This window comes from Notolepis coatsorum, assembly GCF_963971535.1.
Source record: "Notolepis coatsorum genome assembly, chromosome: 6".
Classification (NCBI taxonomy): Eukaryota; Metazoa; Chordata; class Actinopteri; order Aulopiformes; family Paralepididae; genus Notolepis; species Notolepis coatsorum.
The window spans coordinates 11,576,482-11,720,660 of record NC_140170.1 but is presented as its reverse complement, the minus strand read 5'-3'; the positions used below and the strand labels follow the sequence as shown (position 1 = coordinate 11,720,660).

At 44.5% G+C, this 144,179-nt stretch overlaps 1 protein-coding gene across 3 annotated transcripts; it reads left to right on the top strand.

Annotated features, from left to right (window-relative positions):
• The first annotated feature begins 30,594 nt into the window (after positions 1-30,594).
• LOC311230188 (uncharacterized protein) lies at positions 30,595-116,867 on the top strand. Of its 3 annotated transcripts, XM_084316391.1 has the most exons (6): positions 30,609-30,732; positions 54,305-54,420; positions 72,930-73,027; positions 95,782-95,944; positions 104,877-104,992; positions 115,307-116,867. In XM_084316391.1, the coding sequence occupies exons 3-6, from the start codon at positions 72,992-72,994 to the stop codon at positions 116,222-116,224; spliced, it is 1,233 nt and encodes a 410-aa protein (XP_084172517.1). In that variant the 5' UTR covers positions 30,609-30,732; positions 54,305-54,420; positions 72,930-72,991; the 3' UTR covers positions 116,225-116,867. The 3 variants fall into 3 exon arrangements, with proteins under 3 accessions (XP_084172519.1, XP_084172517.1, XP_084172518.1); XM_084316393.1 differs by lacking the exon at positions 72,930-73,027 and having other exon boundaries at positions 30,595-30,732; positions 54,311-54,420; XM_084316392.1 differs by lacking the exon at positions 72,930-73,027.
• Positions 116,868-144,179: the final 27,312 nt, after the last annotated feature.

Below are 144,179 nucleotides of genomic sequence, written 5' to 3'. Positions count from 1 at the left end.
TATGTTTGTGTTTAACATGCACAATAACGTGTAATATATACAATATAAATATTGTTTGTGCTTCCTGTTCATCCCCTCTCTTCTGGGACGTTAGAAACATCGTCCCAGTCAGTGCAGCGCAGCCAATTGAAAAATTACATAGCAAAATAAATGCACCTAGTAACGTAAATTTAGCCAATCAGCATCTTTAAATATGATGCCTAAAGGGCGATTAATTTAGCGCCCCAAGCAGAGTCAGTGTGTTAGGGAGCGGGGACTGACGTGATGACTACAATGATGAACACAATGAATGAAATGAGAATGAATGCAGCAATCAAATGTTGAAATGTATAAAGCTATATATATCCATGGGATATCACAATATTACAATACTATCCAAACTAAATGGATTTATGGAGATAAATTTTTGGAAAGTTCAAGTCCAAACCACAAAGCTTCTGGAAGGGTTAGTGCGACACGCGACGGCTCTTCCAATTCATACGGCGATGTTCTACCGGCAGCAAAAAGAGTGAGTCTCAGCCTCTGCGTTATGATATTATGATATGAAAATGTAATTGTAGTGCTGTCGGACCCGGATACAGGTTGTCTTTTCCCTTTATTTTCTACCGAGTGCTTCGTTTACATGTTAAAATCACAATGATTTTCTTCTGGGGGCCAATGCCCACAAACCCCTACAGGGGTTTGGTTTACAAACATGTCACCTTGTTCACCTCTTATCAGTTTGCAGGTCTGGTTATATACTGTAGTTACTGAAACTGAGTGAATATGGCACAGCTCCACCTAGAAAATGTTTCAAGCCGCCACTGATCTTGACTTAATATTTCAAAAATCTCCTGTTCCAAAGCTTTATTGAGCAAAAGCTTAACTATTTTCACAAATGATGACCACTCAATAATAGTTTCATACAGGCTAAAACACTGAAGCACACATTTAACAGGCCCGGACCACCTGCTATCAGAAGGCCTCGTTGAGTCATGGTGTCCTACTCAATCAAAAGACAAAGCGGGGCTCGCAACTCACTTGTAGTTCCAAGGTGTTTTAATAGACAAAAAAGGCAGTAGATGCGACGTTTCGACCTTTCCGGTCTTCCTCAAGCATGCATACAACACAAGAATGACATATTTTTATACAGGAAGTGAAATAGATTGAAATATCAGCCCCACCTGGTGATCAAGACTTGCATGATTGAAACATTTTATACATGATTAAGTATAATGATAATTTATTTCCTTGTTGAACCAGACCAGGCTTTAGCTCCACTATTTTCACCTTGGTTAACAACCAGGAAAGGCCCACGAGAACGTATTGTATTGTTGTTGTAATCTAGTAATCCATGCAAGAAATTCTTTTCAGAGAATGTCTTAGTTACATCAAGATTGTGCCATGAAGGCAGTGTTATGTTTATATGTGATGTATTTACAATGATGATATGTCTCTGCATAATGGATTAATAGTGCTGAGTGGAATATATTGGAGCACATAATCCTCTCAAAGTAACTCTGAAGTAACATGTTTATGCATTCAAGATATATCTCTTTTAATGGCTCTATCTTACCATACAGTAAATCTATTATATTGTTACAATATATTTCTGTTTATAGTTTATTGTGAGGTTCTCCTCTCCCTGGACCTTTAATTCCTGTTCCCTGTACTTTAATTCCCTGTCTCCTCACTTCACTAGCCCCCACCCTCGCGTTCGTTTTCTCTTCAGCAGCCACACCCTTGGACTACCTGTCATTATGTGTTTGATTGGTCTGGTGCCGAACACACACTTCTAGTTTCAAGTATCAATTACCTTCACGCACCTGACGTGTATTCTAATTAGTTCCCCTTTGGGCTTTAAGTACCTCGCTCTTCCCCTCTGGCCTTGTCGGGTCGTTCCGTATCATATCTCTATCACCTAACTCCTTCGGGAGGTTCTCTGTCTATAGGCTCCTACGGGAGTTTCTGTTACTGTCTGCATACTGTCTTATCTCCGGCGTGAGACGAGGTGCAGGCTTTGGCCACCTGTCGCCGTTGCCTGGAGAGAGACATTCTACTGCGCTCTCTAATTCTCTACGGGAGGTATTCCAGTGTTTCACCCCAGACCTCCGCGCCAGATGCGCTCAAGCCTTCGCCACCTGTTGCCGTTTGCCTGGAAGGAGACACCGTACTGCGCTCTCTAAACCTCTACGGGAGGTATTCCGGTGTTCCACTCCAGACCTCCGCGCAGCAGATGCGTTCTCCGTACCAGCGCGTACTCCAAGCAGACGCGCATCCAGACCTCCGCGCAGCAGATGCGTTCTCCGTACCGGCGTGTACTCCAAGCAGGCGCGCACCATCCAGACCTCCGAGCCTGACGCGCTCTTCACTCCAGACGCGCATCTAGACGCACTCCAGACGCTCATCCAGACCTCCGAGCCTGACGCGCTCTTCACTCCAGACGCGCATCCAGACGCTCATCCAGACCTCCGAGCCTGACGCGCTCTTCACTCCAGACGCGCATCCAGACGCGCATCCTGACGCACTCTAGACGCGCACCACTCAGACCTCCGCTTGGACAACCCGTTCCCCGTAGCGACGCGCTCGCCCTGTTTGTCAGACTGTCACTCACCCAGTGTCAGCTTTTTGGATTGTTAATTTGGGATAATATTTGCTTGAACATCGCTCACTGTGTGTTTTCACACCGAAGATATTATCACTAGGATTATTATTGGGACTTCGCTCACTGTGTGTGCTCACACCGAAGATACTGTCACTTGGATAATTATTGGGACTTCGCTCACAGTGTTTATTAGCACCGAAGATATTATCACGTGGATTTGTGTTGGGACATTACTCACAGTGTGTATTTACACCGAAGATTCAGTCACTTGGATTACTCTGTTTTGGGACAAGTCACTTCTCCTGTCCAGTCCTTCCAGTCCTCCTAGTCCTCCCTGTCTAGTCCTTCCAGTCCTCCCTCTCCCCAGCCCGCCTCCGCGAGCCTCTGTCCCTGTTTCCCCTCTCTAGTCCTCCTAGCCCTCCCTGTCCAGTCCTCCTAGTCCTCCTAGTCATCCCGTCCAGTCCTCCTAGTCCTCCCTGTTCCTGCCCTTTTCCCTGGCCCTGTCCTGTTCCCTTAGCCTTCCCCTTAGCCAGCTCGCCTCTTAAAGGCACTGTGCCTTTTTTCCCATTTCTTGTTTTCCTGTAATTTGTGTTCTCCCTTAAAGGGACAGTGCCGTTTTCTGTGTGTTTCAATAAATGCCCAGTTCTTGGCTTACTCTCATACCTGTCTTGTGTTGTGCGATTGGGGTCGGTTACAAACCATAACAGTTTATAGTGAATAGACATTAAACAATAAATATACATTTGTATTCTCGTCATTGAGCAGTCCTTGAATATATAGGTACTAATCGTGTAGTTCCAGTTAGATGGAAAGTGAAGAATTGTGTGGTTTTTCTCTGATTATAGCAGGATAGTCAGTTATGTCAGGACACCTTTAGATTGGTGTCTGTAGCAGATGTTTTGTGGTGTTTGAAGCTCTGATCTCTCTTCCTCCTACGCAAGGCTAGGGCCCGAGGTCAGGTTACCAAGGCAACCTGACCTGAGACGCCTGAAGAAGATGGAGTCTGGTAGAGAAAACAACATTGATAGATTTACAGGGAATGACTGGCACCTCCAAGGATGGCCTGTATTCCTTTCATCTGGGCCAGTTCTTTGTCTCAGCGGAGAGAGAACAGAGTGAGGAGTCATTATGATCAGAATCTCGAGCTTTGCTAATCTTTTGTTTCATTCTTGTTACTTTGAAGTGACTTTATTCAATTTCAGCATCAGGAGACTAAATGCACCCGTGGGGCCTGCAAGCCCAGTATATGTTTACATGTATTTAAACATTTTAGGGAGTGGTTAGGGATAGGGTTATGAGAGTGTTAGGGATAGGGTTATGGGAGTGGTTAAGGTTAGGATACACTGTGTACCGTTCCACAGACGACGCAATAAACACTGCCCTCCACCACACCCTCATGCACCTGGACAAACCCAACACCTATGTGAGAAAGCTGTTCATAGACTTCAGTTCAGCTTTCAACACCATAGTCCCCTCCATACTAGACACCAAGCTCAGAGACCTGGGCCTCAACCCCAACCTGTGCAGCTGGATCCTGGACTTCCTGTCGGATCGGCGCCAGGTGGTGAGGATGGGCTCCAACATCTCTGACCCCCTGACCCTCAACACAGGAGCCCCTCAGGGCTGCGTCCTGAGCCCCCTCCTCTACTCCCTGTACTCCCACGACTGTGTAGCCACACACAGCTCCAACCTGGTGATCAAGTTTGCAGATGATACGACGGTCGTTGGCTTGATCACCAACGGCGATGAGACAGCCTACAGGAGTGAGGTTGTAAATCTGGAAAAGTGGTGCCAGGAAAACAACCTCACTCTCAACATCGACAAGAGCAAGGAGCTGATCATCGACTACAGGTGGGGAGGAGAGGGACACGACCCCATCCACATCAACGGGGTTGCAGTGGAGAGGGTCGCCAGCTTCAAGTTCCTCGGGGTCCACATCACCGAGAAGCTGGACTGGGGAGTGCACACTGGCCACGTGGTGAAGAAGGCCCAACAACGCCTCTACCACCTCAGGCGACTTAAACAATTTGGCATGGGGCCACAGGTCCTCAGGGCCTTCTACAGAGGCACCACAGAGAGCGTACTGACAGGATGCACCACCGCATGGTTTGGAAATGCCAACCAAAGCGACCGCAGAGCACTGGAGAAAGTAGTGCGAACGGCCGAGAAGATCTGTGGAAGCAAAATATGTACCACTTCAGATACATCTAACATGTCGCCTACTAAACTAATATCCTCCTAATATCACATTATGATAATTTCTACTCAGCATTTTGGAGACAGGGTAAGGGAGAATTCTGCTGTAGGATCTGATTCCAGACCAGAAAGGGTATGTGGCTCCAGAGGGTGGGGACACCATCTCTGGGCATTTCACATCTAGACCATCTCTGAATCTACCACCAGTAATGTTACAACCCCAGTGAGTCAAGGGGAAGGGGCAAATAGCATAAAAGATTATTGTGTTGTAACCTGGGATAAATGAACGAAAGGAAAAATAAACCAAGGCCAACAACAAATGAGGTGAAATAAAGTGATATATTGTGCAATTGATATTTACAGTGTTTACCAAAGACACAGACTAAATACACAACAATGATATTTTCAGTGTGTACCATAAACCAAAGATGCACTGTAAATACACAATATTTACAGTGTTTACAATAAACCAAAGACTGACTAAATACACAACAATGATATTTACAGTGTTTACAATAAACCACAGACTGACTAAATACACAACAATGAAAAAAGTGTATTTTTGGAAACTAACTCAGTAGGGAATAGACTGAACTATACAATAACACCAAAGTCTAATAAAAACCTACTCCTGACTACCTACACTAACTACCAAAACATACACTCACATTCACTCCTGACCTAGTGTGTCTAGGACTTTTATTGCTAGCTTTTTCTTGTGCTGTTGTTTTTAATTTAGTTGTTCATACTATGTTTTTTATTAACTATGTTCTATTTTTATTTAATTTTTTATTAATAATACAAAACATTTTAACTGTTTTAACCCTGCATGATCCTAATGAACAAAAAGTGCACTACAAATACAAACTATTATTATTATTATTATTATTAGACAATATACTACCCTGTGTATCACAAAATGTACCTTACCTGCTCCAATTCCCAACACACACTAACACAATTACAGAGTTGGCTAACTGAGTTACACAAACCCATCAAACCAACAGCAACCCAGAGACAAAAGGAAGAAACAGGAAGTGCCACATGGTTTTAAACCACAGGAGGGCTTCTGATTGGCCAACTCCTTATACTGTATACTGGTGACTCAACAACACAGAGCTTTGACGAGGCCCCGTTTAGACGAGCGTTTTGTGAACAGAAACCGCAAAAGTCATCTTGCGGTTTCACTTTTAATTTTACGTTTAGACGAGCGTTTTGGGGTGGAATTCTCCGTGCAGACGACGCTGTAACGACGGAGTCCCGCTGTCACACGATTGGCGCATATGTCACATGACGTGCTGTGAAGACCCGCCCTACTCTGCCTCTGATTCGCAGACTGTGGATGGGGAATGTGATTGGACCAAAGCAGCGTCACTCACAGACAGTGGGTCCACTCACGCCGCGGGACAGATTCTTGTGTATTTAACCCTTTCACTGCCACACGACAGCCGGTTGTGTGATAGTAAAGGGTTAACCTTCTGTCGTGTGGCAGTGAAAGGGTTAAAAGTACTGCCAATGTAGCCTTCAGGTGATCTCCGTTCAGACATACTTGCTTTGTTTACGTCTCGGCTACTGGCGCATACCTGCTACCTGTGACGTAAGCAGTACGCGCGACCAGAGCCGTGACAACCATTTCGTCATCGTTTTATCAGATTTATACGTTTTAACAGTTTAGACGAGAGCGCAAAGCTTTTGCGTTTCTAGGAATTCCACCCTGGAAGGTAGTCTCACTTTTTTGCGGTTTCACCCCGTAAAAACGCCGTTTCCGTATAAACGAAAGGCACATCCGTAAAAATATTTTTGCGGATTCACCTGCTAGCGTTTCCGTCTAAACGGACTAAATACACAAACAATGAAAAACGTGTACTTTGTAAACTAACTCAGTAGGGAATAGACTTAACTATACAATAACACCAACGTCTAATAAAAACCTACTCCTGACTACCTACACTACACTAACTACCAAAACATACACTCACATTCACTCCTGACCTAGTGTGTCTAGGACTTTTATTGCTAACTTTTTCTTGTGCTGTTGTTTTTAATGATCTGTTTATACTATGTTTTTAATTAACTATGTTCTATTTTTATTAATAATAAAAACAAATTAACTGTTTTAACCCTGCATGATCCTAGTGAACAAAAAGTGCACTACAAATACAATCTATTATTATTATTATTATTATTATTATTATTATTATTATTATTATTATTATTATTATTATTATTATTATTATTATTATTATTAGACAATATACTACCCTGTGTATCACAAAATGTACCTTACCTGCTCCAATTCCCAACACACACTAACACAATTACAGAGTTGGCTAACTGAGTTACACAAACCCATCAGACCAACAGCAAACCAGAGACAAAAGGAAGAAACAGGAAGTGCCACATGGTTTTAAACCACAGGAGGGCTTCTGATTGGCCAACTCCTTATACTGTATACTGGTGACTCAACAACACAGAACTTTGACTCAGACAACCTTGTTCTGACAGAGGAGCTCCTTATACTGTATACTGTTGACTCCGCCCATCAGAATATACCATCAACTACTAGGTCAATCAATTAACCTGATTACCTATAATAATCTACAAACTAGTGATAGACCGTTTAACTATAGGTCAATCAATTAACCTGATTACCTATAATAATCTACAAACTAGTGACAGACCAAATCACCCACATCATTAGTTTTACCATTATAATGCAGAATAAATGTCGATGGTAATAGTTATTCTTGGTGGTGTGGTTCTACTCTTAGGGGTGCTCCCTGCTGCAAGAGAGATTAAAGCATAACGTTTAATGTTGCTCCATGTGAGTAGACCTTGGTGGGACATCTTAAATCCAAATGAAAACCTATAGCGAGCTGAAAGGTCCCACTCTCTATCCTTTCTCATCATAACTATATGGCTGAACACAGCTCTTCTATTCACTATGAATTGAAAATGGGGGACCCTGATGTAAACAAGACAAACATCTTTCTCTGTTTTGTATCCCCTTAACAATTGTGTGTATTGAGCCGTACTGTATTGTACCCATCTGCAATCTGTTAAATAAAGTTTGCATTCATTCAGCCATTAATTCATTCATTCATCATTCATCTGTGCAATGTTGACACCCTGACCCTCCAGATGTGTTCTGCACATTTACCACTAGAGGGCAGAATGTCACCATGTTATGTCACCAGTTACCATCTTCCTGGACTCTTACTTTTGAAACAGCACTGTGCAATATTACACCTACTGTAGACTTTATTACTGTATATCTTATTCCATTTTTATTCTATTTTATTCTATTCTTATCTTAGGCAATTTGATTTGTTTTGTTATTCTTATTTGTGACCTGTTCTGTCTAAATGTTTAATGCTGAGCGATTTGCAGTGTCAAATTTCCCTCTGGATAATAAAAGTATTTCTATTCTATTCTATTCTATTCTATTCTATTCTATTCTATTCTATTCTATTCTATTCTATGTATAACCTGAATGTCACTACTTAAATGATATACTTTTCTTATCCAGCAGAGGGCAGTACACTCACTCACCCACTCACAAACCTATGTGTCTGGTTGGAAAGGGAAAACAAACCAGGTAACAAACAGGCTGCTTTACTGTTTTAACTCATATTCACTGTTGGAGTATAATGTGAAAATAACATACATAGATGTGGAAGGGAAGGTAACGTGATGAAGGGTTTGTTGGTTGTTTAATGTCTGCTGTAAATGACGTTAGATAAACAGCAGACTAGAGAGTGTCCCGTTCAGCCGAACGCACAATTGGAGGTGGGCTTCCCACACTCCAGGACATTTATACCAAGCGTTGCAGGGCCAGGGCTAAGAGAATAACCAAAGACTCTAGTCACCCAAACAACTGCCTCTTTGAACTGCTGCGGTCAGGCAAGCGCTACCGGAGTCTCTATTTTTATCTAACACACTCCCAGGGGCTCATACAGAAAAAAGCATTTCATGATAAAGTATTCTGTATTTTACTATGACAATTAATGAACAAACTTGAACTCATGGCCAGTGCAGAGAGAGCTTCTATCCCCATGCCATCAGGATGCTCAATGACTATGTAACAACCCATCATCTACACTCATTGCACACACATCCACATGCACACACTCACTTTAAACAAACACTCACCTTGACACTCACTTTAGACACTTTAACACTACATTATATTTATCTATCTATTAAAGAGATTTGCACTACATTCATACCTCGTTTGCATTTGCACCTTACCTTAAGGTTTGTAACTCATTGTCCGCATTTGTACCTCATTGTACTTAGGTTGTACTTTAGATTGTATATTCCTCTTTTACTTACTGTTTTACTGTATGAAGCACACTCTCAGGGGCTCATACAGAACCAAGCATTTCACCATAAAATACATGTATTTTATATGTGACAAATAATAAACCAACTTGAACCTTGAAACTTCCTCCAGAGTTACCTGGAGGAAAAGGGAGCAGGAAGCTCTCTTCGACATTGGACTTGACGGTGATCAGTCGCAGTTACAGTGGGCGGGTGCTCAAACGAGCCCCGTTGTTGGGGAGCCCCGTCGGAACGAGCGGCGGGTGACAAGAAGAGTGCCCCGTTGGAACGAGCAGCGGGAGATGAGAAGTACTTGCTAGTGACGGGTTATCCTAGAAGTATCAGCGATAGTGTGTGAGTAAGAGAAACCGAACCGAGGGACTACCGTCTAGAGTTAAACGAGACTAACGTCTAACGTTATCGGGTTATAGTAGTTACTGTGTGCGGTATAGTAGTATGCTGCTAGCGGCTCCGTCTGACTTGAGTAGACTACCGGGCGCGCGGCGCTGAAGAGACCGGTGGTATAGCCAGCCACGTTGCGTTAGCAGTGTAACCGATATAGCAGGAGGGTGCGTCGAGACCCAAAGCTTAGCTGTGTTTAGGGTAGCCACAGTATTAGCTCGCGCGACAGAAGCAAGCCAGCAACAGCAGCGGTGGACGTTTCCCAGACGGTACAGAGGACGCCTCTTCCCACCAGCAGAGGACGCCATACAGCACGCTCCTCCAGCTAACCACTGCCTGCTGTCCGCCCAGCCTGCTGGCTGTGCTCGCAGGATCGCCGACGCCATCTTGTCACCCGGACGAGCGGTGACAAGAGTGGGTCCGCCATCTTGGCTAAGTACTAACAGTACCACGTGTATCAACAGCAACGTCCATTGAAGTGAACGCTAACAACCAGTGTCTAAGGGGTACCCCGAACGATTTAAGCCGGCTTAGGTTAGGTTTTCTTTTGGTAACGTGGGCCCACATTTACTTGGTTTTATTTTGTTATTTGTTTATTTGATTATTTGGTTCTGGAATTCCCAATGTGTCTCCATTTTATGCCTGGGTTCCCCTAGTACAAGCGGGGTGTTTTAATGTATTGAGCACTCGGTGCCTATGGTGGGAAGAGCTTCCCCTACATTATAATAACAAGAGCACCCGGTGCCATGTATTAATGAATAACAGTGTAATGGATAACATGCCCCGGCTTCTATATAAAGTAGACATAATCGGGATCATTGTGTGTGTCTGTTTCTTCAAGTTCCATTTGCTATTCTAACCCCTGGGTAAATATTGTGACTGCATAATTATTTAACCTGTAACTGAGGGGTACAATTCCCTGACTGTATTGATAAGTATGGTATCATTAAACCACTACTGAGTTATGTACTTTACTACTGGCCATACAGTACACATGTATATGTGATGAACACCCACACAATAACACGGCTTAACAAAGAAAGTCCTGTTTGGAATATTTATTAGAAGAGCAGCAATATTATATTACAGTATTGAGAATTAGAGTCGCGCTTGTAAGGCGAAGAATGTGCATGAATAGGTCAAGAGCGTAAGTCCATGAGCATATTACGATGGGGATAATTAATACCACCTGTAGCATAAGAATTATATAAGGTACACTCGTAGGTCAGCTGGAGATACTAAGGGGGGTTCCCTCCGGTTGTAAGCCAGCAGGGGAGAGGAATTGTCGGTAGCAAAAGTCTGGATCAACGAGGAATAAAGAGACTCCAGGTACAGGAGACGGTGCAATAATCCCTTGGTCCTTAGACAAAGCAACAGCTATACTCCGGTATGCACTGCAGCATGGATGAAAGCTAGCCAGCCTCTGAGTCCTAGAGGCGGGCTCGACGGGGGGCTCCTCACAGGGTAAATCCCACACGGTAGTGGGGGTAGACGGTTCTCTGCTCCAGCAGCCACAGGACCAAAGCAATATAATCCAGCCGAAAAGGGCTCTGCATTCGTCTGTGTAGGTTATCCAGTGTACATATCCACACGGTTCTCGTCTAGGGCTCCTCGGATGGCGGCACAAGGTTAGGCCGCCCAGCCTGGATAAGCACACTAGCTCGGTACGATGATGCTGGTCACTGTAGAACGGTAGCCGCACGATACACTATACATAATAGACTATTACTTAATAATAGAATAAGTCGAACTCGACGATACAGCGTTAAACTCTGACACTTTAGCTATCAATTCGCACGCGGTCTCAAGGCTCTATTTCGGGGCAAAACGGGCCCACTTCACAGCACGTTGTATCGTGGTGAAGGCTTCGGCTTTTAGTTACTAACTGCATCTGTATCCACCTGCGCCGTATTTATACTTAAGGTGAATAATCTAGTGCCAGCCTTATTTCTGTCTCGTATTACTGCGCAAACCTGGGCATGTTGAGACATGTCTTAGCGGTGACTTTGAACTAGACATTGGGGGTATGGCCGTGGCGCCTAGGGGGTCGCTGTCCAATAGGAGAACGAATATTATGGTCTGGCCTGTACTAGGTAAAGGGATATTCCGTGTATATGTACAAAGAATATACAAGGGATATCAGACGATATACAAATACCATACAATATATCTCAAGTAATAAATATATATATTCGGTTTAATCTGACCCTTTGTAACAGCCGCCTCCTAATTAGTCTGCACCTAATTAGATAAGCAGAGACAGATTAACTGCCTTGTCCACTACTCAATGTCCGTTGTGAGGAGTAAGGCAATTCACAAAGTCAGGGGGTCATGGTCGTCATTAAGAGAGTCGGGGAGCCTTGGCAACTCTATCAGCCTCGCCACGGGTCGGGTGTATGTCCGCCCCTGGACGAGTACTTCTGCCGCTCTGACCTTTCCGTCGGCACCAGTGATCACTTTGCTTACGCGGCCGGCCGGCCACATAGCTCGGGGTAGTGACTGGTCGATAATCATGACGACTGTGCCCTCCGTCAAATTGTCTCTTTCTTTTACCCATTTCTGGCGGGTCTGTAGAGACGGTAGATAGTGGAGGAGGAAACTGTTCCAAAACTTGTCAGCCAATACTTGACTGTACCTCCACATTCTTCGGCCGTTCGCTTCCTCAGGTCTGTACACTGTCTGTGGGAGTGCGGGGTCCAGCCGCTCCATCAAGAGAGTGTTGGGGGTGACTGGGTCGACATCTGCTACATCACTTGAGACGTAACCGAGGGGCTTTGAGTTCAATACTCCCTCGATCTCCGTGAGGACTGTCGTGAGGACTTCTTCCGCCACGGTCTGGGCCCCAAGCACGGCGTACAGGGCTGTCTTTATTGAACGTACTTCTCGTTCCCAAGTTCCCCCGAAGTGAGGGGCATTCGGGGGGTTAAACTGGAAATCAATCTGAGAGGGAGCGAGGTGGGTCTTAAGTTCTGGGCCCATAGCTTGAAAGCTCTCTCTCAGCTCTCTTTCTCCGCCTTTGAAGTTTGTCCCGTGATCAGACAATAATATAGACGGTTTTCCTTTCCGCGCTGTGAATCTCCGGAAGGCCATAAGGAATGAGTCCGTACTCATGGTTGGAAGGAGTTCTATGTGTATCGCTCGGGTGGTCATGCATTTGAATACAATACCCCACCGCTTCTCCGTCCCTCTTCCTTTCTTCACATACAGCGGGCCGAAACAGTCCATACCGGTGGAGTGAAAGGGCTTGTCGCCGAGTCGGAGGCGACAGGGGGGTAGGTCAGCCATCCGGGGTATACTGGGCTGTGCTCGCCACTTGCGACAGTCTAGACAGGTCCGCTGGAAGCGTCGTACTGCTTCTCTTCCTTGCAGTATCCAATAGCGACGTCTGATCTCAGCGAAGACTCTCTCTGCCCCGGCGTGATGCACGTCCTCGTCGTATTTCTTTATGATGAGCTCTGTGACCTTGTGTCGGCTGTTGAGGACTATCGGGAACTTGACGTCATCCGTTAAGTCTGGGGCCCTTCTCAGACGACCACCCACTCTGATGAGATTATGGGCGTCGCTCTCAGGGGCCAAGTGGAGCAGTCTGCTGTCTGACGGGACTGGCTTTGATCCCTGCAGACAGTCTAGCTCGTCGGGGAACGAGTCTCTTTGGGCTCGCTGTAGCAGAAGGAGTTCTGCTTCTTCGTAGTTAGCTGCATTAATGTCAGTAGTGGAGGGAACCTCAGGGTGGTGCCACAGGAATGTCTTTAACTGCGCACTCTCAAGGGTAGGGCAGTCGTCTATGTTGGGATCTGTGGGGACTGGTGTGTGCGTCAACCCACAGAACATAGATTTCTTCATCTCTGCCTCCTCTTGACTAGCCTCCCGTGGGGTGGGTGTAGGCCACTCTTCTTCCGGGAGCTTGAGGAACTCGGGACCGTCACTATAGAGATTGTGACGTGTGAGGTCATCCAGGGACATTCCCCGTGTGATGACGTCTGCTGGGTTCTGTTTTGTGTCCACGTACCTCCAGCATGCTGCTTCTGTTAAATCTTGGATCTCTGTGATTCTGACTCCCACGAAGACCTTGTATCTACACGAATCGGACTGGATCCATGTGAGTACGGTCATGGAGTCTGACCACAGGATTGTTCTTTGCACCGGGATGGTGAGTTCACGTTGGATTAACGTGGCGAGTTGCGCTCCTACTAGGGCTGCGCAGAGCTCTAGACGCGGGATCGATTGTTGCTTGCGGGGGGCTATTCTTGAGCGAGCCAGGATGAAGGCGGTATGTATTTCTCCTCCCTCCTCTCGGGCCCGCAAGTAGGCCACCGAACCGTAGGCTACTTCGGAGGCGTCGCTGAAGACGTGCAGGTCCATCTGACACGTCTCCAGCCGCACTGTGGGTGGGAAGTAGCTGCGGCGTATGTTGACACCTGGGAGCGAGCTGAGTTCTGTTTCCCACTCTCTCCATGTGGAAGCAAGGTGGTTGGGTATGGGGTCGTCCCAGCCCTGGTCCTTATCCCATAGCGCTCGTACAATCATCTTTGCCCTGGTGGTGTAAGGTAGAATACATCCCAACGGGTCATATTGTCTGGCGAGTGTTCTGTATACACTCCGTCTTGTGGTCGGTAGTGAAATCGACCTTCCCTGCTCCTTAATAATAATAATAATGCAGGACCTGTTGCAGAGGTCTTTATTCGGCATGCAACGACACTCAATGTTTTAGCGGTACACACAGCAGTTAGTTTTTTTAGCACACACACCGGAACACACACGCATGCATTGTCTCTTTTAGAATCGCCGATGCAATTCGTCTCTGCGATTAACCCATCCCGTCGTCCTTCCCCCCCAAGGGCAGCCGGGAGCAGACAGGCGTCAACGTGAGCTGCGCCAGGGGACCAATCCAAGTGCTCCTGTCCGTCTTCGTCAAGGACGCCACAGCGTTAGCGATCTGTTGTTGTGCATGTTTTTCCATTGGGTTTATCTTATCGGGGGGGAAACCCTTGCGAGCACGGGGAGAACATGCAAACTCCACACAGAAAGGCCTGGGAGATAGCCCACCTGGGTACCTGGCATCATGGAAACCTGGTCCCCAAGCGGGAATCGAACCCTGGACCTTCTTGCTGTGAGGCAACAGTGTTAACCACTACACCACCGTGCCGCCTTGGTCAGGGGTGTGTGTCTATAATGGAGCGAGTCTGTTTTGAAGCGCCAGACTAGTCCTAATGTCATTTCTTGGGCTTCACCTGGGATGGTCGCCATCCAGGTCTCGCTGCTTGCTGCCTTGTCCTCTGGGGAGAGGCTGCGCAGTACTTGAGGGTCGCTGCTGGCCCACTGCCGGAGATCAAATCCGCCTTTGATCAGGGAGGCGCGGAGCTTGAGTAGGAGGGCCTCGGCCTCTTCTGGCGTCGAGACGCTTTGCAGACAGTTGTCCACGTAGAAACTCTTTTCTACACTTTGTCGGACCTCCTCATCAGCTGCTGGGTCCTCTGCGACATGTTTTTGCAGTGCGAACGTAGCACAGCATGGGCTGCATGTGGTTCCGAAAGGGAGGACTTCCCATTGATAGATGGATGGTTGCTCATCCCCGATCCTCTCTCTCCATAAGAACCGCAGCAGGGGCTTGTCCTCTTCCACTAGTCGTGCATCGCATGTGTGCCGATTGATGACCTCTGAGCAGGTCCTAAATTATTATATATTATTATCCCTTTGATGTCGCCGCTGATGGCCACCTTGTTCTGGCGGAAACGTAGCAACACACCTAGTAGAGGGGGGCCGAGTGTTGGGCCGGGCAAGAGCTCTTTATTCAGATTTTGTGATCCGATCTGGTAGCTGCAGTTAAACACAATACGATCCTTGCCGTTGTGGTGGACCTTGTGGTGGGGCACGTACCATGATTCGGTCGTCTGATCGGCCTCTTGAATGTCAATTCTCTTTATGTGTCCCGCTGTGATTAGCTTGTCAATCTCAGCGCGGTACACAGTAGCTTGAGCGGGGTCTCTGGCTAGGCGCCGCTCTGTGTTCAGTAGATATCGCTCCGTCGCTTCTTTTGAGGCGTGGAAGGTAGGCATACCCTCTCGCCTCAGGAGTGGAGTTGCGTATCTCATCACTCCGTTGACTTTGACTCTCTTTGTCCCCTGCTCGAGGAGGGCTATGGCATAAATGTCTTCCTTGGAACGAATGTGTTTCTTTTCGTCCTTAAAGGGCATTGTCTCTAGTGTCCATAGCCTCTCGACGTGCTGTAAGAGGGTGGTGTCTTCTTCTGTCACTCTGGAGTGGAGGCAGCGAGTGGCTGCTGTTCGGTTGGGAGACCTGGAGAGGGGGCCTTGCAGTGTCCATCCTAGGCGGGTCTCGACTGCTGCTGGACAGCCTCTGGGCCCAATGTGGACCCGGTCCGTCGGGACGATGAGGTGTGCGTGGTCGGATCCTATGAGCAGGGTCGGGGTGGCGCCGTCTATGAGCGGTATAGGTAGTTGACGCAGGTGCACGTATTTGTCCATCAGCTTGGCGATGGGGTAGGTGTACCGCGACAGGCCTATGTCTTGGCTGGTGAAAGCGTTAGTGATCCTATACCGTCTCTCTGGCTGCCCGCTTGCTGCGATAGTGAAGGAGACGTTCTCACCCTTGATTGTCTTCAGGTCTCTTCTTATAGTCCGAATCGTCATCGTTTCTTCGCTCCCCCGCAGACCCAGCTGGGCCGCAGCGGATGCGAGGAGGAGAGTCTTTTCTGACCCGTCGTCAAGGACGGCGTAGGTGTCCATGACCTTGTCCTCGTAGCTTAATGTTACTCGGACCACCTTCAAGAGCACCCGGGCGCCCCCGCTGCTGGCGGGGTCAATGTACATGACGCTTGCTTTGGTGCTGCTTGAGGGTGCGGGTTTTCTTCTGTTACTGTCATGTAAGACGTCCAAGTGGGCTCCGTCACACCGACTGCACCTCTTCTTCAAGCGGCACTCGGCTGCCATGTGGCTGCGCGCACAGCGGTAACAGCGGCGGTTGGACTTTATCCATTGACTCACCTCGTCGGCGGTCATCTTCTTGAACGTGTCACAGTGTGACAGCCAGTGTTCTTTCTCGCAGTACTGGCATACAATCTTCCACTTCTCTTTCGTCGAGGGGGTGCTGTGGTTCTTGTTACGCGGTACTGATTCGGCTTGGTGCATGACGGTCACCAGCCTGCGGTTATCGTTTGATCTCCGAGGTCCCTCTCTGGGGCTTGGTCCACTCCGCACGAACGTATCCAGTCGTAGGCTGCTGACTTCTCTCGCGAGGAAGTCGGCCAGGTCTAGGAGGGATGGCTCGGGACCGTTGGGATCACGGTGGTCTCTTTGCCGCCTGAAGCGCTCTTGTCGGGCGGGAGGAAGCTTCTCTAATATCCTTTCAACATTAGAGTTTGCGTACAGTTCGTGCCTACCCTTTTCCTTTTGTGCCCCCAGCATCCCTACCAGGGATTGTACCTTAATAGAGAGGTCATCCAATGAGCGATTGTCTGTGGCTGGGGGTAGACGGTCAATATTCCTTATCTCTTGTATTACGTAGTCCCATATGCGTCCATAACGTTGGTCGAGGGCTACTAGAGCCGCGGTGTATGGGGTACTTGAGTTGGAATATGCCAGCGCTATATTATGCGCTCTGGGCACCTTCAGGTGCTTGAGGAGGATAGCATACTTGTACGTCTCATCGGGGACATCGGACATCATAGTCTCTAAGCACATTCGTAGTTCTGTGTACTGTGCTCTGTCCTCGTGTGTGAAATCCGGGAACGTCGGTGTGCCAAGGTACGATGCCATGGATGGCTGGCACATCGGTGAGCGTTGGGGGAGAGGCCTCCTGGGCGAGTCTCCCCTTACGTGTCGTTGTGGGCTGGTACCTGGTGGGTACCAAGGCCCGGGTACCCAGGTGCTGTTCCTCGGGGCTGGTCGTGCGTCAAACTCACCCTTGAGTTGAGTCGGGGGTCTGTAACGCAGGGCCTCGGGGGTAAAGTCTGGGCTGTACTGGACCTCCTGGTCCTGTGGAGTACGATGCTGCTGGTGGGCTTGACTTTCCTCCTCTTCCTCTTCTTCTTCCTCTGCTAGGTCTTCTAGATCTTGCAATCGTCTATTCAGTCTCTCGGCGGCGTAGGCCGGTTCTTCCCTGTTGCTGGATCTCGCATGGACCGGTCGGGGAGGGGGTTCGGAGACGTGTATAGGCTCTTTCTGTTGGCCGGGCTCCGGGTCGCTTGATCGGGTAGGGGAAGGTGCCCTAGACCCTTGTCTTGACGAGGCCCTGGAGCTCCGTGCGGAGGGAGGGGGGGTCGCCCTGGCAATCAGTTGCTCCATTATCTGCGCTTGTAATCGGTCGCGCTCGGCTTCGCGCTTGATGTGAGCGAGGTCGCGCTCTGCTTCGCGCTGGGCTTGGGCTGCGTTGCGCTGTGCATTGGCGGCTTCGCGCTGTGCATCGGCGGCGGCGCGCTGGGCATCGGCGCGTTCTCTTTCAATATTCTCTTCCGTCTGGAGGCGTCTGGTCTCCAGGCGTATGCGGTCGTCTTCACTCCTTTGCTGCGCCTGGAAGCGTTCTCGCTTGGTCGCAGAGTGTTCACGTTCACTAAGGGCTTGCGCTTGGAGTTGCGCGTGAAAGCGTTCTCTTTGGTCTGCAGATTGTTCGCGCTCACTCAGTTGTTGAGCCTGCAGGCGGTCTCTTGTTCCATGGAAGAATGTTCGCGCTCGCTAAGCGCCTGTGCTTGGAGTCGATCACGTTCAGTGGAGGCTGCCAGGGTGGCGATAAATGCCTGCGCCAGCATCTTGTCCGCCTCGCTGGGGGAAGACACTGATGGAGGTGATCGGCTTCTGACAGTGCTCGTTGGAAATCCGTTCTCCTGTCGCGCTCCGAGGAGGTCCATCTCCTGGGTGCGCGTCCCTTCTGGTAGTGGGTCGGGTTCCGTCCCTGGAGTGCTTTCTTTATCCTGGAGCTCTCCGGGGACTGTCCCGTTGACGTTGTCGGGGGGTAAAGTCATGTCATGTCCCTCCTGGTCCCCCCTGTGAGCTTGGTCAGTTACGTTAGAACCCACTAGGGTCTCTAGTGGCAGGGTCGCCTGGTCGGTAGGGTTTGACATACTTTTACTATCCGCTTTTTCCGCATTTAACGTCTATATAAAGCTAGGTAGTAGACTGGCAGCGTAGTCCTCTAGGTAAGGAGGTGGCTGCCGTCTGCGCTGCGGGCGTTCTAGCTTAGGAGAGCCGTTTGTGGAGTGTTCATCGCTGGCCATGTCAATATTAATATTATATTAATATTACACTAATTACCATCCGGCTCGAAGGACCAATTGTAACTGAGGGGTATGGTATCATTAAACCACTACTGAGTTATGTACTTTACTACTGGCCATACAGTACACATGTATATGTGATGAACACCCACACAATAACACGGCTTAACAAAGAAAGTCCTGTTTGGAATATTTATTAGAAGAGCAGCAATATTATATTACAGTATTGAGAATTAGAGTCACGCTTGTAAGGCGAAGAATGTGCATGAATAGGTCAAGAGCGTAAGTCCATGAGCATATTACGATGGGGATAATTAATACCACCTGTAGCATAAGAATTATATAAGGTACACTCGTAGGTCAGCTGGAGATACTAAGGGGGGTTCCCTCCGGTTGTAAGCCAGCAGGGGAGAGGAATTGTCGGTAGCAAAAGTCTGGATCAACGAGGAATAAAGAGACTCCAGGTACAGGAGACGGTGCAATAATCCCTTGGTCCTTAGACAAAGCAACAGCTATACTCCGGTATGCACTGCAGCATGGATGAAAGCTAGCCAGCCTCTGAGTCCTAGAGGCGGGCTCGACGGGGCTCCTCACAGGGTAAATCCCACACGGTAGTGGGGGTAGACGGTTCTCTGCTCCAGCAGCCACAGGACCAAAGCAATATAATCCAGCCGAAAAGGGCTCTGCATTCGTCGGTGTAGGTTATCCAGTGTACATATCCACACGGTTCTCGTCTAGGGCTCCTCGGATGGCGGCACAAGGTTAGGCCGCCCAGCCTGGATAAGCACACTAGCTCGGTACGATGAAGCGGTGGTAATGCTGGTCAATGTAGAACGGTAGCCGCACGATACACTATACATAATAGACTATTACTTAATAATAGAATAAGTCGAACTCGACGATACAGCGTTAAACTCTGACACTTTAGCTATCAATTCGCACGCGGTCTCAAGGCTCTATTTCGGGGCAAAACGGGCCCACTTCACAGCACGTTGTATCGTGGTGAAGGCTTCGGCTTTTAGTTACTAACTGCATCTGTATCCACCTGCGCCGTATTTATACGTAAGGTGAATAATCTAGTGCCAGCCTTATTTCTGTCTCGTATTACTGCGCAAACCTGGGCATGTTGAGACATGTCTTAGCGGTGACTTTGAACTAGACATTGGGGGTATGGCCGTGGCGCCTAGGGGGTCGCTGTCCAATAGGAGAACGAATATTATGGTCTGGCCTGTACTAGGTAAAGGGATATTCCGTGTATATGTACAAAGAATATACAAGGGATATCAGACGATATACAAATACTATACAATATATCTCAAGTAATAAATATATATATTCGGTTTAATCTGACCCTTTGTAACATAACCCTTACACCCCATTTACAGAATAGCATTTGAAGGGTCTATACAGGTGGTCAAGGAAGGGTACTGCTTAAAGGGAAGCCCAATAATACTATTGAACTGACAGTCACTGGGTGTGGGAGGGCTGTCAGAGGTACTGGGGAAAGTGAGGGTATGTGGGGAGCTACTGCTGACCGCCTTGGAAGGCGAGGGAGACCAGAGTACCAGTCCCCAGGTTAGTAAATCCTGGGCCCCATCCACTCCAGCTGCAAGCCCTCCAGAACGACGTTCCGGGCCAAAGACTGGGGTACTTATAGGTCCAATACTATAGTATCCTACTACCCAGTGTCTGTGTACTACTACTCCCACAAGCAGGGATAATCCACCCTTCTACATAGAGTAGAGAGGGGAGGAGAGATTTTGATTAAGGTGAGACAGTACCAAGGGCGTAATTTTGTTTTCAATGGTGGAGGGGACACATTTGGGGGCGTGGCAGTGGCGTCGTTTCAGTAAAAGCCAAGGCATTGCCGGGCGGGAGGGTGGCTGTTACGTCCGGTGCTACGTACAGTTGTACGGTCGCGGGGGATGGGGGTGAAGGGGGGGTTTCCCCCCCTTCATAGATAACGCTGCGCGAGTCTCGGAACGTGCTTACTGCTTTGAGAGAGAGAGAGAGAGAGAATCTACAATGTATAAAACAACAGCATAGAGGCTTTTAAATACAACAAGGTCATAGACAGAGATTCACAGACACCAAGCAATGCTGTTGCATTTCATGGCAATCACACAGACCATCGTTCACAGTTTCACACCAAACTTTGAGGGGAGGTGCTATGTATTTGAGCACACCTGACGACATGGCTGTTGTTATGCAAAGACAGCTGTGGTTGGTACTTAGCGCATGCACACAAAAATGCGACTCATCCCTCGCCGGGTGCTCACCTGGCTGCTTGTCTTTGCATGACAATGGCTCAGGTCGTCAGAGACCTGAGCTCAGCGATGGAACAAGCAGCCGTTTTCCGTGTGGTCCTATAGTGCCGCGTCGCGTCACCGTTTATTATCATGTAACATTGTTTTGGACGGTAAAAAAGTACAGGGGACAATAACTGCTTTCAGAAAACATGCAGGGGACATGTCCCCCGTGCCCCCCCCCCCCCCCCCCCCATAATTACGCCCCTGGACAGTACCCCCTAATAGGCAAACAAAATATTTGAATAGATATCACTATGAAACTTTCCCAGTTTGTTATGTACATATAAACTAAGAAAAAATATATTGCAAGTTTTATAACTGAATTTTATGTTTATATTTATGCAAATAAGGCACTTCCCCATTAATATGCTCACATTTGCATGTATCGCCAAGACTCGCATCACCAACATGGATAATGCCAGATTCAATAACCTGGTTTCATTTTGTTGATACATTCAAAACGAAACTTTCTTCAGAGGGGATTGTGGCTATGTCCTCTTATCAGCCCATACATCAGAAAATACTGTCTACTGTCATAACAAAAATCAATTTTCGCCTAGTTTTGGTATAAAATGTACTATAAACCCGGCTATGAATGATATATTTTGGAGAGATCAACAAACCCCTCTATCAACAAACCCCTCTGAAATAAGAAGCATAATATCGATGGGAAGAAATGTAGAAAGTTTGGTGTGTGTAGGTACTAGGGAAATGGAGTTCTGTGTCTTTGTGTGTAAGTAAAATGCATAAAAACTAGTTTTTCAGAAAACGACCTCAAAGTTCTGTATTGTAATTGTGATCTATGGACACAATGAGACAAAATGAAGTAAAATAAACAACTAATTGTCTGTTTTCGATATTTTATTGCCACTAGAAATAAGACATGTTATAGAAGCAAAATATAACAAAATCTCAATATCGTCGGAAAAAAAGCAAAAAGGCGATTTTGGGGGTACTGTCTCGCCTTCATTAAGAATTGTGTTAATTAATCACCAACTAACCATGTACCAACCAGTAGTAATCAACAAGTATCCCCTTAGCAACCACGAGTCATCACACAGGCTCTGCCACACCTAAATGTAATCTCACAAGTTGCAAAAACACTTTTATGAACAGATAATCATCCACAGACACAAAAACCGTGCTACATGCATTATTACTGACATAGAAAGTCTCAGTCAGAAACAGTCACTTTGCACAGGGTTACAATGTATTGTGCACAAATATAATCAAATACTTATTTTTTTTATAATAATAATACAAGGCAGAACAGTTGCTACCTAAAATGCATTACAACAGGGGCCCTTGGCCAGCCAGGGGCTTCTTCCCATAGATATATAAAGAATAGTCTTTATATATATCTATGCTTCCTCCGGCACGTTATAGGCTTGGCCCGTATAATGTATATATTCTCTTTTAGAAACTAAATATATCTTGTATGTCATAAATATGTCTGGATGTAACAGTACTGTATATCTGTATGTTGTGTATGTCATAAATGTTATGAATTGAAAATGGGGGACCCTGATGTAAACAAGGGACTAAACACGTTTCACAATTATGCAACAACAATGTGGAACACCCTACCCACAGCTGTAAAGGAATGTGAATCACTACCCACCTTCAAAACCTCTCTAAAAGAGCACCTACGGGAGAATGCAATCCGAAACTGGCCCCTGTAAATATCCAAAATCAACTCCCTCCAATGTACAGCCCCCCCCACCCGCCTACCCAACCCCGCCCGCCCGCCCCACCACCTCCAATGTACACTCCCCCCCCCCACCCCACCCCTATACCCAACCTCCTCCAATGTACAGTGTGTTGTATCACAAACAGTACTGTATTTGTAGATCTGGTATGTCATAAATGTCTAGATGTAGCAGTACCGTCTATCTGTATGTCATGTATGTCATGTTACGATGAATTGAAAATGGGGGACCCTGATGTAAACAAGACAAAAGTCTTTCTCTGGTCTGCATCCTCTTAACAATTGTGTGTATTCAGGGCCGCCTCAGGGGGTGTGCGAGCAGTGCGGTCGCACAGGGCCTCGCGGGAAGGGGGGCCTCGCAAAATAAAAAAATAAAAAAAAATAAAAAAAATATATTTTTTATTTATTATTTTTTTTATTTTTATTTTATTTTTATTATTTTTTTGCGGGGCCCCCCTTCCCGCGAGGCCCTTTTTCATCACAGACCTAAAATCTAGTTTTGCTTATATGCTTATATATTTCACATTAGACACGTTTGTAGAATGTGTCTGACTTGTTCCTGGGTCTGCAGTGACATACTCACTATTGGAGCTCAGCCTCTGGGGCTCTGCAGCAGACATACTATTGGTTTCAACGAAGGGAGTGGTTAAACTTACATCATGTGTAGTACGCCGGCGTGAGTCAGCTGCGTTTGACTATTTCGCGCGTGCAGCTTTTGACTATTATGCTTAGTTATGCCAGCCAAGACGAAGAAAGAGGTCGGTCATTATCAGTCGGTCGGTCACCAAGGAACGTTGACGAAAGGCCTCTCGCTGGCGGGACAAATGGCCGGAGCCTTGTCATGGTATAGCCATGATGATGTCGGCTAGTAGCTAGCTTAGCTAAAGGCTAACTAGCGTTAGCTAACCTAGAGACGGCGCATACAGCCAAGATGAAGAGGATGGTCGTTTGGCAGATGAACTTCGTCAACTCCACGCGGTTGTCTCCATCCTCTTGGACGTTTGGTGAGTTTTTAACCTATTCTATTAACTCTATTCTATTCCCGCCGTAGACATCACTCTCTCTCTCTCTCTCTCTCTCTCTGGAGCTAAACTGGCCGACTAGCTGTTGTAGTACTACTAGTAGCTAACGGTGTGTGGCATGGTGTCAGCACCTGTATGAATGTAGCCGCATAGCTTGCTTCTTCGTTAGCTAATGGTTAGCGATAGCCTGGTTGAGCTAACTGTTAGCCAGTTAGCTGTTTAGCTGCCGGCTGCGCTCGGCTGGGAACGTTCGTTTGATGCTATCAGTTAGCCTTGAGTTAGCTGTTAGCTTGTGCTACGACCATTGACATTAGCCGTGAGAATAGCAGGGGGTTATTTTTGTCCCGCCAGCGAGAGGCCTTTCGTCAACGTGGAGACCTGTGTTGCGGCCTTTCGCCCTGCGTTCCTTGGTGCAGGTAAGATTAATGAAAATCATGACATTACCCCACTCTTCCTTCCTTCCCCTCCCGAATGTTTTGTTAATAACGATGTTTTTTTCCAGGCAAAACATATGTTACTTCACAACATTTGGAGATACGACATGTGCTGTGTGTGAATTCATTGTCTTGGTCGTTTGTGTAGCTTGGGTAGCGTTGGGCCGTTGGCCAAAGCTGTGTGTGGCCTGGTGTCAGTAGCCTACCTGGCTAGCCTTTAGCTGTCGGCCATTGGCTCCTTGCTGCTTTGTTTTCTCTGGTATAGACCCTCTTCTCTTTGGATTTAAGTGTTGATCTTTGTCCTTTTGGATCTATGTATATTCATGTTGCCTTTGTGAAGTTATCTTTTCCTTCTGTTTTGTTCTTTCATTAAAAGTTGAATATCCTTTAGGGGGTCATCTTTGCTTATCTCTCTCATACATGCTCTCTCTCTAACACACATGCTCTCTCTCTCTCTCTCTCTCTCTCTTTCTAACACACACAGTCTGTCTATGGCGACCTTTCTCGATGGCTAGGCTGTGCTCGCTGAGTCTGTACCTAGTCAAGGATCTTCAGTCACAGTGCTCAGGTATTCTGCCACTGTGTACTCTCTGTTTAGGGCCAAATAGCATTTCAATTTCTTTCCAATGTGTCTCTCTCTCTGTACACTGTATATTGACTGTAGAACGGGAGCTCTCTCTCGCTCTCTCTCTTGCTATATGTTGACTGTATCATGCCCAGCCTCGGGCAGCGCTATTATTTACGAATATGTTGACTGTATGAATTTTTTTTTTTACCTTTGTACCCATTCTGCAATCTGCAATCTAAAATGTTCAATCAATCAATCAATCAATCAGGCTTCTCCGGGTCTGCAGCAGGAGACACACACACCACTGATGATAAACGGGGCTACCGTGGACAGGGTGAGCAGCTTTAAGTACCTGGGGGTCCACATCTCAGAGGATCTGACATGGTCAACACACATAGACACAGTCGTAAAAAAGGCGAAGCAGCGCCTCTACCACCTGAGACAGTTAAGGAAGTTCAGAGTATCGGGGAAGATACTCCAGTCCTTCTACTCCGGAGCTGTAGAGAGCATCTTGACTGGAAACATCACTGCCTTGTATGGAAACAGCACGGCACAGGACAAGAAGGCCCTACAGAGAGTGGTGCGCTCAGCCGAGCGTAACACGGGTATTGCACTACCTCCCCTGCAGGTTCTATACAACAAGAGGTGCAAATCCAGAGCCTGCAGAATAATGAAAGACCCCCACCACCCCAATAACAGCCTGTTCCAGCTGCTGAGGTCAGGCAGACACCTGCGAACCCCAGCTACTAGGACAGAGAGGCTTAGGCTCAGCTTCTTCCCCCAGGCCATCAGAGCCTTGAACAATGAACACTGAGTGCCACAGAACACTGATCTATCCACACACAAGCACACATGAGCACACACACGACACGCACGCTGTGCACGCTCACACACTAGCAGCCACTTTAACACTTTAACATGAGCAGACACACACTCATGCCGCACACGCCCACACTTATGGCCAAAAAGGAAAGGTCACTTTAAATTAGGATAACAACAGTAACAGTGTATTGCACTACCTAAGCTACCTAGCATGTCCTATATGCTCTGTAAATAACTATGTACAGATACCGAGATGTCCCACCATGTTACCTGTTACCTGTTACCTGTTACCTGTTTATTGCACAATGTTGTTTTTTATTGGATTCTATTACATGCTGTACCACTGTATTGCACATCATTGCGGGCAAGACCACCCGCATTTCATTGTATAGTTGTATGCCGTGACAAATAAAACTCTTGACTCTTGACTTGACTTGGACCCTACTCTCAACATGATCAATGTGCATGTGATCACTGACTGGGGGAGTCTAAACCTTGGATGTCCAGGGAGGTGAAACCAAAAGAAGAGGGCATTTTTCACAGGTGATAGAGATATGATTAAACATGCTCAAAAGGAGCTGAAAGCTAAAATAAAACAAGCAAAACTTAAATATAAAGATAGGGTAGAAAGACAAATGTCCAATACCAATACCAGGGGCCTTTGGAAAGGCATTAAATCAATCACTGATTGGACCAACAATTCCAGTTGTCTGGGCCCTGAGATTGATGTTAATCATGCAAACCAGTTCTTTGCTAGTGTAGCAGCCTGAAGATATTGCTTATTATTCAGAGCTGCTGACTTGCCTTTTTGTCTCCCCTTTCTGCACCAAGACATTCTAATTAGTTTCATTGAGATTCGCACGAACAATGACACAAGCGTCTCCTTCTTCTATCGCTGGAATATGGATTATAAGCGGCATTACTGGATTCTATTCACCATCCTTCCCTTGTGTGACTGGCAGGCGGGACCAGCAGGGGGCAGTAGCAGGCAGAGAGTGCCGGAGAGAGATGGGAGAAGATATATGGAAGTGAGAAACGGAAGGAGAGCCTCTTCTGCTTGGGTTGTGGCTGTGAACGAACGCAGCTAAGACGGGAGGTGCTGTGGGATAGCCCCGTGAAAGAACCACCAGAGAGCCCCACCGGAGCAATGGTGGGTTATCATAGGAGTACCTGTGATATAACGTGGGTAAGAGAGACTGAGTCACGGGACTGACGTTAATAGTAGCCGGGTTATAGTAGTTACTGTGAGCGGTATAAGTAGCGTGCGGCTAATAACATATCTGAGTCCATAGCAGTCGGGTTATAGTAGTTACTGTGCCGGTATAGAGTGCAAGCCCAGACACGTGCGTGGACCTACAAACAGTCTGCTCCGGCCGTCAGCAGCTGTCTTCACCGGCGTTCTGCATCAGCTCTGCACCGGCTGTGAGCAGCCAGCATGGGAGTCGTCCCGTCCAGCAGAGGTCGCCAGCACACAGCACGCGCTCTCAACCCACCACTGCCCCTGCTCCAGCCCCGCTTGCTAGCATCTGCGACGAGAGCGTTCGACGCCATCTTGCCACCCGGACGGTGGTGGAGCGGCACGGCCGCCATTTTGGTAGAGTACATTAGGGCATCGGTGCCCAGGATCTATTGCACGTTACACAGTGTGGTGCGGCCTGCGGGCGAACTACAGACCCCAAACATTACATGCCGGCATTAGCATAGGGCTTTTGTTTTGGTAATTGTGGGCCCACACTTTTGTTTTCTTTTCATTTCCTTTGAGCGTGATACCGTGTTGGTGTTTAATAATATTTTCCCATTCAGTGAACCCTTCTATTCCTTCCCTATGTCCTCCCTTCTTTCTCCATATTTGGGAGTACTAGAGCAGTATATGTAAACCCTTAGGGAAGGTATTGATACTGTGTCTAGCCCAGACGTGGGCAGCACTTAGTCTGGGTACAGCGAGAGCACTTAGTGCCTAGGGCGTAATTACATGACTACCATACTGTAACTATTGTGTAACGATAACAATGGTGCAATAATCACCAGACTGTAACTATTGTGTAACGATAACAATGGCGCAATAATAACCAGACTGAATGGGAGCACGGTGTGTGTGTCTTTTACTGAGCCTAATCTTAACCCTTTTTGATGCGGGTAACATATATACTATTAACCCCTTCCTATTTAACCTTCCCTTTCCTACCGTAAGGTTTCTAGTGTTAACGAGGGAGGGTACTGCTTGCGGGGGGAACCAAGTTATCTATTTACAATCCAGTCACTAGGTGTGGGAGGGTTCTAGAGGAGTAACTGGGGGAAGTGAGAGCGTGTTGGGGAGTACTGCTGACCGCCCTGGACGGGAGAGGAAGACCAGAGTACCGGACCAGGTTCGTAAATCCCGGGCCCCATGCACTCCCACTGCCAGCCTCCAGTTGACACTCCGGACCCAAAGACGGAGGTGCAGCTAGCCAGAGTTCTACTGTGTCTCGCTACCCAGTGACTGTGCACACCCGTTCCCACGAAGCAGGGATAATCCACCCTGCTACATTAGGTTTGATCAATTTGATTTCTCTGCTGAGCAGGAGAGTATCCTCTCCTCGCTGGCTCAGCCTAGTCCTGTGGACAGTTGTCCCGCTATTGTCATCTCTATTGAAGAGGTTCGTCAGGAGTTTAAGCGCATAAAGGTAAACAAGGGCCCCGGGCCTGATGGTATTTATCCATGCACCCTCAAGGTCTGTGCTGACCAGTTGTGCCATGTTTTTCATTCTATTTTTTCTCTATCTTTGTCTTCATCTGCTCTTCCTGTAATGTGGTTAACATCATGTCTTGTCCCTATTCCTAAAAAGAACAATGTGCGTAATAGCCTCACTAACCTGAGACCTATTGCTCTGACATGCCACATCATGAAGTGTTTTGAAAGGGTTGTGCTGGGCCACCTCAGGGAGCAGGTGGCACCTTATTTAGACCCCTTGCAATTTGCATATAGGAAGAGTGTAGGAGTCGACGATGCACAGATTTTTATGTTGCACCAAATGTATAGCCACCTTGAATCGCCTGCCAGCTCTGTTAGGGTAATGTTCTTTGGTTTTTCTAGCGCCTTCAATACAATCCAGCCACATATCCTAGCAAACAAAATGATTCACCTTAAACTCAACTCAACCATCTCTTGGTGCACGAAATCTTGTTCCTCAACCTCAGTTTGTCAGGCTGGATGACATAGTATCGGATGTCATCTGGACAAAAACTGGAGACCCCAGGGAACAGTTTTGGCGGCCTTCCTCTTTGTTCTTTATACTGCGGACTGCAAACATAGCGAAGCCATGTGCCATATGCAAAAAATGTCTGACGATACTGCTCTGATCGGTCTCATCAACAAATGCGATGACCGGGCCTATAAAAAGGAGATTGACTCATTTGTCCACTGGTGCGATGCCAACTTCTTGGAATTAAACATCGAAAAAGGCTCTCCTATTGTGTTGTGTATCCTGTAGTGTATTGTATCATGTAACTGTTTCTTTCATGTTTGTATATGTGTATTCGCTCTGGTGGCAAACCATGTTTCCCCTCGGGGATTAAGAAATAAACCATACCATACCATACCAACAAGACGAAAGTCTTTCTCTGTTCTGCATCCCCTTAACAATTGTGTGTATTGAGCCGTACTGTATTGTACCCATTCTGCAATCTGTTAATACAATTTTCAATCAATCGATTCAAAACCGAATCCGGTACTTTTACGGGTTCCCCATTAAATATGCGTACATTTGCATGTATTGCCAAGACTCGCATCACCAACATGGATAATGCCAGATTCAAAAACTTGGTTTAATTTTTTTTGTTTTTTATCTACTTTTTCTCCTCCTTTTTTCTGTGATTTTTCTCCCCATCCCAATTTACCTATCGTGCCAATTCTCCCTCCCCTGTCTTGAACGTTGCTCGCATATGCCCCCCACTGGTCGGTTGTAGGGAGGCTAGAAGCCTTGCATCACGTGTCCCCTCCGATACACGTGGAGACAGCCTGTCACATCTTTTCACCTGCCAGTGCGGACTCTCATTGGCGAGGTGTAACGTGTGGGAGGCTCACACTACCCCGCCATTTCCTGTCTCTGCTGTGCAGGCGTCCGCCAACCGACCTGTAGGAGTCGCTGTCCACAACGTCCAGATTACCACCCATCGACTTCCACCCGCTAACTCTGCCAATGAGTTAGTATGACGGCCGTCCCAAGCCGGAGGCAACGCCGACAGCCAGAGTCGAACCCGGTGTCTCTTGCGTTGGTGACGAGTGCAATGTCCGCTGCGCCACCAAGCCGCCCTTGGTTTCATTTTGTTGATACATTCTAATCGAAACTTGCAATGCTCCATCTTTGATTAAAGTATGTGTTATAATACAAGGTAATATAATAAAGCTTACCTTGTAATTGCATTGCTCCATCTTTGATTAAAGTATGTAATAATACAAGGTAATATAATAAAGCGTACCTTGTAATTGCATTGCTCCATCTTTGATTAAAGTATGTGTTAATAATACAAGGTATATAATAAAGCGTACCTTGTAATTGCATTGCTCCATCTTTGATTAAAGTATGTGTTATAATAATACAAGGTATATAATAAAGCGTACCTTGTAATTGCATTGCTCCATCTTTGATTAAAGTATGTGTTATAATAATACAAGGTAATATAATAAAGTGTACCTTGTAATTGCATTGCTCCATCTTTGATTAAAGTATGTGTTATAATAATACAAGGTAATATAATAAAGCGTACCTTGCACGACAGGGGACCCTGGCCAGCCATGGCTTCTTCCCATAGATATAATATAAAGACTAGGCACGTTATAGCCTAGGCTGGTCCGTAAGAGGCTTCTCCGGGTCTGCAGCTCGACCCTACTCTCGACATGATCAATGAGCATCACGTGATCACCGGCTGTGGGGAGTTATTGTGGGAGGAGCTTGGCTTGGTACGTCATGTTGATTGACAGGCTGGATGTCTCGAGCAGGAAGCAGCTTCACTCCGCCAGAGTTCCCCTTCGCTTCAGTGACGTTAGTCCAGTTGAAGACGAGCTGCGAAATACAAGAAGTAAACAAGTGTGTTCTGGTGGACATTTCTGTGGGGATTATTAAACGTTGTTTGCGGATTCAACCAAGGCATTCAAGGTGAGACTGTAGCAATATTCCTTCTAGATAACGTTCTCTTAGCTAACGAGCTAACGCTCTGCGGCTAACGGCTGCTAGCTTGTTGTCCTGATTGATTGATTGATTGAAAAGTTTATTAACAGATTGCAGAATGGGTACAGTACAGTACAGCTCAATACATACAATTGTTAAGGGGATGCAGACCAGAGAAAGACTTTCGTCTTGTTTACATCAGGGTCCCCCATTTTCAATTCATCATAACATATATGACATACATGACATACAGATAGACAGTACTGCTACATCTATACATTTATGACATATCAGATTTGCAAATACAGTACTGTTTGTGATACAAAAGTGTCCAGAAAAGGAGTGTATATACATTTGGCATAGAAACTGTACATTGGAGGAGGTTGGTTGGGTGGGGTGGGGTTGGGTGGGTTGGGTGAGGGCTGTACATTGGAGGTGGGGGGGGGGGGGTTGGGAAGGGGACACAACTAGGTTAGGACATTTGTAGGGGCCAGTTTCGAATTGCAGTCTCACGTAGGTGTTTTTTGAGAGTGTTTTTGAAGGTGGGTAGTGATTCACATTCCTTTACAGCTTTAGGCAGGGCGTTCCACATTGATGTGGCATAATTGCGAAACGTGTTTAGTCCCTTGTTTGAGCCGAATCTGGGTTTTACATGATTTGTGGAGCTCCCTCTGGTGTTGTGATCGTGGTATTCACTGACCTTTGGGAAGTATTTTGACATGTACATGGGTACCTTGGTCGCGTAGTGTATCTTGTAGACCAGGCCCATTGCAAGTTGCTGTACTCTGTCGTCTACTCTAAGCCATCCTAGGTTGTCAAAGTGGGCAGGGGTGAGGTGGGTTCTAGGAGTCAGGTCAAGTAGTAGTCTGACTAGCTTGTTTTGAGATGTCTGTCATTTGTTTTTTAGTGCCTTTGAGGTGCTTTGGTACCATGAGGTGCAAGCATAGTCGTAGTACCCTTGAATGAGTGCTCCTGCTAGAGTCTTCAGGGTATTCTTGTTTACCAGAGAGGAGATCCGGTACAAGAATCGCGTTCGTTGGTTGACTTTTTTTATTACATTGGATGCCATTTTGTCACAGGAAAGATTAGCCTCTAGGATGGAACCCAGGTAGGTAATTTCATCTTTCCTTGTGATAATATTGTCACCCACTGTAACCGAGAAGCCGTCGGTCTTGCTGAGTTTGTTATTTGAACCGAAGAGAATGGACTCTGTTTTGCCCATGTGTAATGATAGTTTTGGAACAAAGACGGAGAGGAGCAGCTAGTTATTAGTTATGTTTCATCTGCCACTCGTTGAAGAGTGTGATCACATGTTCACGTTTCACTGGAAGTATTGTTACCAACGTTAGCTAGCTAGTAGATGTGTAAGTTCAGCCTCAGGGGTTCTGGGGCTGAAAGGCCAGAGACTGAGTGCAGATAGGTCCCGCCCACTCAGGGGAAAACATTCCATCGCTCTACATTTTATTGTGATGGTTCCTTGATTGATTGAAAACTTTATTAACAGATTGCAGAATGAGTATAATACAGTACGGCTCAATACACACAATAGTTAAGGGGATGCAGACCAGAGAGACTTTCGTCTTGTTTACATCAGGGTCCCCCATTTTCAATTCATAATGACATACGCAACATACAGATACAGTACTTTTACATTCATGATACACAAGATATTCAAATATACAGTACTGTTAAACAGAGATCCCAACAGAAAATACATACGAGGGGGAGTAAACTGTATGTTAGGAGGGGGTGGGTGGGAGGGGGAGCCGTGACCCCTTCTTGTCATTTTGGTCAGCTAGCAAACAACAGAAGGATACCTGTGTACAATAATGTGGAACGCCCTACCCACAGGCGTGAAGGAATGTGAATCCCTACCCTTCTTCGAAACCGCTCTCAAAGAGCACCTACGGGTGGCTGCAATTAGAAACTGGCCCCTGTAAATGTCCAAATCCCCCCCCCACCAATGTACAGTTCCTTCCCCTCCGGATGTATATATTTTTATGATCTTTTTACTACACAGTTCTGTATGTCATAAATGTCCTGATGCATTGAAAATGGGGGACCCCGATGTAAACAAGACAAAAGTATTTTTCTGGTCTGCATCCTCTTAGCAGTTGCTTTGTATTGAGCCGTACTGTATTGCACCCATTCTGCAATCTGTTAATAAAGTTTTCAATCAATCAAGGCTAAGCCTTAAATGATTATGTCTGAGCCAAGCCGTGACCCCATTGTGTCTGTCTTCAGTATACAATCCAGTTTACAGCATTTGAAGGTTAAACTAAATACGCCTCTCCTAGAGCCATATGAAATCCGCGTTCACGGAATTGCGGGCGGAATTGAGCAATGAAAACGTAATCAACTGTAAACGTGGAATATTTCAGAATTTGCCCTAATCTGGACTGAAATTCCGTGTTCTGGAGAATATGGAACGTTTGGTGCAACGCGAACATGACCGGGGACGCTACAGCGTGTTACACACAAGTTACAACACAGAGAAATATCCAAGCGTCTAGCTGCTTCGGTGTTAACGTCGGAAGAAATTCCACACTAAGCCCTAAATTCAGAGCAGCACAGTATCCTAATGACTTGTATATGACCGGCGATAAGGTGTTTTGCGAATTCTGTCAACATGCCGTGGACTGGACTCGCAAAACACGTGCGAAGTTCACTCTCCAAAAGCCATGTCATGAACACGGAAAAACACTGTGCTTCAAAACAGAGTAGGGTATATCTGCAGTGCCGCAGCCCCATACACACCAGCTCTCTAATGATGATCCCTGGTGATCACAATAGATACAGCTAGAGGGCGAGGCTAATCACTGACACTATTGTGATGAAATAGCTATGTAACGTTGCAGTACATAAAGTACACAGGACTAGTGTTGTCAAAAATATCGAAGTATCGATACATATCGATACTGAATATTTAAAACGGCTTCGATACTCATTTCCCGAAGTACCGATACTTTCTGCAGTATCGGTACCAGCTGGCTTGCTCCCGCAAGTTGTTGACAGACAGACGCGCTGCCAGAGCCTTGCCCTTCCGCCTCCTCCTCCTCCTCGCTCAGAGCAACAGACACAAGCTGCTGCAGCCTCCTCCCCCTCACAGCCGGGCAGCGCAGCCCTGTCTTCAGTTTGTAAACAACGCTATTATTAGCTAACGTTAGCGGTCGTTCCTCCGTTAGCTTAATGCTAGCTAGCTGGCCACCTATTACTTCATGGAAACGGAGTAACGTCAAGCCGAGCCCACTACACCAGTACACGCATGAACTCGACACAACTACCCCGTTTCCAACGTTAGGTCGAGCGGAGCCGGAGCCCATCCTACACTAGTACACGCATGAACTCGACACAACTACCCCGTTTCCAACGTTGGGTCGAGCGGAGCCGGAGCCCATCCTACACCAGTACATGCATGAACTCGACACAACGTTACCCCGCCTCCATGAAGTGTCCAATTAGCAGCAATGTTGTTGAAAATGTGACGTTAATAAATGCTCCGAGCATAGCTCCGGAGAAATCTCCCTCTCTCTCGCTCTCTCTCTCTCTCTCCCTCTCTCTCTCTCTCTCTCTCTCTCTCTCCTCTCTCTCTCTCTCTCTCCCTCTCTCTCTCCCTCTATCTCTCTCTCTCAAGTAGCCTACCCTTGTTTTCGGGTCATAACTAGAAAGTAGAGCCATATGGAATCCGCGATCACGGAATCGCGGACGGAATCGCGGAATTGAGCAATAAAAATGGAATCCACTATAAAAAAAAAAACAAAAAAAAAACTTTTTTTTTTTTAACTTTTTTTTTTTTATGTTGTGGGACTTGTACAGCACTTTGTTCAACTTTGTCAGTGCTGTAAAGTTTAAACCTTTTAAAATCTTAGACAAACAAAACACTTTGCTTTCATGAAATATTGTAAGCCGTCATTTGAGGCTTTATAAAAGCAGCACAATGAACACAAATCTGTCAGTGCCGAGTCCGACCTCATCTTAAATAACAAACAGCATTGCTTGTTGTAGTTAACAAAGAGAGGCAGAGTTGATTTTGCAAAAATATATATAATTTTTTTTTTTTTTTAAATCAATTTTTTTTTTCATATTCGAATCCCATGCCCATCGAACGAAGCTTCAAAGTATTTCAAGTTCTTTAGTTCAAGTTCTTTAATAGTTGTCATACAGAAGTACAGAATACTTTCATACAAAATGCTTCTTACTGTTACGCTCCAGAGACTGTGCTAGACAAGATAGTATCAAATAACATAATAACATAATATAGCATGAATTTAGAAGAAGAAAATGAGGTCACAGTGTTCGGTATAGACATATGTACAATGTTCTGAGTTACCATATAATATACAATACACAATACTATGCAGTGTACTAATGTACAGTTATCTAGTGCAAAGCAGAAATGGGATGAGGTACAATTTTAGGTACAATTTACAGTAAGGTGTACGAGTTGTAGTGCAATCCTTCATCCATAAATATAAAGTGTGGGGAGTGGGTGCTACAGTGTGTTTGTTTAAAGTGGGTGTGTGCTATAAGTGTGTGGAGTGGGTGCTACAGTGTGTTTGTTTAAAGTGAGTGTGTGCGTGTGGATGTGTGTGCTATGTGCATTTGATGGTTGTTGTTGTGTAGTGTTCATTCATTGTTCGTTTAGCAGCCTGATGGCCTGGGGATAGAAGCTTCTTCTGAGTCTTTCTGTGCTCGCCTTGAGACTCCTGTATCGCTTGCCTGACGGCAGCAGTTCAAAGAGGCAGTTGTTCGGGTGACTGGAGTCTTTAATGATTCTCTTAGCCTTGCCCTTGCAACGCTTGTAGTAAATGTTCTGGAGGGTGGGGAGCCCCCCTCCAATTGTGCGTTCGGCTGAACGTGTCACTCTTTGTAGTCTGCTTTGGTCTTGTGCAGTGCTATTCCCAAACCAGGAGGTGATGTTGCCGGTCAAGATGCTCTCTATTGTACATGAGTAGAAGTTCTTAAGGATCTTCTGGCTGACTTGGAACTTCCTTAGGCGCCTGAGGAAGTAGAGGCGTTGTCGTGCCTTCTTCACAACACTGTTAATGTGTGTGGTCCATGTCAAGTCCTCGGATATGTAGGCTCCGAGGTACTTAAAGCTGTTGACTCTCTCAACCGGTGCCCCGTCGATGCTGAGGGGGCTGTAGTCCTTGACCCCCGACCTCCTGAAGTCCACAATCATCTCCTTTGTTTTGCTGACGTTCAGGGAGAGGCTGTTTTCCTGGCACCATCCCGCCAGGACCTTGACCTCTTCCAGGTAGGCCCTCTCGTCGTTGGCAGAGATCAGGCCCACCACCACTGTGTCGTCAGCAAATTTGACGATTGTATTGCTACTCCGCTGAGCCACACAGTCGTGTGTGTACAGGGAGTAGAGGAGGGGACTCAGAACACAGCCCTGGGGGGCCCCTATGTTGAGGGTGATGGATGAGGAGGTGCAGTTGCCTGCTCTCACCACCTGGGGTCTGCCAGTCAGGAAGTCCAAGACCCACTGGCAGAGGTCATAGCCCAAGCCCAGGTCCCTGAGCTTGGCTATGAGTATGGAGGGGACTATGGTATTGAATGCCGAGCTGTAGTCGATGAATAGCATTCTCACATAGTTCCCCTGCCTCTTGTCCAGGTGTGATGCTGCTGTGTGCAGCACATGGGATATGGCGTCCTCCGTGGACCTGTTGGGGCGGTATGCAAATTGCAGGGGGTCCATGTTGATGGGGAGGGAGGAGCAGATGTAGCCCTTTACTAGCTTCTCGAAGCACTTCATGGCTATGGAGGTGAGAGCTACAGGGCGGTAGTCGTTGAGGCAAGCAGGCTTTAACGTATTTAAGACGGCCCTATTAAATGGACTGTTATATCTTATTAAATTGTGGACATTTATTCATTCCCACTTATTAGACACTATTTCTGATGGTAAAATGAGCGTACAAAGCAAAATACAGAATTCTGAAATATTAAAATGGAAAAAACGGAATTTGGAAAAAAATAAAATGGAATTTGGAAAAAAATAAAACGGATTTCATATGGCTCTACTAGAAAGGTGCGCTCAGTAGACCTAAAATCTCCAGCAGCCACTCTCTCTTTCTCTCTCTCTCTCTCTCTGATCTAAAGATAAACAAAGGGTTTTAAAAGTGTATTTATCTTCTCGTATAGTACCAGAGAGAAGCTGAGGAGAATCAACCAGCAACAAAAGCAAAATTTGTTAAAAAAAAAAAAAAAAATTATTATTATAATAAAAAAAACGTATTTTTTTTTTGGTATCGAAAGTATCGATACTTTTCAAGGTATCGTATCGAAGTCGAAATTCCAGTATCGTGACAACACTACACAGGACTAGAAATTATAGCTTCTTGCTAAATCTGGTGCACCCATCTATTTGTTTAATGCAAATGATTGTCAGTACACACTCCTTTATAAACTAAACTAAAGGTGCCTAAATGATGCATTACTATATTTCATCACAATAGAATAGATATAGTAGTAGCTAGCTGTATCTATTGTTTGTTTAAACTTTACACTTGAAATGTGTGTTTTTATTTTGTCACAATATTATCTGAAAAATATTGTGTAAAATTGAACTGTATTTCTGAGTTGCAGCACTTAAAACATTAAATGGACTGTTATATCTTGTTAAATTGTGGACATTTATTCATTCCCACTTATTAGACACTATTTCTGATGGTAAAATGAGCGTACAAAGCAAAATACAGAATTCTGAAATATTAAAACTGAAAAAACGGAATTTGGAGAAAAAAATTGGGGGAAAAAAACGGATTTCATATGCCTCTAGCCTCTCCATAATGCAGAGAGACTATTTTATTTATTGTGACCCCAGTCTTGTGTGTACAGTGAAAAGATGTAACGTTAGACCAGTTCAAAGTACTTCCCAGATCTCCTGTCCTCTCCTTCCTCTAATTCTGTTCCTTTCTCAGCCATGTCAATACAGTGTTTCCCACAGGATTTTCAGAGACTATGGGGGGTGAGCCTCCGTCCGTCTAGGGGGGTCCGGGGGCATTATTTTTTTGTACATTTTAATGTTAAATGCATCAATCTGGTGCACTTTGAGAGCAAAATAAAGAGGCTAGATCTATGATGAACTTTGTGCTCAAAACACAAAATCGACTAGAGCTTCCCAATCCTCTCCTCGAAGCACTCCAGCCGTTCAATGTATTTGTTCAATTCCACCACCAGCACACCTGATTCGACTTAAGTAGCCCTTTATTAGTTGAATCAAGGTGTGCTGGTGGTGGAATTTAACAAATAAATACATGGAACGGCTGGGGTGTCTCGAGGAGAGGTTTGGGAACCACTGGACTAGAGCATACATTTGAGCCATCAAAGAAATGAAGCAAAAGTGGTTACCTGTGTTGAACTGGTTTATTTTTTAGAAAAAACAGTCTAGGTCATTAATGGGAAACCCTGCAATAGACCGGAATAAGTTGGCGGGGGGACCTGTATCTAACCGATTTGTTCAGGCTTACTGACGTTTTCCCAGTCCCTCCTCCTCCCTGTTCGCTAAGTGTTGGTGCACCAGAGGTACAAAGAGTGCCCCAAGAATGTGAAGCATCCACTGTATCACTCAGTGTTCACACTATTCTAAAGTGATCACAGTGAATCATGGTGTATTTCACAGTGAATCTCTGGTGTATTTCAGAGTGAATCTAGTGGGATAGTGTGTACTGCAGTAGGTTAGGGCTCTCTGCATGTGTAGCAGTGTGTAGTTGGATAGTGTGTACTGCAGTAGGTTAGGGGTCTCTGCATGTGTAGCAGTGTGTAGTGGGATAGTCTGTACTGCAGTAGGTTATGGGTCTTTGCATGTGTAGAAGGGGTGGTCGTGAGACGATGCATCGATCCAGATCGATATATCGATCTATTATCAATGATCAAATAGGATCGATGCAACGTAAAAAGATCGATTCATATTGCGATACTCTTATTTTGAAAATCCCCTGGTGAGCATATCCGCCCGGCCGGAACATCAGTAGCTCAGTAGCAGCGTGTGTTAACGTTAGACAGCATTGCTTCAGAGTCCGCCTATTTTGATACCCAAAATAAGTGCCTGTTGTTTTTTCTCCCACAACGGGTCAAATGCATCTAACATGCTTTCCATCCTCGCCATTCCTTTATGCCCACGTCGCGTTAAATGCCGAAATTAACGCTACGTTAGTGTAAGCTAACTAAGCTAAGCTGATAAGAGCCATAGAGAGAACAGCAGAGGTCCATTAGGGACTGGGAAGGACTGCATTCTCGAGACAGCGCCACTACCAGGATCTGGCCGGTACTGCACCTTCGGACTCCCAATATGCCTTTTCCAACCGAAATACTGCTCTGTGACAGTGAATTGATATTTAAAAAAAAAAAAAAAAAACGTACCAAAAACAGTGAACAGGAGGAGGTCTATTTGTATTTAAAACAATAGATTGTTTTTCATTTAAATGTCTGGAAGAGCTCAAAAATAAAAATGTCATGTTATTTCCATTGCCTTTTTTTTGTTGATTTAAATGTTACCGATTGTGTTAAATGGGCATATAATACCGTCTCATATCGATCGCAGGCACCTGAATCGAATTGTATCGTATCGTGGCAGACTTTGTGATATCGGAAAATATCGTATCGTTGTCCAAAGAATCAATATCGTATCGTGATGAAACTGGTGATTCCCACCCCTAATGTTTAGTAGTGTGTAGTTGGATAGTGTGTACTGCAGTAGGTTAGGGGTCTCTGCATGTGTAGCAGTGTGTAGTGGGATAGTGTGTACTGCAGTAGGTTAGGGGTCTCTGCATGTGTAGCAGTGTGTAGTGGGATAGTGTGTACTGCAGTAGGTTAGGGGTCTCTGCATGTGTACTAGTGGTGTCAATATTTGACCCCACAATGATTCAATTACGATTCTTCAGGCAACGATTCAATGCATCATGAAATCTCTTCATTTGACCACGATTTCTATTCGATTCATTTTCGATTGAGCATGAATGGACTATAGGCCAATAAAAACATTACACCAAGCTTTAAGTTAACAGGATATTTTATTCACAGAAAGTGCCAGATTTGAGATTTCAGACATTTTATGTATTAAGTAGAGTTGTTCCGATACCGATACCAGTATCGGAAATGCCGCCGATACTGCCTAAAATGCTGGTATCGGTATCGGCGAGTACACGTAAATTCTAGCCTCCGATCCCATGATGTAATTTATCTCCTGCCGAGTCCTGCGGAGAGTGAGGATTATAAAATGAACATGTTTTAAAGTGTGATGCTGTGTCATTTTAACAGCAGATACACTTTCTTAAATTCCATTGTCCCCGACAGTGCGGTGTGACGGGGAGCTCGGACGGGATGTGTTTTGCTGGTGTTATGATAGCATTAGCTGGAAAGATAGCTAGTTGGAACAACATCCGCTTTAACGTTACATCAAATCAGATGATTGCCTGTCCTTTCTCCAGGACCTAACACTGTCTGTGACGTCTATCAACAATAATGCACCCACGGTGAATTGTATTTAAGTTAAGTAGCTACTGACTAGCGTTAGCTGACTATTACTAACGTTATCAAATGTCAATGCGGGAAGACGAGCTAGGTCAGTTAGCTTAGCTTGATAACGTTACCGTGTCTAAAGTTGGTGCTATTTATAATCCAGCAATAATGGCTGCAGACCTGCAAGCAAAGTACAGCAAGTGCCAAAGGATAAGAGTCTGAGGCGGAGTTTCAAAAGAGAATGTTGAATATTTATTTTGCATCAAAAATCACAACATGAACGTTCTATCTGCCACTAGCTTACAGACTGAATAGGGTATATCTGCAGAGCCACAGAGTAGCGAGTGCAACACCGTTTAATGTCTGTGTGGATCATTGGAGTAGGGTATATCTGCAGTGCTGCAGCCCATACTCATTGATTAATGATACTAATACAAATCTATACAATCACCTGTTGTTGAATAAATACCATTACTTTCCAGTTATTACTAAAAACAGTATAACAGTATCTGTAAAAAAAAAAAAAAACATATTTATATTATTTTTTATTTTTTTTTGTATGCACTGGTATCGGATAAATATCGGTATCGGCCGATACTAGGGGTGCACCGATATATCGGTCGGGTATCGGTATCGGCCAATAAGTGCCTTGTTGACTGCTATCGGCCTATCGGCCGATAAGCTCAAATGTGCCGATAGCAGTCGCCGATAAATACCCATCAATTTGTGTAGCGTCAAAAGGCAAAAAAAAAAAAGTTCACTCGCGACCGACCTACCTGCACAACGCCTGCCGTCCCCCACACACACACACAATCTACTGCATCAAAGTAACTACTTATGATTAACAAGGCATTCGTTTTGTGGCATTAGCGTTATATAGTTAGTGTTACACGGACAATAACATCAGCATATTATTATTACCCATAGCAGCAAGGCATTACTCCGAGTCCGTCCATTAGCTCGGTTCCATTCCGTTGCTCATTCCGTACCCAACTACACATTCTGCAATCTGTTAATAAAGTTTTCAACCAGACAAATGTATAGAAAGGCTTTGTTTTATTATAACATTTGTTGCAGTAAAATCATTATGTCTCATTTGGTCATGCGTGGAGCGCCGGTCGGCGGGCCGGGCAGCTAACGTAGCTACGTTATTAGCTATTAGATGCAAGTCTGCAAGACTAACGTTACTGGTGAAAATGTGATTTGCGTTGGAATACTCCTTTGTCAACTTGCTGTACTTTGCTTGCAGGTCTGCAGTCATTATTGCTGCATTAAGAATAGCCCCAACGTTAGCCAAGGTAACGTTATGGCTAAACCTTTAACAATAGTTAACGCTAGCTTTCGGTTAGCTGTTCAATGCTATTAATAACACAACTCCCCGTCAACACCCTCTCTCGGGAAGATGGCATTTAAGAAAGTATCTGCTGTTAAAATGAAGTGTTACACGTTCAATAACAAGCATTATTTACCCGAAGATAGCAGTAAACAAGGCATTACTCAGTTAGCCCGTTCATAGCTCGGTTCCATTCCGTTGCTCATTCCGTACCCAACTACACATTCTGCAATCTGTTAATAAAGTTTTCAACCAGACAAATGTATAGAAAGGCTTTGTTTTATTATAACATTTGTTGCAGTAAAATCATTATGTCTCATTTGGTCATGCGTGGAGCGCCGGTCGGCGGGCCGGGCAGCTAACGTAGCTACGTTAAGTGTGTTCTGCTCTCGCATTCGCAAACAGAACAATGGCGGCATGCCCGGAAGTAGAAAAATTTATAAACGCTTGCCGATTGGTGGTAAGCAGGAGGTGGGTGCTAGCGGTGTGGCGTAATTGGCCGAATCGACTGTCAATCAAAATGGTTCCATTGCATTGGTTGAAAGCTCTGGTTGAGAGAATAGTATCCCGCTGCAGGCCGCAAGAATGGTTCCATTGCATTGGTTGAAAGCTCTGGTTGAGAAAATAGTATCCCTCTGCAGGCCGCAAGACGATACTGGGAGAGAGATAGTGATACCATAAACATATTTCTTGATGTTTCCTTTTTTTAAGTAAGTAAAGAGGCCTACAAATACAAACATACACATACAAATATACAGTAGTTTCATGAAAAAAAAAAGATTTTTTTTTTTTTTTTTTTTTTTTTTTTTACAAATACTTATATACAAATATACAAATATCGGTATCGGTATCGGCCGATAGTGTTAGTTGAACAATCGGTATCGGTATCGGCGGCCAATTTTCATATCGGTGCATCCCTAGCCGATACCCAAAGCTTAGGTATCGGAATCGGATCGGAAAGGGAAAAATGGTATCGGAACATCTCTAGTATTAAGTGATTAATCCCTACTGTGGCAAAGTTGTAGCCAATAACTAGGTCTAACAAAAAAAGGCAGTGACATTGAACTACTGCTACAAAAGTAACAGTCACGTAACTTTAGCTTTTTCCCCTTTTATTCATACAATGCCTCTCTCTCCCTCCCTCTCTCTCAAGTTGCCAAACTGCACACATTAAAATTGAGAGTGTGGCTCGTCTGCCGTTCTGCAGCTGGATACTATTGGTTTTGGCAAAATTCTTCTGCTCTGTGTGACAATAAATAAATGAATGATGATATGCAATTTAAAACCAAAACTAAGGCCTCAGTATGAGTTTAAGACGTAAACATGGTCATGTTTGTTGAAAAAAAAAAGTAAAAGTAAAAAAAAGCACTAAATTTTTTTTTGATCGGATCGGGAAATATCGGTATCGGTAGATACTCAAAATCACATGATCGGGAGTGGATCGGTAGCAAAAAAACGTGATCGGGACATCCCTATTACTAGTACTAGGGTGCTGCAGGCTAACTGGCTACTGTTCTGAGAGCTAACGTTACTTGTACTAGGATGCTGCAGGCTTCTGGCTACCATTCTGAGAGCTAACGTTAGTAGTACTAGGATGCTGCGGGCCTACTGAGCGCGACGTAGCCCGACAGCTAACCGTCGCGCGACGTCCCTCGAGCCGCTGTCAGAAGACGAGGAAACCCCAGGACAGGCCCGACGCGCTGTTGGAATGTGCCGAGAAGATTCCAGGGGGTGGCAAATCTCTGGCGAAAACCCAACATTGTTCAATTTCCTTCTACATTTTCATAACAACTAGTTCGTGGAGTGCACTGCAGCGTCCATGATGGAAACAAAAATGAGGAAGGGCGAGTATGACCATGTCCGGTGTCTTATAGGGGGACACTGGGGCGGGGCCTGGTCAAGTGCTTGGGTGCATTGTTTTCGTTAATGAAGTACAGTAGGTACTGGAGATAAAGATATATCTCGGTATGGCCAAGAGCGAGACGCGAGGCCAGTAGGCTATATAACGACTGTTACACACTGACGGGCGGGCGGGGTTACTGTTCCATGCCATCGTTGTTGAGGCCTACCTCGCCTGAGTATTTAAACCCCGCCTGCACGGCTCGGATCGTCCCAGAAAAGAAACTACACCATTCCCAATGGAGTGCAATACCAGCTGGAAGGCGTAGGCGGCGGTATTTGCCCTTTTGCAAGCTCAGACCCATTCCCAACGATAACATCAGGCTGGATGGAGAAAAATGAATGGATTTCGCTAATAAAAGAAATAACGATTAAAACCCGACTAAACTCGCGATTGGCACTCAAGCGATGACGAGTTAACCCGACTATCATCGGGTCTGGCGCTGAATGAGTTAATAATCGATTATGTTCTGTCACTGCATCGATGCTGAATCGCCAACGTCCACATCGCGATGCATCTTAGAATAGAGACATTTCGACACCCCTAATGTCTAACTGCAAAGGGCTAGATTGTGGCTTGCCACAGGGCAGCTGTATTCCATATTCACAAATGACTTACCATCTGCTTTGTGTGAAGCAAGTATACAAATGTACGCGGACGATTCCACACTGTATTATGCTGCAAACACTAGTGGTGATCTACACAAAGTTCTATCTTCAGAGTTATATGCAGTAATTAATAGGGGTGGGACGATACATCGATCCAGATCGATCTATTATCAATAATCAAATAGGATCGATGCCACGTAAAAAGATCGATTCATATTGCGATACTCTTATTTTGAAAATCCGGCGACGGCGACGTCATCGCCCCGCGCCCAGTGTTGTGAAACTCAAACTCTGTTTAACATCAACAGCAGTAGCGTCTAGAGCGTCAATAGAGCAAGACTAGTGTGCCTATTCTGTGACCCAAAACATGTCCCTGTTGTTTTATTCCACAACGGGTCCAATGCATCTAACCTGCTTTGCAATCCTCATCACTCCATTATGCCCACGTCGCGTTAAAGATCGAATATAACGTTACTTTAGCGTGAGCTAACAAGCTAACCCAGAGCCATAGGCAGAGAGAAGTGTGGACTGGGAGGGTGCATTCTCGGGGATAGCCCCACTAACAGGATCTGGCCGGTACTGCACCTTGGGACTCCCAATATGCTTTTCCAGCCAAAATACAGCTCTGTGACAGTGAATAGGATATTAATATCGAGAAAAAAAAGAAATGAACCAAAAACAGTGAACAGGAGGTCTATTTGTATTAAAAACAATAGATTGTTTTTCATTTAAATGTCTGGAAGAGCTCAAAAATAAAAATGTCATGATATTTCCATTGCCTTTTTTTTTGTTGATTTAAATGTTACTGATTGTATTAACTCTTTCAGTGCCACTCACGAGAAATTTTTTATAAGTTTTATAAGTTTTTTTATAGGTGGTTGCTAGCCACTCACGAGATTTCTCTGATTTTTTTTTTTTTCTTTTTTTTGCGATCTGAAAAATTATTGCATCACCCGAGCCTACCCGAGTATAGCCGAGGGGCGCCGACGATCACTGTGGAAAAAAGCGCCCCCTGTCGTCTCCCAGATGACATAAGTGATTTTGGAATGGACTCAATGAAAATGAATGGGGAAAAAAATCCGGTACTCCACATTTTCCAGTTCACTGATCCAGCCGGGGTTACCAGAGTTCATTCTGGAGCCTCAGATCCCCGCAGATCATAGAGATCTACTGTGTCGCGTTGGATCCATACACGTATCGATTTTTTCGAATGGTGATCAGGAATTGGAATATACCAGTTGGATACCATCTGATGTCAGGTAAGGACTCTATGTTATCAGTGGTAGGATAATCGGAGTAAGTTTGATGAAGTTATAAGCTGTTTTGTGAAATGTCTTCTTTCGGTTTCACTGTAAAACTCCGTGAGGTAATCAACGGAGCGATTATCAGTGCGCGGCCGTAATGTGCTTGCGTGCACGTATAATATTGATCATCTAGCGTTTATTTGAAAACGATTCATAAAAAGGCCGACGAATATCAACGTTGTGGAATATTCCACTAAAAGACGATTTTCATAGACTGCTCCAGAATGAGCTGTTTTTTATATCAAAACGGGGGCTTTTCTAACTGCTCTGAAATGGAAACGACGCGATAAAAAAACAATCTGTCTTCACAGCACTGACTGGAAAATAGTCTTTGATAATGCGATGGGCAGATTAGACACATAGCCATAATTTAAAACATAGATTAGGCGATATTAACGTTAACATTGGCGCCGATGGTGGCATTCAAGCGGTAAAACGGAAAACCAGGCGTGGCACTGAAAGAGTTAAATGGGCACATAATATCGTCTCATATCGATCGCAGGCACCTGAATCGTATCGTATCGTGGCAGACTGTGTGATATTGGATAATATCGTATCGTTGTCCAAAGAATCGATATCGTATCGTATCGTGATTAAACTGGTGATTCCCACCCCTAGTAATTAATTGGATACAACTAAATAAGCTGGTATTAAACATCTCAAAGACCAAATCCATTATCCTAGGAACCAGTCACAAACTATTAGGCAATTCTACACTGAGTCTGCACTTGTCTGGTGAACCCATACAACAGGTTGATAAGGTTAAATGACTGGGAGTCATAATAGAAAATGGGTAATGGAATTTATATGGCAAGAAAATGTCTTCCTTATGTTTCAGCACACATTCTTGGACAAGTCGTTAAGTCATTCGTTTTAAGCCACCTGGACTACTGCTCACCTGTTTGGTCCTCTGCATCTGACAGTGCACAGAGGAAACTACAAATTACCCAGAACAGAGCTTGCCAGACTAGTCTTACATTGCCCCATAACAACGAACATAAACCGTATTCATAGGGAACTCTTATGGTTATTGGTAGATAAAAGGCTTGTCTTAAATACAGTCACATTCTACAATAACAGCATCCACACCCCTAAACCTGAGTTTTTATATAGTAAAATGATCAGATGCAGTCACTTACACATTCATTTAACTAGAATGGCAGGAGAAGGTAAAATCATGTTACCTCGCCCAAAATCGAATGCCTTACGAAAATCTGTCATTTATCGAGCCATTACTTATTGGAATAGCTGCCTAGAACACATACGTCAATTAACCTGTTAAGCCCTAGCCCTATTTTCTGAAAATCCGCCTAAACATACATACCTAAGTAAAAAAAAAATTTGATTCACTTTTTCTCCCATTTTCTATATTTTTCTCCCATCCCAATTTCGTATCATCCAATTCAACCAAGCCGGCTGCAATGTGGACTAAGTCATACATAGCACAAGTCCCCTCCGGTACTTGAGGTAACAGCAGTCGCATCTTTTCACCTGCGCAGCTCGATCTCTCAGTGGCGAGGAGTAACGCGTGGGAGGCTCACGCTGCCCCCGACACTTCCTGATTCTACTGCGCAGGCGCACCAACCGACCTGTAGGAGTCGCTGTCCACAACGCCCGATCCCCACCCATCAGTTTCCCACCCCCTAATACGGCCAATGTGTATTAGTATGAACGACCAGCTAAACTGAAAGCAATGTGGAGCGCTGGGCTCGAACAGTCGAGCCCAGCGTCTCCGCATTCGTGGCGAGCGCCTTGCCCACTACGCCACGTAGCCGCCTCACATACCTAAGTAAATTAAAGATTTATCCAGTTCCATTATCCATTTGCATGTTTTTGGTATCTAGGGACATCTATGGATCACAGGGAATGTATTCCCAGTGTCAGAAATATTGTGTCTTGTTACTAGGGCCTAAAAAAAATAATGGTTTGTTTCCGGTTGCCGACCGACCCTGCCGATTTAGGTGCGACCCAATATATTTTATGATGCAAATATTTTTTTTTTTTTTTTAAATAAAGTTTCATAGAAATCTTAGTCAACCCTTTAGTATTATGGATATTAAACATGCTGGCAGAGTACATGCATCCATGTTGTTGTGAACATTTTAATTAGATAAAGAAATTCCCTATCCATAGTCGCTGTGGGAAAGAATAAAATAAAAAATTAAATAAAATAAATTCCCTACCTACCCATGGCCTTAACTGACAACCAAATATTATTATAGAATATAGTATATCAGGCCTATATTACTTAGCTAGTGAGCAGTAGTCCAGTGGTTATTTATTTTTGTTTTTAATTATTTGTTCTTATTATTTTCTTAACTGTGACAAGCTGAAGATGGTAATGCTGCCCCTTACAGGCAAGCATTAGCTCTTCATCTTTCATGTGCAATATTGTTATTTAATTTCTTTTTGTATGTCTTTTTTTGGATGATTGTAATAAGTTAGGTTGTTGTATTGTGTATATAATAGGGGTGGAATGGTTCACAAAATGGATGGTTCGGTTCGTATCGCGGTTTTGGGGTCACGGTTTTCTGTTTGGTTCGATATACGTTGTTTTTTATGAAAAAAATATAACACTAAAAAATCTAAACATGTTTCTCATTTTTTTTTTTTTTTTTTTTTAGAGGTTTACAGTGTTACAGTGTTTACAGCCTTAAATAATGTTTGGCACACAAAGACCGAACTGACTGAAAAATATAGGCTACATTTGTCAAAGTATTAACTTAGTGCAAACAAACAATATGCTCAGCCAGCACTAGACTTTGCTTTCTTTAATATAAACACAAAAAAACAATGTCAACTCAAATCAAATCAAATTTATTTGTAAGGCCCGACAACACACGTTAATGTCCCCATGGGCCCTACCCTCTGGAACTCTCTCCCCCCCGAAATCCGCAACGCCCCAACCAGGGCTAGAAATTAACATGTTTTTTCAAGGGCTTTTTTTGCCCCCCTTAATTGCTTTTCGGGGGCTTTTTTTTGTATTTCGGGGGCACAACATTTTTATAATGAAAATTAACATAAAGATTATAAAACATTGTTGACACTTTTTTTACAGTCTTCGTCCCTATGTTTGATAACGTAATGTTAATGTCTCCATATATAGGGCTCTACGCTAACCTTTTTCCCAAGGAGCACATGTGCTCCTAAATAAAATGTTAATAAATAAAATCTAAATACAAATTTAGGAGCACACAGAAATTTAGGAGCACAGTGACAATTGTTCAAGTAACACACACACGCACACGATGTGTGACATCATGGCTTGGTTTCATGTTTTGAGGTACCTTCAATTATCTGTAAATAATACATACATACTCTTATCTAAATAGATTAAATATTATTGTCCCTGAGTGAGGGCAAGTTGTGTTGTTGTCTTGATATAATAACCGGTTGCCTCTGGATCAACGAATGTCTAATATTGAATAATATTATTAGATATTTTATTTTTAACATCCCTAATTCCAACAGTCAAGAAGCTTGTTTCAAATTGATGAAAAACCCCACACACGCAACGTTTGTGAGTATAGGCTCTGGCCAGATCGATCAATGAAATACGTTGCGCGCTCAGCGCTGTGGAATGAAGGAAATGCGCATCGGGATCGGATTTGGATGTTATTCTTTTGGAGTTGTGTTACAAATGGAATGGTCTTTCCCCGCCGAACACAAGTTACTTAACGTTACACAGAACACAGGTCGCGCTATGCAGATGCTTAGCTTGCTAACGTTAAGATAGCAGTGTAATGCTTGATGAGAGCAGAGCGCTCTCTCTGTGTTCGCAGGAATCGCAGCACCTCTCAAGTGCCTGTAACACGCAGCGGGCCCCGCCTCCCTCCTCCTTGGAACAAACATTCCACCCAAAAACTGAATTTCAGTCCAGTTTCAATCTGAACTATTAACAGCGGAGCTGTTTTGTAATCTTCACAATCACTCGTCTGTCTCGCACACTGCAAGTAAATGATTTTTCCGGTTTGCACACACACATATTATTAGGGGCAATACGAGGGAAATGCTCGCACTGTAGAGCATATATATAATTATCGGCCGACGTCCGATATTATCGGCCGATATCGGCAGTAAAATGTAATATCGGAAAATATCTGTATCGGGGAAAACATTTTTTTTTTTTTTTTTTTTATTTTTATAACATTTATTTAACCTTTATTTACCCAGGCAAGCAAGTAAGAACCAATTCTTATTTTATTTATTGTCAAAAGTATGCATGTTGGTTTAATTCAACAACAAGAGATATGTAATGTTAATTTTTACTTTTTTTATTATCATATTTTGCACAGATAATGCTTACATTTAGAAAGCCTTTTGAATGCATCCAGTGAAATTATTAATTACCTGAAATTATTCAGTTTTTTTGGGGGGAAACCCTGCATATATCGGTATCGGTTGATATCGGTATCGAAATTAAGAGTTGGACAATATCGGAATATCGGTATCGGTAAAAAAGCCAATATCGAGCATCCCTAATAATTATATATATAATTAGTAAACTGTCGGGGGGGCTTTTTTTGCCCCCCTTAACTGATGTTCGAGGGCATTTGGTAAATTTTCGAGGGCATTTTGCCCCAAGCCCCCGTTAATTTCGAACCCTGGCCCCAACCCTGGACACCTTCAAATCTGCTCTAAAAACACACCTCTTCACCAAGGCTTTTCCCCATCAATTAGTTTAGATTAGATTAGGTCCATTATCCCTTACCTTCCCTCTTCCCCCCCCCCCTATTTTCCTTGTCCTATTTTTTGTCCTGATTGTGAAGCGACCTTGGGTTCTATGAAAGGCGCTATATAAATTTGATCTATTATTATTATTATTATGGGCCTTGACACATCTTCTTTAAACAAGTCAAGAAGAAACATCACAATAAGTCAAGAAACAAAACAAGAACACTGTAACTGAGGGGTACAATTCCCTGACTGTATTAATAAGTATGGTATCATTAAACCACTACTGTCTTATGTACATTACTACTGGCCATACAGTACACAGGTATATGATATGAACACCTCCACAATGATACGGTTCCACACAAATATTGGTTAGAATAATATTTATTAGCAGCAATGATAGTATATAACAATACTTTACGTAGGGTCGCGCTTATAAGGCGAAAGAATGTGCGTGAGTAAGTCAAGAGCGTAAGTCCATTAGAATAGTACGCAGGAGATAATAAATACCACCTGTATCTTAGGAATTATATCTATGGTACACTAGTAGGGCAGCGGGAGATACTAGTAGGGTCCCTCCGGTTGTAGGCCAGCAGGGGGAGGAAATGTTCGAATGCAAACTCTGGATCAACGGGGAATCAATAAGCTCCAGCTACGGGAGTCGGTACATTACTCCCTTGATCGGCAGACGAAAGCAGCAGCTGTAATCCAAGTATGCGTGCAGCATAGGTGAAAGCCGGCCAGCCTCTCCGAGAGACTAGCTCGAGTGATGTTCCTCACGGGTAAATCCCACACAGTAGTGGGGTGTAGACGATTCTCCTCCGCTCCAACATCCACAGGACCAAAGCAATAATCCAGCTGGAAAGGGCTCTGCATTCACCGGTGTAGATTCTCCGGTGCGCGGTACTTCACATTAACTAGGTTGAACTTGACGTTATTCTACTAAGCTCTGACACCTTTAGTGTCCTATTCGCACGCGGTTATAAGTGCTCTATTTAGACGCACGGTTGCTCTCTTCACTTGGTCGTTGACTCGTGATGAAGGCTTTTACGTTTGAGGGTAACGCGTTTCTAGGTTAACTTGACTTTAGGCTAAGTGCTGCTGTATCCACCTGCGACGTATTTATACGTACGGTGAATAATCTAGTACCAGCCTTATTCCTGTCTCGTATTCTTGCGCCGAACCAGGCATGTCCAGGCAAGCCTTGGCGGTGACTTTGAACTAGACATTGGGGGTATGGCTGTGGCGCCTAGTGGATCGCTATCCAATAGGAGAACGAAATATTATGGTCTGTACTAGGTAAAAGGGATATTCCGTGTATATGTACAAAGAATACACAAGGGATATCAGACGATATACAAATATTATGCAATATATATCGAGTAGTAAATATATATATTCGGTTTAATCTGATCCTTCGTAACAAACACCATAAGGTCCAACAAATTTAAAATAAATGCAAAATAAATGAATGCAATGCGAACACTCCCAGACATACCCCACGCGAAGGTAAGGAAAAACTCACTAAAACCTAGCAATAGGAAAAAATGCACCACAGGCAATATGGAGGAGAGAAACCTTAGAAGGGCCAATTCAAGGGGGGATCTCCCTTCTTAGATGTCGGTGATAGTAGTGTTGCAGATGGACAGTTGGTAAGCATGCACTCATGTGTGTAGTGAAACACAGATGAGTGCATGCAATAGCAACTGAACATTTAGAAAAATTTAAGATAGAGCTGATAGTGATAGCAACTGAACATTTTGAAAGATTAAAGATGGAGCTGATAGCGGATCTATTTGAGTCACAGGGGCGGCACAAAGAGGGTCGCGTCCTCCCCGTCTTAATCACGGGACGTTCAACACTCCGGTCATAACTCTGAGACAGCCGGAGACGGGGGACACGGGGCGGCGCAGAGAGGGTCGCAACCTTCCCGTCATCATTGCGGGACGTCCAGCACTCCGGTCATCACTATGAGACAGCCAGAGACAGGAGGGCACGCAGAGAGGGTCGCATCCTCCCGGTCTTCATCACGGGACGTCCGACACTCCGGTCATTACTCCGGGACAGCAACTCACAGGGAGACAGGGCAGGCGTTAGACAGCTCGCGTGATTGTAATGGGCGGATATAGCAATAGATACAAGTGGTAAGCATATATGTGAATAGAATAGATATATGAAGTAAGCATATTAAGTGAATAGGCCAGACACCAGGCGTTATGAAGCTGTTCCATGGGACCGGTTGAGACAGAGACGGAGGTTAAAAGGTTCTCCCATGTCTGCAGAAAAGCAGACATGGGAGAAAATAGACATCCTAACTAAACTAGACAGATTAATCTAAAGGTCAGTCCCCGACCAGGTGAGATCAGGGTAGGTTGAAGGAGAGAGAGAAAAGATGGGTCTTAATTTAAACAATGTTTAAATTCCCTGATTGTCAGTTCTTAATGGAAAGATTAGTTTTCTGCTTGAAATTAAAGTGCAGTATTTGAAATACAATGAAAGGAATATGGCTGGATTTCTTATCAAAGGGAAAAGTGTCACTGTTATTTAAAATAAATAAATAAACAAATTAGAAGGCCATCAATTAGGGCTGGGCGATATAACGATAAATATCGCGATATATTTTAATAATCGATATCGAATATCGAAATGAAATTTTTTTTTTTTTTTTTTTTATACCTGCAACAGGGCAGTTTTAAAACCAGAGACAGTGGACAGACTTGTCTTTCTTGCCTGCAACTTAAAGTAATGGCTTTGCTTGTCCAAATGACAATACTGACCAAATTCAGATTTCTTTTTCTCTTGTCCATTTATTTTGTTTGCTTTCTAATTTAAAATACATTTTGAAACCGTCTGTACACAGTAGGCTATGTGTGCTAGCAGAACTAGACTCCAGTCACGAGTCACGGTGCACATGTGCGGTGGTTTGTCCACCAAAAAAGCGCCAAAAGATCGAAAATAAACTAGCAGAGCCAGAACTGTTCAACTCCTCTGGAGCCACAGCCAGCAGAGAAGCCGGTTTACTTTAGCTTTTAAACCAGCTGCAGCCTGAGAACTGGAGTGTGAGGGGATGTAACACTAAAGATGGCGGCAATGACAAAGAATTGCTGCAAAATAAACATACATCTGTTGTTAAAAAAAAAAGAAAAAAAAAAATTAATTTCTTTTATACTTATAACAATTCGATAATTATCGATATCGAGAAATAAAATAAAATTATCATATCGTTATCGCGATAAGATTTTTTTCCATATCGCCCAGCCCTACCATCAATATAAATTGCAGCATACAGCAAACTAACACACACACACTGTACTGTTTCAAAACAACACTGCTCTGTTCATTCTATTTTTAAAATACATACATTATCTGTCCATTTATTTAGACTAACATTATTTAAATATTGAGTGCAACTGTGGTAGATTACGTAATTCAGTGAGTTGGAACTATCTATGCCGTTGGCGGGTCCCCACGGACATTTTAGTGTCACGGACCTTCAGCTCAGTCAACGTTATCAGCTCCGGTAACGTTAGGAGGTGATGGCATGCAGTGGAATAGCGGCAATAGTCCCGGTTGGAGTTAGTAAAACACAGTAGTATGTTAGCCTTCTTGGATGTTGAATAAACGCCTATCCTTGTCTTTAAACACCCCGCCTCTCAGACTCCCATTTTCTCCTCTGCTAGCTAGTAGCTACGATAACATTGCATTGACTGTATTAGCTGGCGGGCTACCGTAGTTCAACATGCGTTGTGTTGTACAAACTGTTAACGCTATGGCAAGATGTGTGTAGGCCTATGTAATGTTAATGGCTATGTTTTTAAAGTCGTAATGAAGATTGATTTATATTGTGCTTGCCATTTTTACACAAACTGACTAGCACCTGGCTGCAGTGCTGCTGCTGCAGCCAGCGCTCACCTCTCCCGGCTCCGTGCCAAATGAAGTTTTAAATTTTTTTTATTTGCGCATCCCCTGAACCGTACGATACACAGATGCCCCGAACCGTGGGGGTCGTACCGTACGGTACACTGTTTGAATGCGTATCGTTCCACCCCTAGTATATAATATACTGAATAATTTGTATGTATGTGTGCTCGTATGTGTATACATGTAGTGTATACATGTATATATGTGTGTGCGCGGCGTGTGTATGTATATTTGTATACATGTGTATATATTGATATGTGGGACTTCGGACCCCAGGAAGACTAGCTGGTGCCATTGGCATCAGCTAATGGGGATCTTTTTTAATAAACAAATAAAAAGATGACGGTTCTCTCAGTTTCAGAAAAGGACACAGACTGGTTTGTAATTCAAGGTTATGAGGAGCTTGGAGAGAAGAGTGGAGCTAAACTACAGACAAGACTCTTGGAAATCCCGCTCAAGAGATTCTCAGCGGTAAGATGGGGAAGAAACTATTACATTGGGAGTTGTTTTGCATAATCCATTTGCAGATTTTATATATAAACTTTTACATGATAAAAATATAGATATACTCTATTAAAAAAAATTGTAATAATTGCTTGCCTAGTCTCGTTCTTGGCTGGGTCTTGCTTAACTAGGCTTACCTAGTCTTGTTCTTGGCTGTGTCTTGCTTAACTAGGCATGCCTAGGCACGTTCTTGGCTGGGTCTTGCTTAACTAAGCTTACCTAGTCTTGTTCTTGGCTGGGTCTTGCTTAACTAGGCTTACCTAGTCTTGTTCTTGGCTGGGTCTTGCTTAACTAGGCTTACCTAGTCTCGTTCTTGGCAGTGTCTTACTTAACTAGGCTTGCCATGTCTTGTTCTTGGCTGGGTCTTGCTTAACTAGGCTTGCCTAGTCTTATTATTTGCTGGGTCTTGCTTAACTAGGCTTGCCTAGTCTTGTTCCTGTCTGAGTTGGGCTTGACTTGGTGTCTGTCTGTAGCCTACTGTCTAAAATAATAATTATAAATATATATATATTTTTTAATATATTCTACTAAGAGGTTGGCCAGTTGACTACGGCTCCTTTCGACCGATTAGTTGACTAATCGACTAATGGGGGTCAGCCCTACCCTGTTGTGTACCTTTTTAACAAATCTCACACCAAAACCCGGCTCAGACCAAAACCCTGCTCAGACTAGTGTGAGTAAAACCCTGCTCGGAGAGATTGGTGTTGGATTATTCCTGATTCTTGGACGATTAGTCGGTTAGCTAAGATACATCCAAATAAATCAAGCAAATCAATAAAGAAAATGTGATTGTGGTTGAGGTATCATCTAGCCATAATATCTGTTCTAGTGAGTGTAAACACTTTTACTTTTAACAATACAATTCAGGGTTCTGAAGTGGTGTTTTGACTTTTGTGTCTGAGAGAATTAGAAAATCAGAGCGGTTTTAACTTTAAAGCCCAACGGTCAAATCTGGGTCGGATAAGAGTGTTACTTTATCTCTTTGTCTCTTTCTTATGTGTGTGTTAAATGGTAAATGGTGCATTTATATAGCGATTTTATTCAAAGCGATTTACGAATTTGTTCCTCACATTCACTTATTCACACACCAACGGTGCAAGGTGCCAACCTACTCATTGGGAGCAAAAGGGTAACGTTTTCTTGCTCAAGGACACTTCGACATGCTGCCCGGGAGGAGTGGGAATCGAACCGGGAACATTCCGATTACCAGACGACCGCTCTACCTCCTGAGTCACTGTCGCCTCATGTTAGGAGTTGAATTGGAATTCAGAATCAATACTATTGCATGTAATTCACGGTCATGACCTGAAACTATGAATGAATTATCATTGTATTTATATACTGCTTTTGTAGCCACTCCTAGCACTTTACAGTGTAGGATGTAAATGGCCTCCTTCACCTCTGGGTAGCCCCCAACCATGGGCTACAGGCTCAATGGCTGCGAGACACTGGCACCAGGCACACCTCACATTACACAATGGCTGAAAGGCTCAGGAAACAGGGATTGATACCAGCCAATTCAGGGGAAGTGATGATCGGAATGAATGAATGAATGAATGAACTTTATTTAACAGATTGCAGAATGGGTACAATACAGTACAGCTCAATACACAATTGTTATGGAGATGCAGACCAGAGAAAGACGTTTGTCTTGTTTACATCAGGGTCCCTCATTTTCAATTCATAGTGACATTTATGACATACACAACATACATGACATCATGACATTTATGGCATAGGGACATACATGACATACAGGTATATAGTACTGGGTGGCCTTGATATCAGAAACCTGGTGGGACCAGGTGGGTTTAATAACAGTTGATTGTATACACTTGTTTAAGTAATTTACAATATAGAGTTAGAGATAGGTAGATATGGTAGAATGTATAGATATGGTAGATTATAGATACTGTAGATACTTTTATGGATAGTCTTATATTAGCAAAAAACCTGCTAAATCCTGACAGCACCTACCAGTGAATGCCTCTCACCTGCAAAATGTGTTAGGTGGGTGAGGGGTTAGGTGGCAAAGGGCAGTGGGTATTTGTAGTTCTGCATGCATCTTAAGAGAACAGCCAACAGCCCCTTTGAGGCTCTGTAGCTCAAAACGGGCTATTGTGTTATCAACTTTGTTAATAAGTAGGGGTGCACCGATGTATCGGTCGGGTATCGGTATCGGCCGATAAGTGCCTTGTTGACTGCAATCGGCCTATCGGCCGATAAGCTCGAATGTGCCGATGGCAGTAGCCGATAAATATCCATCAATTTGTGTAGCGTCAAGACAAAAAAAAGTTCACTCGCGACCTACCTGCACAACGCCGCCCCCGGCCCACACACACACAAGCTACTGCATCAAAGTTACTACTTTTAACAAGGCATTCGTTTTGTGGCATTAACATTATATAGTTAGTGTTACACGTTCATAACATCAGCATATTATTTACCCCAACGTAGCAAGCGTTCATACTAGCTCAGTTCCTTCCGTTGCTCACAGAGCCCTGAGTTTTACCTATTCTGCAATCTGTTAATAACGTTTTCAATCAGACACATGTATAGAAAGGCTTTGTTTTATTATAACATGGCAGTAGCCGATAAATATCCATCAATTTGTGTAGCGTCAAGACAAAAAAAAGTTCACTCGCGACCTACCTGCACAACGCCGCCCCCGGCCCACACACACGCTACTGCATCAAAGTTACTACTTATGATTAACAAGGCATTCGTTTTGTGGCATTAACATTATATAGTTAGTGTTACACGTTCATAACATCAGCATATTATTTACCCGAACGTAGCAAGCGTTCATACTAGCTCAGTTCCTTCCGTTGCTCACAGAGCCCTGAGTTTTACCCATTCTGCAATCTGTTAATAACGTTTTCAATCAGACACATGTATAGAAAGGCTTTGTTTTATTATAACATTAGTTGCAGTAAAATCATTATGCCTCATTTAAGTCATCCTGCGGAGCTAAAAGCTAAACGTCGGCGCGCCGTGTTGTTGTTCTAGAAAACCTCTCGTCAAAATCAATGGCGGACAAAAGCAGGAGTAAAAAATGCAACACGCTTGCCGATTGGTGGTAACAGCAGAGGCGGGTGCAAGCGGTGTGTGACGTAATTGGCAGAATCGACTGTCAATCAAAATGTCATTGGTTGAGACAATAGTATCTCGCTGCAGCCCAGCAGGTAGACCATGCTGGGAGAACTAGTATCTAGCTGCAGCCCTGCAGAACATACTGGGAGAGAGATAATGCTATTTCTTGATGTTTCCTTTTTTTAAGTAAGTAAAGAGGCCTATGTTCATATCGGTGAGCACAATTTGTAAGACAAATATACAGTAGTTTCATAAAAAAAAGAAAAATTACAAAAAAAAGATATTACAAAAAATATTAATATTTAAAATTAAAAAAAAAAAAAAAATTGCCACAAATATCGGTATCGGCCGATTGTGTTAGTTGAACAATCGGTATCGGTATCGGTGGCAAATTTTCATATCGGTGCATCCCTATTAATAAGACATATATTGAAAAGTATCCGCCCGATTTGTACAAGTGATGGCTTATTTTGTAGGTAAGATACCGGGCAGTCCGGTAGAGAGAGAGAGAGAGAGGAAGAATGGGAGACATAGCAGGGGAAGACATTTGGCAAAGAATGCCGGGTCCGGGAATCGAACCCGGGTCGGCCGCGACGCAGTACGTTACGTGGTTCGCCACTTGGGCGCCCAAGAACTTGTACTTTGATATAATGTAATAAAAATTAAGCTTGCTTAACTCTTTGACAGCCAGCTATTAGACAGGTCCTGTTGTAGCTAGGCCACGCTTTAAAAGATAGGAGTGCGTCACCTTGTTTGTAGAGCTATAACTATATTCTATATTATAGCTATGGATACAATCAGGGTTTCCGTTAGAATTTTTTTTTGCAGGTCTGAGTGTCCGGTAGATTTCAATCTACCGGACAAATGGGATAAATTCCGGTCAGAGTTTATTGAGCTTAAAAACAATTGATATGCCTATATAAAGAATGACATCATCAAGGCATTTATAATATTTTAACTTAAAACTAGGCTACTTTTGCGTATATACAGTCATTAATATATTCCAAATAAAATAAGTCCCTCGAGACTTCGTGCTGCTGCCGACTTGAGGTGTCGGTGGGCAGTCTGCCCGACCTTAATAAACAGCAGTCTGTTATAATCACATTTTTATGAGCTAACGAATTCCGTTATATTGGACATTTATATTAATTATATCAAGCGAAGAACTGAACATTATCGTGGGTTTGCGTGATTTATATCTCCACCTCCCAACGACTTGGTGCTGGTCATAATGTCCGGTGAAAATAATTCCCTCTAAACACAATTTGATTATTTGAATTGTATTAAAATAGGCTAAAATTAAATCATTTGTTTCATCGTTGCTTCACCAAGCAGCCGGTCTAATAATGACATTCTGTTGTCAGCGCGAGCTGGCTGCTGATATATTTACGTGAAGCATGGAGCAGCAGTGTTTTTAGGTCCGGTCTGGAAACCGCTCAGCAGCGCCCCCACCCAACAGCTGAATTGCCAATGGCTGAATTGGAGTACTGCACCCTGCCGGCCGGCAGATGGATGCTTCTCGCAAATATATCAGCAGCCAGCTCGCGCTGACAAGACAATGTCATTATTAGACCGGCTGCTTAATGATTGTTTGTTTCGTTCATCGCATAGGCTATTTAATTTTAGCCTATTTTAATACAATTCAAATAATCTAATTGTGTTTAGAGGGAATTATTTTCACCGGACATTATGACCGGAGAGATTAAATATGTCGGACTTCAACAGATTTTGCCGGTCAAAAACCGGTAATTACCGGCTAACGGAAACGCTGGATACAATACTATGGCCCATTTGACATCAACTATCTATCGTTCAATATGTGAAAAAGAATAATTGTTTTCATCCATACGTTCCCGTGTTATACCGTGGTGAATATAAGTATAGTTTTAGCGTGGTCTGGGGTAATTCCTGAAATGCTGAGTAATAGCTATGTATGGCGACTGTCCAAACAAACTGTAGTCACTGAGAGAATAAATCGGGGAAATAATGATACCTGCCAGACGCGCCGCTTGTCATAAAATCACTGCTCCAGGATACTGCGTTTGGTTAGTTTATTGAAGTTAAAAACAGTTCATATACTACAAAAATAAAGTGAATCACGGCTTGATTTATCATAGTGTAGCGTGCGGTCAGCAAAATATGACTTCCCCATTCACCCCCTCGTCATTACCGTATACCTGAAACTCGCCGGTGAACAGCTTACTTTTACTACTACTACGACACCCCGTGACTCCTTTGTGAATGACGTAACCATAACAACCCGTGGTCTATACCGGTCACCAACATACCGGCCCCTAATTATTACATAATCTCATTTCACAGTAATAATTACCAATGTGTCAATTCATATAAAACACCACAGTACAATTTTGTTTCCCATTTTGTTCTGCAGCTGGATACCCGGATGTTGGTTTTTTACATCGAATTCCATACACCGCAATTCTGCATCAAATTTTTGACATCGAATTATATACACCGCAATTATGCATCGAATAATTTTTTTGGCGTCGAATTGAATTTTATTATGCATTCGAATTGTTTTATTAACACTGCATTTTTATTTCGCATAGGTAAATTCGGAGCAAAGAAATTCAGATACATGATTTTCAAAGTATTTATTTGCAATGCTATAAATTCGATGTCTGAAACTATAAATGCGGTGTCTGAAATAATTCAGATACAAAAATGCGGTGTCTGAAAAAATTCAGATACATGTTTTCAAATTCAGATACACGTTTTCAAAGTTATTATTTTCAATGCTATAAATGCGGTGTCTGATTAAATTCAAATACTTTTGGCACTCATTTGCAACAATAACAATATTTGTTATATAAATATCCAGTGAAATTATTAGTTACCTGAAATTATTCAGTTTTTTGGGGGGGGGGGGGGGAACCCTGCATATATCGGTATCGGTTGATATCGGTATCGGAAATTAAGAGTTGGACAATATCGGAATATCGGTATCGGTAAAAAAGCCAATATCGAGCATCCCTAGTTTTTACGTTTGGCGACTCCCACTGAGAGGTCTGCCCGCCGTGTGGCTGGCAATCAAATAGTCATGTGAAAACCGAAAATCATGATCCAATTCTGAGCGGAGTTCTCACTCGCTGTCTCAGCACAGACACGCAGCGCATTGCTGCTCCTACCCCTCCCGCACCTGTTTCTGTATGCTGCATGTAAACAGAGGCTATTGCCTCGGACAGTCACCGTGACTGACGTTAGTCTAGTCAGAGGGACCTCCGTGAGCTAATGTTAGCTACTGTTACAAAATGACCCAGTCAACTATTCACTTTTAGTTTAATACATGAGGCATTGTGTAACGTTATCCAGCCGGCTAGCTACTGATAGCTCCCGACATCAACAACTGCTCCAGCAAGTGTCCAGTGCATAATACCTCCGTTGGCTAGGTAGCTCATGTTAGCCCACGTTAGCTCACTAGTCACTACGAAATGTCCCAGTAAACTAAATAGTTCAGAGGCGTTGTCCCAACGCCATCCAGCAGTAGCTACAGATAGCTCCTGACATCAATGTCCTACAACATGCGTATTCGAGCCCCTGGCTTACATCGCATGAGGGCTGCTGAATAGGGTCCAGCTGCAGCGCAGGAGAATCCTTTCATGCTGAATGTAGAGTTTAGGGTCCAGCTGCAGCGTCGGAGAATCCTTGCTGGAGCTGGAGGCCACTCGAGTATACACACAGACAGTGGAGCTGTTTGCAGACAGCGAGGTGGCGATGTCTCGCAGATAATACAACTACAAGTATGATTATATAATATATATATTTTATTTAAAATGTTTTTTATATAAAATAATAATTATTTTTTTAATCAAAAAAAAGTTGGCAGGTAAGAAATATGCTTGGCGGGTAGATTCTTCCCATCTACCCGCCACTGGCCAGTGAGTCAAAAAGTTAATTTCGTGCCCTGTACAGGGGGCGAATTTAGAGCCCGCCACCCGCCATTGGCGCTCAGTTTTTACGTTTGGCGCCTCCCACTGAGAGGTCTGCCCGCCATGTGGCGTGTAATCAATCAATCAAGTTCATAACGATACTCTTATTTTGAAAATCTGTGCGGGTCTCATTTCCGCCCCAAGCGCAGCTCCAGTCATAATATCGATGGCTCCGGCAGTTAGCAACATTCGGTTCGTATGATACTCTTATTTTGAAAAAAAACGTGGCAACGAGTCGTATCCGCCCAGCCCTGCAGCGGGATACTATTGGCTTCTGCTCGTATCAACACAGAGGCAGTCTGCTCTAGTCTAGAGCCGACCTCCATGAGCTACCGTTACTGGTTAATGACCCAGTCAACTATTCACTTTTAGTTTAATACATGACGAGGCATTGTCTAACGGTATCTAGCTGGCTAGCTACTGGTAGCTGCTGATATCAACAAATGCTCCAGCAATAGTCGAGTCGAGTGCATAATACCTCCGTTCCCTCGTTAGCTAGCTCACGTTAGCTAGCTCACGTTAGCTAGCTCACGTTAGATCTATATGTCCCAGTAAACTAAATTGTCTTAACGTTATCTAGCGGGCTAGCAGTAGCTACAGATAGCTCCTGATATCAATGTCTTATAACATTGATTCAATGCGTATTCTAGCTGAGGGCATGTTTAATGTGATTTGACCAAAGAACCGTAACATTATACCAATAGGGTCCAGCTGCAGCGCCGGAGAATCCTTGCATGCTGAATGTAGGGTCTAGCTGAATATAGGGTCTAGCTGCAGCGCCGGAGAATCCTTGCTGGAGCTGGAGGCTACTCAAGTATACACACAGACAGTGGAGCTGTTTGCAGATAGCGAGCATTTTGACTTATTGCGTGGTGGCGATGTCTCGCAGATAATACAACTACAAGTATGATTATATAATATATATTTTATTAAAAAAAATTTTTATATAAAATATATATATATATTTTTTTTTAATCAAAAAAAATTTGGCAGGTAAGAAATATGCTTGGCGGGTAGATTCTTCCCATCTACCCGCCACTGGCCGGTGAGTCAAAAAGTTAATTTCGTGCCCTGAGGGCAAAGCAGAAATGGGATGATGTACAATCAGGGCCGCCTCAGGGGGTGTGCGAGCAGTGCGGTCGCACAGGGCCTCGCGGGAAGGGGGGCCTCGCAATTTTTTAATTTTTTTTCCCCGAGGCCCCCCTTCCCGCGAGGCCCTTTTTCATCACAGACCTAAAATCTAGTTTTGCTTATATGCTTATATATTTCACATTAGACACGTTTGTAGAATGTGTCTGACTTGTTCCTGCCTCTGTGGCTCTGCAGACTGCAGTGTTCCGGTTTCTGCGGCTCTGCTGCTCTACAGATTTTAGAATAGTGTTTCCGGGCTCTTCCCGGACCCACGAGGTACAGGGATCTATTCAGCGCTATTCAGAGGAGCGAGTGGATGTCTTTTCAAAAGCAGCATGGATCAGAAGAAATTACTCCGTGGGCCATAAGCTTGTTATCAATACCAAGTATGATGGTTATGCCAACTTTGCCAAGACGAAGAGGATGTTCGGCAGATGGACTGAAGATGAAAGTTGTTGCATGTTAGCTAACGTAACGCTAGTTAGCGTTAGCTGTTGCTAGCGCTAGCTAGCGTTAGCTAACGCTAGCTAGCGTTAGCTAACGCTAGCTAGCATTAGCTAACGCTAGTTACGCGTCCCTGCCTTTAGTTAATTGCTAAGTTATCGAGTGCTAACGTGTGGCAGATAAACTAGGACTCCCAAGGGACTGGTACTTTTCATCTCCACGGAAAGTCTCCTTCCAACTTTACCATTGATACTGCGTTATGGTGAGTTCATTCAACCTATTCTATGCCCGCCGTTGAGCTCTCTCTCTCTCTCTCTCTCTCTCTCTCTCTCTCTCTCTCTCTCTCTCTCTCTCTCTCTCTCTAAAACACAGTGCTTCCCAATCCTCTCCTCGAAGCACCCCAGCCGTTCCATGTATTTGTTAAATTCCACCACCAGCACACCTGATTCAACTTAACTAGCCCTTTATTAGTTGAATCAGGTGTGCTGGTGGTGGAATTTAACAAATACATGGAACGGCTGGGGTGCTTCGAGGAGAGGATTGGGAACCACTGCCCTAACACACATACATGCCCTCTCTCTAACACACACACACACACACTGACACACAGACATGCTCTCTCTCTCTAACACACAAACACACATGCTCTCTCTCTCTCTCTCTCTCTCTCTCTCTCTCTCTCTCTCTCTCTCTCTCTCTCTCTCTCTCTCTCTCTCACACACAGACATGCTCTATCTATCTATCTCTCTTCAATTCAAATGGGCTTTATTTCACATTCTTGTATTTCTCCCAGTAGGTATGGGAGTTTTGAGTTATTGTCCATGTTTTCAAAGTCTCTTTGGGTGTTTGCAATTTGTGGGAAGTATATGTCTTGGTATAGTGGGCAGGTTGTTAAGAAGTGGAGCTCGGTTTCCACCTCATCTTGTGTGCAGTGGGTGCATAGTCTGTCTTCGCTTGGGAGCCAGGTCTGCCTATGGCGGCCTTTCTCGATGGCTAGGCTGTGCTCGCTGAGTCTGTACCTAGTCAAGGATCTTCTTAGTTTTGGATCAGTCACAGTGCTCAGGTATTCTGCCACTGTATACTCTGTTTAGGGCCAAATAGCATTTCAATTTGCTCTGGTTTTGGGTTGTTTCTTTCCAATGTGTCTCTCTCTCTCTCTCTCTCGCTCTGGCCTTGCTCTGGTGGAGGGTCAGGGGCATTGCCGGCCTGCCGGGTCTGTGCAGCGATAACACTGTATATTGACTGTAGAACGGGAGCTCTCTCTCGCTCTCTCTTGCTATATGTTGACTGTATCATGCCCAGCCTCGGGCAGCGCTATTATTTAAGAATATGTTGACTGTATGAAAAAAAAAAATATATATATATATATATTGTAACTGAGGGGTTACAAAACCCTGACTGTATTAAAGATTGTGATAGATTAAACCACTGCTAGTTATGTACTTTAATTACTGGCCAGACAGTACATCAAATATAGATGGTGAACACCCACAAGAATACGGCATTGACAAAGAAATAGTATTTGAGGGTAATTTATTATTATTAGGCAACGTTAGGTTACAGAATGAGAATTAGGGTCGCGCTTGTATGGCGAAGAATATACGTAAAGTCAGTCAAGAGCATGAGTCAATAAGAATAGCAGGAATACTACGATGGGTCTAAGTTGACACCACCTGTCGTATAGTAGCAACTAGATAGGGCAACACTGGTACCGACTGGAGACAATGGGTTCCCTCCGGGGGTGTAAGGCCTGGAGGGTAGAGGAATGTTCGGGTACTCCGTCTGATTCAATGAGGAATAAAGAGACTCCAGGTACAGGAGTCGGTCCTTGTAAACTCCCTTGATCAGCAGCAAAAGCAATAATTGTAATCCAAATGCCCGACAGCATTGATGACAGCTAGCCAGCCCCGTCCACGAGGCCAGCCCGAGTTGTAATCCTCACGAGGTTGAATCCCAAACGATAGTGGAAATCAACGATGCTCTTCTCCGGATACCACGTTCCAAATCAATATAATCCAACCAGGAATGGTTCTGCAATCGCCGACGCTGGTTCTCCTGTGCACTATACTTCACATTAAACTAGGTCGAACTTGACGTTACTTCACTAAACTCTGACACTTTTACTATTCTATTCACACATGTTCTAAACGCACGGTTGCTCACTTCAATGTTACCGAACTTGTCACACTGCTGCTTTAGACGAACTGAATGAACTACTGCTGGGCACACCTGCGCCAGCATATATACTTAAGTGGCAATCTAGTTCCAAACCTCAGTCCTTGTCTGGGATCACTACGCTGACTCCGGGCATGTTCCGACATGCCGGCAGTTGTCTTTGAACTTGCCGTTGGGGGCTTGCACGCTGGCGCCTGGGGGCGCTGTCCAATAGGAGAGCGAATATTACTCTGGTCTGAACGCAGGTAAAGGGATATTCCGTGTATATATATAAATAATATACAAAGTATATCAAACAATAAAGGGATATTCTCAGTTTAATCTGGCCCTTCACAACAGCCGCCTCCTAATTAGTCCGCACCTAATTAGTTAAAGGAAGACAGATTAATAGTCCAGTCAACTGCTCAATGTCTGTTGTGGGGAGTAGGGCAATCTACAAAGTCAGTGGGTCATGATCGTCATCAGGGGAGTCAGGGAGCCTCGGCAACTCTATCAGCCTCGCCACGGGTCGGGTGTAGGTCCGCCCCTGGACAATAACTTCTGCCGCTCTGACCTTTCCGTCGGCACCAGTGATCACTTTGCTTACGCGGCCGGCCGGCCACATAGCTCGGGGTAGTGACTGGTCTATGATCATAACGACTGTGCCCACTTGTAAGTTGTCTATCTTTTACCCATTTCTGGCGGGTTTGGAGAGACGGTAGGTAGTGGAGGAGGAAACTGTTCCAAAACTTGTCAGCCAATACTTGACTGTACCTCCACATTCTTCGGCCGTTCGCTTCTTCGGGTCTGTACACCGCCTGTGGAAGCGCAGGGTCCAGCCGCCCCATCAAGAGAGTGTTGGGGGTGACTGGGTCGACATCTGCTACATCACTTGAGACGTACTCGAGGGCGTTGTGCTCGCCACTTGCGACAGTCTAGACGAGTCCGCTGGAAGCGACGTACTGCTTCTCTTCCATTCAGTATCCAATAGCGACGTCGGATCTCAGCGAAGACTCTCTCTGCCCCAGCGTGGTGCACATCCTCGTCGTATTTCTTTATGATGAGCTCAGTGACCTTGTGTCGGCTGTTGAGGACTATAGGAAACTTGACGTCATCCGTTAAGTCCGGGGCCCGTCTCAGACGACCACCCACCCTGATGAGGCCATGGGTGTCGCGCTCGGGGGCCAAGTGGAGCAGTCTGCTGTCTGACGGGATTGGCTTTGCTCCCTGCAGGCAGTCTAGCTCGTCGGGGAACGAGTCTCTTTGGGCTCGCTGTAGCAGAAGGAGTTCTGCCTCTTCGTAGTTCGATGCGTTAATGTCGGTAGTGGGGGGAACCTCAGGGTGGTTCCACAGGAATGTCTTTAGCTGCGCACTCTCAAAGGTGAGGCAGTCGTCTATGTTAGGGTCAGTGGGGACTGTGCGTCAACCCACAGAACATAGATTTCTTGATCTCTGCCTCCTCTTGACTAGCCTTCCGAGGGGTGGGGGTAGGCCACTCTTCCTCCGGGAGCTTGAGGAACTCAGGACCGTCACTGTAGATATTGTGACGTGTGAGGTCATCTAGGGACATCCCCCGTGTGATGACATCGGCTGGGTTCTGTTTCGTGTCCACGTACCTCCAGCACGCTGATCCTACTAGGTCTTGAATCTCTGTGATTCTGACTCCCACGAAGACCTTGTATCTACAAGAATCGGACTGGATCCATGTGAGTACGGTCATGGAGTCTGACCACAAGATTGTTCTTTGCACCGGGATGGTGAGTTCACGTTGGATTAACGTGGCGAGTTGCGCGCCTACCAGAGCTGCGCAGAGCTCTAGACGCGGGATCGATTGTTGCTTGCGGGGGGCTATCCTTGAGCGAGCCAGGATGAAGGCTGTGTGTATTTCTCCTCCCTCCTCTCGGGCCCGCAAGTAAGCCACCGAACCGTAGGCCACTTCTGAGGCGTCGCTGAAGACGTGCAGGTCCATCTGGCACATCTCCAGCCGCACTGTGGGTGGGAAGTAGCTTCGGCGTATGTTCACATTTTGGAGCGAGTTGAGTTCTCTCTCCCACTCTCTCCAGGTGGAAGCTAGGTGGTCGGGTATGGGGTCGTCCCAGCCCTGTTCCTTGTCCCACAGCTCTCGTACAATCATTTTCGCCTGAGTGGTGTAAGGTAGGATACACCCCAGCGGGTCGTATTGACTTGCGAGTGTTCTGTATACGCTCCGTCTGGTGGTCGGTAGAGGGGCCGACCTTCCCTGCTCCGTGGTCAAGGGTGTGTATTTGTAATGGAGCGAGTCTGTTTTGAAGCGCCAGACTAGGCCCAATGTCATTTCCTGTGCTTCACCTGGGGTGGTCGCCATCCAGGTCTCGCTGCTTGCTGCCTTTGTCTCTGGGGAGAGGCTGCGAAGTACTTGAGGGTCACTGCTGGCCCACTGCCGGAGATCAAAGCCGCCTTTGATCAGTGAGGCGCGGAGCTTGAGTAGGAGGGCTTCGGCTTCTTCTGGCGTCGAGACGCTTTGCAGACAGTTGTCCACGTAGAAACTCCTCTCTACACTTTGTCTGACCTCCTCGTCAGCTTCAGGGTCTTCTGTCATGTTTTTGCAGTGCGAACGTAGCACAGCATGGGCTGCATGTGGTTCCGAAGGGGAGGACCTCCCATTGGTAGATGGATGGTTGCTCATCTTTGGAAGCAGCGGCGGTTGGCTTTGATCCACTGACTCACCTCGTCAGCGGTCAGCTTCTTGAAAGTGTCACATTGAGACAGCCAATGTTCCTTTTCACAGTACTGGCATACAATCTTCCACTTCCCCTTGGTCTGGGGGGTGCTGTGGTTCTTGTGCTGCGGCACTGACTCGGCCTGGTGCATAACGGTCACTGACCGGCGGTTATCGTTGGATCTCCGAGGTCCATCTCTTGTGTGTGTCCAGTCGTAGGCTGCTAACTTCCCTTGCGAGGAAAGCGGCCAGGTCTAGGAGGGATGGCTCGGGGCCGTTGGGATCACGGTGGTCTCTCTGCCGCCGAAAACGCTCTTGGCGGGCTGGAGGGAGCTTCTCCAGTATTCGCTCCACATTAGAATTTGCATACAGTTCATATCTCCCCTTCTCCTTTTGGGACCCCAGCATCCCTACTAGGGATTGTACCTTGATAGAGAGGTCATCCAGTGCTCTATTGTCTTTGGCTGGGGGGAGGCGGTCGATATCCCGTATTTCTTGGATCACGTAATCCCATATGCGTCCGTAACGCTGGTCGAGGGCCACTAGAGCCGCAGAGTATGGGGTGCTTGAGTTGGAATATGCCAGTGCTATGTTATGCGCTCTGGGCACCTTGAGGAGGATGGCATATTTGTACAACTCGTCGGGGACATCGGACATCATAGTCTCCAAACACATGCGTAATTCCGTGTACTGTGCTCTGTCCTCGCGCGTAAAGTCTGGGAACGTCGGTGTGCCAAGGTACGATGCCATGGATGGCTGGTACATTGGTGAGCGTAGGGGAAGAGGCCTCCTGGGCGAGTCTCCCCGTACGTGTGGTCGTGGGTTAGTACTTGGTGGGTACCAGAGGCCGGGTCCCCAGGTGCTGTTCCTCGGTGCTGACTGTACGTCAAACTCACCCGTGAGTTGGGTCGGGGGTTTGTAGTGCAGTGACTCAGGGCTGAAGTCGGGGCTGTACTGGGCCTCCTGGTCCAGAGTACGTTCTTGCTGGTGGGCTTGACATTCCTCCTCTTCCTCTTCTAGGTCCTGGAGTCTTCTAGTCAGTCTCTTGGCGACGTAGGCCGGTTCTTCCCGTTGGCTGGGTCTCGTATGGACCGGTCGGGGAGGGGGCTCGGAGACGTAGACAGGTTACTCCTGTTGGCCGGGTCCCGGGTCGCTTTGTCGGGTAGGAGAAGGTGCCCTAGACCCTTGTCGTGATGATCTCCGGGAGCTCCGTGCGGAGAGAGGGGGTGTCGCTCTGGCGATAAATTGTTCTATCATCTGCGCCTGCAGCCGGTCGCGCTCTGCTTCGCGCTGGGCATTGGCGGCGTTGCGCTGTGCATTGGCGCGTTCGATGTTCTCTTCCGTCTGAAGGCGCCTCTCCTCCAGTCTTATGTGGTCGTCCTCACTCCTTTGTTGCGCCTGGAGGCGCTCTCGTTCAGTTGCAGAGTGTTCGCGCTCACTAAGGGCTTGCGCTTGGAGTTGCGCGTGAAGGCGCTCTCGTTCCGCTGCAGAGTGTTCGCGCTCGCTTAATTGTTGCGCCTGGAGGCGCTCTCGTTGTTCGCGCTCGCTCTTCTGTTGAGCCTGGAGGCGCTCTCGTTCCATGGCAGAGTGTTCGCGCTCACTTAATTGTTGCGCCCGGAGGCGCTCTCGTTCCACGGCAGAGTGTTCGCGCTCACTAAGGGCTTGCGCTTGGAGTTGCGCGTGGAGGCGCTCTCTTTCCGTGGCAGAGTTCGCGCTCACTAAGCGTCTTTGCTTGAAGCCGGTCGCGTTCACCCTGAAGTCGGTCTCTTTCGGTGGAGGCTGTCAGTTTGGCGATCAAGGCTTGCGCCAGTCTCTGGTCCGCCTCGCTGGGGGATGACACTGACGGAGGTGATCGGGTGCTGACAGGGCTTGTTGGAGATCTGTTCTCCTGGTGCGCTCCGAGGTCTATCTCCTGGGCGCGGTTCTCTTCTCTTGGTTGTGTGTCGGGTTCTATCCCTGGAGCGCGTTCTTTATCCTGGAGCGCTCCGGGGTCTATCCCGGTGACGCTGTCTGGAGGTATAGTCATGTCATGTCCCACCTGGTCCCCCCCGTGAGCTGAGTCAGTTTCGTTTGAACCCACTGGGGTCTCTACTGGCAGGGTCGCCAAGTCGATAGGATTGGACATGCTTAGACTATCCGCTTTATCCGTATTTAACGTTTAGATAAGCTAGGGGGTAGAACGAAAGCGAATTCCTCCAGATATGGAGGTAGCTGACGTTTGCGCTGCGGGCGTTCTAGCTTAGGGGAGCCGCTTGGGGAGTGTTCACTGCTGGCCATGTTAATATTAATATTATATTAAATATTACACTGATACCCTCCGGCTCGAAGGACCAATTGTAACTGAGGGGTTACAAAACCCTGACTGTATTAAAGATTGTGATAGATTAAACCACTGCTAGTTATGTACTTTAATTACTGGCCAGACAGTACATCAAATATAGATGGTGAACACCCACAAGAATACGGCATTGACAAAGAAATAGTATTTGAGGGTAATTTATTATTATTAGGCAACGTTAGGTTACAGAATGAGAATTAGGGTCGCGCTTGTATGGCGAAGAATATACGTAAAGTCAGTCAAGAGCATGAGTCACTAAGAATAGCAGGAATACTACGATGGGTCTAAGTTGACACCACCTGTCGTATAGTAGCAACTAGATAGGGCAACACTGGTACCGACTGGAGACAATGGGTTCCCTCCGGGGGTGTAAGGCCTGGAGGGTAGAGGAATGTTCGGGTACTCCGTCTGATTCAATGTGGAATAAAGAGACTCCAGGTACAGGAGTCGGTCCTTGTAAACTCCCTTGATCAGCAGCAAAAGCAATAATTGTAATCCAAATGCCCGACAGCATTGATGACAGCTAGCCAGCCCCGTCCACGAGGCCAGCCCGAGTTGTAATCCTCACGAGGTTGAATCCCAAACGATAGTGGAAATCAACGATGCTCTTCTCCGGATACCACGTTCCAAATCAATATAATCCAACCAGGAATGGTTCTGCAATCGCCAACGCTGGTTCTCCTGTGCACTATACTTCACATTAAACTAGGTCGAACTTGACGTTACTTCACTAAACTCTGACACTTTTACTATTCTATTCGCACATGTTCTAAACGCACGGTTGCTCACTTCAATGTTACCGAACTTGTCACACTGCTGCTTTAGACGAACTGAATGAACTACTGCTGGGCACACCTGCGCCAGCATATATACTTAAGTGGCAATCTAGTTCCAAACCTCAGTCCTTGTCTGGGATCACTACGCTGACTCCGGGCATGTTCCGACATGCCGGCAGTTGTCTTTGAACTTGCCGTTGGGGGCTTGCGCGCTGGCGCCTGGGGGCGCTGTCCAATAGGAGAGCGAATATTACTCTGGTCTGAACGCAGGTAAAGGGATATTCCGTGTATATATATAAATAATATACAAAGTATATCAAACAATAAAGGGATATTCTCAGTTTAATCTGGCCCTTCACAACATATATATATATATATATTTTTTTTTAACCTTTTAGGGGGGGGGGGGGGGGGGGGGCTCGCGTTTAAATCTCGCACAGGGCCTCGCATTTCTCCCAGGCGGCCCTGGGTACAATTTAGGTACAATTTACAGTAATGTGTACGAGTTGTAGTGCAAATCCTTTACCAATAAATATAAAGTGTGTTTAGGTGATCTAAAGTGTGGAGAGTCGGGTGCTCCAGTGTGTTGTTTGTTTAAAGTGAGTGTGTGCATGTGGATGTGTGTGCTGTGTGCATTTGATGGTTGTTGCATAGTGTTTATTGTTCGTTGAGCAGCCTGATGGCCTAGAAGCTTCTTCTGAGTCTTTCTGTGCTCGCCTTGAGACTCCGGTATCGCTTGCCTGACCGCAGCAGTTCAAAGAGGCAGTTGTTCGGGTGGCTGGAGTCCTTGATGATTCTCTTAGCCTTGCCCCTGCACCGCTTGTTGTTAATGTTCTGGAGGGTGGGAAGCCCCCCTCCAATTGTGCGTTCCGCTGAACGTGTCACTCTTTGTAGTCTGCTTCGGTCTTGTGCAGTGCTATTCCCAAACCAGGAGGTGATGTTGCCAGTCAGGATGCTCTCTATTGTACATGAGTAGAAGTTCTTAAGGATCTTCTGACTGACTTGGAACTTCCTTAGGCGCCTGAGGAAGTAGAGGCGTTGTCGTGCCTTCTTCACAACACTGTCAATGTGTGTGGTCCATGTCAAGTCCTCGGATATGTGGGCTTCGAGGTACTTGAAACTGTTCACTCTCTCAACCGGTTCCCCCTCGATGCTGAGGGGGCTGTAGTCCTTGACCCCCGACCTCCTAAAGTCCACAATCATCTCCTTTGTTTTCCTGACGTTCAGGGAGAGTCTGTTCTCCTGGCACCATCCCGCCAGGACCTTGACCTCTTCCAGGTAGGCCCTCTCGTCGTTTGCAGAGATCAGGCCCACCACTACTGTGTCGTCAGCAAATTTGATGATTGTGTTGTTGCTCCGCTTCGCCACACAGTCATGTGTGTACAGGGAGTAGAGGAGGGGACTCAGAACACAGCCCTGTGGGGCCCCTATGTTGAGGGTGATGGATGAGGAGGTGCAGTTGCCTGCTCTCACCACCTGGGGTCTGCCCGTCAGGAAGTCCAAGACCCACTGGCAGAGGTCATAGTTCAAGCCCAGGTCCCTGAGCTTGGCTATGAGTTTGGAGGGGACTATGGTATTGAATGCTGAGCTGTAGTCGATGAATAGCATTCTCACATAGTTCCCCTGCCTCTTGTCCAGGTGTGATGCTGCTGTGTGCAGCACATGGGCTATGGCGTCCTCCGTGGACCTGTTGGGGCGGTATGCAAATTGCAGGGGGTCCAGGTTAATGGGGAGGGAGGAACAGATGTAGCCCTTCACTAGCTTCTCAAAGCACTTCATGGCTATGGAGGTGAGAGCTACAGGGCGGTAGTCGTTGAGGCAAGTGGGCGTAGATTTTTTGGGTACATTGGGTAAATGAAGTTAAAAATGATGACGCCCCTTTTATTTTACAGCGGATCTCGCGGTTGTCTGTTCCCCAACCACGGGTGACTTGACACACCGCAGGATTGCGGTGATGCGGTTATCGCGACAGCCCTACCGACGTGTTTCGGTAAGTACCTTTAAAAGTACCGAATTCGCTACACTGCCCCAGGTTAGAGCAGTGCAGGTTGCTGAGAGACAACCAAGCATGCTGCGAAGACCTGCCCTACTCTGCTTCTGATTCGCAGACTTTGGGTGGGGCAATGTGATTGGACCAAAGCAGAGGCTGAGTCACACACAGACAGATACGCTCCAGTCGACATGCATTGCAGACAGGGACGAGAGAGCGGAGAATTTCGACTCGTAATGGATATGAAAATGGTTCAAATTCATTGAATTCAGCTCAATTCGATTTCAAATGGCAGTCTTTTTTATTATGTATAGGTTACTAATATTTATTTAATAAATGAATGTTCCATGTTCTGTCATCTAATAATATATTCCATTACCTTTCCTATCTGTATCAAAGTCAAAATTATTGTGACAACACTACAACATACAAAAGCAGCTTGACAACCGATATCCTTTGCATCTAGTAGGCATGGGCCAATGTGAGATTTTGGTGGTATGTGCTATTTGCACAGATGTTTGGCCCTATGCACACGCACAGTATAATATGCATGCAATAAATAGTTTGTTAATAAACTCTGTTACTTGAAAAAAGTTCACTGTGCTCCTAAATTTATTTGTGTGCTCCTACATTTTTATTTAGATTTTATTTATTTAGGAGCACATGTGCTCCTTGGGAAAAAGGTTAGCGTAGAGCCCTATATTATGGAGACATTAACATTACGTTATCAAACATAGGGACGAAGACTGTAATAAAATACAGCACTTTGCGCCACCAAGACAGCCGCAGCCACAAAATGGCATAATGGTAAATGTTTTATAATTTTTATGTTAATTTTCATCATAAAAATTCAGTGCCCCCGAAATACAAAAAAAGCCCCCGGAAATCAATTAAGGGGGCAAAAATAGCCCTGGAAAAAAAAAGTTTATTTCTAACCTGGACTGTATATCATTTACATTTACATTTACTCATTTAGCTGACGCTTTTATCCAAAGCGACTTACAAATTCTGTACGACAGGTCATCAGGAAGGGTACAACTCTATCAGCTGAGTAACAATATTCATCAAGTGTTGCGTGTTACAGTGTAGGTTAGTTTATTAGGACAAGTGCATGACAGTAAGGTTAGTTAGGGTTAGGTATATCTCCTCATCTTGCACCATGACCTTTTTACACATATACACTGAGGCATCAGGGCAAGTATACTTACCCAGATGCTTGATCTATTGTAATCGTTCCTGCCACACATCAGATTGAAAACAAAGCACGGGCCGCCACATACTAACAAAATAAATAGTTACTGTATGAATTTTCATCTCAAAGAACGTATTTGAAATACCGTAAATCCTCAAATATAGGACGGGTCTTGTATTTACCTCAGCTGCAAAGAGCACCAGGCCTTTATTAGAGAGAGGCTTATATAAGAGGCAGGCCTTAATTTCACAAACTGGGCAATTGTGATTGATTGATTGATTTTATTTAGACATAAACATTTACAGATCACATGAGTATTTGCTTTGTCAGGGTGAAACTGTGGTGGATTAACGTAATTCACACACTGAAGTTGGAACTGTCTATAGGTTGCAGGGTCCAGGGACGATTTAGCGTGTGGTACATTATCGGCTCTACCTCAGTCGAATCGAGTTGATGATAACATGCAGTAGCTTTAGCTAACGCTATCATAGCCATCATGATCTGTAATGTCAACTGGACAACGCCAGCCCCGCCTGCCAACGCCATATAGATAGCGAACGTTAACCAACGTTTGCAAATGTAGCCAACGGCATCCAGCTGACACCACAGATCTGGCTATGATAACGTTGGCTAATGCTAACGCGAGGGAAACGTTAACACGGAGACTAGAATGACTGACAATAGGTTCTGGTTCCCGCCTCATTAAAATAAACACGCAAATAACAATTAATCGCGCCCGTCCAAATCATTGCATTCATTATCGTCCGATAAATTGATTTATTGCTTATCGCGACAGACTTAATTAAGTTACACTGCTATCTCCTATAGCAAGCTAAGCATGCATAGTAGGGATGGGTACCGTTCACATTTGAACCGATACGGTACCGGTACCTGTGAATCGATACCGGTACCCAATGGTACCTTTTTCTGTACTTTTAGAGCCATATGAAATCCGCGTTCACGGAATCGCGGACGGAATTGTGTAATTGACCAATAAAAATGGAATCAACTGTAAAACGTGGAATATTGCAGAATTTGCCCTAATCTGGACTGAAATTCCGTGTTCGGGAGAATATGGAACGTTTGGTGCAACGCGAACATGATAGGGGACGCTACAGCGTGTTACACACAACACGGAGAAATATCCAAGCGTCTGGCTGCTTCGGTGCGTCGTTAGCGTTAACGTCGGAACAAATTCCGCACTAAGCCCTAAATTCAGAGCAGAGCAGTATCCTAATGACTTTTATGCTTCAGTCGATAAGTGTTTTGCAAATTCTGTCAACATACCGTGGACTGGACCCGCAAAAACACATGCTAAGATCACTTCAAAAGCCATGTCAGGAACAAGGACCGTGCTTCCCAAAACACCAACTCTAATGATGATCTCTGGTGATCACAATAGATACAGCTAGAGGGCGAGGCTAATCACTGACACTATTGTGATTTAAATAGCTATGTAACGTTACAGTACATAGGACTATAGATGGAAATGATAGCTTCTTGCTAAATCTGGTGCACCCATCTATTTGCAAATGATTGTCAGTAGGCCTACACACTGTCCTTTATAAATGAAATAAACTAAATGTGCATAAATTATGCATTACTATATTCCATCACAATAGAATAGATATAGCTAGGCTACTGACATTGTGATAAAAGTAGCTAGCTGTATCTTGTTTGTATTTCTATTTTGTCACAATATTATTTGAAAAATATTGTGTACAATTGAACTGTATTTCTGAGTTGCAGCACTTAAAAACATTAAATGGACTGGTATATCTTATTAAATTGTGGACATTTATTCATTCCCACTTATTAGACACTATTTCTGATGGTAAAATGGGCGTAAAAGGCAAAATACAGAATTCTGAAATATTCAAATTGAAAAGCGGAATTTGGGAAAAGATTTAATGGAATTTGGAAAATAATAAAATGGATTTCACACTTTCGACCGTTTTCGGCTTGCCATTGCCCCGACTGCTTTGTTGTTGAATTGAGTCAAATCCTAGGTGAAATATATATTTTTTTACAGTACCGAAATCTGGCACAGACGGATCTCACGTGAATCGGTACTCAGTAGTACCGACGTGATTCGGTAGGTACTAGGGATGCCCCGATCACGTTTTTTGCCACCGATACCGATCACCGATCGTCGTGAGCCATATCGGCCGATACCGATCCGATACCGATCGTTTTTGATTAAAAAGAAATTAAAACTTATTTTATATAAAGTTTTTTTTTTTTTTTATAAAATATATTTATTATATAATTAGACTTGTACTTGTATTATCTGCGAGACATCGCCACCACGCAACAAGTCAAAATGCTCGCTATCTGCAAACAGCTCCACTGTCTGTGTGTACTCTAGTAGCCTCCAGCTCCAAAAAGGATTCTCCGGCGCTGCAGCGGGACCCTATTGGTAACGTTATGCTTTGGTCATTTCACATTCAGCAAGCCCTCAGCTCGAATACGCATTCAATCAATGTTATAAGACATTGATATCAGGAGCTATCTGTAGCTACTGCTAGCCGGCTAGATGACGTTAAGACAACTATTTAGTTCAATCGGACATTTCGTTTTGAACTGTGAACTAACGTCAGCTAACGCAAGCTAACTCAAGCTAACGGAGATATCAACATGGACTACTAGACTTCCTGGGGCATTTGTTGATATCCGGAGCTATCAGTAGCTAGCCGGCTAAATACCGTTAGACAATGCCTACTAAAAGTGAATAGTTGACTGGGTAATTTTGTTTAAACAGTAACGATAGCTAGGTAGCTAACGTTAGCTCAGGTCGAATGCACTATCTAGACTCAGCAGAGGAGGTCCGCCTCCTCTGTGTTTACAAACTCTACACGGGTACGGGCGGGGCTAGGGAGGAGGAGCAGTTTGCAGGTCCTGTGCGTCTGAGACAAGCAAGTGAGATATACACTATCAGTTTCCGCGATCGGCGAATATGACTAATTATCGGAATTCCCCGATCGCATATTTATACTGATTATCGGCCGATAACGATCGGTGGCCGATCGATCGGGGCATCCCTAGTAGGTACCTTTTAAAAGAACCTAATTCGGTACCCATCCCTAATGCATAGCGCAACGTGTGTAACATTAAGTTACACTGCTATCGTTAGCAAGCTAAGCATGCATAGCGCGACCCATGTAACGTTAAGTAACTTGTGTTCCGCGGGGAAAGACCGGTCATCACTGCATACAACTTGGTTTAATCCAAATATCCATTCAGAAACTTTGTATTATGAAATAATTCTGGGATGTCTGACTATTTCCCTATGCCTTGTTTGGTGCGAGTTCAGCTGACTCGCCCACTACGCAAAGTGTGCGCTCTCACTCTCTCTCTCACACACACACACACGCACACACGCACACACGCACACACGCACACAGACACACACACACACACACTCCTCCGGTCATGCATCCACTCAACTCATGGAAAATACAGCATCAGGCTATTGTTCTAAAAGTATCTCTACTAATAAAATGGAGTATTGAACCGTTTTTAACAGCTGGGTATTGGGTGGGACATTCTGATTTAAGAACTTTCTAAATAAAATAGAAAGTCCCAAAATAGTTAATTTATCTGTATTAATTGATCAAAAAGTTGCCATGTGCAGTAATATAGTTACATAAAAGAATAATAAAGCAATGTCGATTATAAAATAATCAAAAATAACCGATAAAGTACCGAACCGTTAAGCAGTATCGAATTGATAAGAGTAGTAGTATCGATAAAATCCTAACGATCCTAACCCATCCCTAATGAACACTGTTAACTGTTATCAATGAAAGAAGAAATGTTTGCAGCTGTGGTAATACTTCAGTTGGTTGTTCATTATAAAAGATACAAACCTGAAAACAAAAGCACTTAAATGTTAAATAAAAAGACAACAGTAATGAGGCAGGAGGAACATATTTTTTTGCACTATAATGGTAAAATTGTTATTTAAAAAAAGTGCCCCTAAAAAAGATTCTGTGCCCCTAAATCTTTCATTTAGGGGCACCTGTGCCCCTAGTGAAAAAGCTTAGCCTACAGCCCTGCATGTGTACTGTAGTGTGTATTATATTGTGCCAGTTCCGTAGGTGTTCTTTGAGAGTGTTTTTGAAAGTGGGTAGTGATTCACATTCCTTTACAGCTTTGGGTAGGGCTTTCCACATTGATGTGGCATAATTGCGAAACGTGTTTAGTCCCTTGTTTGAGCCGAATCTGGGTTTGACATAGGGGTGGACGGTATAAACGGTATACGGTATAAACGGTATTAATTTGCTACGTGTAACCGGTAGAGTAGCTCTAAAATAGCAATGACGTCATGTAACCACAGCGTGACTATTTCAATCGCATTTGCCCCTAAAAATAGATAGAATTAGTCATAGATAATAGATATGTGCAAACTGGAAAAAGTTATTTAGGAGGCTTCGCGCAGTGGCCGTGTCAACACGCAATTGTCATTTCATAATAAACACATATCACCGCGGCGCACAGCAAGTTTCAATTTCAGTTCCTGGCATTTTTAACCAGTGGAGAAAGGTAAGAGATGTCCCTATCGTTTTTCTTATATGAATTATTCTACGTTAATAAAACATACCTGGTGATCAACTACAGTTTGCTGTAAACATTATGATATGCGTGTAGTGTTATGATAACGACGGCTGCAGCGGGAGCCGGGAGGACGGCGGCAGCAGTGGGAGCCGGGAGGACGGCCGCAGCAGTGGATTTGCGAATAGCATGCAGCTGCAGAGCCGCAGAGCCAGCGGCGCTTTCATGTCAGGTCCGCTCAACAGCGCCCCCCCACCCAACGGCTGAAAGCTGTGACCAGACCTGAAAGCGCCGCTGGCTCTGCGGCTCTGCAGCTACATATGCTTCTAGCAAAATCCAGCATCCAGCCCGGCTGTTTGCAATGGGAGCAGCACGGACTCGGGACTTATTTTATTTGGAATATAATGACTTTATACGCAAAAGTAGCCTAGTTTTAAGTTAAAATATTATAAATCTACATGCCTTGAGGATGTCATTCTTTATATAGCCTGCCTATCAGGCAAAAAAATTATTCTAACGGAAACACTGATACCGTGATATATACCGTTACCGTCTATGCTTCAAATTATACCGTGATATACATTTTAGACCATACCGTACTTTGACATGATTTGTGGAGCTCCCTCTGGTGTTGTGATTGTGGTATTCACTGACCTTTGGGAAGTATTTTGACATTTACATGGGTACCTTGGTCGTGTAGTGTATCTTGTAGACCAGGCCCATTGCAAGTTGCTGTACTCTAGTCTGTTGTCTCAGGCTCTACAGTGCGACCATATTGCTCGCATTTAGCCACTGTAGCTAGCGAAGCTACACCCACTGGAGCCGGAGGGAAGACATACAAATTTAACGTGAATTGGCTAAACATTTCCCCATGGCTAGAGTTCGAAAACAATGTCATGTTTTGTAAATATTGCAAAGTAGGATCGATGCATTGCGATGCATTGTTACACCCCTACAACTGGCCCACTGTGTATGTGTGTACAGCTAACTTGGCTAGCGTTATCAACCGCAGAGGTGGGCAATGGGTCCAGCTGTAGCGCCGGACGGCCAGAGTGCAAGCGGTGTGGCAATAGGTCCAGCTGCAGCGCCGGACGGCCAGAGTGCAACGGTGTGACGTTGTAATTGGCAAAATCAACTGTCAATCAATGGTCTACCTGACACGCAAACTACTGTACTGGAGGTGTACAGTATTTCAATAGGCAACCCTGAAAGGAATATTTTTCTAAAAGAGCAACACTAGCTCCCCCCTCTACTGATGGCCCTGGTTGTAAAGCCAGTGTCTCCTTTTTGTTCAATGTCACTGCCTTTCTTATTAGGCCTAGTTGTTGGCTACAACTTTGCCATAGTAGGCATTAATCACTTAATTAATAGTTAAAATGTCTGTGTCCCATTCCCGTTTGCACACGCAGATGATACACACACACGCACACAGTGGGCCAGTGACTTTGGTGGTATGTGCTATTGCACAGATGTGTCCCGTTCCCGTTTGCACATGCACGCACAGTACAAATATACATTTATTTTTGAAAAAAAAAAAACTGTTACTTGACATATTATCACTGTGCTCCTAAATATTTTTGGGTGCTCCTAAATTTCTTTGTGTGCTCCTAAATTTTTTCATTTAGGAGCACCTGTGCCCCTAGTCAAAAAGGTTAGCGTAGAGGCCTGCGTCTACTCTAAGCCATCCTAGGTTGTCAAAGTGGGCAGGGGTGAGGTGGGTTCTAGGAGTAAGGTCAAGCAGTAGTCTGACCAGTTTGTTTTGAGATGTTTGTAAATAATTTTGTTTTTAGCGCCTTTGAGGTGCTTTGGTACCAGGCCTGGGCGGTATGCTTTTTTTCACACCGTTATACCCTCATGACCTAATACCCCGGTGCACGGTATATGACGGTATGACTTTCATTCATTATCATCGGGGGGGGGGGGGGGGGGGGGGGGGGGGGGGCGCAGCTAACAATATACTCGTTATTATCACCATACATAACGCTTGCTTATATTGAAACACGTTGAGATTAGGGCCGTTCTTTCAACCTGAAAGTGCACTTTCTTCAACCTTGAGGTAAACAAATCAAAATAAGCTTTAGCAGCTGCTCAGAGTTAGAGGAAATGCATACAGGTATGTTAGTGTGACGCACATCTGCTCACTCAGCTCAGCTCTGTGCGGGGAAATACAGACTGTCTCCCCTGCCCTCTGCTGGCCGTGCTGTGTGTGTGTGTGCACGCACTTCAACCAACTCGAAAGTTAACTCCATTTCACTAATGGAAACCGAAACCCAATGCCGTCCCTGTATAAACTCCGTTTCAGTGGAAATAGAAACTTAAACCAAACTCTGATTTTGACGGTATTGAAAATCAATACCGTCGGTATTTCTAAATACCCCGGTATACCTTAATACCGTCATACCGCCCAAGCCTATTTGGTACCATGAGGTGCAAGCATAGTCGTAGTACCCTTGTATGAGTGCTCCTGCCAGAGTCTTCAGGGTATTCTTGTTTACCAGAGAGGTGATCCGGTACAAGAATCGAGTTTGTTGGTTGACTTTTTCTTATTACATTGGATGCCATTTTGTCACAGGAAAGATTAGCCTCTAGGATGGAGCCCAGGTAGGTAATTTCATCTTTCCTTGTGACAATATTGTCACCCACTGTAACTGAGAAGCCGTCGGTCTTGCTGAGTTTGTTATTTGAACCGAAGAGAATGGAATCTGTTTTGCCCATGTGTAATGATAGTTTGTTATCAGCGAGCCATATGCAGATTTTGCCTAGTTCCGAGCTGAGGGTTTTTTCATACACTTAGTGAGTCTCCCTGTTATCTCACAAAATACACCTCCATGTCTAGTCTACATGACAACATAGATACTACCTTTGAGACACTAAGATATAATTAGCTAGCCTGCCTTTTGATACAAACGTGTGTATAATAATTCATTCTGTGTAATGTACTTGTGTCTGTACCTGATTCTTAATCACTTAACAAACCTGCTGCTGCATTTTGTGAAGCTGGCCAGTTCCTGAAGCTGGCCAACTTGGTGGCAGCCAGTACTCCTGAACCAATGTCTCCATATCTGACAGTCAGGCTCTCTTGGAGTGCTGATAGGAGGGTCGCTTCTGGTGACTTCCCTGCCCTGTCACTCCTGGCTTCTGTTGCTACACTCAACTCCACTCCCTTAAATGACTGGCCACTGGTGGCCTCCATCATCGGCCCTTTTCGAATACAGAATTATACATTTAATTATTGCATAACTTTTTAAATCTCATTCTCAAACATTAAATCGCATCATAATTGCCTGAATGGTTTGCTGTCACTCACAGTATAGCCATGATGATCAAAGGGCACAATAATGACAGTGGCAAACCTTGTTTTGTATTTCTCGAGCACAGCCTGGGTGGCTAACAGGGAGTTGTGAGCTTCAGCCAATGTGACAGCTGACTTCTGGAGAGTTGCTGAGAGCTTGCTAAGATGACCAAGGACATCATGCAGGAACCCACAGAATTTCAGGACAGTGCTGTCCCTGGCAGAGCTGTAGAGATTCCTGGCTTTTGCTTGTGGGACACCACGGACACCTTGGGCATCAGACGACTGCATCTGAAATACACACAATGCACAGACAAAACAAGAGACATCAAATTAACAAAAAGTGTACTTTAAATGTAAATAACAATAAATATATGTATTTATTAGGGCTGTCAGTTTATCGCGTTAATTAGATTAAATAATGACAGAGCAAATTATCGCGTTATGAAAATTAACTCATTAATTACATTTAGTTTTTTCTTTTTTTTATCTCATTCATTCCATAAGAACGTAGAATACACATTTACAGACTTTTTTTATATGGTCCATTTGCATGTTCTTGGTATCTGATTCTAGGGACATCTATGGATCTCAGTGTATGTATTCCCAGTGTCAGAAATACTGTGTCTGTTACTAGGCTTGAGTAAATTGTAATGAACCAAATGAGAATATCAATAAATTTTTTTGTATCTTTGACTGTGAATAACACCATGCTAAAATTGACCAGACCTGAAAAATCTAAGCAAATTAATAGATGGAAGATGATTAAACAGAAGGTTTTGTATACAGTACTGAATTCTGCCAATTTGAAATATGATTATAGAAGGCATAAAATGGTTATGCGATTAAAATGCAATTAATTAGATTAATTAATTACAAATCCTGTAATTAATTAGATACATTTCTTTAATCGCCTGACACCACTAGTGACTAGTATTTATTTACTACTGCTACCTTCTACTATTTATTTACTACGACAGGCCAAACATTAATGTATATGGTGGTCTGGTAATAACCTGTTCAAGATGGAGGACAAGGGCTGGGTAGCCTCTTAGATACTGGTCCAGAGCTCGATGGTGGTGTCCAAGCCATCGAGTCCCCCCAATTCTTGTGGGCATGAGAGGGGTTAATTTGACGGTCTGGAAGCTGTTTATGAGGTTCGCTCTGTTAAGCGGACTTGTGTGGTAAAAGTTATAGAGTCCTGTAAGTAGTTCATCCACTCTGAGGAACATGGGATTCTTCTTTATAGAATCAGAGCAGGCCAACTCAAGGCGGTGGGCCATGCAATGAACACCCACAACCAGGGGGCGAAATTAAAGCCCGCCGCCCGCCAGGGGCGTTCAGTTTTTACCTTTGGCGCTTGCCACTGAGAGCCCTGCCCGCCGTGTGGTGTGTGGACGCAGGGAGCGAAATTAACTTTTTGACTCACCGGCCAGTGGCGGGTAGATGGGAAGAGTCTACCCGCCAAGCATATTTCTTCCCTGCCAAATTTTTTTTGATTAAAAAAAAATATATATATATTTTATATAAAAAAATTTTTTTAAATAAAATATATATTATATAATCATACTTGTAGTTGTATTATCTGCGAGACATCGCCACCACGCAATAAGTCAAAATGCTTGCTATCTGCAAACAGCTCCACTGTCTGTGTGTATACTTGAGTAGCCTCCAGCTCCAGCAAGGATTCTCCGGCCCTGCAGCTAGACCCTATATTCAGCTAGACCCTACATTCAGCATGCAAGGATTCTCCGGCGATGCAGCTGGACCTATTTATAACGTTACCGTTCTTTTGTCAAATCACATTCAACATGCCCTCAGCTAGAATATGCATTCAATCAATGTTATAAGACATTGATATCAGGAGCTATCTGTAGCTACTGCTAGCCCGGTAGATAACGTTAAGACAATTTAGTTTACTGGGACAGATGGATCAACGTGAGCTAGCTAAGCTAGCTAACGAGGGACCGGAGGTATTATGCACTCGAGTAGACTATTGCTGGAGCATTTGTTGATATCAGCAGCTATCAGTAGCTAGCCAGCTAGATACCGTTAGACAATGCCTCGTCATGTATTAAACTAAAAGTGAATAGTTGACTGGGTCATTGTTTAAACAGTAACGTTAGCTCTTGGAGGTCCGATATAGACTAGAGCAGATGGAAGTAAACAAGCCAAATGATAGCTTCCGATTGGTCATTTGCTTTTTTTCTCATGAAACCAGTTATGTCACTCTACTGTGATTGGACCGTTGACTTGAGTGCGATGTGGGACTTGTAGTTTTTTAACGATCTCGCGGCGGAGAAAAAAAAGACGAGCGGCTATAATCTGTACTCGCACAAGAGTATCGTTATGAAGTTATGAACTACACGTCTACACGCCACACGGCGGGCAGCCCTCTAAGTGTCATGCGCCAAAGGTAAAAACAGCCCGCCCCTGGCGGGCGGCGGTCTTTAGTTTCGGTCCCTGTGTGGACGTGTAGTGAGTCATATCCGCCCAGCCGGGCCAGCCCTGCAGCGGGATACTATTGGCTTCTGCTCGTATCAACACAGAGCGGCCCGCAGCTCTAGTGCCACTGCTAACGTTAAGCTCTCAGAATGGTAGCAGCTCGACCGCAGCATCTAGTGCTAACGTTAAGCTCTCAGAATGGTAGCAGCTCGCCCGCAGCTCTAGTGCTAACGTTAAGCTCTCAGAATGGTAGCAGTCTGCTCTAGTCTAGATCGGACCTCCATGAGCTGCATAATACCTCCGTTCCCTCGTTAGCTAGCTCACGTTAGCTAGCTCACTTAGATCGATCTGTCCCAGTAAACTAAATTGTCTTAACGTTATCTACCGGGCTAGCAGTAGCTACAGATAGCTCCTGATATCAATGTCTTATAACATTGATTGAATGCGTATTCTAGCTGAGGGCATGTTGAATGTGATTTGACAAAATAACCGTAACGTTAAAATTGGGTCCAGCTGCATCGCCGGAGAATCCTTGCATGCTGAATGTGGGGTCTAGCTGAATATAGGGTCTAGCTGCAGGGCCGGAGAATCCTTGCTGGAGCTGGAGGCTACTCAAGTATACACACAGACAATGGAGCTGTTTGCAGATAGCAAGCATTTTGACTTATTGTGTGGTGGCGATGTCTCGCAGATAATACAACTAAAAGTATGATTATATAATATATATTTTATTTAAAAAAATTTTTTTATATAAAATATATATATATTTTTTTTTAATCAAAAAAATGTTGGCAGGTAAGAAATATGCTTGGCGGGTAGACTCTTCCCATCTACCCGCCACTGGCCGGTGAGTCAAAAAGTTAATTTAGCTCCCTGCCCACAACATAATCTTTACCCTCTCTGAGCCTGGTTATGACTCCAGTCTTCACCCCCGTCATAACTGCAGCCGCATCCGTGGCACAGGCCACCAGTTTCTCCTCCCAGCCCTTGCAAACACTGTCCATCTGGACTTTAATAACCTGGGCTATGTGCTGCGAGTCTGCCTTTTCCACATCCTGTATCCCCACAAACCGCACCTTCACTTCCCCTCTACTACAAAACCGAATGTATACCAATTCCTCTTCTTTGACTGCTGTGTCGGTGGATCCGTCCGACATAATGGAGCACAATTTGGCCACCTCCAATTCGACTTGAAGCTGGTGTCTTTGATCTTTGGCGATGTATTTGATGAACACTTTGCACTCCTTTCTATTTTGGTATGTGTCCCCCATCGGTATGTGTCCCCCATCGGCAGCCCTTTCTTCTCATCTAAACTGCAGAGACAAAGAAATGGGTGATTATTTTAGCTTGTTAAACTGATGTTACCGTAACCACCAGTCCCCACCCCACCTACCCAACTCCCTCCAATGTACAGTTTCTTCCCCCTCAAATATATACTCTTTTTAGAAACTCTGTCTCTTAAACAGTTTCCAACGCCATGGTCTATGTGACAGGCGTTGTACTCTTTAAACAGTGCTGTATTTCTGTAGATCTGGTATGTCATAAATGTCTGGATGGAACAGTACTGTATCTGTATGTCATGTAGTATGTCATAATGTAATGATTAATTGAAAATGGGGAACCCTGCTGTAAACAAGACGAAAGTCTTTCTCTGGTCTGCATCCCCTTCACAATTGTGTGTATTGAGCTGTACTGTATTGTAGGGGTGGGACGATACATCGATCCAGATCGATATATCGATCTATTATCAATTATCAAATAGGATCGATGCAACGTAAAAAGATCGATTCATATTGCGATACTCTTATTTTGAAAATCCCCTCGTGAGCATATCGGCTGCAACAACAACAGTAGCTCAGCGCAGCTCAGCGTGTGTAGACGTTAGACAGCATTGCTTCAGAGTCCGCCTATTTTGCCCGAAATAAGTGCCTGTTGTTTTTTCCCCCACAAGGGGTCAAATGCATCTAACATGCTTTCCATCCTCGCCATTCCTTTATGCCCTAGTCGCGTTAAATACCGAAATTAACGTTGCGTTAGCTAACTAAGCTAAGCTGATAGAGCGATAGAGAGAACAGCAGAGGTCCACTAGGGACTGGGAAGGAGGGGGGGTTACTGCATTCTCGAGATAGCCCCACTAACAGGATCTGGCCGGTACTGCACCTTCTGACTCCCAATATGCCGTTTCCAGCCAAAATACAGCGCTGTGATAGGATATTAATATCGGGAAAAAAAAGAAAAACGAACCAAAAACAGTGAACAGGAGGCGTGTAGCTTTATGCCAAGCAAGCAGTGCAAAAATTTATCGTAGTGGCATGCAGTAATGCGCCTTTCATTTTCCGCCGCCCAGCGCCCAGGTCGCGCGGAAATAGGCTGTCTATTGCCATTCTCTTTGACAAACTCTAACCTTAACCAGCTCCTTAACAACGCCTAAACTTAACCGTTCTAACCTTAACCAACTCCGAAACCATGCCTAACCTTAACCATAGAAATTATATTGCCATTCTCTTTGACAAACTCTAACCTTAACCAGCTCCTTAACAGCGCCTAAACTTAACCGTTCTAACCTTAACCAACTCCGAAACAATGCCTAACCTTAACCTTAACCTTAACCATGCCTAACCTTAACCGGCGAAATAACCTTAACCGGCGAAATAATACACGTTAAAAAAAAATCACGTTAAAAAATATTTTCGATGGGATTCGAACTCGCCAGCAAACAAGCCATAGGATCCACAGCCATGTGTCCTTGCCAATTGAGCTATTGGTAGATACTGAATAAGGGGCGGTGACTTATATATATTGAGCTCCGCTCAAGGCGGGATCTCATGCGCATGCGCGGGCACCTCGCGCGAGCACGCCGGCGCACGCACGCACCTGAGCGAGCACGCCGCCGCCGGTGCACGCACGGTAGCATTTGTCTGAAAAGAAGGGCGCTTTACCGCACTAGCGTGCGGTGACGAATGCGGAAGCATTTTTGCACTGCTTGCTTGGCATTAACGTACAGGCGAACAGGAGGTCTATTTGTATTAAAAACAATAGATTGTTTTTCATTTAAATGTCTGGAAGAGATCAAAAATAAAAATGTCAAATGATATTTCCATTGCCTTTTTTTGTTGTTTTTAAATGTTACTGATTGTGTTAAATGGGCATATAATATCGTATCATATCGATCGCAGGCACTCGTATCGTATCGTGGCAGACTTTGTGATATCGGAAAATATCGTATCGTTGTCCAAAGAATCAATATCGTATCGTATCGTGATGAAACTGGTGATTCCCACCCCTACTGTATTGTACGCATTCTGCAATCTGTTTAAAGTTTTCAATCAATCAAGGCTAAGCCTTAAATGATTATCTCTGAGCCAAGCCGTGACCCCATTGCTTCATATCTTCAGTATACAATCCAGTTTACAGCATTTGAAGATTAAACGAAATACGCCTCTCCATAATGCAGAGAGACTATTTTATTTATTGTGACCCCAGTCTTGTGTGTACAGTGAAAATCTGTAACGTTAGACCAGTTCAAAGTACTTCCCAGATCTCCTGTCCTCTCCTTCCTCTAATTCTGTTCCTTTGATGCAACGTAAAAAGATCAATTCATATTGAGATACTCTTATTTTGAAAATCCCCTCGTGAGCATATCCGCCCGGCTGCAACAACAGTAGCTCAGCGCAGCTCAGCGTGTGTAGACGTTAGACAGCATTGCTTCAGAGTCCGCCTATTTTGCCCGAAATAAGTGCCTGTTGTTTTTTTCCCCACAAGGGGTCAAATGCATCTAACGTGCTTTCCATCCTCGCCATTCCTTTATGCCCTAGTCGCGTTAAATACCGAAATTAACGTTGCGTTAGCTAACTAAGCTAAGCTGATAGAGCGATAGAGAGAACAGCAGAGGTCCACTAGGGACTGGGAAGGATGGGGGGTTACTGCATTCTCGAGATAGCCCCACTAACAGGATCTGGCCGGTACTGCACCTTCTGACTCCCAATATGCCTTTTCCAGCCAAAATACAGCGCTGTGATAGGATATTAATATCGGAAAAAAAAGAAAAACGAACCAAAAACAGTGAACAGGAGGTCTATTTGTATTAAAAACAATAGATTGTTTTTCATTTAAATGTCTGGAAGAGATCAAAAATAAAAATGTCAAATGATATTTTCATTGCCCTTTTTTTGTTGATTTAAATGTTACTGATTGTGTTAAATGGGCATATAATATCATCTCATATCGATCGCAGGCACCTGAATCGAATCGTATCGTATCGTGGCAGACTTTGTGATATCGGAAAATATCGTATCGTTTCGTGATGAAACTGGTGATTCCCACCCCTACTGTATTGTACCCATTTTGCAATCTGTTAATAAAGTTTTCAATAAATCAAAACCACCGTAGCTGGCATTGGTAACGGTTAGAAAAGTTAGCTATCTAACTTGCTGGTCGGGGAGCCCAGCCCAGCATCTAACGTTTGTTTGCAAGCAAGCTACAGGTTGACTCATGACATGCATGTCTATGGTACATGTACTCTCGCAAGATGGCCACTGCTGAAGTACGTGGGAGACTCCGCCTTGAGCCATCTAGTGTTTTATATCTATGACTAGTAGGGATGCCCCGATCGATCGGCCACCGATCGTTATCGGCCGATAATCAGTATAAATATGTGATCGGTGATCAGTGATAATGCTTTATTTTCGCCGATCGTCAAAACCGATCACTTGCTGAGTTCTGTCTCAGACACCGGGAGCTGCACACAGTGCTGCGGCGTCTGCTCCTCCGCCAGCCCCTCCCGCACGCACGCATGTAAACACGGGTCTAGTCTAGTGGGACGGGACCTCCGTGAGGCGCTAACGTTAGCTACCGTTATAAAATGACCCAGTCAACTATTCACTTTTAGTTTAATACATGATGAGGCATTGTCTAACCGAACGGTATCTAGCCGGCTAGCTACTGATAGCTCCTGATATCAACAAATGCTCCAGCAATAGTCTAGTACTAGTGTATGATACCTCCGTTAGCTCACGTTAGCTTAGCTCACTGTTCAAAACGAAATGTCCCATTCAACTAAATAGTTCACTGAGGCGTTGTCTTAACGTTATATAGCCGGCTAGCAGTAGCTACAGATAGCTCCTGATATCAATGTCTTATAACACTCATTCGATGCGTATTCGAGCCCCGGCTTGCATCGCAGTCACAAACGGGGATAGCTGAGGGAGTAGGGTATATCTGCAGAGCCTAGGGTATATCTGCAGAGCCGCAGATATACCCTGCTGAGGGCATACGGAATGTGATTTGATCAAAGCAGAGTATACACACAGACAGTGGAGATAGCGAGCATTTTGACTTGTTGCGTGGTGGCGATGTCTCGCAGATAATACAACTACAAGTATAATTATATAATATATATATTTTTATAATAAAAAAAATTAAAACAAAATAAAATCAAATAAAAATAAATGTTTTATCAAAAACGATCGATATCGGATCGGTATCGGCCGATATGGCTCAAGACGATCGGTGATCGGTATCGGTGGCAAAAAACGTGATCGGGGCATCCCTAATGACTAGCTACCTAACGGTACCTTGGTAGCTAGCGTTATGTTTAGCTATGACGTTATGTAAAACAAAACAACTTACTCGCACATCCAAGTAAAATTGGAGAAGGGTCGCCCTTGCTTTGCAATTCCGTGGGCACTGCAGAAAAGAATGGCCATTTTCCGCTGGTTAGCAGCCGAAAGTTGGGTGAGAGCACGAACAGTCAGAGATGCCAGGACAGGCTGGGCTTTGGCTCTGGCGATTATCACACTATCGCTGTGTGATTTGGACGTCTCATGGAATTTTATGCTTTCTAACTTAATTGTCGAGCATCCAGCAATAAACGAGTTTCGTTTATCTTTTGAATGTGCACAACACACCGTGCAGTTCATTGTACCCTGCTTAGCCCGATACTCCAGCCACGTTTTCTCCTCACCAGACTCACTGTATCGCCATTTCTCAATGTATTTTCGAACATACATACAGTACATAAACGTTCATGATTATGAATATGTAGTAAGGAGGGATGGGCGATATAACGATAATTATCGCGATATATTTTAATAATCGATATCGGAAAAAATAATTATTTTTTATTTATTTATTTTACCTGCAACAGGGCAGTTTTAAAACCAGAGACAGTGGACAGACTTGTCTTTCTTGCCTGCAACTTAAAGTAATGGCTTTGCTTGTCCAAATGACAATACTGACCAAATTGAGATTTGTTTTTCTCTTGTCCATTTATTTTGTTTGCTTTCTAATTTAAAATACAGTTTGAAACCGTCTGTACACAGTAGGCTATGTGTGCTAGCAGAGCTAGTCTCCAGTCATGAGTCACGGTGCACATGTGCGGTGGTTTGTCCACCAAAAAAGCGCCAAAAGATAGAAAAGAAACTAGCAGAGCCAGAACTGTTCAACTCCCCTGGAGCCACAGCCAGCAGAGAAGCCTGTTTACTTTTGCTTTCAAACCAGCTGCAGCCTGAGAACTGGAGTGTGAGGGGATGTAACACTAAAGATGGCGGCAACGACAAAGAATTGCGGCAAAATAAACATACATCTGTTGTTTAATTTTTTTTTTTTTTATTTTTACATTTTGTATACTCGATTATTTTTTTATTGAGTGATATGATATTGTTATCATTATCGCGATATCATTTTTGGCCATATCGCCCAGCCCTCAATACGTTTTGTTAATGTAATCTACTACAGATGTATGTAGGGCTGTCTTAAATACTTCGAAGCTTCGAAGCTTCGTTCGATGGCACAAGCTTCGAACATTAAAAAAAAAATCGAAGTAAAAAAAAAAAAAAAAAATCTTTTCAAAACTTTTTTTCAACATTTTTTTTTTTTTTTACTTCGGTGTGTGTGTGTGCATGGGGCCATTGGGTGGGGCCGGGGGACAAATACACTGGAGGAAAGTAACCCAGCTCAGCACTGCCCAAATTATATCATCACTGTTGCCTGTTTGAAGGATATCATCCTCAAACACATATACACCACCTACACGCCTATTCTCAGTCCTTGCCCCACAATGGTGGAATGAACTACCCACCCCAGTTAGGACAGCCGAATCCCGTCCAATCTTTCGCCGTCGACTAAAGACGCACTTCTTCAACCATTATCTGAAATAAAATAAAAAAAATCTAACCCTAACTAACCTTACTGTCATGCACTTGTCCTAATAAACTAACCTACACTGTAACACGCAACACTTTGATGAATATTGTTACTCAGCTGATAGAGTTGTATCCTTCCTGATGACCTGTCGTACAGAACTTATAAGTCGCTTTGGATAAAAGCGTCAGCTAAATGACTAAATGTAAATGTGAATGTAAATGCCTTGTAGAATTCCACACATAAGAAAGAAAGATACTGGGATGAATAAACAAAATAGGAAATAAAATGTAGAAATGCATCCAATACATAAATAAATATGAATCTCCATATATGAAATAGAACATTTAGATAAGGTGCTACTGAGATGTTTTGGTGAGTTTTTTGTGGAAGTAGCCCTTCTTAAAAATGCATGAACATTCACTGATAATTGGTCCGTAGTGGAGTCTACAAGGTCTACATTGCCGGACCTTGTAGACTGACATAATTCTGTGCATAGTTTAGTCTACACAGGCCATATTTCAAATAATCAAAATCTTACTTCATTCATCTTAAACATTCTTGATTTGTGGGATTGGTAGTTCCCATGAAATCTGAAGTTGTTCAAACGACAACAGCGATCCACCTTGAATTAAATCACACAGCCGTGTTGGCTGTGTCACAGTCACAAAAGGGGCTACTTAATTCATTAATCCAATCCACTTTATTTATAGAGCACATTTAAAAACAACAAAGTTTACCAACGTGCTGTACAAGTCCCACAACATAAGATACAAAAATAAAAAATAACAATAAAAAAGAAATATTATAAAAAAAAAAATTAATAAATTTTTTTTTAATTCGAAGCTTCGAATTAAAATCGAAGCTCGGCCCCGAAGCTTCGATTGCCAAAATTTTTTAGATGTATGTTATATAGCCTAGTAATATTCTTACTGGATTAAATACATTTAAACAATTCATCTTTTGTGGTGGATCCAACATAATTCACCCACCCTATGTGTTGGGGATAAGGGTTCCGCACGGACCATATTGTTTGTTACTTTCCTGTCTGCAACAGAGTGTTGACGTTGAGTTGATGTTTAATAAATGTTTAGCGTTGTCTTTCGACACCCCGCCTCAGACTCCTATCCTTTGGCACTAGGGCTGCACGATTTTAGGAAATAATCGAATTGCGATTTTTCGGACAGATATTGCGATTGCGATAAAATTAGCGATTATACATTTTTTTAAGCAGCACCACAGAGGTTTATTGTAAAATGCGGCTTGCATCTGGCCTACGCCGCGCGGTTGGTCTTTTCGGGACACCGAGCCTGAAAATGTTTCTTTTTACCTGGGAATCGATACCGGTCCCAACGGTGCCTTTTTTCTGTACTTTACTCTCCCTCTCTGAAGTCTAAACTTCACAACACACAATCTAAAACCCCTTACCTCCCTCTCCCAAACCAATCTTGTATCTCAATTAGGGATGGGTACCTTTCACATTTGAACCGGTACCGGTACCTGTGAATCGATACCGGTACCCAACGGTACCTTTTTTCGGTACTTTAGTCTCAAGAAATTTAATTTACCTACCTCAGTCGTAAAAAAAAAATCCAAACTTCAAATAACTACAATTTCGACAGTTTTCGGCTTGTCATTGCTCCGACTGCTTTGTTGTTGAATCAAGTCAAATCCTAGGTAAGCATATATTGTGCGTGTGAACGTTGACATGAAAAGAAAAAAGTTAAAAAAAAAGTACTGAATTCGGTACCCATCCCTAATCTCAATGGGACTTCCTGGTAGGGCTGGGCGATATGGCCTAAATATGATATCACGATATTTTCTGACCTTTCGGCGATACACGATACGCATCACAATGTTTTTCTTTTTTCCCCCAAACAATTCATTATGAGGCTTACCAAGACAGTATTTGAGTTTGCAAGCTAACATTAAAGACAAAATAAAATACCCATGCATCTAGCATTTTTATATTATATATTAGATTTAGATTATTGGATTATTAGATTATATATTGCATATATTTAGCAATGAGATATTATGACTCAATGACAACAACAATGGTAGCGGTAGCTCCCCGCGGCCGACGTTAAACGTTTAGCTTTTAGCTCCGCAGGATGACTAAACGACTGGAGGCATAATGATTTTACTGCAACGGATGTTATAATAAAAGCCTTTCCATACATCTGTCTGATTGAAAACTTTATTAACAGACCGCAGAATGGGCACAACTGAGTCAGCACTGGGTGAGATATGAACGACTAATGCTTGCCATATCTAGGTCGACCTCGGACGTTGCTATGTAAATACATTGATGTTATTGAACGTGTAACTATATAACGTTAATGCCACAAAACGAATGCCTTTGTTATCATAAGTAGTAACTTTGATGCAGTAGTGTGTGTGTGGGGCGGCGCTGTTCAAAAGTTTCAACGTGTGGACCAGATTGACGCGACACAATCCTCTTGGGCAAAACATCACGATATCCACGATACGTTTAAAAAGTGTATCGTTAATGAACTGTACCCGATATTTATATAATATCGTCATATCGCCCAGCCCTACTTCCTGGTTAAACACATTAAAAAAAAATATAATCCTCTCTTTCTCTGATTTTTCTCTGTTTTTCTCCCCGTCCCAACTTTAGTCGTGCCAATTCCCCCCTCCCCTACCTGGTTGTTGTGCGCATGTTCTCCTACCGGTCGGTACAAGGGAATCCTGAAGTCATCCGCGTGCTTCCTCCGTCACACGCGGCGACAGCCAGTGACTCTTTTTTCATCTGGCAGCGAGGACTCTCATTGGTGAAGTGTAACGCGTGGGAGGTCACGCTGCCTTCATCAATTCCTGCCTCCGCTGAGCAACGCCATTTCACCACCCACGACTTGCCCTCCCCCTAACCCAGCCAAACGAGTTAGTATGACGATCAGCCCAAGCCTCAAGCAATGCTGACTCCGGGAGTCGAGACCGCAGCCTCTTGCATTGATGACGAGCGCAATCTCCGCTACGCCACCTGACCGCCCCTTGGTTAAACAAATTCATTTTTTTTTTTTTATAAATAAAAATTGCGCTTTTTTGTTTTGCTATTTGATAATTGCTTCTTTCCAAATCGCGATTTCGATTTAAAATCGATTAATCGTGCAGCCCTATTTGGCACTACACTTTCATGATTATGAATATGTAACGGAACGTAGGCCAATCTCGCTAATGTTAATCGACCAAAATCAATTAGCAGCTTATCACTGGTACTAGCTAGCTAGCTGGCTAACTAGCTCCCCTCAAAACTAACGGGTTGGTATGGCCGTTACGTTATTTATATTTGACATTAGCTATTTATGGGGGGAATATTCTGATTCTAGCTCACTAGATCAGTCACATTAAACTTTATTTTTGTAAAGCTTGCTAGATATGTAGCTAATGTTAGCTGGGCTAATGAAGCTGTAGCTAACATTACTTTCCAGGCAAACCACTCGGCGAAGGACTAACGTTAATTACCCCCGTGCATTGAGCATTATTTTCAGATAACACACCACGTCATGTATTATCCCTTACAACTAACTAGCTAGCCATGGTAACTCCCAGCTATTCCAGCATTCCAGTTGACATTTCTGACAGGCATTTTCCGAAGTTCATGATTCGAAACGTAACTTGTAATTAACTGAGAGAACAGAAACATCTTCACTACATACATCTGTACACATACTGTACTAAACTTACTGAGAGAACATAGAATCAGTATTTTCCCCAACATAGATATAGTATATTCCTCAACATAGATATAGTATTTTCTCCAACATATAGTATTTTCCCCAACATAGATATAGTATTTTCATCAACATAGATATAGTATTTTCCTCAACATAGATATAGTATTTTCCCCAACATAGATATAGTATTTTCCCCAACATAGATATAGTATTTTCCCCAACATAGATATAGTATTTTCCCCAACATAGATATAGTATTTTCCCCAACATAGATATAGTATTTTCCCCAACATATATAGTATTTTCCTCAACATAGATATAGTATTTTCCCCAACATATATAGTATTTTCCCCAACACAGATATAGTATTTGCTGGCTTGTTGCAGTGTTCTTCCTTGATACATTGGTTGTATATCTTTTTACTGTCCAGAGTTGTCGGAGGAGGATGTGGAAGCAGACGATGAGAGCGATGAAGACTGGAGCTCACATAGTGGACTTGCAGCAGAAGAAGAGAAAGGAGGGCGGGGGTGAAAACTCAGAAGATGAAAGAGGTAAAGAAGAGGAAGAGGAGGCAGAAAGTGAAAAAGAGGAAGGTGAGAATGACGTGCAACAGGAAAACATTAAGTGTAAATTATATCCTCCTGAGACCCAGGGGGAAAAAGTGTTGTCACTTGTATTTCTTGGGGATAATTTAAGTGTTTGTGTGCTAAAGAACACGGAACACAAGATTATTTATTTTATTTTATTTTATTTTAACGATCCTGGCCAAGTCTATTAACTACACCTAGGTACCCAACGCTTCATAATGTGCTATGAAAACCATAGAGGTGCATCATTGAACAACATTTATCCTGAACAGCTGAATAGGCTAATTCATGATGGGTGAAATGCTCATCTCATTCCGACCAGCCTGAATCATAGCCAGCAGCCTTTTGTCTGCAGCCTTTTGTCTAAATTATATCCTCCTGAGACCCAGGGGAAAAAAGTGTTGTCACTTGTATTTTGGGGGATAATTTAAGTGTTTGTGTGCTAAAGAACACGGAACACACTCTTATTATTATTATTATTATTATTATTATTATTATTATTATTATTATTATTATTATTATTATTATTACATATAGCTAAATAAATATGAAACAAACATACAGTAAGTCCTGATGTGCACTACAGTGTACATGAATCAATTAATGTTTTTCCTCTGAAAATAAATATGTTTAACTCTGACAACTCTCTCAAAATGCTCCTTAGCTGTTTACTTACTAAAAACAATCAAATTATAACATTCAAAAACATTTTAAATAGGAATATCATGCTTATCTTTATTTTCTCCGTGCAATGTGCCTTTTTTGTTGACAGCCACTTTGAAAAGACAAAAAAGGCAAGTTTGCATGGTCACAACCCAACACATGATATATCATTGTAAAGCTACGGTTGTCCTCTGTAAGGAAAGTCGGGACTCAATAGAGTGACATGTATAGTATTAGAGGAATCAAGCTAAACCTAATGTGCACTACAGTGTACAAAAATGAATTGCTGGGTCCAGGGCTGTACGATAACCTTTTTTGCACACAGCGCTGGTGCTACATAGGTTGATAGTTTTGTAGCACAGGCCAAAATCTTGTAGCACGAGAATAAAACTTATCTAAAATATCTCAAAACAACCACAAGTAGTGAAGTTCATTACTTAAATAGGTATGTGACTGGCAAAGGACATGAATCTTGCATACAGGGCACACAAAATCCAAACCTTAACAAGAAATGTTTTCAGACAAACATTTTCTCTTTATTTGCCCATAAGGCCTAAAAAAAATAATGGTTTGTTTCCGGTTGCTGACCGACCCTGCCGATTTAGGTGCGACCCAATATATTTTATGATTTTTTTTTTTAAATTATTAAAAAAAAAATATCCAAACATTTTTTTTTTTTTTTTTTTTATGAAATAAATTTTCATAGAAATCTTAGTCAAACCTTTAGTATTATGGATATTAAACATGCTGGCAGAGTACATGCATCCATGTTGTTGTGAACATTTTAATTAAATAAATAAATTCCCTATCCATAGTCGCCGTGGGAAAGAATAAAATTAAAAAATAAAATAAAATAAATTCCCTACCTACCCATGGCCTTAACTGACAACCAACAGGAAACAAACAATATTTTTTGTTATGCCTAATGGTAATTTGCAGGGACATAACTGTATACAAGACAACAATATGTTACACTTCAAATTAGCAGTGTAAATCTGTTTAAATTAGTCATACAATGTTTTTTTATTGCTTGTAGTACTTGAATGAGATCAGCACACATACCATTGCATTAATCAGGAGTACAAGGAACTCTGCATACCTTTGTTTCACAATGAAAAGTGCTTTATAAATAAAAATGAATTATTATTATTGTAAATAACCCCATGAAAGGTTTATTATTTGTATGGTTAATTACATGCTTAATATTTGTGATGTTACTGGTTTCAGTGTGTGCCTAAAGTGATCATGTGTTGGGCGGTTTATAGAGATCTATGCCAATTAACACTTTCAGTGCCAAAAACGAGTTAAGTCGTTTCTGGGCCCATGTCGTTCAGTGCCAAAAACGACTTAAGTAGTTTCTGGGTCGTTTTTCAATATTTGTATTCATTATCCACCAGGGAGCCTGTTGTTACCATAGGGAATGAGTCTGAGGTCGCTAAAGTGCAATACCGGCCGCATACAGCTAGACGGCGGTATTGAGCACCCTTTGAAACCTTGTATCTTGGCCTGTGTGTCGATCTAATGGGTCCGGCTCATTTATTTGTTTTGCTCAAGCTCACCGGTTATAACGGTCGAATTGAGAAGAATCAAATGCTCCTGATGCATGATGTGTGGTGGATTATGTTGGCGACACGATGGACATCACTACTTGGAATCACGATCAGATAATTGGAATATTCTTTTTGGGGCACATCCTAGTCAAGGTAAGGGCTATATGATATCAATCTTGCATTGATCCAAGCATGTCTTCAGCTCGATCCGAACGTGTGTCTGTAACGTTAGTCCACAACGTTGGTGGCGATCAAAGCATAAAAAAACTACCCCCCCCTTCCCCCCTTTCATGCATTCATGATGAAACATAATACCTGATATAGATTTGATTTGAGAATAATGGCGGGTCCAGGCAAGAAACGACAGCGGTTATAGTATAATACGGCTATAAGGCTATTCCTCAGCATTTCAGGAATTACCCCAGACCTAGGGCTGGGCGATATGGAAAAAAATCATATCGCGATAACGATATGATAATGTTATCATATTTCTCAATAATTATCGAAATTGTTATAAGTATACATTATTATAATTTTTTTTTTAAACAGATGTATGTTTATTTTGCAGCAATTCTTTGTCATTGCCGCCATCTTTAGTGTTACATCCCCTCACACTCCAGTTCTCAGGCTGCAGCTGGTTTAAAAGCGAAAGTAAACCGGCTTCTCTGCTGGCTGTGGCTCCAGGGGAGTTCTGGCTCTGCTAGTTTATTTTCGATCTTTTGGCGCTTTTTTGGTGGACAAACCACCGCACATGTGCACCGTGACTCGTGACTGGAGTCTAGTTCTGCTAGCACACATAGCCTACTGTGTACAGACTGTTTCAAACTGTATTTTAAATTAGAAAGCAAACAAAATAAATGGACAAGAGAAAAATAAATCTCAATTTGGTCAGTATTGTCATTTGGACAAGCAAAGCCATTACTTTAAGTTGCAGGCAAGAAAGACAAGTCTGTCCACTGTCTCTGGTTTTAAAACTGCCCTGTTGCAGGTCAAAAAAAAAACGATTTTTCGTTTTTTTTATTTCGATATTCGATTTCGATTATTAAAATATATCGCGATATTTATCGTTATCGTTATATCGCCCAGCCCTACCCAGACCGATCTAAAAACATACTTATATTCACCACGGTATAACGCGTGAATTTATGCATGGAAAAATGATCTATTTTTTGCATCTTGACTGGAAGAAAGTCACTGGCAAATGACCATAGTATTGTATCCATAGCTATAATAAAGAATATAGTTATAGCTCTACAAACAAGGTGACGGATTCCTATCTATCTAGCGTTGGCATTTCTACAGAGGGCTGCGTCTAATGGCTGGCACTGAAAGTGTTAATGTTTAAATGTATATCTGGAACTTTTATTATAAGAATTGATGGAGGCCTACTACGGTATGTGTATATGTGACCTTTATTTTGAAAACCGTGTCGCGACGCAACCGTGTTTACGCTTGCACTTTTGACAGTGAAATGTTCAGTGCTTAGCTTGAAGGAAAGACTAATGAAAAAGATTTAATGGACCCATATGAGGCCATAGCTCTTACGGTGGGACTTTGATTGTTTATAGAAGATGAATGTAATACTATGCAAAACGAGAAATAAAGTGATTTTACCAGCAGTAAGTTGCAAGCCACTTGCATATACGGGGAACCGTGACAATTATTAGTATTACCTTATTTGCATATTGTCTCGTTATTAGATAGATAGATACTTTATTGGTCCCCGGAGGGAAATTTAAGTAGCCAGTATTTAAATATTGAAAAACGTCCTAATAGTGGGCTACTCACCTAATGCATGGCTGTGCTCTAGTTCCTGTTGCCCGATCAGCTTGTTCGTTGGCTTTCCACGTATAAAAAATTATAAATGGAAAGCCAATGAACAAGCTGATTATAATGATTCGAACGTAGACCATTTCACATTATTTGTTAGAAGTGTCAATCATCACTGCCAGGTCCGACTTAATTTCATCGGCTATGGCAAATCTTTTTTTCTCACACACACACACAGGCTGTCAGGCTATCGCACGGGTGCTACGCAGTAAATTCATTCATCGCACAGACTGATTTTTTCATAGCATGTTCGACATATATGTCGCACTGTACAGCCCTGGCATTAGGGATGCTCCGATATTGATATACAAGAATTAGAATTTCTTAATCAAGTTAATCAAATATTTAGTTTCAAAATTGTGGCACTATGACTTTTAATTCAAAAATTGGAATGCTATGGATTTGCACAAAGTGCCATCTCATTCATGAAAAGTTATTTATCATGTAGAAGACAAAGCGTGTATTACAATGGCAGCATGTTTAACTGCAAAGGGCTAGATTGTGGCTTGCCACAGGGCAGCTGTCTTGGACCACTCCTGTATTCCATATTCACAAATGACTTACCATCTGCTTTGTGTAAAGCAAGTATACAAATGTACACGGACGATTCCACACTGTATTATGCTGCAAACACTAGGGGTGATCTACACAAAGTTTTATCTTCAGAGTTATATGCAGTAACTAATTGGATACAACTAAATAAGCTGGTATTAAACATCTCAAAGACCAAATCCATTATCCTAGGAACCAGTCACAAACTATTAGCCAATCCTACACTGAGTCTGCACTTGTCTGGTGAACCCATACAACAGGTTGATAAGGTTAAATTACTGGGAGTCATAATAGATAGTCGACTGACATGGGTAGAGCACATTGACACAGTGGCTAAGAAAATGGGTAATGGCATTTATATGGCAAGACAATGTCAAGATTCAAGATTCAAGATTCAAGAGTTTTAATTGTCACGGCATACAGGTATACAATGAAATGCGGCTGGTCTGTTGTTTTATGTTTATGTTTTATGTTTTATGTTGTATTATGTCTTCCTTATGTTTCAGCACATATTCTGGGACAGGTCGTTAAGTCATTCTTTTTAAGCCACCTGGACTACTGCTCACCTGTTTGGTCCTCTGCATCTGACAGTGCATCGAGGAAACTACAAATTACCCCAGAACAGAGCTGAACTCTTATGGTTATTGGAAGATAAAAGGCTCGTCTTAAATACAGTCACATTCTACAATAACAGCATCCACACTCCTAAGCCTGAGTTTTTATATAGTAAAATTATCAGATGCAGTCACTTACACAATAATTTAACTATAATGGCAGGAGAAGGTAAAATCTTGTTACCTCGCCCCAAAATCGAATGCCTTACGAAAATGTATCGAGCCATTATTTATTGGAATAGCTGCCCAGAACACATACGTCAATTAACCTAAAAATACATATCTAAGTAAATGAAAGATTTCTCCACTTCTACAAGGTCCATTTGCATGTTCTTGGTATCTATGGATCTCAGGGAATGTATTAGAAATATTGTGTCTGTTACTTGGCTTGAGTAAATTGTGATGAAACAAAGGAGAATATAAATTATGATTTTTCTTTGCATATTTGACGGTGAATAACACCATGCTAGTGTCGTTTTGAAAAATTCCAATGCTCATTGAAAGCTGTGGATGTCCTCTTCTCAAAATGACTACATTTTCCATAATTCAGTGCGGGCCACTTATTCAAAATGGCGGATCTCCGTGACCACAACAAACGCATTTCAAAAACTAAAATCTCACCAATAACACTTTAACCTATTGGTAAACAAATGTATTGATGAAAATATACATTATAATTGCTGTTGTGACATGGTTATTGTAACTGAGGGGTACAATTCCCTGACTGTATTGATAAGTATGGTATCATTAAACCACTACCACTTTATGTACATTAATTACTGGCCATACAGTACATGATATATAAATATGATGAACACTTCCCACAATAAATCGGTTCCACACAAAGTTATAATTAAGTATTTATTGCAGCAAAAGGTACATAATATACTTCTCTATTATAATTTGAATGCACTTGTAAGGCAAAGGAATGTGCGTAGGCAAATCAATAATGAATGTCCATTCTCTGGTTACGCAGGAGGTAATTATACGACCTGAATCTTAGGGAATTATATCTATGGTGCACTGGTAATATATATAGCGGGAGATACTGAAGGGTCCCCCCGGTTGTAAGCCAGCAGGGGTAGAGGATCTGTCGGTAGTAGAGAGTCTGGTCAACGATGACTAAGGAGACTCCAAGTACAGGAGACGGTGCAATAGTCTCTTGATCCACAGACGAATACAGCTGTTCTCCGTAGACTGTAGCTCCACAGTGAAGAAAGCTAGCCTGCCTCAGGCTCTCTGAGGCGCAGACTCGACGTGGCTCCTCACAGGGTAAATCCCACACACGTGTAGGCGTCGGCGATTCTCCGCTCCATAAATCACAGGACCAAAACAAATATAATCCAGCCGTAAATGGCTATGCAGTCGTCGGGTAGATTAATCCAGTGTACATGTCCACACGATCCTCGTCTAGGTCTCCTCGGGTGAAAGCGCCATGAAAGCAGCCCAGCCTGGATAAGCACTCTAGCTGGTACGAGGAAGCGTTGGTGATGCTGGTCACTGTAGAACTTTAGCCGCACGATACACTATACACAAATAGACTATTACCGACTTAATAGAAATATGTCGCACTCGACGGTATAGCGCCAAACTCTGACACTTCAGTTATTAATTCGCACGCGGTCTCAATGCTCTATTTGGGGCCAAAAAGGCCATACTTCACCGCACGGAGTATCGTGGGTGAGGCTTCAACTTTAGTTACTAAGTGCTTCTGTATTCACCTGCGCCATATTTATATGCACGGCGAACAATCTAGTGCCAACCTCATTTCTGTCTCGTATTCTTGGGCAAGGCCGGGCATGTACAGACATGTCTTGACGGTGGCTTTGAACCTGACTCTGGAGGCATGGCCCTGGCGCCTGTGGACCGCTGTCCAATTCTCCACTTGCACAAATTGAAAGTAGGCACTTCCGGCTGACTTCCGGTTGCCAATAGTACTTCCTGTCCCATCCAAATACATTGGTTTTAGCTACTTTTCTCCCCTTATTTAAACAACTTTGTCGGCACAGAGAGGCAATGAAACGTTTGTATTATTATAGTATAGAATGTATTTAATAAGCAAACGTTTGTCAGCAGGGTTTTTGGGCTGTATTTCATGTAAAAACGTTTACTGTTAGTTTCCTTGCTCAGCCAGCATTAGCCTTCATTAGCTAACAGAAGCTAGTGGTTAAACAGGCCGGATTAGCTTTGAGCTAACTATCTTTCCCGACCCATGTATTCCCATTCTAAACATAACGTCAGTTTACAAAACATGACCTGTCTATATAACGTTGAGGAACAAATTATAAGTGTGTGGGTGTGTGTTTTGGTGAACATTGGACTGCAAACAGAAAATGCATCACAGTTAGACAGTAGCTACTGTTAGCTGCCCTCCGGATTAGCTTTGAGCTAACTATCTTTCCCGACCCATGTATTCCCATTCTAAACATAACGTCAGTTTACAAAACATGACCTGTCTATATAACGTTGAGGAACAAATTATAAGTGTGTGGGTGTGTGTTTTGGTGAACATTGGACTGCAAACAGAAAATGCATCACAGTTAGACAGTAGCTACTGTTAGCTGCCCTCCGGATTAGCTTTGAGCTAACTATCTTTCCCGACCCATGTATTCCCATTCTAAACATAACGTCAGTTTACAAAACATGACCTGTACTAGGCTAAAGGGATATTCCGTGTATATGTACAAGGAATATACAAGGGATATCAAACGATATACAAATACTATGCAATATATATCAATCAATAAATATATATATTCGGTTTAATCTGATCCTTTGTAACAGTTATGATGTTTATTCTTGAATATGATTGGAAAAAAAACGATAATTATGTCAGACAGTCTGGTGAGCTTGATTTATGACGTGATGTCATTTGCAGTCCGGCCCCGGACCGCACAGGCGGAAGAGGTTAAATAGCAACTCATCATTTAAACATAAATTACGAATGTATTACTTAGCTAGTGAGCAGTAGTCCAGTTGTTATTTATTTTTGTTTTGAATTATACATTTCTTTTTTTTATCCACTTTTTCTCTTTTTTCAATTTTTTTCACATCCCAATTTTGCTGTGCCAATTCACCCCTCCCCTGTCTTGAACGTTGCTCGCATATGCCCCCCACAGGCCGGTTGTAGGGAGGATAGAAGCCTTGCATCACATGTCCCCTCCGATACATGTGGAGGCAGCCTGTCGCATCTTTTCACCTGCCAGCGCGGACTCTCATTGCCATTGGCGAGGTGTAACGTGTGGGAGGCTCACACTACCCCCGCCATTTCCTGTCTCTGCTGTGCAGGCGTCCCCCAACCGACCTGTAGGAGTCACTGTCCACAACGTCCACATTACCACCCATCGACTTCCACCCGCCAACTCTGCCAATTGAGTTAGTATGACGACCGGCCCAAGCCGGAGTCGAACCCGGTGTCTCTTGCGTTGGTGACGAGCGCAATGTCCGCTGCGCCACCCAGCCGCCCTAATTATAATTTTGTTATAATTAGTTCTTATTATTTTCTTAACTGTGACAAGCTGAAGATGGTAATGCTTCCCTTTACAGGCATGCATTAGTTCTTCATCTTTCATGTGCAATATTGTTTTTTTTCTTTCTTTTGTATGATGTCTTTTTTGGATGATTGTAATAAGTTAGGTGGTTGTATTTTGTATATACTGAATATGTGTATGTGTGCGTGTATGTGTATTATTTTTTAATAAACAAATAAAAATATGACGCTTCTCTCAGTTTCAGAAAAGGACACAGACTGGTTTGTAATCCAAGGTTATGAGGAGCTTGGAGAGAAGAGTGGAGCTAAACTACAGACAAGACTCTTGGAAATCCCGCTCAAGAGATTGTCAGCAGTAAGATGGGGAAGAAAATATTACATTGGGAGTTGTTTTGCATAATCCATTTGCAGATTTTATATATAAACTTTTACATGATCAAAATATAGATATACTGTATTAAAAATAATAATAATAATAATTGCTTGCCTAGGCACATTCTTGGCTGGGTCTTGCTTAACTAAGCATGCCTAGTCTCGTTCTTGGCTGGGTCTTGCTTAACTAAGCTTACTTAGTCTTGTTCTTGGCTGGGTCTTGCTTAACTAAGCATGCCTAGTCTTGTTCTTGGCTGGGTCTTCCTTAACTAAGCTTACCTAATCTTGTTATTGGCTGGGTCTTGCTTAACTAAGATTACCTAGTCCTGTTATTGGCTGCATCTTGCTTAAATAGGCTTACCTAGTCTTGTTATTGGCTGGGTCTTTCTTAAATAGGCATGCCTAGTCTCGTTCCTCAAGTTCAAGTTTGTTTATTATGTCACAACAAAATACAGAATACTTTATATGAAATGCTTATTTCTGAAAGAGCCCCTGAGGCCTGAGAGTGTGCTACATACATTATTATTATTATTAACACTTTGAGTGCCAACGACGAGAATTCTCGTTATTTCATGCCAATCGTTCAGTGCCAACTACGAGAAATCTCGCGATTTCCTTCATTTTTCATCAATCTAGCCTCACGTTACCACTGGGACTCTCTCTGAGCTCGAACAGGGAAAATACCGCCCCCTATCGTCTCCCGGATGGTAATGCACCCTTTGGATTGGACTGAATGAAAACGCATGGGGAAAAGAACATACTGAGCCGATTACAGTCTTTGTGGTCCCTCAGAACTGCGTGGAATATGTGTTTCAAGCACCCAGCGTTGGATCAATAAACGATATTTGGAATGGCGATCAGGAATTGGAATAATCTTTTTGGAGAACATCTGATCTGAGGTAAGGAATTTATTTTACCAGTCTTAGGATAATCAGAGTATTTTCACAGAGATATAAGCGTTTGCCCTATGTGTGTGTGTGTGTGTGTGTCTGTGCGCGCGATCAGGAAATGAGAGAATCGATATTTCAGCCCGCTTCTATAGCGTGCCTAAGTACACATATACTATCGATAATCTAGCGTTTATTTGAAAATGATTCATAAATAGGCCGAAAAACGTTTTTTGTGTATGCCAGAATATTCCAATAAATGCTGTTTATCACGGAATCTATATATTTTCCTTGAAAACGAGGGCTTTTCAAAATGCTATAAAACGCAAATGAAGCGATTAAAAAAAAAAAAAAAATCCGTTTTGACAATGTTGACTGCAAACAAGTCATTGATAAACGACGGGCAGATTAGTAGGGCTGTATTAAATACTTCGAAGCTTTGTTCGATGGCACGAGCTGCGAACATAAAAAAAATTGAAGTAAAAAAAATAAAAAATAAAAAAAAATGTGTTTGCCTCCAAAATATTGCGCCTCCATTCCAATGAAACGAAAGTAAGCGGCGCCTTCCCACCTCCATTCCAATGAAACGAAAGTAAGCGGCGCCTCGACTCCACCTCTCTACAACAAGCACGTGGAGATTATCTGTGTTGAAAACAACAAGGACATGTGCAGCAGACATGTCGACGAAGAAGTCATCAGACGTGTGGTTACACTTTAAAATATGCAAAGACAATGCCCAAAAAGCCGAGTGCCAGATATGCCAGAAGAAAATGGCATATCACAACTCTACAACAACTTTGTCAAATCACCTAAAAAACATAAGTATCGTTGTACACGACGGCGACGCCACACAAAACATTAATAAGGCTATGCCTATGCTGCTATGACTAATGTGTTACCAAGTTGGCAAATTTTATTGTAATCATTTGCTTTTGTAGGTGCATTGTCTGACATAATTATAAATTATAAATTAAATATTATATAATTGTTTGCTTGATAGACGAAGGTTGCAACATAATTATGTAATGTCATGTCGTTGGCTGTGAGAGCAGCCCCACTGCAGCACAGCCGAGTGAAACCTTGTTGGCTGTGTCACAGTCACGAAACGGGCTACTTAATTAATTAATCCAATCCACTTTATTTATAGAGCACATTTAAAAACAACAACGTTTACCAAAGTGCTGTACAAGTCCCACAACATAAGATAAAAAAATATATAATAATAATATTATAATTCTTTTTCTTTTTTTTCTCGAAGCTTCGAATTAAAATCGAAGCTCGGCCCCGAAGCTTCGATTGCCAAAAAAAAGCTTCGAAGGTCAGCCCTACAGATTAGACACATAGCCATAATTTAAGACAGAGATTATGCATTCACAACGCTATCATTGAAGTGGGTGGTGGCATTTAACGGGGGTAAGGCGCACCGCATGGCTGGTAATTAAAGTGTTAATAGCTAGCTAATGTTACCTAGCCTAGCTGCCTCACGCCAGTTAGCTTGTTAGCAAACGACACAAGCTTAGTTAGCTTGCAGAGAGTCATGAAAGATTCACTGCGAGGGCTCTTTTAGCTAACGCTAGCTAGGCACGTAGCTATACATTACAGTAGCAATCACTTCACTGTCTGCCTAGCTAGCGTTGGATACCAAGCAAGCTAACATTGACTTTAACGCCATCGCTAGCTAATGGTTAGGTAACGCTAATGCTAGCTGCAAGGTAGCTCATATATTGACGCTATCACTAGCCCCAGTCGAGCGCGGCGGCTCGCATTACAGTCACCATACGAGAAATATTCAAAGTCACAGGGAGAGAGAGAATGGAGCGTTTTAAGTAGGTTTTAATTCCTTTGGGTACCAAGCAGACAAGGCATTTGTCTAGCTGCTCCGAATCATCAGGTGGACATAACCTGCCCGTGTTTACTTGCGGGAGCAACGCGTTGTGAGGTCTGCTATTTTCGGCATACATCACTGTCGTGCAACGGTGTAAATAAAAGGAAATGCATTTGTTTTGGCAAATTCTTCTGCTCTGTGTGACAATAAATAAATGAATGATGATATGTAATTTAAAACCAAAACTAAGGCATCAGTATGAGTTTAAGACGTACTATGGCGCTGCACCGAACGGCTGCCTTTCTGATCGCTCCGTCGAGACTGTGCTTTTTTTTGTTAATTTTCATAGTATTAAGAGTTTTATTTGCACCAACTGTTGGTGCATTATATGTGTATGACCGTCAGTCAATCATTGACATTGGATTAAGGAAAACTTACCGATTGGATTTCTCTCTGGATCGGATTGCTGAACAACAACAGTGGCCAGCGGAGATCCTTTGTTGTGGCCGTGGCCAAAGCCAGGAGAAGCCGCGACGACGAGGGAAGAGAGCCGGGGTCCGGAACAGACTGAGGTCCAAACGACACAGAACCACATTGCCCAGCATATTGTTGGCCAATGTGCAATCGATAGGAAATAAACTGGACGACATCAGAGCACGGATCCAATTCCAGAGGGACATTCGGGACTGTAATGTCCTCTGTTTCACAGAAACTTGGCTGTCTCCAGATGTCCCGAATCATGCAATAGAACCGGCAGACCACTTCTTTGTCCTCCGCAAGGACCGGACGACAGAGTCACTAAAGACGAAAGGAGGCGGCATTGCCTTCATGATAAACAAGGAGTGGTGCGATATAGGCAACGCAAAGGAATTGTCTAACCACTGCTCCCCAGACCTGGAGTTCATCACGATCAAATGTCGACCCTTCTTTCTTCCGAGAGAGTTAACGTCCATCATCCTCATCGGAGTGTACATCCCACCACACTCGAACACTGGGGCCGCACTTTCAAAACTGCACGACGAGGTAAACAAACAACAGATAGCTAGCGTTGACGCTGCCATTCTGGTTCTGGGCGATTTCAACAGCGCGCGTCTTAAAAAGGTGTTGCCGAATTTCTATCAGCATGTGACCTGTCCCACCAGAGGCGAGAACATATTAGACCATGTATACTCGCAATTTAAGAATGGGTACAAGTCACAGGCTCTTAGCCCATTCGGTAAGTCCGATCACGCCGCCATTTTTCTTTTGCCAAAGTATAAACAAAGTCTCAAGCGAACGCCGGTGGTCTCGCGAGAGGTTAAGCGTTGGACCGTGACGTCAGAGGAGACACTCCAAGCTGCACTTGAATGCACAGACTGGAGGGTATTCCGTGATAACACAGCCAATATTAACGAATACACTGAAACGGTGCTTGACTTTGTCTGTACTCTGGTAGAAGAAACAATCCCCTCTACCACAATTAGAATCTACCCAAATCAAAAGCCCTGGGTAGATAAATCCGTCCGTGAGGCTCTGAAAGTGCGCACATCAGCCTACAACTCCGGCCCGGTGACAGGCAACATGGAAGAACACAAGACGGCAAGATACAACGTCAGGAGAGCAGTAATAGAGGCAAAACGGCGTTACAGGGATAAAGTTGAACTTCAGTTTGAACAGGCTGACTCTAGAGGCATGTGGCAGGGCCTCAGAACAATGACAGATTACAAAGGCACCTCCCTCAAGCTGAACAGTGACATATCCTTAGCAAATGATCTCAACTCCTTCTATGTGAGGTTTGAGGCTGTGAATAACAACACCAGCCTACAAACCACGGCAATGGGGGGGGGGGGGTCTGCTGATGGAGACTCAGTGTTCAGGGTAACAGAGCATGAGGTGAGACGGATCTTTAAAAAAGTTAATATCAGGAAGGCAGCAGGACCGGACGGCATCCCCGGCCGCGTCCTAAAAGTCTGTGCCGACCAACTGGCCCCGGTATTCACTGACATCTTCAACCTGTCCTTGGAACAGGCTGATATCCCCACCTGTCTGAAGAAGTCCACCATCATCCCTGTACCCAAAAAATCTACGCCCGCTTGCCTCAACGACTACCGCCCTGTAGCCCTCACCTCCATAGCCATGAAGTGCTTTGAGAAGCTAGTGAAGGGCTACATCTGTTCCTCCCTCCCCATCAACCTGGACCCCCTGCAATTTGCATATCGCCCCAACAGGTCCACGGAGGACGCCATAGCCCATGTGCTGCACACAGCAGCATCACACCTGGACAAGAGGCAGGGGAACTATGTGAGAATGCTGTTCATCGACTACAGCTCAGCATTCAATACCATAGTCCCCTCCAAACTCATAGCCAAGCTCAGGGACCTGGGCTTGAACTATGACCTCTGCCAGTGGGTCTTGGACTTCCTGACGGGCAGACCCCAGGTGGTAAGAGCAGGCAACTGCACCTCCTCATCCATCACGCTCAACATAGGGGCCCCCCAGGGCTGTGTTCTGAGCCCCCTCCTCTACTCCCTGTACACACATGACTGCGTGGCACAGCGGAACAACAACACAATCATCAAATTTGCTGATGACACAGTAGTGGTGGGCCTGATCTCTGCCAACGACGAGAGGGCCTACCTGGAAGAGGTAGAAAATCTGTCACAGTGGTGTCAGGAGAACTGCCTCTCCCTGAACGTCAGCAAAACAAAAGAGATGATTGTGGACTTCAGGAGGTCGGGGGTCAAGGACTACAGCCCCCTCAGCATCGACGGGGCACCGGTTGAGAGAGTGAACAGTTTCAAGTACCTCGGAGCCCACATATCCGAGGACTTGACATGGACCACACACATTGACAGTGTTGTGAAGAAGGCACGACAACGCCTCTACTTCCTCAGGCGCCTAAGGAAGTTCCAAGTCAGTCAGAAGATCCTTAGGAACTTCTACTCATGTACAATAGAGAGCATCCTGACTGGCAACATCACCTCCTGGTTTGGGAATAGCACTGCACAAGACCGTAGCAGACTACAAAGAGTGACACGTTCAGCCGAACGCACAATTGGAGGGGGGCTTCCCACCCTCCAGAACATTTACAACAAGCGGTGCAGGGGGAAGGCTAAGAGAATTATTAAGGACTCGAGCCACCCGAACAACTGCCTCTTTGAACTGCTGCGGTCAGGCAAGCGATACCGGAGTCTTAAGGCGAGCACAGAAAGACTCAGAAGAAGCTTCTATCCCCAGGCCATCAGGCTGCTAAACGAACAATAAACACTATGCAACAACCATCAAATGCACACAGCACACACACCCACACGCACACACTCACTTAAACAAACAACACACTGCAGCACCCACTCTCCACACTTTAGATCACACAAACACACTTTATATTTATTGATAAAGGATTTGCACTACAACTCGTACACCTACTGTAAATTGTACCTAAATTGCACCTCATCCCATTTCTGCCTTGCACTATATAGTATTGTATATTAGTACACTGCATAGTATTGTATATTATATGGTAACTCAGTTACGTCTATTCTGCATCGAACATTGTACATATGTCTATACTGAACACTGTGACCTCATTTTTTTTACTTCTAATTTACATACTATACTATGTTATTTTATTTCATACTTATCTTGTCTTGCACAGTCTCTGGAGCGTAACAGTAAGAAGCATTTTGTATAAAAGTATTCTGTACTTCTGTATGACAACTATTAAAGAAACTTGAACTTGAAAACTTGAACATGGTCATGTTTGTTGAATAAAATAAAACGTAATTATTTTTTTCACTCCAGATTTTTTTTTTTACATTTTCCCCTGATCCCGATCCTCTGAAAATCACGTGATCGGCCCTGATCCCGATCACATGATCGGATCGGGACATCCCTAGCCGATACCGATAATTTAAAAAATTGTATAGCAGCTGGCAGTATTATACTGTAGGTCTAACACAGGCATTCTCAAAGTCCTAAATGATCTAATCTAATCTTAGAAATTAAGTAAAGTGAATAGTACTGGGTGTTGAGCATAACCGTATCTAAGTTCATTTACTTCTGACAATTATAGTCAAAGTATTTTCCTATGAACTGAAACTTATAAGATGTTTTCAGTTAGCTATGAAGCACGATAGCTAATTAGCCAACTGCAAAAGCTAATGATGTTATAAGACATTGATATCAGGAGCTATCTGTAGCTACTGCTATCCAGCTAGATAACGTTAGACAATGCCTCATGTATTAAACTAAAGTGAATAGTTCACTGGGTCATTTTGTTTAAACAGTAACGTTAGCTCGGTAGCTAACGTTAGCTCACGGAACAACAATAGCTAGTTAGCCAACACTAGCCAACTACTGTGAAAACTATTGCCAAAATGATGATATCAGACATTGATATCAGAAGCTATCAGTAGCTAGCCAGCTAGATAACGTTAGACAATGCCTCATGTATTAAACTAAAGTGAATAGTTGACTGGGTAATTTTGTTTAAACGGTAATGTTAGCTAATATCACTCGAGGTGCACTCGAGTCTAGCCGGAGCATTTGTTGACATGGGCTCTATGAGGGGGAGGGGCAAGGCGTGCAGCAGCAGCTGTGAGCAAGAGAGACAGCGAGTGAGAACTCTGCTGAGAATTGGATCATGTTTTTCCGCGTGTGTCATCCGCTGCTGAAGTACGCAGGAGTCTCCGCCTTGAGCCATCTAGTGTTTTATATCTATGTGACTAGTTACCGTAACGTTGGCTCTGGTGATTGTCTTTACTCGCCAGATTGGCGAGTGCTCTTCATGAATCACTCGCCAAACATAAAAAATACTCTCATTTGGCGAGTAACAACAAACACAGCTATACAACAAACACTGTCCTATTAGAAAGACCTGGGTGAAGGATAAATATAAAGGAAAGCCATGGATGACTAAAGCTATGCAAAGGGCGTGCAAAAAGAAAAACTTACTTTACAAGAAATATTTACAACTGAGAACCAGTAAAAGCGAAGAAAGATATAAGCTGTATAAGAATAAACTGACTTCCATTATGAGAATACAGAAGAAGGAATACTACAATAAAATATTAGAGGACAGTGCAAATAATATACAAAGATATGGAAGCAAATGAGTGACAGAAGTATTTGAATTTTTTCAGACACCGAATTTATAGCATTGAAAATAATTACTTTGAAAACATGTATCTGAATTTTTTCAGACACCGAATTTATAGCATTGAAAATAATTACTTTGAAAATCATGTATCTGAATTTTTTTGCTCCGAATTTACCTATGTGAAATAAAAATTCCGTGTTTAAAATTCAATGTAAAAAAATTCGAATGCATGATAAAATTCAATGTAAAAAATTCGATGCATAATTGCGGTGTATAAAATTCAATGTAAAAAATTCTATGCAAAATTGCGGTGTATATAATTCGATGTAAAAAACCATCATCCGGGCTACCCAGACAGGATAAGCAATCGAGCCTGCATGCAATCGAACTGACTTCTGGCCTATCACTGCACGGCTTTGTCAGTCATGTGATCACACCAACCCGGGAGAAAGATGGCGGTATATATACATACGGTGGGGAGAGAATATATACATACGGTGGGGAGGAGACTGTACATAACTTTTGTTTGATATTGAAAGAGAGCTTAAAACACGGCCGACCCGGGTTCGATTCCCGGACCCGCCGTTATTTGCCGACCCCCCCGCTCTGTCTCCCGTTTCTCCTCTCTCTACTGGACTGCCCAGTAGTAAAAAGCAATAAACGCAAAAAAAAGTAATCTTAAAAAAAAATCTAAAATATATGTGATGTAAAAATAGAAAGAGTTTCTGAGATAAAACTTCTAGGGGTAGTTATTGACCAGAAATTAACACTTTTGGTCGCCAGGCTTATATTCTTAATATACCATCCTCCGCCAGCTCTATTTGTCTATGGAGAAGTTCCCCTTCTTTGCAGGGCTTTTTAAATTGTATTGCTAAATTGTGTTGTGTCTAGCTTGAGTCCTGGGACTATTAGCGAGTGATAGGACCGAATTGAAATGAGCACCAGCTTCCATTTCCTGTTTCCGCTCTGGGCGATCCACCGATCGGCCACCAGATGGCGCTCTTGAACTGTTGGAGAGTTGAGAGGGGATCAACAGTAGATCTCAAGTCTCCGGGGGAGAAATATGATTTCGATCACAGATTTTTGAAATATTGATATCAAAGACGTGGTACGGCGTCTTTGGCAGAATGAGCATGGCGGGGAATGACGTGGAACAGCGTTTTTGGCGACCATAGTGTTAACATGGAAACAACATGTTAACTATATTCAAGGAAAAATATCTAAGTCAGTAGCAATATTGTATAAATCTAAGGATATATTAAACTACAAAGCCTTGCACATCATTTACTGTTCACTTATACTTCCTTACATATATCTTACTGTGTGGAAGTATTGGGGTCGACATTTAAAAATACTGTAAATCCAATAGTCTTACTGCAAAAGCGGGCCATTCGGAACCTTTTCAAGGCTGGTTACTTTGAACACACAAATCCATTGTTTATAAAGTCTCATATTATGAAATTTAATGATTTGGTTTATTATAAAACTATGCAAATAATGTACAGAGCTAAAGCAAAGTTACTCCCAGACGGAGTGCACAGGTTTTTTTCAATACATGAAAGAAAATATGATTTGAGATATTTGTAAATGTACTGTTCAAAAAGCTAAGAAAGGGATTAAAAGGAGGTGTATTTCTACTATTGGGGTTAACTTACAATGCTGATATAGAGTTAAGAATGAGTAATACGCTTTTGTTTTTTAAGAAAATGGGTTGTAAAGTTATTTTTTAAAACTACAAGGGTGAATAATACTCTTTTTTTTTGCTATTTTCTTTTAGAATACTGTTTGAGTCTTAATTTTGTTAAGAATATAGGACAGGTATATATATAAGCATTATGCTTCAGTCTGTACCTTTTCAGTCACTGTCAAATAAAATATTGTTAAATGATGGTGTATATATATTGTATTGTGTGAGATGACTGAATAAAACTACTACTACTACTACTATTCTATTACAGCTGCTGAGCTATAGCTAATGTCCATCAATATCTTCCTTTTTAATTAAATAGGTTCAAGAATTGAATCAGGATTGTTAGAAGAGGGAGAGAGAGAGGGAGGGAGGGGACTGCTAGAGTGGAGCTAACGTTAACTTGCTGAGGCTACATCAACAGTTAAGGTTACATAAGGTTTTAGCGTGACGTGGGCATTCCAGAATGGCGAGGATGCAAAGCATGTTAGACGATTGGACTCGTCGCAGAGTTTACATTACACATAGAAACTGCTATAATATCCATTCCATTGAATATATAATTTCAGACTGAAGTATCTGTACTAGTGGTCTGTGTACTCTTAATTGCTCCCCAGAACAACACAAACTAGGAACAACAATGATATTGTTACAAGGACGGATAAAACCACAATGTCATATTGCAGGCAACTGCCTGTTGGGTTTTATCGCAGTGTTTTATTAATGTTGGCCAGTTTTCAATTACCGCCTTTGGAGTAGATTCACGAATGCAAAACACACAAAATCTGACCTCTTCATTGGTGTACTTCTCTCTTCTCCAGGTACAATTGCTGCATTGCTCCCCAACAACAAGCAGATATATGAATGAGTCAAGGCCCCACTGCTGTGAACAGTGTGGAAAGAGCTTCATCAAAAAAGCCAATTTTCTAAAACACCTGCGCATTCATACAGGAGACAAGCCTTACCACTGTGACCAGTGTGAGAAGAGCTTCAGTACCTCTGGAATCTTAAAGACACACCAGCGCATGCATACAGGAGAGAAGCCTTACTACTGTGACCAATGTGGATCGCGCTTCAGTACCTCTGGAGACTTAAAGAAACACCAGCGCATTCATACAGGAGAGAAGCCTTACCACTGTGACCAATGTGGATCACGCTTCAGTACCTCTGGAATCTTAAAGACACACCAGCGCATTCATACAGGAGAGAAGCCTTACTACTGTGACCAGTGTGAGAAGAGCTTCAGTCAACTTTCAAACTTAAAGACACACCAGCGCATGCATACAGGAGAGAAGCCTTACTACTGTGACCAATGTGGATCGCGCTTCAGTAGATATGACAGCTTAAAGATACACCAGCGCATTCATACAGGAGCGAAGCCTTACCACTGTGGCCAATGTGAGAAGAGCTTCAGAACCTCTGGAGACTTACAGAAACACCAGCGCATTCATACAGGAGAGAAGCCTTACCACTGTGGCCAATGTGAGAAGAGCTTCAGAACCTCTGGAGACTTACAGAAACACCAGCGCATGCATACAGGAGAGAAGCCTTACCACTGTGACCAGTGTGAGAAGAGCTTCAGTAGATATGGACACTTGAAGACACACCAGCGCATTCATACAGGAGAGAAGCCTTACCACTGTGACCAGTGTGAGAAGAGCTTCAGTAGATATGACAGCTTACAGAAACACCAGCGCATACATACAGGAGAGAAGCCTTACCAATGTGACCAATGTTAGAAGAGCTTCAGAACCTCTGCACATTTAAAGCAACACCAGCGCATTCATACAGGAGAGAAGCCTTAAAGGCCAACCTCTAGGTTAAACCCTACTGATCAATTATGGGTAGTTTACATCATTGGTATATAATTTCATTATTTATTTATTTCCATTTGACACCGGAAATGCCACTCTGAAAGAGTTAAAAAGGTCCACGCACGAATAACATGCACGCGCGAATCAAAAAAGCTTATCAAAACGCCGACGTCACAACAGGTGTGGCTTGCATATTAATGAGCCGAATCTAATGTTGCTTTTCCACTAAAATAAAGTACTCAGTTTGTCTCCGTGTGGGGAGGCGGGGCTGCTGGTGATCAGCATGAGAGCTCCAGAAATGACACGTGAAAAACTGCAGACCACTGATTGGTCAGAAGAGAGACGCGTGACGTCACTGTTTGGGGAGTCTGAACGAAAACAGAATGTCCGCGCCGCCATCTTTAATGTCTCGCGTAGGATATCTTTTGTATGTTTGCAGCAAGAAACGAGTGCAATAAAAAAGGATACAGTCACTGTGTATTCTGCCTCATTTATTGATGAAACAAAACCGACATCAACACAATTTGCCACCGAGCGGAGAGTTTAGTCTGACAAAAAGATCGCTGATTAGTTACGCTTGTTGTTGGAGATGTTCCGATACCATTTTTTCCTTTCCGATCCGATTCCGATACCTAAGCTTTGGGTATCGGCCGATACCGATATTTATCCGATACCAGTGCATACATAAAAAAAAAAAAAAACGATATTATATAAATTTTTTATAAATATAATTTTTTTTTTTTTTTTTTAACAAATACTGTTTTATATATACTGTTTTTTAGTCATAACTAGAAAGTAATGGTATTTATTCAACAACAGGTGATTGTATAGATTTGTATTAGTATCATTAATCAATGAGTATGGGGCTTCAGCACTGCAGATATACCCTACTCCAATGATCCACACGGACATTATACGTTGCTGCACTCGCTACCCACTGGCTCTGCAGATATACCCTACTCAGTCTGTCTACAAGGCTCCGTTCAGTAGCAGTCGCATCTGTTGTGATTTTTGCACAATAAATATTCAACATTCTCTTTTGAGACTCCGCCTCAGACTCTTATCATTTGGCACTAAAAGCTAAACATTGTCGCCGATATGGCTGTCCGCAACATGTCATTAATTGTGTACGCGACGTGCAATTGTGCAATGACAACGTTACCGTTAGCTAGCATGAGCTACCGGTATATGGGAAGACCATAGAAGACTGTAACGTTACTGGTGACATTGTGATTTAACTTGGAATACTCCTTTGCCAACTTGCTGTACTTTGCTTGCAGGTCTGCAGCCATTATTGCTGGATTATATGAATAGCCCCAACTTTAGCCAAGGTAATGTTAAAGCTAGCTTTCGGTTAGCTGTTCAATGCTAATAGTAATAACACCAGCCACCAAGCGAACCCATGAGCTCTCCGTCAACACCGCTCTGTCGGGACGATGACATTTAAGAAAGTATCTGCTGTTAAAATGACAAATGGCATTGACACTTTAATCGATTAAGCACACGTTTGTTTTATAATGCTTACTCAACAGACCACAGTGTTGTTGATAAATTACGTCATATGGTATCGGAGCGCAGCATTAGAGGCTACTCGCCGATACCGATACCAGCATTTTAGCCAGTATCGGCGGCTTTTCCGATACTCGTATCGGTATCGGAACAACTCTAGTTAGGGACGTAACGTTAGTTAGCCTAATGCTAACGTTAGCAGATAGACACGAGAGGCTATCTGTGTAGAATAGACACAATGAGGTAACGTTAGCGTTAGCATAATAGACACAACGAGAGTCTGGTTAATGTTGTTATTGATTGATTGAATGAAAACTGTGTTTTACTCTGGCTTGCCAAGCTCATCATAGCCCCTTTCGTGACTGATGCACCGAGTGAAGCTTGTGGACTCGACAACAGCGGCGGCCGCAGGGCGCTGGAGCCCGCAGCGCTAGTTAGCTCATAGCTATCGTGTAACACTAGCCTTTGCGGGCTCGGGCGCCCTGCGGCCGCCGCTGTTGTCGAGTCCACAAGCTTCACTCGGTGCATCAGTCACGAAAGGGGCTATGATGAGCTTGGCAAGCCAGAGTAAAACACAGTTTTCATTCAAAACTGCGGGCCTCCCGGCAGGGCACCCGTGGGGTCGGGTCGGGGTGTACAGAGAGGAGAGAACCATTTTGGGTCGGCCGTTCATGCCGGCCAGCGAGCCGGATGTCGGGATATGTTGTTAGCACAATAGCTACCAAGCTAAGCTATGTTATCTACTAACGTTATAAACACAATGTGTACAACGACACAATGATTTACATTATTACAAATATGGTAACGTGGTTAGCTTTAGAGATGGATGGATGGCTATAATCACGGAGCAATAGTGAGGTGAAACAGATACATTTCCATTCGGCTAGTAGTAGCAAGCATATATCTATGGTAGCAAGGCTCTCTGCCTGCCACTAGCTGTGTGACTCTCAGCGCCCCCTGGTGATACCCCTGGTGACCAATACCTGTTGTGACGACATTACACGTGCACGTTATAAACCATTGATTAAAATATGCAAGTGCATGTTGATTGTGTTGGGCAGACAAAATGTTTTGATAAAAACGCTAAAACTGGGTCAATTTCAATACTTTTTTTTACAATTCTTCATGAAAGTCACTGTTGGCCTAGTCCACATTGTTTATTGAACAAAAATACAACGTGGAGGTTGACCTTTAAAGACAGTGGGGGAAACATTTAATTTGATCATTAAATTTAAAAGACACACCAGCACATTCATACAGGAGAGAAACTTACACCAGTGAATACATACAGGAGAGAAGCCTTACCACTTAAAGAAGCACCAATATATTCCAGTATATTCATTCAGGTGTCAAACCCTAAAATCGTGTAGAAATCTGCCTAAAAACTCAACATACTTTAAAGTGACCTGAATAATCGAGAATCCCAACCTTCCCAGCCAGGACAAACTGGACCTCACCAGGGGATCTGTACCTGACCAAAGCCGAAATGGGTAAGCGAGCGGGTCCTATAGGTCCGGTAAATAAGGTGGTAAGATTCCAGGAGGACTCACCAGAAGAATACGTGATGGCATGGCTGAATCCAGGACACCCCCCTCAGCCAGGGACGTTGGAGTGGTACCAGCAGTATGATAGCCCAAAGTCCCCAGACCAACAACCATCACCCAAGAGACCAAGGGTGATGGTAGAGAATAAGGTGAGTGAACCAAGGTACAAGAAGACCAGGACCAGGTGGAACTGGGCCCGCAACTCAAGAGAAGAGGGGCGGAACAACAGCTGTCCGAATCATCGGACAGTACTCTAGAGATGGATCTTCATCCCACAGATCCTAGAGTGCAGCCTGAAGCTGTAAGACGGGAGCTCTACTCACCCTTCCTACTAAACTACAGTCCACCATTGGCCCCAAGTTATAGCCCAACCGAGGGATGGCTGACAAGAAACCCAGAATCAGGTGAGATGGAGAAAAGTGTGATTGGTCTAGGAGAACTGCAGACTCCTTCCTCAGACCAGAAGCAGGACCAATCCTTCCAACCCTTCCAGAGAAGAAGTGGGACCTCGTTCAAGGTTGGTATGATGTAAGCCTGATACCATTCGAAGGACCACCAGGAAGGGCTGGAGAATGATGAGATTCCAGATGAAATACTGGAAATACACGCCCCAGACCATGAGGGTCAATGGACAATTTATTAAAGGACTGGTGCTGAATACAAAGTAGGTACCAAGAAGAATAAATGCAACAAACACAAGTAGCCTCCAGAGGGCGATGACGGGAGCGAATACTAATAATCAATGTCATGTATGACTGAAATGAAATAATTGTATTATAATCAACATACACAGAAACATGATTATAATAAAGACAAAACCGTATCTACAAGGGAAGTGTGATACTGAAGGAAAAATAAATGAATAAAGTGTACTGTGTGTAACATGATTCAAGCAGGCAGGTTGTGACTGAGTAGGGCCGTAACTGCATGGAAAGAATGACTCATGCTGGAAATGGCCCACAGAAAAAAGGACTCATGCTGTGTCTGGGCAAGAACAGATGGGAGGTAATAAAGGAACGTTCTAGTAAGATTGGTCAGTACTAAAAAAATAGTTATTGGTTGAGCAGATAAAGGAGGGAGGACCAGGGGGATCGGAAGACCTATATAAAAGGCTGTTTTACTAGTTTTAGGCAGAGCGCTGGGATCGGCTCTCAGGGTAAGTTGTCCTCTGCCTGAACCAACCAGATGAGGATCGGAGGATTGCACCACACACTATGGAGACTTTAAAGGGATCGTTAGCAGCTCCGACCTGAGTGAGTATACGAGGCTCCATTGGTCAGGATTGAGAGCTGCGGGTCGAACTGAGTGCGTTCACAGCTTACTTTCCTGTCTTGTTTCATGTCGGGATTGCGGGCACGGGGAGGCACTCTCGACCCAGGTAAACCCTCAGAGTCCCTAGCTGAGTGCGAGGCTATAATTCTCCTCTGGTCCATCGCTCTCCCTGCTCGACCGAGGGCATTGGCCCGCGGTCCGACTCCCTGTACTGGGCATCGGGCTTTTTGGTGGAATACATCATCTGAGCTGGATAAGGTCGATCTGATCAGTCTACTAAACTCCCCCAGAATGGTTATATACTCAGTCACAGTTTTATGATTTTAATTTGTTTTAATTTGTTTACTCAATTTTCTTATTTAATTTGAACTAAGTTGTTTTCTCTATTTTCTTATACATTTGAACTGTGGCTTATTTCCCCATGTGCACAAATTATTAAGCTTGAATTAAGCATTACATCACGCGCAGGAGTGTGTTATACTCATTAGATCACGCCTAGGGGTGGTTGTTAGGCCCGACGCGCAGCGGAGGGTCGTTAAACCCCCCTAGGCGTAATCTAATGAGTATAACATACGACTTCAAGTGATGTAATGCTTTTATACAATGGCCGAATTCACCCAACCTTATTGCTATACAATAAAAACACAGTAATTTAAGCATAATGGAGATTTATTCACAACCATCCACAGAGAAAGTAGATCCAATAGTAGATCCAAGTCTGAAAAAAAGAAATCGACGGCCATTTAAAAAATATATAAATTATTTAAGTCCGCGATTTTTCTTTTGTTTCACAATGGGTCCTGACAAACCAATTACATAATCCAACATATCTGTAACGAACTAACATATACCAGTTGACTATCTTTTTTGGAGGATTTGTTCAAAATATATTCATACTTCCATTTGTCTATCTATGGCGGACTCATTCAGAAAATGTAATTCGGTTGTGGGAGGGATCTGGGGTCACGTGGGGTGTGTTATACGGAATAACAACGGCTAACTTGACTGTTTCAGCCAATCAGAATCAAGATATTTGCATACCATTGTGTAATAAAAAATACATCATTGGATTTAAAGAGATTGTGTGGAAATTATCTCTTTTACCCCGAGAAGGGGGTTTTCTGGAAGGTGATCGTAAGGGTTTAGGTAAGGTGCATTTTAACAGGTTCTGACGAACATTTCCCTGACTGTGAAACTATACTCATGGTTAAAGCTTTTCCAACACGCCTCGCAGCTTAAACTAGGGTTACCAGATCCCAATAAACCAAATGTGGGACAAAGGGTATGTTTGTGAGGGACAATGTGGGGACACCCCCCAGCGCAGCCCCCCCCCCCCCCCATTTTTGGTGAACTGTCCCTGTCCCCTCCTTCAAGGCTCATCCGCCACTGTCCTCATTAAAATGACCACAAGCCTAATATGTTTTGCCCTTATTCATTTTCTTTTATTTTCCTTTTGTCTCTAATGGGTGTTAAGTACTCAAAATAAACAAAATGACCACCCAGACTTACAATCACTTATGATTATAGCTAGGTCTGGACCCCCAGTCTTATCACACACATGCATTGCACACATAATGACCACCCAGACTATGCATAATGACCACCCTCACAACGCTTTTTCACTCTGCTGCCCTCCGGGAGGAGAATGAGGAGCCTCCGAGCTGCAGGACCAGCAGACTGTCAGGAAGCTGAACTCTCTCCCAGCTCTTCCCTCCTCTCTTACTCTGCAACCACAGAACCTGGACTAAGAACACCCCCCCCCCCCTCACTGACACACACACACAGCTCTCCCCCCTCTCTCTTACCTGCCTCCACAGAATCTGGACTCCTCTCTTACTCAGACCCCCACAGACTCTGGACTACCCCCCCCCCCCACTGACACACACACTGCCACTTTACTACCATTATTTTGTTTATTTATTTAGTGCACATCATATTAGTTTACTGCCATATCCATAATCTCACTGCCACTTTACTGCCATTATTGTATTATATTTTACTGCCATTATTTATTATGCATACTTACTACCACTGCTGCTAAAAGTTTTGCACTAAGTTCTTGTTTACCTCTATATTTACATTCACTCATACATTGACTTTTGTACATTGTATATAGTCCTGTATACTGTCCATATGTTACTTTATGTTTATAGTGTACTTTATGTTTATATTAGATCTTGTTCTTTATATACACCGTGGGAAGGGGGAAATGCAATTGCATTTCTCTGTATGTCTTGCACATTACGAGAGGTGACAATAAAGCTGACTTTGACTTTTGACTAACAAAAGTAACTCACAACCAACTCACAAGTCCAGGGATTCACACTGGCACTGGGCATTAAAGTGGATGACAACCAATCATGCGGGACATGGTCTCAATTTGCGTGACGCATGAAAAGAGACAGAAATGCTGTACAATCACGCGCAATGCGTGACATCTGGCCACTGAAGGATGTCTATGTTTTTCAATGTGTATATAATGTAAAATATTGGTGGGTATATAATGTAAAATATTGGTGGATGACAGCATCTACTCATAGTCATCTCAGAGGAGGAGGATAACAGAGAGTGTGTGTGTTAGGAGCTGACTAACCCCAGCAGATGAGGCTGTGCTGTTATCATCAACAGCCTATAGCCACAGCATTTGTTTGGGGTAAGTTAACATCAACATCACCGCTGCCATAGTGATTTGGGTCAAAAGACAGCGTGTCACATAGCAACGAGAAGAGGGGCCGGGCCTGTCGTTGCTATGGCGAGAATGTTATAATGTGAGTTTCCTTCCGGGGAAGTTAGACTGAGCTACGACTCTCCGGGAGGAGCTGGGTTGGGTACGAATCTCTACGCCTTGCAGCAGCTTAAACACTCCGGGAGGAGCTGGGTTGGGTAAGAATCTCTACGCCTCACAGCTTAAACACTCCGGGAGGAGCTCGGTTGGGTAAGAATCTCTACGCCTCGCAGCTTAAACACTCCGGGAGGAGCTGGGTTGGGTAAGAATCTCTACGCCTCGCAGCTTAAACACTCCGGAATGAGCTGGGTTGGGTAAGAATCTCTACGCCTCGCAGCTTAAACACTCCGGGAGGAGCTGGGTTGGGTAAGAATCTCTACGCCTTGCAGCTTAAACACTCCGGGAGGAGCTCGGTTGGGTAAGAATCTCTACGCCCGACAGCTTAAACACTCCGGGAGGAGCTGGGTTGGGTAAGAATCTCTACGCCTTGCAGCTTAAACACTCCGGGAGGAGCTGGGTTGGGTAAGAATCTCTACGCCTCACAGCTTAAACACTCCAGGAGGAGCTCGGTTGGGTAAGAATCCCCTGTCCTCCAGAGCGGACCCTTTGAACGGAGAGCTGCTCAGTAGTCTTGTACAAGGCTAATTACTATTGAACAATACTTAACCCCTTAACCTCTTAAGCCCTATTTTCTGAAAATCCGCCTAAAGATACATACCTAAGTAAATGGAAGATTGCTCCACTTCTTGGTATCTAGGGACATCTATGGATCTCAGGGAATGTATTCCCAGTGTCAGAAATATTATATCTGTTACTAGGCTTGAGTAAATTATAGAATAGAATATCACACCTATAAATGACTAGGGATGCCCCGATCATGTTTTTTGCCACCGATACCGATCACCAATAGTCTATGAGCCATATCGGCCGATACCGATCGTTTTTGGTTTTATAAAAAAAAATATATATAATTTTTTGTTTTATATAAAATATATATATTATATAATTATACTTGTAGTTGTATTATCTTTTTTTATCACATTTTTTTATTCTTTACATGAAAACAAGACAACAAAATACAGTAACCATAATAATAATAAACAGAACTTCACAGGGAGACAACAGCGACAATAATACTAACAATAGAAATAACGAAAATTATAAAAACGGAGCATAACATTTTAAAACTTAAAGGGGTACTATCTTATAAATGGCCTTTCCCAGTATTCAGCACCGTTTCCCGGCCATGTGGACTTATATTACTAGGAACTATGTCTCAAATTCTCATATTGGCGCATTCTTCCAATTCCCCTCACAATATTCACCCCCACTGAACTGAGTCATCTGAAAATGTGCATATCTGTGATGTCAGAGATTTCTCAGCTGCATAATAATGTGGCAGTTGCCACCAGGCCACACAGTGGTTGGAGCCCAGCCTCAAAACGGCCTAAGATCTTGAGGTAGAAAAATGCTGTTTTTGAGTACTTGACTAGAAATACAAAACAATGAACCTTCTTGGGGAAAAAAAGAAAAAAAAACCTACAGATGTGTTCCATAGACTCACAGGAACCGTGTAAAAGTGCCCAAATAGGGAAAGAAATTGTAAAATAGCTCCCCCCCAATAAAATTACCCCAGTTAAAGTTAAGGAGGACAACACAAAAGACAAGACAAACAAGACATTTCCTCCTCCCCCTCCCACAAATCAAATTTATTTATAGGGCCCGACAACACACGTTAATGTCCCCATGGGCCGTACAGGTCTTCTTTAAACAAGTCAAGAAGACAACATAACAATAAGTCAAGAACAGAACAAGAACACCATAAGGTCCAAAGACCACAAGACCGCCGGACTCCCCCGGACAAGTGCCCCAACCCCGCTCAGCCGCACACGGCGGCTCTGACCATTTCGGCTGCTGCGACCCACAGTTCAATCCCAGCCTGTCCCACCCCAATCACCTGCACCGTGGATATCTCAAGATAAATCACATCCAACAGTGTTAGGGACCAGTTAATCACTGTGAGCTTCTCAGGCTCCTTCCATCTCAATGCTATCAGCTTCTTCGCTGCTTTGACGCCTGCTAGGATAACCCTTTTTTGTTGTATGGACGCGGTTAGTGTTGTTATATTGTTCAGGAGCAGTGTATCAGCTGTAAATGGGATTGTTAAGCCACATAGATCCGAAAGTTTGTCTGTTATTGCCCTCCAGAAGCGAGCTACTGGTGGGCAATCCCAATATATGCATATAAGTGCCAGTAGCCCTTTGAGAGCACGAAGCGCACCGAGAGTCTGTTACCAGTCCCATAGCAAATAGCTTCCTAGGTGTAAGATAGGTCCTATGAATATAATTAAAATTAATTTGGTGTTGATTGGGGTTGCGGGAGGACAATGCCACATTTGTCCAAACCTCTTCCCAGTCAAACTCGGGGTCCAACTCTGGGATATCCCCACGCCAGATTGTATCCAATGATAATTTTTTATATGTGGATTGAACTAAGAGCGTATAAAAGTCTGAGACAAACCCTCTGGAGGTCGTCCTGTCCACTATGAGCCTGAGGAAAGGGTGTGGGTGCAAAGCTTGAGCCCACGGCACGCCATGAGCCCTCAGCGCTGACCTTAGTTGAAGGTAAAGAAAGAAGGACTCGCTGGGAAGATCATAAAATTCTTTTAAGTCCTGAAACGCTCGAAGGCCGTTCTTATCATAGATATCCCCCAGAGTATGAACTCCCCTCCTTTGCCATTGAGGAATATTAACCGGTTTGTGCCCAACAAGTAGTTGCTGGTTATTAAAAATTGGAGAGTCCAGGTGCCATGGGCATTTAACTGCACACGACTTCTGTACATTACGCCATGTTTGGATCATGTGAGTTATGATCGGTCCATATCTTAGTTGGCACTTTGAAATAGGGATAGTGGAGTATACCACATCCTGTAATCTTTGCGGTGAGACCGCTGCCGCTTCTAAGGAGCGCCAAGATACTGCATCTACAGGGTCTAGCCAGCTCATCAGAGGTCTCAGTGAAAAGGACCAGAAATAAAGCTTAAAATCAGGGATTGCGAGGCCCCTATCTTGTTTCCTACGTTGAGTGGTAGATCTTTTGATTCTCGGGCGTTTGTTATTCCAGATAAACTTAGATACCATCGATTGTATCTTGCGCCAGTAGTCTATTGGAGGGGGCAGGGGGAGCATTGAGCTAACTAAATTTATCCTAGGTAGGATGTTCATTTTGATTATGAAAGCCCGGGCCTGTAAAGATCAATCAATCAATCAAATTTATTTATAAAGCACATTTCACATGACGCGTGTCAACCAAAGTGCTGTACAGAGGGTAGATATACAAGATACATATAGACAACAATCACACTCCGTTTTATGGGAGGGCACACAGGCAAACACAGGGCATGAGTCAGTGAACGGGAAAGGCTAGTAGGTAGAAGTGGGTTTTGAGCCTCGATTTGAAGGCATCTATCGAGGGGGCGAGCCTAATGGAGGTGGGGATGCTGTTCCACAGTTCAGGGGCTACGATAGCAAAGGCACGGCCCCCCCTGAGCTTGAGGTTAGACATCCGGACTGTCAGGAGCCTCTGATCGGCTGACCTGAGGGACCTGGTGTTGGAATAGGGGGATAGGAGGTCTGAGATGTAGGAGGGTGTGTGACCATTAAGGGCTTTAAAAACAAATAGGAGAACCTTAAAATCTATCCTGTAGCGTACTGGGAGCCAATGAAGGGAGGCAAGGACAGGGGTGATGTGGTCTCTCTTGCGGGTTCTGGTCAACAGTCTGGCAGCAGCGTTTTGTACCAGTTGTAAGCGGGACAGGGAAGACTGGTTAATGCCTATATAGAGGGAGTTGCAGTAGTCTAATCTAGATGAAATTAAGGCGTGGATGACTCTGAAGGTCTGCAGGGGAGAGAAGGGCTTTGAGTTTGGCAATGGTGCGTAGTTGGAAAAAACATGCCTTTACCACTGAGTTTACTTGTCTGTCAAATTTAAATTGTGGATCAAAAATGACACCTAGGTTCTTGACGTACGGCTTGACCAGGGAGGACAGGTTGCCAAGGCTGTTGGTAAGGGTGGTGACAGCGTCTGGGGGACCGAAGAGGATTCTTTCGGATTTGTTTTGATTTAGTTGTAGAGAGTTTTGTGCCATCCAACATTTAACATCATCCAGGCAGGATATGAGACTGTTAAGTAGAGACTGGTTGTTGGGTTTCAGGGAAACATAAAGCTGTGTGTCGTCAGCATAACAGTGAAAAGAGATGTTGTGCTTCTGAATGATTGGACCAAGGGGTAGCATGTAAAGGGAGAACAGGATCGGGCCAAGGATGGACCCTTGTGGGACCCCACAGGAGAGGGAGGTTGAGGGGGAGGAGCAGTTGGCGATGTTGACAGCAAAGCTTCTATTTGTGAGATAGGAGGAAAACCATGCTAATGCAGTGTCACTGACACCAACCCCATGTTGGAGACGATCTAATAAAATTGTGTGATCAACAGTGTCGAAGGCTGCACTGAGGTCAAGCAGCATTAAAATAGAGCAGTCACGGTTGTCAGCGGCGAGGAGTAGGTCATTTGACACTTTAAGGAGGGCTGATTCTGTGCTATGGCCAGTCCTGAACCCTGACTGAAATGTCTCCAGGATGCTGTTCTGGTGCAGGTAGGGAGACAATTGGCACAGAACAACCTTTTCAAGTATTTTTGACAGAAAAGGAAGCTTGGAAATGGGCCTGTAATTACTGTGCAGGGTGGGGTCAAGGTTTGGTTTTTTCAATAGGGGCTGGACTACTGCATGTTTAAAGCAGGATGGAACAGTACCAGTTGCCAGGGAGCTGTTAATAATGGAGAGGATGCTGGGACCGGTTGTGTGAAAAACCTGTTTCAGGAGAGCAGTGGGAACAGTGTCAAGGGGGCAGGTCGCAGGTTTCATAGAGGAAACTATCTCTGTGAGGGTGAGTAGACTGATGGGCTGAAAGCAGGTCAGTGTAGATGAGCAGACCAGAGGGACAGCTACATTACGTGTGGGGGGTGAGTTAGGAAGGGACGACCATCTTTCTAGATCCTGGTGTATAAGTAGCCGTATTTAGTAGTTTGATTTAGTGTGGGGAATATCTCTATGCCTAAGTATTTAAAATGTTCCACTATGGGGATATCAGCTGGTAGTTGCACTGCTTTGGCCAGCTCATTAAGAAGAAGGCAGGCTGATTTGGTCCAGTTAATCTTAAAGCCTGACAATTTACCAAAGTCGTCGATTGTATCCAGTAATTTTGTGGCTGATTGGGAGGGGTCATTCATAAAAATAAGTAGGTCATCCGCATAGAGAGCAATTTTGTGTGGTGTATTATTGATTATTATGGGGACGATTTTCTCTGATTGCCTAATAAATTGGGCCAATGGTTCGAGGGAAAGCGTGAATAGTCCGGGGCTCAGAGGACAACCCTGTCTAGAAGATATGGAGAATTGGAAAAAGTGTGGAACAGTTTTTGCCTGTCAGTATCATAGCCGACGGAGAGGCATACAGAACTTTAATCATATGAATAAAACTTTTACCAAGTCCCATAGCCTCAAGTACCTTCCACAGGTATGACCATTCTAGTCTGTCAAATGCCTTCATGGCATCCAAGGACAGAACTGTGGCCGGAGCTGTATTGTCTTTACTGTTATCGATTACATGTAATAGCCTCCTAAGATTATCTGCAGCCAGGCGCCCCGTGATAAAACCAATCTGATCGCAATGTACCAGTACCGGCATAAACTTCTGCAGGCGGCGGGCTAGTACCTTGGCAAACACTTTTAAATCGGCCCGAGAAGACTTACCCTTTTGCATTTTAGCAATCGTCTCCCTAAGTTCTGTAAGAGTGATCGGTTTTCCCAGTTCTTTAGCCTCTTCCTCAGAAATGCGGGGTATTTCAAGCCCGCCAATGAACGACTCAAATTTTTAATTATCGAAATTTACCTCTGAGCTATATAACTGTGAGTAAAACTCTTTAAAAGTGTCGTTGATCTTTTTTGAATCAGTAGTGACTGTTCCCTGTCGTGTCTTGATCTAAGGAATATCCGAGAAATGGTCATTCGAGCGTATTTTCATTGCCAGTAGATGGCTAGGCCTGGAACCGTGAAAGTAGTAATTTTGCCTTGTCCTATGTATTAAAAACTCAGACTGTTGTTTAAGTATGGAGTTTATTTCTTTTTTGACTATCTTGCGTTGTGTGTTTAGTCGCTCATTATAGTTAGCTTGCAAAGATGCGTATAGGTCCGCGTATAATGTTTCCAGTCCTTCTAGTTTTTTTGACCGGGATTTACGCAAATTGGAGGCGAAAAGTGTGACATGACTTCTGATAAATCCCTTTAACGCGTTCCACAGGACCCTAGGGTCTTCGACTGTGCCGACGTTGATCTGCAAGAATTCAACTAGTTTACTTCTGAACTCAGTACAGAAATCATCGCTTTTTAATAAGGTTGAGTTAAAACGCCATCTGGGAGCTCTTGTGGAGAGCTTGCCAAATGTTGCTATAAGGGAAATCCCCTTGTGGTCTGAGAGAGCTAGGGAAACCAATGAGATGTCAAAATTATCAAAAATATTAGGGGACGCGAACGCATAGTCTATTCGAGAGAAGGTTTTGTGTCTGGCTGACAGGTGAGAGTAGTCCTTGAGGGTGGGATTGGATATGTGCCAGAAGTCTGCGAGCCCAGTGTCTTGGGCCCACATCCTGAGGGCCTTAGAGGACTGTTTTTGGTCATGTGTTTCAGAGGACCATGATCTATCCATCTCCGCATCCCAGCACGCATTAAAATCTCCACCCACAATGAGAGCGTATCCATTAAGTTCCAACATATTTTTTGTGATTGTTTTATAGAACACTGAATCAAATGTGTTAGGGGCATATAATGCGATTATTGCTATTTTCCTATGAGAAAACTCAACTTTTGCTATAGTAATCCTTCCCTCCGTGTCCGACCATACATCCAGGACTTTGATATCTAGGTTACGTCTTGTAACTATAACGACTCCTTTTGTCTTATTGTCGGCTGAGGATGAGGCGATAACATGATATTGTCGATTTGCTAGTCTTGATACATCATTTATGAATAAATGCCTCTCACTAAGGAGAGCAATGTCAATACTTCTTCTCTTCAATAACCAAAGGACACTGCTACGCTTGTGTGGGGTGTTAAGGCCTGCTGTGTTCCAAATTAAGATATTCAATTTAGCCATGGTCGAATTTGTCTAAATGTGTAGAGAACATACCAGTGCAGCCAGGCTGAGGACAGAGGCGCTGATCCAGGCGGGCCCAGACGGTCAATCCCAAGAGTTCAGAGGAGGAACAATTACACACGGACATGACAACAGTACAGAAAACACAGAAATATACCACCCCAGTTACAACCCTCCCTACTTCTACTCTATACACTAACCCACCCATCCTAATATTAACCTTCCTATACCCACTCTCCAATCCCCTCCCTATGATCCATCCGCTAAGGATGGTCATCTTCCTACCGTTTCCCACTGGAATCATGGATCCAATAAGACGCTCTTCACTCCGACCCCCTCTCTAGATAAAACCCTGATTAAACCCCCCACTAGTCTAAAAAACAAAACAATAAAGTTATTGGTCAAGGTGCAAGCATTTCACAGTCCCTCTGGTCAGGCACATAGGCTGGAAATGACACAATTCCTATATAAGAATAGGAGTAAACACCTTCATTAACTCTGAGGTAGTAATAAGCTATACCTGACACAACCTGATATTATATATTATATATATATAACCCGACATTCAATGACCTGAGCCTAAGGCTCAAATCTGGTCAAACCCAGTCTAAACAAAATAACAAGACCTAGAAACACAACAAAACAGATCAACCGAAGGTATTACTAGTGAAAACAAACATGAACATTGGCCCTAATATGAGCCAACCATAGGGGAAAAATTTGCTATTATTATATAATAACTACCAACTACTTCTGAATCTGCGTATCACCGTCCCAATGCTTCAGCACAAATGGATATAAAAAATTAAAGCATACAAGAAGTTAGTTAAGGCAGGACCCGATCAGTTAAATTGTGCAAACAGATGTCATTTAAACAGCAACAATAAAAAAGAATATGTAAACCTCCGGTTACCACAGTGCGCTGCTCCTGTATGATCAGATTTTAGCGTCCCACTCCCGACACTCAAATACAAATGGATATAAAAAATTTAAGCATACAAGAAGTTAGTTAAAGTGGAAATGAAGCAGTGCGATAAATACATATTCATAGCATCACATTAGTATTTAGATAAGCCACAGAAGAAGTCACGTTATAAAAATAAGCAGTTTCTAAGAAAAAACGATTTGTTGTGTACATTTCTGAAGCATTTAGCATTATGGGCGCGGCCATTTTGTTGCTAACGTCATACCGCTGGTTGGGTGTATACACTCTGGTTAGCTGCCTATAGTGAATGGGTCAGTCAGTAAATAAAATGTTGCCTACAAAACAACGGGACCGCGGTGGTTCTGTTTGTATTGCTCCTGGCTGTTCAAACTAATTTTACCATGTGAGAGAGAGGAAAGTTGGTTAATTTCCACAAACTACCAGTGAAAAAAACAGTGTTGTTGGCATGTTGGCTCGGGCTGGCTGCACTCAGGCGGCGCGACCAGCCTGTTGGACAGGGAAGGAGGATCTGCAGAGAACACTTCATTGCCTCGGATTATGTTGTTGGGGTGGGATGTTTGTCCAGAAGACCACTAATCAGCTGAAGCCGGACGCGGTTCCCTCGGTCTTCGACAGACAGACCGGCGTTAGCTCTCGGGAGCGATCGCTAGCTAGTTGGCACCAGCCGGGGACCGGCGTTAGCTCTCGGGAGCGATGGCTAGCTAGTTGGCACCAGCCGGGGACCGGCGTTAGCAACCGGAGCGTCGCGGAGCATTCAGCCTGCTGGCTACCTAGACCCACTTCAACCAGCGTCGCGGAGCATTCAGCCTGCTGGCTACACAGCTTGTCGGTGTGCTGGAGCCTCTGCAAGCTAACGGTAGCTAGCTACACAGCTTGTCGGTGTGCTGGAGCCTCTGCAAGCTAACGGTAGCTAGCTACACAGCTTGTCGGTGTGCTGGAGCCTCTGCAAGCTAGCGGTAGCTAGCTACACAGCTTGTCGGTGTGCTGGAGCCTCTGCAAGCTAATGGTAGCTAGCTACACAGCTTGTCGGTGTGCTGGAGCCTCTGCAAGCTAACGGTAGCTAGCTACACAGCTTGTCGGTGTGCTGGAGCCTCTGCAAGCTAACGGTAGCTAGCTACACAGCTTGTCGGTGTGCTGGAGCCTCTGCAAGCTAACGGTAGCTAGCTACACAGCTTGTCGGTGTGCTGGAGCCTCTGCAAGCTAACGGTAGCTGGCTCCAGGCTCCAGCACACCGACAAGCTGTGTAGCCAGCAGGCTGAATGCTCCGCGACGCTGGTTGAAGTGGGTCTAGGTAGCCAGCAGGCTGAATGCTCCGCGACGCTCCGGTTGCTAACGCCGGTCGCCGGCTGGTGCTAACTAGCTAGCCATTGCTCCCGAGAGCTAACGCCGGTCCCCGGCTGGTGCCAACTAGCTAGCGATCGCTCCCGAGAGCTAACGCCGGTCATTGTCTGTCGAAGACCGAGGGAACCGCGTCCGGCTTCAGCTGATTAGTGGTCTTCTGGACAAACATCCCACCCCAACAACATAATCCGAGGCAATGAAGTGTTCTCTGCAGATCCTCCTTCCCTGTCCAACAGGCTGGTCGCGCCGCCTGAGTGCAGCCAGCCCGAGCCAACATGTCAACAACACTGTTTTTTTCACTGGTAGTTTGTGGAAATTAACCAACTTTCCTCTCTCTCACATGGTAAAATTAGTTTGAACAGCCAGGAGCAATACAAACAGAACCACCGCGGTCCCGTTGTTTTGTAGGCAACATTTTATTTGCTGACTGACCCATTCACTATAGGCAGCTAACCAGAGTGTATACACCCAACCAGCGGTATGACGTCAGCAACAAAATGGCGGCGCCCATGTTGAAAACAGGGATATTATATTATATTTTTCACAGTTAAATTGTGCAAACACATGTTATTTAAACAGCAACAACAACAAAAATATGTAAACATTAACGGGTCTCGAATGTCCCGGTAAGGGCGATAGATATAGCATGCTAGTTAGCCCGAGGCTAGCGCGTCAGCTAGTGATGAATCCAGCTAGCCCGCTAGCATCTATTATGTACATTGTCCAGCTAGCTCGCTAGCATTCATAGAGGCGACACACATGTACGACCACGAGGTCAGCATTAGCAAGTAACAGAAGTCATTAGGATGCCCCGCTAGTTTGGATGTGCAAGGGCTAGTTAGCCTGTTTGGGCATGACATTAGAGATTTGTGATTATTCAGCCATATCAATGTATTAGGCCCACATCGTCACGTCACTCACCCGACACAGTTATTAAGCTACGGTCTCGGCTACCCCCCCCGAGATATTCCTCCGCTTTAGCCATTGACCAAATAGATCGACGTTCATCGCCCTTAAGCAGCACAGATAATCTTGCGGGGAAGATCAGCGTAGGCCTCAGGCCCAATTTCCATAGCCTGGCCATGACCACTTTGTATTCGCCTCTCTGTGCTTGAACCTTTGGCGTAAAGTCTTCGAAGATTGCCACTTTGTGATCGCCGAGACTGAGTTCACCTCTCCTGGCACGGGCCGACCGCATGATGAGCTCCCTCTGTTGTAGCCTGTTTAGCTTAACAATGATGGGCCTCGGCCCCTTGTTCCCTCCAGGACTGGCCTTGCCCGCTCTGTAAGCCGACTCGCACACAGGTGGGCTGGGGAGGACATCCTCCCCCAGGATCTTCTGCAACAACCCCGGTATGGTGTCCGAGGGACGACCTCCCTTACTGCCCTCCGGGACACCAACGATCCTGATGTTGTAACGCCTCTCCCGGGACTGCATTTCAACAATTACCGTCTGGAGTTTGGAAACGGCAGCCTGCCTAGCCAGCAGGGAGCTCTCCAGACACGCCAGCCTCGCCCTGTTGCGAGGCCTCTGCCGTTAGCGAAGCTAGTTCGTTAGCATTAGCCGTGGAGGTAGCGTGTAGTGACTCCATCTTCTCTCTCAACGGGTCGACCGCCAACCTAATTTCCTCCGTCACTGCCCAATGAAGAGTATCAAAAAATTCCGCCTGTGCTTTTTTTTTCGCGTCAGTGAAGCGCACTTCAAAGTCTGCATGGAGTTTGGTCATGACCGAGAGAACAGCTTCACTTATTTCACTGATTTCGGGTGAAGGCGAGGATGGTTTCGGTGATAGTTTGCCGGCTGGCGTACTCATGGCTCGGGTCTCCATTAACACCGCAAAAAGTTGAAAAAAGTTGACGAAAGTAGTTGACACTCGACGAATCAACAAGAAAATCAATAACAAATCAAAATTAAATAAAGACTAATGGGGTGAAAAGTGTATTTTAGCACGTTAGTAGGGAGCTCTCGTGAAACACGTCCTACTCCATTAATGCCTGGCTCCGCCCCCCCCCCAGAGCGTTTAGAAGGTTTTAAAAAAGATTTAAAAAATGTATGATTAAAAAAAATGTGCAGGTCCAAAAGGAATGTTGTCGTTTACATGTTGCATGTGTTCCCTTCCCTACTTCCCATGTCCCCCACGTGGAATGCGCCTGATTGGATAAATGACATGATGTCACTCTAATGCGACATCTAGTGCCTGAATGTGATCTATAGCACCTTTAAACAAGAATCAAGCAAAATTATATAAAAAAAATAAATCCCTTTCAACTCCATACCTCTGTACAGTTTGTACAGCCCGGGTTATTTGAGGCATCGAGCTAAAGGGAAATCAAGAGATCACATCGTTTGACATAATTATGCATCTTTGTGGTGAAACACAAAACTCTGAAAATAAGACTTGAAGCGTAAACAGAACGAAGCAGCAGAATGAGACGTGTTCACGTGTTTATTGAACAATTTCCATGGAAGAACCAAACCAAACGAATTGTTATTCAATATACAACATTTCTAAAGTGTTAAAAACACGTGTGGAGGATCTTTAAGGTTTGTTTTTACCTGCTCGGACGTCCCGACGGATGGGGTTTGTCCATAGAGATGTATAGAGTGTGATGTCATAGAGATGTATAGAGTGTGATGTCATAGAGATGTATAGTGTGATGTCATAGAGATGTATAGAGTGTGATGTCATAGAGATGTATAGAGTGTGATGTCATAGAGATGTATAGAGCAGCGATTCTCAAACTACGGGTCACGATTGGCAAAAAAAAGTGCGAATTGGCAAAAAGAATAAAAAACTCTGATCGAGTTTTCCACCTGGCAGCTGTGTGTATTTGCCATGTCTCGCCCCTTCATCAACGGAGGCCGACACACAGTATTCCAATACACATCTCACTACATCCTGCGCATGTATAATTGTGGGAGGGGGCCGGGGGTCTTGTCTTTTGTGTGTAACTTGGACTCGCAATGGATAGGTTTGTTGTCAGAAGCCGTGCCGGTTGGTTGCGATGAAATGGGCTCTGCACATAACCAACACTGAAGTGAGGTGGCTATCTCGAGGCGGAGTATTAAATCGCCTTTTTTAACTCAGAGAAGAAGCGCAGATTTTCCTTGCAGACAAAAACAACCCATTGGCAGAGAAATGTGCTGATAATGAGCTGGATTACGAAACTGCGTTAGTGACAGTCCAGGTTAATCAGCGGATATTTTTGGGTAATTCATCTTTCGTGTGATGAGCCACTGAAAGTCAAGTTCACTGGACAGGCCCTCGCAAAGTTCTGGATATCAGTCCGGAACGAGTACCCAGTGTTGTGTAATGCTGCCCTGAGAAAGCACGTCCCCTTCTCATCAACATAGTAGAAGCGGATCTCCGCCAAAGCGCACGTGAGTGCATTTTCTTTTAGCCAACATATTTTGGCTAAATATGCCTCGTTTTATAAATGTGTATACAGAAACAATTCTGTTGCTTTTGTTGATAATATGAATTAATTTAATTGATAACATAGTGCTGTAATTTCATTTTCTAATAAATATGCATGATCAAGTTCAACAACGTGTGCTTTTATTTTGATATTCCTTATTTCCACGTTGAAATAACATTGGTGGGGTCGCCAAAAAAAATCCTAAATAAAATGGGGTCGTGGTATAAAAAAGTTTGAGAACCCCTCGTATAGAGTGATGTCATAGAGATGTATATAGTGATGTCATAGAGATGTATAGAGTGATGTCATAGAGATGTATAGAGTGAAGTCATAGAGATGTATAGAGTGATGTCATAGAGATGTACAGTATAGAGTGAAGTCTGGTTCATCGAGGCCCCGAAGGTCGATTTGGTTCTTTTATGTGACTGTCGGCTCACGTGGCCCAATCTGAACAGTCCCACAGCAGTAAACACCACCCATCTGGAACTCCCTGCAGATGAAAACAAACTGGCTTGAGCCACAAACTTACCGAACAGGACCATGGTATGTGTGGTGATATTTTGTGTAGAATAAGCTATTAATGTCACTTAATTATTTTATGGAAGGCTTCAGTTATCCGTTTTATGAATCCAAATGACAGATATGTTACAAACAAGGTAACGGGGAACTACGCCTAACTTCAGAATTCATACATGTTATTCCTCTGGTCTAAGACTGTACAAAAATATTAGTGCAAATGAACAACTCTCTCAAATAAAAAACACTAGAGTGCTAAACCTCAAACTTGTGATGTCATCCAGTCTGAAGCTGCTCCATAGACATTGAATTGGGAAATCTATTCTTGATGACACAGAGCACCCAGGGAGTTCAGAACTGAGACCACAACTATAGAATAAAGCTCATCTGTATATTCAAAATAAAAATAAAATAAATGTTCTGTGGGTCTCCCTTCATTGTCAATGGAGCAGTTCCAGACTTCATACTTGATGACATCACAAGTTTGATTCCTACATCTCTGGTTCCTGGCTATATGAGAAAGTAGCTCATGTTCACGACCTCCTGCTCCAGGCCAGACCCACGACACCCATCAGGAGCCTCCACCTCCTGCTCCAGGCCAGACCCACGACACCCATCAGGAGCCTCCACCTCCTCCTCCAGGCCAGACCCACGACACCCATCAGGAGCCTCCACCTCCTGCTCCAGGCCAGACCCACGACACCCATCAGGAGCCTCCACCTCCTCCTCCAGGCCAGACCCACGACACCCATCAGGAGCCTCCACCTCCTGCTCCAGGCCAGACCCACGACACCCATCAGGAGCCTCCACCTCCTCCTCCAGGCCAGACCCACGACACCCATCAGGAGCCTCCACCTCCTGCTCCAGGCCAGACCCACGACACCCATCAGGAGCCTCCACCTCCTCCTCCAGGCCAGACCCACGACACCCATCAGGAGCCTCGACCTCCTCCTCCAGGCCAGACCCACGACACCCATCAGGAGCCTCGACCTCCTGCTCCAGGCCAGACCCACGACACCCATCAGGAGCCTCCACCTCCTCCTCCAGGCCAGACCCACGACACCCATCAGGAGCCTCCACCTCCTGCTCCAGGCCAGACCCACGACACCCATCAGGAGCCTCGACCTCCTGCTCCAGGCCAGACCCACGACACCCATCAGGAGCCTCCACCTCCTCCTCCAGGCCAGACCCACGACACCCATCAGGAGCCTCCACCTCCTCCCCCAGGCCAGACCCACGACACCCATCAGGAGCCTCGACCTCCTGCTCCAGGCCAGACCCACGACACCCATCAGGAGCCTCCACCTCCTCCTCCAGGCCAGACCCACGACACCCATCAGGAGCCTCCACCTCCTCCTCCAGGCCAGACCCACGACACCCATCAGGAGCCTCCACCTCCTGCTCCAGGCCAGACCCACGACACCCATCAGGAGCCTCCACCTCCTGCTCCAGGCCAGACCCACGACACCCATCAGGAGCCTCGACCTCCTGCTCCAGGCCAGACCCACGACACCCATCAGGAGCCTCCACCTCCTGCTCCAGGCCAGACCCACGACACCCATCAGGAGCCTCCACCTCCTCCTCCAGGCCAGACCCACGACACCCATCAGGAGCCTCCACCTCCTCCTCCAGGCTAGACCCACGACACCCATCAGGAGCCTCCACCTCCTCCTCCAGGCCAGACCCACGACACCCATTAGGAGCCTCCACCTCCTGCTCCAGGCCAGACCCACGACACCCATCAGGAGCCTCCACCTCCTCCTCCAGGCCAGACCCACGACACCCATCAGGAGCCTCCACCTCCTGATCCAGGCCAGACCCACGACACCCATCAGGAGCCTCCACCTCCTGCTCCAGGCCAGACCCACGACACCCATCAGGAGCCTCGACCTCCTCCTCCTCCAGACCCACGACACCCATCAGGAGCCTCCACCTCCTCCTCCAGGCCAGACCCACGACACCCATCAGGAGCCTCGACCTCCTGCTCCAGGCCAGACCCACGACACCCATCAGGAGCCTCGACCTCCTGCTCCAGGCCAGACCCACGACACCCATCAGGAGCCTCCACCTCCTCCTCCAGACCCACGACACCCATCAGGAGCCTCCACCTCCTCCTCCTCCAGACCCACGACACCCATCAGGAGCACCGACCTCCTGCTCCAGGCCAGACCCACGACACCCATCAGGAGCCTCGACCTCCTCCTCCAGGCCAGACCCACGACACCCATCAGGAGCCTCCACCTCCTCCTCCAGGCCAGACCCACGACACCCATCAGGAGCCTCGACCTCCTGCTCCAGGCCAGACCCACGACACCCATCAGGAGCCTCCACCTCCTCCTCCAGGCCAGACCCACGACACCCATCAGGAGCCTCGACCTCCTCCTCCTCCTCCAGACCCACGACACCCATCAGGAGCCTCGACCTCCTCCTCCAGGCCAGACCCACGACACCCATCAGGAGCCTCCACCTCCTGATCCAGGCCAGACCCACGACACCCATCAGGAGCCTCCACCTCCTGCTCCAGGCCAGACCCACGACACCCATCAGGAGCCTCCACCTCCTCCTCCAGGCCAGACCCACAACACCCATCAGGAGCCTCCACCTCCTGCTCCAGGCCAGACCCACGACACCCATCAGGAGCCTCCACCTCCTCCTCCAGGCCAGACCCACGACACCCATCAGGAGCCTCCACCTCCTCCCCCAGGCTAGACCCACGACACCCATCAGGAGCCTCCACCTCCTCCTCCAGGCCAGACCCACGACACCCATCAGGAGCCTCCACCTCCTGCTCCAGGCCAGACCCACGACACCCATCGCTACGTTACTTATGTTTTTGAGTTTGTCAGTTAACATGTTGCAAAATATGTCTGCAATTTATGCATTGTTTTTTATTCTGTCAATTGTGTGCCGATTTTATGCCTATGTTAATCTTATCCGAATTGCTGTGGGGCACTTTGGACTGCGGTCCATGTGTGAAAAGCACTATATAGATAGTTATTCATATTTATTATTGTTATATTATAGAAATGTGTTCATTGAAATGTCTGTAAAGTCTTGATGACATTGAAAATGAGGGTGACCTCAATTGTCTTTTTGAGAATAAATAAAGGTTTGAAATTAAATGTTAACAAACTATTGTTCAAGCAGTGTAACTGCAGATCACACGGCCAGGAGGCAGACGCTGGGGATCTGGAGGTGTGGCCGGTGTAGAGAGGAGGATCCCCTGCAGACTGAGGGCTTAGTGTCGTGGGTCCAGTAGAGAAGGGAACCCCCTGCAGACTGAGGGCTTAGTGTCGTGGGTCCAGTAGAGAGGGGAACCCCCTGCAGACTGAGGGCTTAGTGTCGTGGGTCCAGTAGAGAGGGGAACCCCCTGCAGACTGAGGGCTTAGTGTCGTGGGTCCAGTAGAGAGGGGAACCCCCTGCAGACTGAGGGCTTAGTGTCGTGGGTCCAGTAGAGAGCAGGACCCTGCAGACTGAGGGCTTAGTGTCGTGGGTCCAGTAGAGGAGCCCCCTGCAGACTGAGGGCTTAGTGTCGTCGGTCCAGTAGAGAGCAGGACCCCCTGCAGACTGAGGGCTTAGTGTCGTGGGTCCAGTAGAGAGCAGGACCCTGCAGACTGAGGGCTTAGTGTCGTGGGTCCAGTAGAGAGGAGGACCCTGCAGACTGAGGGCCTAGTGTCGTGGGTCCAGTAGAGAGGAGGACCCTGCAGACTGAGGGCTTAGTGTCGTGGGTCCAGTAGAGAGCAGGACCCTGCAGACTGAGGGCTTAGTGTTGTGGGTCCAGTAGAGAGGAGGACCCTGCAGACTGAGGGCTTAGTGTCGTGGGTCCAGTAGAGAGCAGGACCCCCTGCAGACTGAGGGCTTAGTGTCGTGGGTCCAGTAGAGAGGAGGACCCCCTGCAGACTGAGGGCTTAGTGTCGTGGGTCCAGTAGAGAGCAGGACCCTGCAGACTGAGGGCTTAGTGTCGTGGGTCCAGTAGAGAGCAGGACCCTGCAGACTGAGGGCTTAGTGTCGTGGGTCCAGTAGAGAGGAGGACCCTGCAGACTGAGGGCTTAGTGTCGTGGGTCCAGTAGAGAGGAGGACCCTGCAGACTGAGGGCTTAGTGTCGTGGGTCCAGTAGAGAGCAGGACCCTGCAGACTGAGGGCTTAGTGTCGTGGGTCCAGTAGAGAGCAGGACCCCCTGCAGACTGAGGGCTTAGTGTCGTGGGTCCAGTGTGACAACTGTGTACAGTGGGAGGAGGAGGACGAAGGTGTTTGGATGAATGAGTATGCATGAATAAATGTATGTATGGTGTACTGTGTTGTAAATAGTTTATATTGTTTTCAATTGTTTATAAAATGGTATGAAGTGCTGGCTGTTTGTCATATTTTTCAAAACACATGTAATCACTAATGTTAATGTGACAAGTGATTGTGATTAGTATTTGTTTGTTAGAAAATATAAATGACAGTGTTGTTGTTGTTGTTGTTGTTGTTGTTGTTGTTGTTTTACTTAATTCAGTGTTAGCACTGCAGTGATGAATCTTTAAATGTATTTTCCATTGAAACCAAAATAAGTAATAAAAAAAAAACATATACATTTGGGTTTTGAACTGAAAATGGCCTGTGGGGGGCTTTATCTACAACTTCCATACAGTATTTTTCTGTAGTCCAGTAGATGGCAGCATTGGTTTAAAAGGTGAAACGTTATGTCAGAAAAGGTCTGTATGTCAGAACGATAGGTTATGTAGATAACCTAGTTATATTAGTATTGGCTGAGCGTCCCGCTCTGAGCCTTATGAGATACCCCTTATCTCCTATGATACCTACTGTATCTCCAACGAAACAACTACATGCACCCCACCTGTATGGGGCCCCGCCCCTATGGTGGCATAGCCCATATAACCGTGACTCTGGTCACCAAACACCCTTCCTCGCCAAATCCCGTTCCAGGAAAAGATCCCTCAAGAGGGAACTCAGGGCCGCGCAGAGCGGGACGCTCAGCCAATACTAATATAACTAGGTTATCTACATAACCTATCGTTATATATCGTATTTGCTTTCGCGTCCCGCTCTGAGCCTTATGAGATATGGGGAAGAGCGGACGCGAGACCCGACAGATGTACCCCCTGAGGACCCGTAAGCCCACATCATGGGGGGCGGGGAGCCCTGTCACCCCATCCTTCCTAATGAAGGGGGGGGCGCAGTCAACTCCACCGGAATGCGAACAAGAGGGAACCAGAACCCCTTGAACGTGTGACTCAACACACTGTGGCCCATACCCATACACTCCTGCTACCCGACCAAGGACGGGAAGCAGGAAAGGCCACAGACCCCAGAACCGCCTGGGAGACAGAACCCCCGGTCATGTCCATGAGGTAAAACCTTACAAAGGGACCCGGGGAGGACCATGAAGCTGCAGCACAGATGTCCTCCACCGAGGCCCCACCCAGGAGAGCGGCAGAAGCAGCCACCCCTGCGCCCCTCAACGTACCCGTCCCAACAACTGACCTAACAGATGTATGGGGAAGAATCCCTGGCGGCACGGCATCGGTCCCAGACCTGCCTGGCCATGTCCAGACGTAATCCTCACCCGTCAGGATGAGGACCGCCCCGCGACAGTACACCTGCACCCACATTCTCCCTGCCGGGGATGTGGGGAGCCCTCAGGCCGCGCAGATGGAGGACGCCCATAGCCAGCCGCCCGCCGCCTGGTGCAGACAGGGGGAGCGTACTCCTCCCCGTCTGTCGATTCACGACACTGACGTCGTATCGTCCGTCCTGATCAACACCATTTGTGGACCAGAAGGACCGCTTTCAACACCAACACATTGAACGTAGCGCAGACCGGGCAGCATGGTTTGCCAGCTGCCCCCTACTGCGTTGGCCCGACGCGTCACCAGCGAGGGAGGCGTCGGTGAAAACGCGACGTGAGACAGCGCCGTAACCGTCCTAGGACGGAACCTCCCGAGCGTGTTGACAACACTCTCTGAGATGGATGCCCATAGCCCTCCAACCGTTGACTGGGAAGAGTACTCTACATCCAGTCTACAGCAACCCCAGGCTGGTAGAGACCTGCCTGGTACGAGACCTGACGATCCACCTTGACCGCGACGGACCAGAACGTCATCAGGGCAGAACACTCCGTAACCCCTGACGACGCAGAGGCCCCAGTGCGGCCTCCACGCACTTGGTGAAGATGCGGGGAGCCAGAGAAAACCGAACGGCAGCCTCTGGTACTCATACGCTAACCCTGCAAAGGAAGCGTAGGTAAGCCCTAGGATGGAAGATCGGAGATGCGCATACGCATCCTACAGGTCTATGGAGGAGAACCAGACCCCCACCTGACAGTGTTCAACAGGTAGGAGACGATCCAAAAAATGCTGAACCTTCCCATGGGACAGGTCCAGCCTGGGTCTTACACCCCTCCCTCCCGACTTCTCAGGCAGAGAACACCGGGAGGAGAACGCCACGACGATGGCTTGCTTCGTCCACAGAGATTGGATCTCGTTGACCAGAGCTGTCACTGCTGGAGACCCTGACAATGGGGTCTGTACCAAACCTGAAAACGGGTGGGGTTGTGTAAACACATGAGAAGCGAAAGAAAAAAACAGCAATTCGAACACAGTTCTAATCGTTGCCAATTCCATACCGTGGCGGTACAAGCTTTAACAGCCCACCAGCCACTCGCCAGGCCGACCCACCCATGGCGTCGGCCGGGCGGGGCACTGTTTCAATATGTCAAAAACAAAGGACTGATGTTAACATGGAGCACCAGTGGTGATTGCAAACAGCAACCTCCACTGTGGTGTGCACCATGAAAGGGTTAAATGAATAAAAGAACTAAACCACAAAATACTGTAGAATGAGCAAACCCATACACACAAAGTTAAGGGGAGGCGGACCAGAGCGAACTAGTCCCGCCTTCATTCAAAATATTCACAACAGCACACCAGCCCTAGTTTAGCCCATTTACCAAAAAAGGTAAACAAAGCCCCCCCCCGCACTACTCCCCCAGTCCCCCAGTATACCGATTGACCGTCAGTATGAATGGTTGAGAGGAGAGAAAACTGTAGCAAGACAGACCTTCTCATAGCAGAGTGACAGAACGAAACAATAGCCCACTACACAGGGCCGCCTCAGGGGGTGGGGGGCCTTGCGTTTAAATTCGCACAGGGCCTCACATTTCTCCCAGGCGGCCCTGCCCTTATACTACTACAGCCTAGCGTGAGGCGATGTGGGACCCAGATCAACAATCGCCTGCGAGAGAGAGAGGTAGGATACGGTATCTGTCTCATTATGCAAAACACGCCCCTTTTAGTTTGAATTTGGAGCGTTCTGATTGGTCGAGAGGTTTAAGGGGGCGTGACTTATGTGTATGTCATACCTTATAAGGGCATATATCAAAGTTTGATGGATTGTAG

Excerpts from the sequence above, each read along its gene's own strand:
- LOC311230188 (XM_084316391.1), top strand. The coding sequence starts at position 72,992 with ATGCGGTTATCGCGACAGCCCTACCGACGTGTTTCG. Across the intron at positions 73,028-95,781 it reads AGCCCTACCGACGTGTTTCG|AGTTGTCGGAGGAGGATGTG; the intron begins GTAAGTACCTTT and ends TTTACTGTCCAG. Across the intron at positions 95,945-104,876 it reads AGAAAGTGAAAAAGAGGAAG|TTTCAGAAAAGGACACAGAC; the intron begins GTGAGAATGACG and ends CGCTTCTCTCAG.